At 39.5% G+C, this 121896-nt stretch overlaps 3 protein-coding genes across 5 annotated transcripts in view; 2 read left to right on the top strand and 1 right to left on the bottom strand.

Annotated features, from left to right (window-relative positions):
- Window positions 1-1594: 1594 nt before the first annotated feature.
- Window positions 1595-74288, top strand: Hira (histone cell cycle regulator-like protein). 2 transcript variants are annotated; one of them, XM_072296360.1, is made up of 17 exons: window positions 1596-2002; window positions 3142-3204; window positions 3769-3879; window positions 10043-10144; window positions 20971-21150; window positions 23250-23410; window positions 24287-24454; window positions 25216-25503; window positions 35073-35560; window positions 40631-40895; window positions 41300-41417; window positions 45404-45667; window positions 48988-49093; window positions 56964-57101; window positions 63150-63298; window positions 64562-64656; window positions 73824-74288. In XM_072296360.1, exons 1-17 carry the CDS (start codon window positions 1960-1962, stop codon window positions 73941-73943), a joined length of 2859 nt encoding a protein of 952 aa, XP_072152461.1. In that variant the 5' UTR covers window positions 1596-1959; the 3' UTR covers window positions 73944-74288. The 2 variants fall into 2 exon arrangements, with proteins under 2 accessions (XP_072152462.1, XP_072152461.1); XM_072296361.1 differs by lacking the exon at window positions 25216-25503 and having other exon boundaries at window positions 1595-2002.
- Window positions 74289-80408: 6120 nt separating this feature from the next.
- mRpL33 (mitochondrial ribosomal protein L33) lies at window positions 80409-81035 on the top strand. The gene has a single exon (XM_019048781.2). The coding sequence runs from the start codon at window positions 80694-80696 to the stop codon at window positions 80937-80939; it is 246 nt and encodes an 81-aa protein (XP_018904326.1). The 5' UTR covers window positions 80409-80693; the 3' UTR covers window positions 80940-81035.
- A 40631-nt stretch (window positions 81036-121666) lies between these two features.
- Window positions 121667-121896, bottom strand: part of NP15.6 (NADH dehydrogenase [ubiquinone] 1 beta subcomplex subunit NP15.6) — a 17855-nt gene continuing 17625 nt past the window's right edge. For both annotated transcript variants that reach the window (XR_011899194.1, XM_019048780.2), the window contains one exon: window positions 121667-121896. This exon is cut by the window's right edge and continues 58 nt beyond it. The gene's annotated coding sequence lies outside the window, so the exon portion shown is untranslated.

The following is a 121896-nucleotide window of genomic DNA, read 5'->3' as shown; positions in this document are numbered from 1 at the left end:
ATTGTGGAATTTGTAATTCTACCAAAAATATTTCCATGTGAAGATGAACCATCAAGCTAAAAATTTAACTCAGCATTCGCACAAATTTATATTTTTTTTTTGCGGCACAATGGTACAACTTCTGGGAAACATCCTGTTAAAGGTAACGAGGCACTTAGCATATTTCTTGAAAAATTTGCTAAAAAAATATCTTTGCACATTTCTGCTTTTGATAACTCATACCTACAAAAGTACATAACGATCCAAAAAGTGGTGAATTTTACCAGTCAGGCATCAAGGGGTGAAATGGGCCTGTTGCAAACTTTTGCTAGAGCAGAATGAAGAGTTGTTTCCTATAGATAATGCCTCAAAAATCACGATGAGCGCATCGGCAAAGTCTGAAATGCACTCATAACTTCACAATCTGCGTAAGAAATTTGCGTTATTTTGAGCTTCCCGCTTCAAAAACGATACTACTGCACAGGTGAACATTTTGTTAGAGGAGTCGCTCCATCGTCGGCAATATTCATCATGGCCGACGCTTGCGCAGTTCCTCGCGTAATTCGAGGAGAGTTCAAGGTCAATTAAGGCGGGCGAGGAAAATATGAACGTAAACACGCCGATTGTTTTAATGGTTTAATCCTGTTCAAGTGTTATCTCGTCCCATCACACGTGTTTTGGCGGACTGGCGTCGGCCATGATGAGTATTGTCGCCAATGGAACGACTCCTCTAACAAAATGTTCACCTGTACCGTAGTACCGTTTTCGAAGCGGGAAGCTCAAAAAACCGCAAATTTCTTACGCAGATTGTGAAGTTATGAGTGCATTTCAGACTTTGCCGATGCGCTCATCGTGATTTTTGAGGCATTATCTGTAGGAAACAACTCTTAGTTTTGCTCTAGCAAAAGTTTGCAACAGGCCCTGAGAGCATAAATATAGCATTAGGTACCTAAGATGACATTTGAATCAGTGAGTTCGAAAATACACCAACTCGGAAAAAAAATTTTCAGGAAACACCTAAAACTTCGCAGCGGGCGAAGAAGTTAGTTTAAGAAAAACTTTTTTGGTGCCAAAGGACGCAAGAAGTACTCTAGAGACTTTAACGCACCAAGTTTCAGATACTGATTTTTCATAGTCTGCCCTGAAAAATTTATATTTTTTGACCTGAATAACGCTTGAATATTTATATAACTTGTTGGCACAAGGTATACTGAACCGAAAAAGAAAACCGCATCGGATAGTCACCCGTTTCCCTTGATCGGCCAAAAATTGGTATTTCCAATGAAATTCTTCGATTCTTCCCTTTTCCCGTCGCCGTTTCGAGCACTTCCGATTGCAATTTCGAAATATCCTTTTGCGTGCAGATGCTTCTACTTCTACAGAAGTGTAACAAAACCGTAAAAAAGTGAAAATCGAAAAAAACCCGTGTTGGAGTGTTTCCGAACTCACTGATTCATTTTACATTATCATTATTGGAAACATGATTATTTGGATAGATAAGGTGGGGAGACGGCAGACGATAGGATGGGTTAGAGTAGGTATTGGTTAGAGAGTGCTCGAACTGCTCTGAGTTCCCGTCGCACCACGCAGCCATCTTGCCTGCTCAGTGCTCATTCCACTCTACTCATTCCGAGGGGGTCTTTGCCTGCAAAAAGTAAACATCTCAAGGAACCAATCAACCGTGACTATTTATTGATAAACTTTTTGTTTGAATTGATTGCCGGAATGCTAATGCCGACTTAGCAATGTTGTTGCTTCCCAAAGTAATTTAATTTCACTTCGTCAGGTAATTAAACGTGTGAGGTTTGAGGTCGCCACCGCATCACTCCTGACCAGCCACTGGAAGCCGAAGGAATGTTTGAAAGTTTCTGGAATTACTTTCCCTGATACCATCTATCACTGTTACCAACCAAGGAGCTACGATTCTTCTCTCTTGCATGTTCTCTGAGGAAATTCTCCCAGCGATCTTGATTTTCTGCCATGAAAATCTTTAAGCCCGCCTGGGTTAACCATGGTAACGAAGGTAAGGCTCCTCTTATATCCATACCATCCATCTCCATTAATATAGCGGTGGTTGAAGTCGAAGAATGCCTAAGCCCATCTTATGATTCACTTTTCATCTGCCATAGTGGAAGAAAAGTTGAATCCAACCAAATTTGAATCAATTACCGATGCCATGTGGTATCGCTTTAACAGCATTCATGTATCTTCTTCAGCTTTTGGCTTGCAAAGATACTGCTTCGTTGAGCATCAATAGGAATGCCTTGGTTATTTGCCACGAGTTTCAGTTTTCCATCCAATCGGGTAGAAAGTTGTAGGCGATGCGATGTCACATTCACGCTTCCTTCAACTTTTCATGTGATTTTTGTGTTCCTGTGGTAATGCAGTTGTCAGCCATGGTGCGATAAATTGGGAGTTAGACCAATATTTCATCACATGAGGGAAAAGTTCATCGGAACGCTACTTCCTTCAAAGAATTGTTGTGGGGCAAACCAGGAAAGAACATTTTTCCAATTAAGTATGGTGTTTTAAGTAAATCTTGTTTGATTATATTTTCTCAATGAAGAATCAGTCAAATCTCTTGATTCTTTGTTCAAAGCAGAAATTGCAGCATTGATGTGTTTCAGAAACGTTATAGATCAGTTTTCCTACCAAAACTTATTGCAATGTGTCAAGTCAATAATGTTAAAAACGTAGACACCTAGCCTACTTATTAGATCAGCAATCAATGTGCTGTTTGTTGCAACTATATTTACAACCAAACTGGAAAGTGAGCTTAATGGCAGTTTGTGCTTATTTAGACCTATTTTCAACACATTTTATCCTTCAGAATTTTTACCTCAAACTGTGATGATATAGAAATCTCACTGAGATTTGAAACATTTCTGCGGCAGCAAGCAAACTTGCACTCCAGCTAGTTAGTGAGTTATTCTAAGAACACCTCAGGAACCCTGGCAAGGCAGCTGCATTACGAAAAATCACAGTCACAACGGATGTTTAGATGGCGATGGATCATCTAGCAATTGTAAATTATAGCCAGACCAAATATTCTCACAGTACAGTAACTAAGTTCACTTAAAAGTTAATTTTCACTTGAAGAGGAATGCTGTGTAGTGTGAGGCCTAATTACTTCAATTTTATAATTTCTTTGTGTTCTTCCAGGAATGGGAATTTTTTCAATCGATATTCATCCAGATGGTTCCAGGTTTGCAACGGGAGGTCAAGGTAAGAGAAAATGAGTACTTGACGCAATCAAATAAATGTGTGCAATATCATCTAATCCCTATGAAGTTTCATGTTATACATTGAAAGTAATTAAAAGAGTTAAGACAGAGGATTTTCTGTTGCAATCTAAAAGTGAGAAAACTTATTTGGCATCGACTCTAATGATAAAATAATTTTGTCTCAAAAGAATTTACGGCTGTGGCTTCAGTCCCGTTGTTACAACAAGTATTTGTGCAACCAAAATTTCCTTTACCTCAGTGAATGGATGTACCAGATGCACTTGTGCAATAATTATATTTTTGTTGTCTCTAAAATTGTGAACAGCAATTACGTCAAATGAATAGGCAGACTATTTCAGTCATTCTAGAATTGACCAACGCCAGTTTTTTCTTATGCTTTAAAAGTTTACTTAACAGCAACTAAAAACCCAAATAAGCCAAGTACGTGTAGCAATGGTGTCGTTGCCTCGACCGGGCTGTGCTGTGTTACCAATTGTTGGAGAATAGGTTACTTGCCTGGATGTGGCTACCGCCACTCATGATACCTGTTCTGTTTCTTTTCCAGGTGAGGATTCTGGCAGAGTTACAATTTGGAATATGGCACCAATTACAGCGGAAAAAGTAGAAAAAGATGAGAAAGTTCCAAAAATGTTGTGTCAGTTAGATAATCATTTAGGTAAGTGGTGTGGAAAAAAGATACACTTTGTTCACTTTGCACACTATTGTTAATTTTGGTGCAACTATGGTAAAAAGAAAGGAGTGGAAAGAAATTAATAAAATTCAAAGGAAATATGCAGTGTCTAAACCCTATGCATGTAGGTTAGGGCTGATCGAAATTCCCGACTTGAGCGCTACACAATCCGAATAGGGAAAAAATTTGCATGTAGATTACGGGAAACATTTCCGCAGCCGTAATTCCAACGGGAACATGGCGCTCAAGCCCTTCGAATATTTGCATCGTTAAAATGCCTAAAAAATCAGGTTTTTTCTCATTCGGGTCGGTGGAGGTGCCCTCATACACGCAATTGCTTCATCAAGCACATGTTTTCCCACGTATTTTTTCACGAGGAATCGATTTTACTGGTTTTTAAAACGATATATCGTTTTATTTAATCGATATATCGATTCTTCATCCTATTTCTGAGAAAAATTTGGTAATTTTTAACATTAACTGTATCAAATTCTATTAATTAGTGGTGTATAGGCAAAAGTTTTAATGCATAAGTAAACTAGTGCTCACATAAACTTTTATACACTTACCCTCAAAGCAGCGTATACTGTCCATTCTTCAGTTTGGGTACTAAATGATGGCCGAAATGCCAGGATTCTTGGCGTCGCAGCGATCGCGTTTCATGGCTCATCAGTTGCAAAAAACATTTTTTTCGAAATCTGACGACAGGTATCTAGTGAAGGTGAGTTGCCTTTTGGCATCAAATGACGAGGAAAAAATCCTAGCTCCATAGGACAACACTTTCATCGAAAACATGAGGTTCGAACTTCCAAAATCTCAAATTTTCGTTTTTACCGTGTTTATTTTCTAAGATAATTTCTGGATTATAGGAAAGACACAACTGACATGTACCATACGTGGTTTCATAGATAATTTGAGTCAAGGAATCGATTTTTGTGGTTGAAAAATTAAGATATCGATTTGAAATATAGTTTCTTGCGATACTTCGTCCGAAAAATCGATTTTTTTTTTGTGTATATCCCAAGAAATTTTGATTCATAAATGCAAGTCTTTGATAAATCGACATTTTGACTTCAAAAATACATTCCTCGTGAAAAAATATAGAGAGTACCGGGGTTACACCTGCTTAAAGTACGTCGAAATGTTGACAACTCAGGTACAATTCATACAAGTTCTCAAACTGAATTAGCTGATGGGTCATTCCACGTGAAATCATCCAGCAACTCTAGCTTGACCAACCCTGACTTTTTTTTTATAATTACGACTTCTTAAGCTATCCAATGGAAGCACACATTGAATCTAGAGTCCAGACTCTTGAAAACATCGACAAGAAAAAAGACTCTTGATTCAATCAGATTTAAGCTTAAATCAAAAGGAAATCCGCTCAAATTACGAGGCTTGGTTCTCGATTTAAGCTTAAATCTGCTTGAATCAAGAGTCCTTTTTCTTGTCAATGTTTTCAAGAGTCTGGACTCTAGATCCAATGTGTTTTTTTTCCAGTGCAAGAACCATTTTTAAAATTTTTTTGACCATCCTGGTATCCATGGCGGCCTTGTAGAGTTGAGGTTCTCAGGTGAATTTCGATAAAATCGGCCCTCATGGAAACGGGCGTATCTCCAGTTCTGTTTGACTTACAGAATTGAAACAAAACTTGACGAAAAACTTCTTTTAATGATCTTTCTTTTTGCAAGGCGCTCAAATTTCTGTGTCATCAGGGGAAATGAAGTTATTTTAGGACGGAGATGTATGTGGACTAAAAAACAGCAAAACTCCTATTTTGAGGATTTTCTTTTAATCTTTTATGAATCGTACCTTAGTTGTCAACATTTCTACGTACTTAAAGCAGGTGTAACCCCGGTACTCTCTGTATTTTTTCACGAGGAATCTATTTTTGAAGTCAAAATGTCGATTTATCAAAGACTTGCATTTATGAATCAAAATTTCTTGGGATATACACAAAAAAAAAAAAAAAAAATCGATTTTTTGGACGAAGTATCGCAAGAAACTATATTTTAAATCGATATCTTAATTTTTCAACCACAAAAATCGATTCCATGACTCAAATTAACTATGAAAACACATGTGGTACATGTCAGTTGTGTCTTTCCTATAATCCAGAAATTATCTTAGAAAATAAACACGGTAAAAACGAAAAGAGGTTGTTCCAAAAACGCCGATTTTGGCCCCCCCTGGATTTGGCCCAAACTTTGCTCAGATGTTGTACTAAGTGTCCCCAATGCTTGGGCAAAATTTCAGCCCCCTCGGATAATTAGGGGGGAGGGGGCAGGGGGGAAAGTTGCAATTTTTTTAAAACTTTAAAAATCGATATCTCGCGAACGGTTTGAGTGTAAGTGTTGCGGTTTGCGCTAAAAAACGTCAAAAAATATTCTATACAAGAATATTAATGCTGTTTGCAAGGTTGCGTAATTTATCGCGGTCATAAATCGATTTTTTCGATTTTGAAGGTTCGACTTTTTTTCGTTTTTCGTCTCTCCTCTCTTTGGAATCGTTGCTACGTTAATAAAAACCTGTTGAGGTGATTCTCCATAAAATTCTGCATCTACCACGCTTTGTTTGATCTTGGGGAAACGATTCGTTCGTGAGTTATAGCGATTTTTCTGCGCGTTATCGGTTACGCGCGGGCGGCTTATCGGCGGCGCTCCATCCCGCGCGGGCAAGGCAGAGGTTGTTTCACCCCTAGGGCCTTATATTCATGCTTTAGGCTGTAATTATCGATATTTTCTCCTCCCCCCACCCTTCCCCTGCAATAAATATTTGTTTAATACTTCGTTATACAGGGTATCCCAGACCACCCGTAACAGGTCTTTTTCTCGGTTGGTTTAGGTAGTACGAAGTGGGAGGCCGCGGAATTGAATAGGGAATTGACCCCAAGGAATCCGAATTTCATGGTCCCGATGCCCCCCTAGCCACCCTCGGGGGTAAAAGGGGGAGGCACAATGTCTTTCGACTTTGGGGATCGAGACCCCTTCTCCACCTCACAAGGGGGGCATGGGGGGTTTCGGGACCGTGAAATTCGGATTCCTTGGGGTCAATTCCCTATTCAATTCCGCGGCCTCCCACTTCGTACTACCTAAACCAACCGAGAAAAAGACCTGTTACGGGTGGTCTGGGATACCCTGTATAACGAAGTATTAAACAAATATTTATTGCAGGGGAAGGGTGGGGGGAGGAGAAAATATCGATAATTACAGCCTACAGCATGAATATAAGGCCCTAGCGGTGAAACAACCTCTGCCTTGCCCGCGCGGGATGGAGCGCCGCCGATAATCCACCCGCGCGTAACCGATAACGCGCAGAAAAATCGCTATAACTCACGAACGAATCGTTTCCCCAAGATCAAACTAAGCGTGGTAGGTGCAGAATTTCATGGAGAATCACCTCAACAGGTTTTTATTCACGTAGCAACGATTCCAAAGAGAGGAGAGACAAAAAACGAAAAAAAGTCGAACCTTCAAAATCGAAAAAATCGATTTATGACCGCGATAAATTACGCAACCTTGCAAACAGCATTAATATTCTTGTAGAGAGTATTTTTTGACGTTTTTTAGCGCAAACCGCAACACTTACACTCAAACCGTTCGCGAGATATCGATTTTTAAAGTTTTAAAAAAATTGCAACTTTGCCCCCCTGCCCCCTCCCCCCTAATTATCCGAGGGGGCTGAAATTTTGCCCAAGCATCGGGGACACTTAGTACAACATCTGAGCAAAGTTTGGGCCAAATCCAGGGGGGGGCCAAAATCGGCGTTTTTGGAACAACCTCTTTGAGATTTTGGAAGTTCGAACCTCATGTTTTCGATGAAAGTGTTGTCCTATGGAGCTAGGATTTTTTCCTCGTCATTTGATGCCAAAAGGCAACTCACCTTCACTAGATACCTGTCGTCAGATTTCGAAAAAAATGTTTTTTGCAACTGATGAGCCATGAAACGCGATCGCTGCGACGCCAAGAATCCTGGCATTTCGGCCATCATTTAGTACCCAAACTGAAGAATGGACAGTATACGCTGCTTTGAGGGTAAGTGTATAAAAGTTTATGTGAGCACTAGTTTACTTATGCATTAAAACTTTTGCCTATACACCACTAATTAATAGAATTTGATACAGTTAATGTTAAAAATTACCAAATTTTTCTCAGAAATAGGATGAAGAATCGATATATCGATTAAATAAAACGATATATCGTTTTAAAAACCAGTAAAATCGATTCCTCGTGAAAAAATACGTGGGAAAACATGTGCTTGATGAAGCAATTGCGTGTATGAGGGCACCTCCACCGACCCGAATGAGAAAAAACCTGATTTTTTAGGCATTTTAACGATGCAAATATTCGAAGGGCTTGAGCGCCATGTTCCCGTTGGAATTACGGCTGCGGAAATGTTTCCCGTAATCTACATGCAAATTTTTTCCCTATTCGGATTGTGTAGCGCTCAAGTCGGGAATTTCGATCACCCCTAATGTAGGTCCATGTGTTTTAATTTATTCCCACATAGTTCCCTCCAGTATAAAAATGCCTGCTCGATCTTTTCAGAAATTATTTATAATCCATCACCATTCTAACTACCGTGTACGCCTGCAGATAACCTGCACATGCAGATAATCTGCACCCCAGGTTTGGAGAGGGTCAAAAAAAAATTCCATTGTAACCCACCCATGTCCACGGCGGTCCGTTTTGCTTGCATTGTCTAGCCTGATAAGTATGCAGTTTTCGAGAGTTTCACAGATATCCTGCACACTGATTTTAGGGTGTAGGAATTGGGAAAAAGGTGCGGTTTATCTGCGGGTGTATACGGTAACACAGAATTTCTCCAACCTTAATCTGCCGTTTTAATTAGAGTGAAAATAGTCCTTACAGTTTGTGCTTGTTAGCGTATGTCCCTCTGTGTTTCATTCGGACTACTTTTGGACGTATTTATGGAATATGGAACTACTATTTCTGACTTACGGCAAACGGCATATTTGCAATTAGTTACTGTATGCAAATAAAAGTTTTTGCGGTGGAGCCAGAACTTCTGGCTCTCCATTGCAAAATTAGGTTAATTTAAATTCATTTTGCTGTGTTAAATAAGGATGTTGTCAGGGTCAGATTATGACTAAAGAATTCAATTGCGTATCACAGTGACTGTTTTTCCACTCGTATTAAGCAACACCAGGTGGATGTAAACTACGCACAGATAAAAACGTTAAACTTCAGTCATTTTAGTAGTTAAAAGGTTAACAGGTGAGGGTAGAAGGTCCGGTGTTGGCACAATGAATGTTAAATTGGAACTGTTTAACTTGGCTTTCAATCATAGATACTGGAGACTGAAATATCATTGCTCCCTAAAATCTAAGCTTCTATTCTACATCTATCTTGTGCTTAAGTGTTGTTTGATATGCTGTCAAAGCATCACTTCCATCTGGCAGCAGTGGAGGAGTGTGTAGCGCTGCCACTACATCCAGCAGCTGCAGTAAGTGGCAAGGAGGGTTGCTCAAAAAATCTGAACATTTGAAAAGTCAGAGGCATTTTTCCTTATATATGAATTCGAGAAGACTGCCATCAAATTTTAGCTTCTTGGGTTAAATCCATATCTTCCCGCTAGCACCATCTTTTATCAAGAAAAAATTACAATAGGGTTAAAGAGGGATAGACATTGCACAAGAAATGCATTTCTTACAAATAAAATTTAGTCAGAGGGGAAGATAAAGTCTTATTTCTTTTACTTTTAAAAAGGTATCTAAGAGACCTGTCAGGAATAAAACTTGGCACTTAGGGTCCAGAGGGGGAGTACGGTCATGCCATTGCTGTCTTTACAGCACCCTGCAGCAACATAATTGCATTTTGTGGATGCCAATATGGAATTCAAAGGAGTTATTCAATTCTCAAAAAGAAGCTCTCTTCTTGTCATATCGAGCGGAAAAAAAGTAAAATAGTCACACATCTTTCATTGTAACATCATGCTGGGAATGCCCTTCAAAAAATTGTGTCGAGTTATTGTAATGGATTATCAAGTGAATCATTATGAGAAAACTTAAAGCAAAACCCAGATAAGCCGATCACATCCCACCAAAATTTTTACAAGTTCTGCTTTGTTAACCCCCTTTTTCCTTCCCCCAGACGAGGCACCCTAAAATTTTCGTTCTTTTTTCTAGCTTGCGTTAATAGTGTCAGATGGAGTTTTTCCGGAAGATACCTCGCCTCTGGCGGTGATGATAAGTTAGTAATGGTTTGGAGTTTTTCCAAATATGCTGGAGGTAATTATGCATCTAACTCTCCCTGATCGTTTTCTTCGAAATATGCCATATTAGTTTGTGTTCGTGCACAACTTGCACCTGACATTTGGAGAGGTATATACATGGAAAGAACTGTAGAAAGCTGTTTTATTGTAAATAGACCACTCAAGTACATACCGAAACTGCCTTGCTAAGGAAGAATGCTGTATGAGTCTTCAGGCGTTGCCAAATTTCCTTTGATAAAATACGAATCTCCTGGTAAACTTATGAATATATTCCCTCCAATTTTTTAGATGATTTTGCTCACTAATTCACTTTTTCAAGGAAAATATTCACGTCTTTCCTCAAAAACGAACATTTTAACAGAGAAAATTTGGCAACTTTTGAATGTTCATACTGCGTCTTTCCTTAGCACGGCAGGATAGACCTATACAGTTGATGCATTTTCCGTAAATGAAGACTTTTGTATGAAATGGGAATGCTGATATATTGTGGTTCTGCATGAACAGTTCTGCTGAATTTCAAAATGAGGTCTTATTACTTTTACGGTCCTGAAAACAATGCACCTTTAAACCATGATTTTCTTATTTTCCTAAGGTTCACGTTCAATTTAAACCATGATTTTCTTATTTTCCTAAGGTTCACGTTCAATTACTCAGCACTACCTGAATCAAAAAAATTTGATAGATTATTGCCCTGTATTTAAGCTCTTCAGTTTCTGAGAAACCTAAAATTGGAGCATCATGGGTGTGACAAAGAACCCCGCACAGAGCATGGGGTCAGCGGCTCTCGATGAAAGTCGATGAAACTTTAATAGATTGATATAAAGTTCATAATTAAGGGAAAGCCAAAAAATTAGCTCATTTTTGCGAGTAGAAACCGAGATATTCTCAATTGAATCCGGACTATTTTCTATCATGCGGCAGCATGGTGGAAGAATTCCGAGTCCCCTCTCCTCTCGTTGTTCGGTGTTCTCGATCAGACCTCACGTTACTTATGCGGAGATAGGTGCTTATGCGGAGATAGGTGCTTATGCGGAGATAGGTGCTTATGCGGAGATAGGTGCTTATGCGGAGATAGGTGCTTATGCGCACGGCTGGTGCAAATGCCGTACTCCCTCCCTCTCCCCGCATCTGTCAATTCTGTTTCAGCAACTACATTTCAGATTAGACCGGCCGGCACGGGAGAGGTGCGAGAAGCAGGGAACTCCATATTGGACAGCCCGAACGGAGCGTCCTAATGAAAGGAGTGAGAGTAAACAACGCGACATCGTAGTTACTTGGTGGGGAGAGGGGGTTTCCTGGCCTAAGTGCTCAAGCAAGGTAAGGCGACACGGAGAATTTACCTCAGCCGCACAGAAAATAGTCCAGGTTCAATCGCGAATATCTCGGCTTCTACTCGCAAAAGTGAGCTAATTTTTTGGCTTTTCCTTAATTATGAACTTTATATCAATCTATTAAAGTTTCATTGACTTTCATCGAGAGCCGCTGACCCCATGCTCTGTGCGGGGTTCTCTTGGAGGTGACTTTTGCCTCTGGGCGGTGCCTCTCGGATGATGCGGTGTCTTATCAACAAAGTCAAAGATTCATCATAAATATCCCTAAAAAGTTTTGAGTCTGAATTACACATTTTTTTCTTTTTGAACAACACACTATGGTCTGGGAGCGCCAAATCGTGGCCAAAAATCCGATTTTTGAAAGTGTGAAAATCTGGCAACCTATCATGCAGCCCTTATCTACATCCCTTGGCAAATGTGAAAGGTCCTATTGAATTTTTTTTAAGCGTTTTGAAGATAAGATATATGGTGGCCAACATCACATACTCTTAGGTAAATGAAGAAATGCGAGAATTCGAGGTGAATGTCATCACATATTACCTTGTTCTGTTATGTTACAAGTCGGCATAGATCCTCGATCAAATATGGAATAGAAAGCTCAAAGGGAGCACATTTTGATACTAATATTGTTTTAGTGTATTTTCTGAAGGAAATACACTATTGCATTCTCCCATGATGTCGGACCCAGACCCGAGACCATGTGAAGAGCATCGATCACGGGTCGTAGATCACGAAAATATATGCCATTCAAATTCATGTGTATATATATATGTATGTATGTATGTATGTATATATGTATGTATGTATTTCCGCCTTTTGAAGATTTTTCGATTTTTGAGTGGTTATATCTTTCTTACGTTGAAAGATATTTTGACCAATTTTTTTGCATTTTGTAGAAACTCATTAGGACTACTATTCTGCGAAAAAAAATTGAAATTTGAGGCAATAGATTTGGAGGGGTGGGGCTCGAAAGTGGGGGGAGGTCAAATCTTGTCCACTCGATAACTCGAGCGAAAATGAATATTTTGAGCTGAAATTTTTACGGGTGGTAGTTCTCTCCTAGGACTGGTTTGGTATTGAATTTGAGCTAAATCGGCCGAGCCGTTTAAAAATGGCGAGCTTTGAAAGTTTTAGGCGAGGGGTGCGCGGCATGAGGGGAGCCGGCCGGAGCAGGGCCGCACAGTGGGTCGGGGGAGAAAGTTTTTGGACAAGCTGATCGTCGCACAGTGGGTCAGGAGAGAGAAGTTTTTGGACAAACTTTTCGTCGCACAGTGGGTCAGGGGAAGGAAGATTCTGGACAAATTGTTCGTCGCACAGTGGGTCAGGTTAAATGATCTGTTCTTGAACAAAATCTCACCATTTAACCGTCACAACCTTTCGCAGCGCGTTCGCTGGCAACGTACGCAACTACTATCTTGTGCTCAAGAAAATAATTCATTCCCTTACAGATTGATCCCCCCCCCCCCTTCGGAAAATACACTCTTCCCGCGGTGGACGCGCGGGTCGCTTAAGAAGACAGAACAACTGGAATGGACACTCAAACTAAAAAGCGCGTCTACAATACGCGCGCTGAAGCGCGCGTCCTGGGGGGGCTTGGGGGGGCGAAGCCCCCCCAAAAAACCGGCGCGGAGCGAAGCGGAGCGCCGGTTTTTAGTATTAAGATTAATTTTATGACCACCACAAGACTTCAAAGTTTTGTCCCAAGATACGCAAAAAATGGCCTTCACCTTAACTTTTAGCTATCACTAATTTGAAGCTGACGCGTTCTTATCGGTGTAAGAATGTAGCTCATATATTCCTCTAACAGGATATCATAGGTTTTTTCGCACCTCTTTGAATCTGGGGCCTTTTTCAGTCATTTTAGTGAAGGATTTATACAATTTTCGGAGGAATATGATTTCAATGTGTAAGGAGATTAGAGCGATCAAACGCGGTCAACGTTCAATATTGGCTGACTCATATGTATTTTTGGCTGCTAAATCCGAAAATGTTACCAATTTTTTCCGGCGGTTGTCAGATTTCTGGAAAAATTGAGTTTTTTGCGGGAAAACATATTTTCACACGATATATTATTTTCTCCAAAGATAAGATGATTTCTGGATAAAACGGAGGTCATTTTTTCATTCTTGAGCTTGGGTATGTATAAATACACATTTACTTACTCTGCTTCGGGTGGTGAAATGATTGTGGTCAGGAGGTCCCGAGTTTGACTCCCGTCCAGGCAACTTGAGCTTGATGATCTCAAAACAAGGGTTACCGGGGGCTTATTTTTGAGTGAGGACCGATGGGGGAAGAAATTCAAGCATGGATTAGACCTTGATAGCAATTGTAGTTTCTTTTCTTTGTATTTATTCTATGGAATAATTCAAGTTTATCGTTCCACTTAAAATCTTCATAAAAATAATAATTGTAATGGTAAAAATCAGCGCAAAATGGTTCTCTGCGTCTAAGATATATAAAAATGTCAAGGTTACCAAATTTTAATTTAATGCCTCAAAACATTTTGTAGCAGGGACTAAATGGAAATTTTCGCGGAAGCATTTTTTTTTCGAGGAGGTGGCACTATACTGCTGTGCTAAGAAGAACGCCGTATGAACCAAAACAATTTGTTTTGAGTTAGACATGAAATTAAACTAAGTGAAGCACGCTCTGTTCAGTGGTGAAGTCAGAGAAGGCGTATCTTCATTAGTTCCAGAGATGTAGAGGGGGGTGCTTGCCGTATGTCCCGCATAGTGGCGAGATTGCAACGATCGACTGCCGTGTGTGCAGGAAACTCGGGACGCGGTTGGCACTCACGGCGTTTTTCCCCATGCTTTGCGGACATGCGCATGCGGCACTCGCCCCTCGCAGCCCTCGCCAATTCCTGGACTCACAGCGATATTGGGCCGTTGATCATCCCTACCACCAACCCATTTATCCGATTTCAGAGTTCCAGTTATGCATGCTCTGAGTAATTGTGATCACTTATGCTGTTTGTCATCTGCTGGTAGCATGTGATTCGTTTCCGGATAGATACGCATTCTCCTTCCGTTATCATTTTCGTTCAAAATGTTTCCAGGTGCAAGTTCTACCTTATTCTTCTAAGAATTAGAAACTAATATTTTGCCGTGAAATTTTTACCGTATATTTTTTTATGTTTGAAGACGATTAAGGAGACCTTGAACAATTATTTTTTTCTTTTATGGTCAATTCTTCAATTTTGTTTTCCTTTTTTATTAATGTTCAAACAAAATGAGAAAAGGAGAATTCAAACGCCGATACAAACGAGCTACGTTGTTTTAGTTAAGTTCTTAATTTTTTTATTGGATTGGATCCTCTCCTTATCTTACTCGATCCTTAAAAGGCCATTATATTGTTCGCTAAATTTGCGTAAATTCTCGTCATTTTGAAACCGTAAATTTTATTCGACGATCTTTTTCTCCACATTGTCAGTGGAAAATGGTATAAATTCTTTTTAAACAAGTTCTTATGTTAAATTTTCCTTTTATATTTTTGAAGTTTAGATTTCATAAGTAAGTAAATCAAGTGATTTGAAAAGCTAGCCTTGTAATGAAACAAATAATTTAATTTAGTTTAGATTAGTCTGTTTCACGAAAACTGAGACTTTTTATTCGGCATTAAAATCTGTACATGGCAACGCATCAGTCTTGGACTCGGGTAACCGTACCGCTCGCCGGACACCCTCTTTTGTTCAGCGACCATAGGCCGGCAACCCATCCATTGTAAAGGTGGGAACAATAGGCACCCTTCACCCCTCCTTAATCGGCCCTAGTACTCAGACCAAAATTTTTACTTTTTTTCTCGCTGAAAAATTCATCTCTTGGCGTGAAAATTTAGCTCCAGCGTGAAATTATGATAAAAAACGCACTAAAATTCAGTCCAATTATAGTAATTTTGAGCTGATACACGGCATTTCGCGGCGAATCGCGGTCACACGCCAAAACCAATGGTACCAATGTAATAGCACATGAAAGTGAAATAAATGTCAATGAATAAATTTTTGAAGGTATTTAAGTGTACTTAGAAGCCAATTTTTGAGACAGTAACAATTTACAAATTATTCAATAACAAGGCTTTGTCTCAGGTTTTTGAGGTTTTTCATGGCTGCAAACAATTTTATTCATCAAACCATGGTAATCAGCGAAAAGCTGATAAAATTTTATGTAAGAAACGTACCTTTATTTGTATTTTTGGCGTCTCTCGTGAAAATGCAGAGGCAATGTTGAAAAAAAGTGCAATTTGCCCGAAAAAAATTTTCCCGCTGTTTTTCTTATTCTTCACATGTTAAAAGGAGTTTGAAAAAGAAAACAAGGTGCATAATGAAAAGTTCATAAAATTTCCTATAACACAGGGCAATTAAACAGTTGCCGTAAGTTGCCATAGTTGCCGTAAAACCTTTTTGAGGGGTCTTAGCACTGAATTTTGGTTTAAAAAAAGTTTTAAAAAAATGATGAAATGTAATTTTTTAGTTAATTTTGAGATTTTACCGCTTTAAAATGAGCTTTAAAGTTAAAATAAATGATGTAACTAAAAAGTACGTTAAATTTTGGTCTAGAATGGTGTGTTCAACATCCTTTTAAGTAATTATATTTGCCGGTAGGATAATTTTTCTGGGATCAAAAATGACATTTTTCTAAACAAAGACCGTTTTTGGCTCCATTTTCCTAATTTTTAAGCATTTTAAAAGTGTTTGATCAAAAAACCACTGTGACCACGTAAAAGCACATAAAATTTACAATAAGAGAGGGTACCATTTTCCTAATTTTTAAGCATTTTAAAAGTGTTTGATCAAAAAACCACTGTGACCACGTAAAAATACATAAAATTTTCAATAAGAGAGGGTACCTTGTTCCAAAAATTTCCATAATTTTTGGGTTTGACACGGCATTATTTAAAATTGTAAAAAATGGCAATATTTACAGAAAGTTGAGTTTCTATGCAAAACACCATCCCTGAAAAGGTCATATCAATACGGCAAATATTCCATCAATGGTGAGAAGTTATTTAAATCATTTCTGGAGAGCAAAAATGAATTAACGTAATATAAAATAAATAATAGGAGGGGAAACTGACCCACCCCTTCCTCCCTGCTTTCTACAAAGAGCGCAAATGGATATATGACCGCCAGTATGGAACTAACGGATACTTCACGCATACAAAGTGAAGACAATTTTCATCGTATTCATGCATACACTCACATGAAAGTATACGAATAGGACAGAGCTTGGCGAAATCTGCACATTCAAGGGTTTTTAAAAACATTGCGGAATGGGACATCGCACATATGAGGGAAGTTACGATGCGAGCACAGCCGCCGCGCCGCGAAGCGCTTTACGTGAGGGATTGGGCTGTGTAATGGCGGCAGCTCGGGGAGCGGGTCTTTTTGCATCGGAGGAATCAATAGTAAACTAATAACAATTATTATGATAAATTCAATACACCATTGAAGGTTTGGAACTTTTGGGCGGCCAACTGTAGCGTAAGCTTGAACAAGGATTATAACGAAAATACAGATGTCAGTGGGGGGCGGGGTTGTCAACAGGAAAGAGGGGTTTGCACCTATGCTTTACGTGACGTACCGCAGGCTCGTGTGAAATGGTGAAATCTAAGTAAATAAGAAGGAAAATAATAAAAACATTAAAATTTTACTGCCCTCGGCATTTTGTCAGCCGAATATGCGACATCATTTCGCACATTATTTAATATTATTTAGCTTTCAATAGACCGAGTAAGAAATTAGTACATATTTTATTTCATTACTCGGCTTTATATTTCTTAATCTGTGTCAGTTAAATATTTGACGATACTAAAACAATTGCATTTTAACACTTATACTCTCCATTAAACAGCTTGGAGGACGAGGCGCATAAGTGCTATTTCGAGAATAACATGTTTAAAGTTGCTAACAATTATACACAGCCTTATGGCAGGAAGAGAGTTCAAACTCACATTTTGATGCTTAAGCATTGGATGCTTCCGGTGAATTTTTCACAGACTTCATTTTAAACCTAGAATTAGTTGGAACCACTAATGTGTCATTTTTTTTGAAATCTGCACTTATGTGCCTTGTCCTCCGAGCCCCTCAATTACTTTTTTACCCAGTCTTATTACCTTATATTATAGATTTTTAAACCGAAACTGACAAACTTTGGTCAAAATACTAGGTAGTATTCCATGTCATGAATATTTGCCGATAAACAGATATTTTAAAAATTAAGGCCGCCATCTTTTTTCCACCATCTTGAATTTTGATTCAGACTGTAAGTAACGTCAAATTCGAATTTACCAGATCAAAATACTAGGATACACCGAGTTTCATGAAAATCTGCCGATAAATTGGTAGTTTTTAAATAGTACCCGCCATCTTTAATTTTAAAAAATTATAGCCACCAGCACACCTAACCTAACCTTACCCACCATCTTTGATTTTAATTCTGGTTAAATTCGACATCAAATTCAAATTTTATAGGGCTAAATACAAGGTTATACTAAGTTTCATGCAAATCAGTCGATAAACAGGTATCTAACAAATTATTGCCGCCATCTTTTTTCCGCCATCTTGAATTTTGATTTAGACTGAAAGTAACGTCAAATTCGAATTTCCTAGGTCGACATACCGGGATACACCAAATTTCATGAAAATCTGCAGACAAATAGGTGTTTTGCCGTTTTTTTCTTAGAATCTTTAGCTGCGATAGTCCAAACAGTGAACGGATCAGATATGCCGCCCCCCCCCCCCCCCCGGTCGACGAATTTGACACCATTCCATAAAGGCCCTATAAAGGTCTTATACCTTCAGTTAAATTTTGATGTAATATGTGTTTTGAAAAGAAAATTTCACGCTCTTTCCATTGGTGCCAACAGTTTTGAGAGAAGAATTTCTGCCAAAGCTGTATCTTAAAAGTTACAAACGAAACTTGAAATTTCAAGAAAATTCTAGCCTTTTTTTTCGGTGTCTGACTTCGTAGCTCGGCACCAACAAGTCAAAATTAAAAAAAACTTATATATGTTTGTAAGCAGAATTTTATACTCTAAAAAAATGACAAGAATGATTTTTTTCATTGGATGCACTAGAATCACGCAAAATCGGGGAAACACTGACGAAGTCAACTATCAATTTATACGTAATTTTAGACGGCCGCCATTTTGTTATAAGCAATTTTGACTGTGTTCTCGAGGGGGGCTAATGGTAAACTTTTTTTGGGGGGCTCCAGACATGTTTTGGAGCGCTTCATAAGAGAAGTTTGTGCTAATTTGTCCGAGGTTAGGCCCTTTTTTTGGCTAGAATGACTGGACAATTCCAATTTTTGCTGGGTTATATTTCCCTCATTTTAAAAAATTTCCGGGTGAAACTTTTTGCGATGTACAGTAGAGGAACAGGACTACCATTCTGCGAAAAAAAAACGGAGATCGAAGTATTACATTATGAATGGTGGGGGCGAAAAGTGCGGGGGAGGTTCAATTTTGTGGGCGCAATAACTCGCGCAAATTAAAAGCTCCCCCCCCCCCCCGAAATTTTTACAGAAGGAAGATCTTACTTAGTTCTAGGCTGGTAATGAATTTGAGCGAAATCGGTCGAGCCGTTTAAAAATGGCGAGCTTTGAAAGTTTTAGGCGGGGGGTGTGCGGCAAAAGAGGAGGGAAGCCGCAGAGTGGGTCACGACCTTTAAATTGGTGGACAAGACGGCAATGTTGTCGCACAGTGGGTCACGAACTAAGTTGGTGGACAAGGCGGCAATGTTGTCGCACAGTGGATCACTAACTGAAAGTTGGTGGACAAGACGGCAATGTTGTCGCACAGTGGGTCACGAACTGAAAATTGGTGAATAAGACGGCAATGTTGTCGTACAGTAGGTCGCGAACTGATAATTGGTGGACACGATGGCTATATAGTCGCACAGTGGGTTACAGACTGATAATTGGTGGACAAGACGGCAATGTTGTCGCACAGTGGGTTATGGAGATTCATCCATCGTCATTCAAGCTTGCCACAGCGTTTGTTGACATTTTTTCATATCAGACATTACATGAGGATGACATCTGACATCTGACATCATGAGGACATTACATCTAGCGACATGAAGTCCTTATTCGAATAATCAATGCCTCCAACAGTGTAAACGTAAATCCAACCTCCAAATATTGATAACTCTCCGCCCCCGCCCCTCCCTTCGGAAAATACCAAAGACATAAAGACGAAGTGCTCGTATCTAAAGCACGGGGAAGAAGTGAAGCCTGGTTTGGCGCTGGGTGCTTGTGTGAGTGTGTAAATGAGCGCGGGAATCCATGGCGGCAAACGGAAATTTGATTTGAACTTGTCCTCTTGATTTTTCCACATTTCTTCTTCGAAACGTATTTTAAATGCCTAAAACGAATATGTTAAGAAAGTTGGGACTGCGTCCTACTATACTACACCTACTTTTGCTCTGTAACAGGCAGTAATCTCAGATAAAGTTAGTTTTTCTTCTGCTCATGGTGGTTCTGCAGGTTCGAACAGGCCGTTAAAGTTCTAGATGAACGTTACTCCCAAATGAAATTAATCGGTCGACGACGGACCAAAGCTAACCTAAAGTTAAAGAATTATGAGTGGGTAAGTGAATTTGGGCAAAAATCAACCTACAATACTTTGTTTCCGCAATTTTATTTAGTTCCCGCCCTACTTTTGAATATCAAACTTGTCCCGATTTCGCCGCCAATCCTCTAGCCAATAGTAGAGGTGGTTGAAAAGAAGCTTCATTTTTTGCTTTTAGCCCTCCGTCTTTATGTCTTTGGAAAATACACTCTTCCCGCGGTGGAAGCGCGGGTCACTTAAAAGACGGAACAACTGAGGCCAGACACTCAAAATAAAAAACGCGCGCGTCCTGGGGGGCTTGGGGGCGGGCCCCCCCAAAAACAGGCGCGGAACGAAGCGGAGCGCCGGTTTTTTCCTCAGTTTTTTTTTTTGGTTCCATGGGTCTGTCGTCATCAGAGACAAGAGACCCTCCACTAGCCTCTTAGCGACAGGTGGAAGCTTTTAATTTCGGGGATTCAACAGTTCCTTATGGACAATTATAAGGGAGCAACAGTCATCATCCTAATTTCGGCTGTTGACCTACCTACATGGTGGATGATGAGCTTCGGGTGACGTCATGAGTCAAATAAGTTTCCAAAACCTCGGCCATTTTCGGCTTGTTTGCGAAACGGAACTGCCAACACGTTGTTAAACATCAACCATGTTGGTAAGTCAACAGTAGAATGCTGAAGTCCCGAAAGTAAAAGCTTCCACCATGGCCAAGATACTAGTGGAGGGTCTCTCGTCTCTGGTCGCCATCTTGGATTTCAGAATTGCGTATAACTAAGGGCATATTTGAACTCAGCTACCCAAAAACCATGGGTGTACCAAATTTCACGATATTCTGATGATTTCCTGATTTATGGCCACAATTTGGCACTCCCAGACCATAGTGCAGCATATGGGTGTTATATTTCTTTTCTAATTCCCCTAGCTCTCATCTTCTTTATACCGGTTTCAGGGAGTAATCCTGCTTTTGGGAGTGGTGGGAAGATGAATGCAGAATCTTGGCGCTGCATATCTACTTTACGAGGCCATAATGGAGATGTCTTAGATTTAGCCTGGTCACCTCATGATGTGTGGTTAGCCACATGCTCTGTTGATAACACAATCATAATTTGGGATGCTGATAAATTACCACGTAATGATTTGATCTATTTTCTTTATTTTATTAACTTTATATTAAAGTTTTTACTGTTCCCTTTCTGCAAAAAGTATCTTAGATGCCGTTTACATCCAATTACATTATTATTAGTTTGGAATTCCTTAAAAACTTTTAAACACAAAATTGATTTTGTGCTCAATAAAAGTCCTGGAATATTTTTAAGGGGAGAAAAAAAATTGTCAGAGTCAAGGAAAGTACATCCTTAAGTGTTAAGTTTGATAAAGGTGGAAATTGTGGAAACCGTCTTCCTTTTTTTATGAGGGGCAAAAGCAGGTTTTTCAAACTTCATAGAATATGTGTGAGGTCTATTTCAGAGTCAACAGAGTGGTCCAAGTAGTCAATTTTCATCTAATTTTCAGCGATTATTGCTGTTTTCTTTCCCATCCGGATTTACCATGCTAGCAGGAAATTTCCAATCGGTTGCAAATTACAAATTTCATTGTAGATTAAACGTATAGACGTTTTCTCAGGAAATGGTAGCTTTTTAATCCCTCCAAACATCTTAACGCTAAAAAATCTTGAAATATACTGCAGTGAATCGGAAGCATTACGGGGCACTCAAAAGTACAAAACGCTTTAAAAGTGGCAGGAGAGCGGGGCGAGGAAGAGGAGTTCTGAGCCTATGCTATGTGTGCTTTACAAGGGGATGAGGAACTCCAGAGCTAAGCTGTATAATGCTGAAATCTACGCGCAGATGTTTTGAAAATTCTATATCGATGCAAGGTGACAATTTTTCATCGGAAGTCATCACAGTAAAACAGAAACTCCATTTGGTAAAACTAGTAGACATTCAGGCTGGTGCGATGAGTAAATCCTCGTTGCTCACTGCTTTCTACAAAAAGGTGAGGCTTTTCTAAGGCTTCATTACTCTTCTGCAACATACTACTACAACTTGAGAGTACTTTTTCTTTATTATTACCTTCCTTCCTCTTCCCTCCCTCTCCCACTACTGTTCATTGTCTCTATCTATGACCTTCCTTCAGTCCTGATATTAACTGTATCAATGACCTTCCTTCAGTTTCTTCTCTTGCACTCTAATTGCACTCCTGCTCTCAATTCTTGCTTTTAGAGTGGTTTGCATTTTATGAACGTTCCCTAATGCCTCAGACTTTCAACTGTGTGTATTTCGTGTTTTTCAATGTTTTAAGATGTTTGCAAGGGTTAATTATCTACCCTCTCCCCAGAAAAAAGGTACTGTAGTGTTCTACCGCGAAATTTATTTTTTCCAACTGATGCAAAATACTTGGACCAATATTTCTACTTTTCCAGGTATACTATGTTGTTTTTGGCAAAGCACTGCTTTGTCAAAAAAACATGGCCAATGATAAGATTTGTTCGGCGACTTATGGTAGAGAGCGTGAGGCATGATAGGAACTAGTCTCTCACTGAAGTAAAGCTTTTTGCAATTCATGGCACCGTAGGGTGAACGAGCTTCAAATCGGGATTGTTCAGCTACGTTCACCTCATGCAAAGCAAATAACCATAAGAGCCCATAAGATGCCCATAAGAGTAAAACTGGTGGCAATCTGATGACAGGACTGATTTTTTCCACTCCATACTCTCCTCAACCAAGATGCTAGCCACCCAACCGGTGCTTTGCCAAAAAACATGCAGTGATTGGAGCATGTAAAAATATTGGTCAAACAACGTACAGCCATAAAGTGAACTTACTTTTGGCTTGTAAAATATTCTGCTTGCATAATTAGCTTATTGAATAAATATGGCAAAAAATCACCGCAACTTGTACAAAATCGTGCTCTTTGACCATTCTGTGAGGTCTGCTTAAGTCTGGAAACAACCTTCATTAAAATAATTTATGCACCCCCTTTAAGTTCTCATAAAAGTGTCTCTAGAAATTAATGATTTAATTTCTTCTATGGTCCTGTTCTTCAGTCTTAGTAACTCCTGACAACTAATCTCAGCTGTTAAAAGATTATCATATTATTTGAAACAAGATTTTTATCTACAACCAAGCACAGAGCAGTTTCAATGTTACGGAGAGGAAAACAATAAACAGCATGCCAGTCTGCTCCTGATTAAGCTGTGTCCGTTTGTTTTTTCTGTCTGTTCCTCAGAAATGGTCACAATTTTAAAAGGTCACACTGGACTAGTGAAAGGAGTTACTTGGGATCCAGTGGGCAAGTATTTGTCTTCTCAATCTGATGATAAAAGTTTAAGAATTTGGAGGACGATTGATTGGCAGCAAGAAGCTGTCATTGAGGAGCCTTTCAAAGAGGTTTGAAAACCAACCATCCTTTTTAATTTTAAAATGCTGCTTTTGTATGGCGAAGTTTTCTATCAAGCGTGTCATGGCCCACATGATGTGGATGATTGTGATGGCCCGTGCAACCACTCTTTTTTGTTGTCGTTTTTTTTTTGACAGATAAAGCTACACATATTCGTTGAATACATCGACCAATGACTGATTTTAAAAACCTTCGAAAAATTTTGCAGGTTACTTGAAGTTTTTGGAGTAATCTTCGAGTCAGTCGGTGGAGCAACTTAGCAGTTAACAGAGCAACAGTTTGGCAAACAAGACAGAATGTGCCCATCATGCTTGTCTCTTTGTTTCGAGCTAACTTTTACATAATATTTTGTTTTGGTCATTAAAGAAAAAGTTTTGACTTGGGTCCATTCCTCAACACAGACTTTTTTTTATCGTACTTAAATATATATGAATCTCAAGGTAAAGCATGGCACGTTTTAGGACTGCATCTGTGGGGTATGAGAGCCCCCCTTCCCCCCCCCCCCCAATTTTTCAGCTTTAAATCTGCTTTAATTTTATGGTGTTTTTCGCTTGTAGATTGACCAAGTTTGAGTTCATAGGGATAATTGAACCTCAAAGAGGTACCTTCGTGTACACCTGCAGAGTGCACTGAGAGACTAACGAGCCTGTTTATCATTTAGTATTGTCCAAAAAAATTTGGGAAAATTCCTTTCAAATCAGTGCACACTCTACTTTCCAAAAATGAATGAAATAAAAAAAAAAATTCTAAACAAGCTCATTTTGCAGCCAATTCTTGACGAGCCATTCCAGCCTGAATCAGTACGATTTTGTTTGGCATAAATGGTCCCTCCCAATTTTAATGACAAAGTTCGTTGTTGTGTATAGTGTTCCGGCACAACTCTTTGCCTGAGACCCAGTTGGTCACCTGATGGCCAGTATTTAGTCTCCGCACATGCTATGAATAATGGCGGTCCAACAGCACAGATCATTGAAAGAGATGGATGGAAAAGTGATATGGACTACGTTGGTCATCGCAAGGCTGTCACTTGTGTGGTAAGAGTTCAAAATTAACATTTATTGTAAGTGAAACCAAAAACCCTGTAAATTGATTATGGTGTTTTAACATTTTCCCTCTTCCTGTAGTTTTTTAAAAGATGAAACTTTGTTCCCCGGGCCTCTGTCTTATAACCTTCAAACATAGCACATTTTGGTGGCACTAAAAATAAGAACTTCAGACAGCTGCAGCCATAACTTCCTTAATTAGTTCGCATTCGTTAGGAAATGTCAAAAACAAGAATAGGTTGAAATAGAAAAGATTCATCATGCGTCCAATTGCCATTTTGACATTTGAGAATGACTTCCTTTTCTTATTATTTTCGTGATATGTTCCTTCCATGAAAAAACGTTAGATATACTAAAAATGTCAAAAGATCAACTGAAAGAGTTCAAAATTAATCCACTTACTCCACCCGAACTGAAGTTTTGGATCCTGTAGTAGTTACCAGTAAAAACAGAAATTTTCTGTACTTCTGATTTTAAATCATTCTGAAGTTTTGATGGGAACTCCCATTTTCAAAGTCTGGATCCACTTTTTTGGTCTCAAAGGGAGCCAGGAGAGCCCTCGGATGATGAAGTTTGAATTCTTAGACATCAATGTCCCATTCATTTTCGCAGTTTCCAACTTTGTCAGATTAAAAATTACCTGACTGTGAGGAGGAAGGTGGGCAGTGGGCACAGGTGGTCTGTAATACCATGTCAAAGCTAATGTTTTGTTCAGTCCCTTACATTTTTTAATTTTTCTTTATCACACTTAGAGATTTAGCAGCGTCATGGTCAAAAAACTAGTGGAAAGTAGCAAGAAATCACAACAGGCATATGCATGTGCATGTGCAGTAGGATCTCGAGATAAGTCAGTGTCTGTTTGGCTTACTTCCCTGAAAAGACCACTAGTCGTGATTCAAGATCTCTTTGCTGCTCCAGTTCTCGACATTACCTGGTCTTCATCAGGTCTGAGTCTGATGGCTTGCTCTCTTGATGGCACTGTTGCTTACTTTGAATTCACCGAAAAGGAGCTTGGGAAAGCAATGTCACTTGAAGATAAGGTTTGCACAAAAATGTTGCTCTTGTCATACTTCATGTTATTCTTACTATTTCAGTTATTGTCACACAGCTTGAAGAGTGCATACATGTTGTAAGTTTTCTTTGGAGATATGGACAGTAATATAACTTTGCAATACAATGAGTCAGTTAAGCTGGGGAGGGATTTGCCTGCAAATAGTCAGATCTTTCAGTTTTTGGTATGAGAAGAACGATGCGCATGTTAAAATTTCACAAAGAATTGTCTCCGCGGAGATATAACGCTTCCTTTTTAGGGGTCCTCGAAAACGTGTTTGAACTGACCGCCATAAATCTTCGAATGTATACGCGTCATAGACGGGAAGATGGCGGCGCCGAAGCCGACCTGCTTTCTACCGCCACGCTGCCGATATTGACATCACGATTTCTCGTTTGAGGTTAAGTAAGTTCTGTGTGAATGTTTCATATCCTACATACATCTGTATCGCATTCTGATTGAAAAGCTTAGAGAATTAAGAACAATGGATATGAATCTCAAACAAAGTAACCTACATAACCTCCAATTGACCAACGAATACATATCGCCAACGCGACGCCGCCGTGTATTCTTCTACTACGCATTCCGCCGCCATATTGATCGTGACGTGTACATTCGAGACCTACGAGCGCGCAGTTCAAACGCCGTTTTAGGCCACCCTAATTTTTGGCTCTTTCGAATAAACTTTTCTCCCGTTTGCAGTCATCAAAAAAATTTAGGAAAAAAACTGTAAGCTCCCGTCACTTACTACTTTTGAATGACACAATAATAAAAATGACTTAACTGACCCATTGTGCTTCTGGGAGAACGCTAAATGAGTCTCCTGATGTTGCCTAATTTCTTTTGACAAAGTATGAGTTTTCAGGGAAATTTGGGAATATATTGAATCTTCCAGTATATCTAAGGATTTTGTTGGCAATTGAATCCAAAATTTTAAAAAATTGCAAAGAAAGCTATCCTTAACTTTTCTTATAAACAAGTACCTTATCACAAGAAATCTGTTTACTTTTGAATGTTCGTACAGCATTTTTCCCTAGCTTGGCACAAGGAACCACTAGATGCAGAAGATTTTAAGCAACTCAAGGTATTATCTGTCAATGGGGCAATGAGAAACTACTATTTTTGACTCATTTTAGAAACAATGTATGAGCTTTTAGTTTCTCTGGGCAGATAGGATAGGTGTCTGTGTGGTAGGGAGCCCAAAATGATAATTCTTTATTGTTGAACATCATCCGAATATTCATGGAGAAAAATTTCACCATCAACTCATGTGAGTATCAGAGTAGCATCAAAAGTCACTTCAAACCAGACAGATAAACTCCCGGGTTGAAAACAAAAGTCAGAATCATTGTGGACCAGATTGACCATTGTTGAAAACAAACGCACCCTTTGAACTTGTTCAGTAATTTTCAATTCTTGCATTTTTGAAAAGTAGAGAGTGCATTTGAATCGGCTCATGCGAAAACCGCTAATGTCCATTTTCTTTTATTTTGAGTAAACTGCATAAAACTGTAGAAGCCTTTCAAATGCAGGATTAAAAAATGTCCAGAAGTTGATTATTGCAAGAGTGGATTGTAGAAAAGGATCCCTAACAGTTTCCAGCTCCTCCTCTGTCTGGGATGGAGTAATTAAAAAGAAAGGACTCTAGACATTAGCGGTTTTCGCATGATACGTAAAAATCGCCGAGTTTTGGAGCCGTTTGATATTTTCAAAATTCATTCTAAAGATGTTAAAGTGGTAGATTATCATTCACATAAAGTTAAAAAAATAAAATTCCGGACAATTGCGGTACTTAAAATAAGTTTCATCACAAAACTCACAGCAATAAACTGGACATTAGCGGTTTTCGCATGATTTGTGCGTGGACGGTTCTAAAACATCGAAAACGCATATTTTTCAGTATGCCTTTCGGGCAATTCAAAGGTTTTCCTTACGTATTTTAAGGCGCTGAATCCGAATATGACCTCCGTTTTTTTCCATCACCCTCCAATTTTCCGGAAAAGCCGATTTTACTCGGAAAAATGACCATTTTTGGGCATTTTCGGTGCTTTTCCGATTGTTATCCCCTGCAGTATGTAGGTAAAATTTTTCGTAGGTACGAGATTCAATTACGCCGATGTCTTTTTAACTGATGAGTCCGGAAATGACCTTAATTTTTCCCGTTCACATCTCAGTTTTCCGGGAAAGCAACTTTTTCCCGGGAAAATGAGCAAATCCGACGTGTATTTGTCGTGCATGCAATTTATTTTTACAAATTGTCCTGGACCTGTGGCAGTATGTTATTTTTGTATTTTGAGCTGCTAAATCCGAATATGACCTCGGTTTCTTTCTATCACACTTCAGATTTCCGGTAAAGCCGAGTTTTCCGAGCCTAAAATTTGAGTATTGTAAAAGCTTTGTCGGATCGAAGTGTACCTATTCAAAATTCATTGTATAAATGTCTCCGATATGTGATACAGCGATTCCTTTGTATTTTGATCTGTTGAATTCAAATATGATCTCAGATTTTTCCGATCACCCATCATTTTTCCGGACAAGTCGGTTTTCCTAAGAAAACGCTCTTTTCAGATATTTTTGCGATGATTTTTCTGCTCTAAGGAGTTATTTTCTGGTGGTGATAACAAATATCTAAGGTGATATTCGGGTTTTTCAGCTCAAATTACATGAGAATCGATGTATCACACATGCGGAAAATGTTTTGAATTTCCCTGGAAGTGGGAACAGTCCGGAAAAGCTTTTGACCCGGAAAAATCGGACCTTCTAGTAAACGGGGGGGTTGTCAAAGATGAGTGAAGGTCAAATTCGAGTTCAGTGCCTCTTAATACAGCAAGAGTGACCTAAAGAGGATCTCGGAAAATTTCTAAAACTCCTTAAAGCAGAAAAATCATCGCAAAAATATCTGAAAAGAGCGTTTTCTTAGGAAAACCGACTTTTCCGGAAAAATGGTGGGTGATCGGAAAAATCTGAGATCATATTTGAATTCAACAGATCAATATACAAAGGAATCGCTGTATCACATATCGAAGACATTTATACAATGAATTTTGAATAGGTACACTTCGATCCGACAAAGCTTTTACAATACTCAATTTTAGGCTCGGAAAACTCGGCTTTACCGGAAATCTGAAGTGTGATAGAAGGAAACCGAGGTCATATTCGGATTTAGCAGCTCAAAATACATAAGTAACATACTACCACAGGTTCAGGACAATTTGTAAAAATAAATTGCATGCACGACAAATACACGTCGGATTTGCTCATTTTCCCGGGAAAAAGTTGCTTTCCCGGAAAACTGAGTTGTGAACGGGAAAAATTAAGGTCATTTCCGGACTCATCAGTTAAAAAGACATCGGCGTAATTGAATCTCGTACCTACGAAAAATTTTACCTACATACTGCAGGGGATAACAATCGGAAAAGCACCGAAAATGCCCAAAAATGGTCATTTTTCCGAGTAAAATCGGCTTTTCCGGAAAATTGGAGGGTGATGGAAAAAACGGAGGTCATATTCGGATTCGGCGCCTTAAAATGCATTTAGATCACCTAGTGTCGTCCAGGAGACATTTTTTTATTTTGGTTTGTTGCACAGTATAATGAGGCACATAACGAAAGATGGACATTAGCGGTTTTCGCATGATTCGGACCACGCCCCCCCCCCCCTGAAAAGGGCTTCAAACCTAAGGAACAAACATTTTCACTACATTAAAGAGTGTGTCTGACCTCCGAGAGTATCTTAACCCAAAAATCTCAAAATTGAAAAAAATGGACATTAGCGGTTTTCGCAGGAGCTGATTCATTTAGCTCACATGAATTTTTCCTTAGTTTTTATCAAGGCACGAAAAACGAGTGGAAAGTTGCATGATTTGAACTTTCATTCAAACGTACATTGCCAAGGAAGACAATGCAGGATCCATAAAGATCGGACGTCATCTTGCCTTTCTCGGTGATGTGTCTTTTTTTCTTTTTGCTGTAATATCCTTAAAAAATCCGGGAAAATTCCTGTAAATTAAATGCACTCTCTACTTTCTTAAAATGCAAGAATGAAAAATTATTGAACAAGCACATGGACACATAACCAAAATCTGGTTTCACAAAAATGTGCCTTGTTTATCAATCATACTTTTCGCTTATTTTTTGCCTGTCAGTAGCTCCAAATGAACGGATCAATATTTATTCTCGGCTCTGACCTTTTATTCTGACCGGTTTAGACCCAATATCTTCACTCTTCTCAAAAATAAACAACGAAATTACATTGTTGCCAATTCTGACTTGCCAGGAAATTCTTCTTTTCCGATTTTTCTACTTTCTATCTTAATGTCGAGGATGTTGCACGGAAAGAGGAGAGGCCTTTATAGGGGCACCTGCCCTAAAACTGTCATTTACAGGGTTATCCAAAAGACCACCCCTGTAACTTTTTTCCTAATCCAGATAGAAGTTTGAAACTTTGGAAATGTTCCTCGGTCTAAAGTAGCAACTTTTTGGTCCCCCCAAAATTTTGCGGGGCGGCCCCCCTTAAGGGGGGCGGGGGCTAACTTTTTTTTTCAAATGGCAACCCCCCTTTTGTGATACCTCATTTGAAAGATAATAAAAAAATAAAATATTTGGCGCAAACTGCAGGTCAAAATGTTGATTTTTGAAAAAATGGCGGAAATTTGGCATCTCCGTTTTTTATCGGCGGATTGGTCTGAAACTAACAAGGGGAGCTTTCCAAGTGTAACCGGAATTTCGAGTTGAAATTTCGCATGAAGATACTAGAGATGATTTTAGGGATGCCGTATTTTTTTGTTTTTTCGAATGGGGTCGGGAAAGCCCTCAAAAAAAGGGCTTAAGATGCGGAAAAAACGCGTGCGCTAGCGGCACAAGGTAAACGTAGGTGATAGAGGCTCTTCATCCTTATCAGTACCTCATGGCCAAACGGTAGCGTGCTCGCCTCGCAGGCGGGAGGTCGAAGGATCGGATCCTGACTACAGCCCGTAATTTTATTTTACTTTATGCTTGTTTATTTTTCACTTACTTCATTTTGCACCATTCTCTCCGCAAACCGACTTACGAGGTAGAACACGTAGTGACTGAAGATTTTTTACAAATGCTGATAAAAACTAGAAGTTTCCTCGGATTGAAACGTTATATATAATTGAATAAACAAAACACTCTAAAACTCACCAAATTTCGTTGCCAAACTGAATTTCCGGAGTATCAGTCAGATACAGATACAGATTCGACTGATACTTCGAAAATTCAGCTTGGCGACGAAATTTGGTGAATTTTAGAGTTTTTGTTTATTCAACCATATACGAGGTCTGTTAGATTAGAATCCGGATTTTGGTCATAACTAGCCCACAATGCGTCCAAATTACGTTTTCTTGAGCTTTTCTGATAGCTGGAAATATACTTAGGAACGCTACGTTCACAGATTTTGTTTACTTTGATCAGTGTTTATTCAGTGTCATCTTGAATACGAGTAAGTCAGGTGCGTTTTGCGATTTTCATCATGCGATCACTGATAGAACAAAGATTCAACATTAAATTTTGTTTTAAACTCGGTATACCTTGTACCAAAACCTTTGGTATGCGCTAATTAAAGTTTACCATGATCATTGTATGAGATGTTCCCACTGTTTTGAATGAGTTAAACGATTCAAAACTGGTCAGGAGTTCATCAAAGATGAGGAACATGGGAATCGACCCTCAACGGCAACTGACATTTGTCACGTGGAAGAAATGCGGGCAAAAGTGCTCGAAAACGGTCGTTTCGAGCTTGTTGAACAGAGTAATATTTCTGAAGGCTCTGTACATACAATTTTGATAGAATATGTAGACACGCATCGAGTTTCAGGTACACTTGCCCCTCGATTGTTGTCCGTTGAACGAAAATCCAACCAAATGTCAATTTCCCTTTAGCTGCTTGAACGTTCTAACAGTGATCCTACATTTTTGGATAGGATAATTTTCGGTGACAATATTTTAGTGTACGGCTACGATATGGAGGCTAAACTCCAATCGTCCTTGTGGATTGAAAAATGTAGTGCAAGACCGAAAAAAGAAAGACAAGTTCGGTGAAACATAAAAATCGCAAAACACCCTTGAGGTTGCCTTACTTCAAGCCACATACCAACAAAGCTCATTAGGATTTTTCAAACTTGTGAACGTAGCGTTCTTAAGTATATTTCCAGCTATCAGAAAAGCTCAAGAAAACGTAATTTGGACGCATTGTGGGCTAGTTATGACCAAAATCCGGTTTCTAATCTAACAGACCTCGTATAACGTTTCAATCCAAGAGAAACTTCAAGTTTTTATCAGCATAGGTATGTAAAAATCTTCAGTCACTACGTGTTCTACCTCGTAAGTCGGTTTGCGGAGAGAATGGTGCAAAATAAAGTAAAAGAAAAATAAAGAAGCATAAAATAAAATAAAATTGCGGGCTGTAGTCAGGATCCGAACCTACGACCTCCCGCCTGCGAGGCGAGCACGCTACCGTTTGGCCATGCGGTACTGATAAGGATGGAGAGCCTCTATCACCTACGTTTACCTTGTGCCGCTAGTGCACGCGTTTTTTCCGCATCTTTAGCCCTTTTTTTGAGGGCTTTCCCGACCCCATTCGAAAAAACGAAAAAATACGGCATCCCTAAAATCATCTCCAGTATCTTCATGCGAAATTTCAACTCGAAATTCCGGTTACACTTGGGAAGCTCCTTGGGGAAGAATCCTTGGGTTTTTCGGGACGAGAAATACGATTCTGGGATTAGTTTTCCAGAAATGTCAGTTCTTTTCAAAATGGCGGCGGTTAAAATGACGGCTTAGAGCGGGAAGTGGATATTTAGGCTGCTCATCGTCGGATTTGTATGAGACTTGGTATCCGGGGGTATTTGGGCACGAAAAGAGCGAATCTTTCATTGGGTTTTTGAAATTTTTAAAAACTTTAAAATGGCGGCAAAAATGCGAATGGCGATGGTGGATGCGGATTTTCCGTTATTTTTCCGCCACCATTTTGACGACATGCAGTGTTTCAAAAATCTAATAAAGTATTAATTCTTTTCGAGCCAAAAACCCCCAGAATATGGAGATGTTGCATGTGTGAGGAATTTGCGATTTGACTGTTGATTCTTTTATAAAAGTTCGCGAGAAACACGATGGTGTCACTGGTTTCCTCTGAAATCAACTCCCAAGCTCTAAAAAAGCTCTCAAGTTGAGGCCAAAATGGAGGGGATATCCCACCCTACCCCGAGAGTCCACGTCTACATCAAGACAATAACTCTCCATGCAAAGATAGGGAGCAAATACATTAGCAGGGTTGCCGTGTTTTCAGTTTTGGAGTACCCAAGTAAATTGGCAGTCCTGTCAATGTATTTGCTCCCTATCTTTGCATGGATAATTTGTCTTGATGTAGAGGTGGACTCTCAGGGTAGGGTGGGATATTCCCTCCATTTTGGCCTCAACTTAAGAGCTTTTTTTGAGCTTGGGAGTTTATTTCAGAGAAAACCAGTGGCACCATCCTGTTTCTCGCGAACTTTTACATAAGAATCAACAGTCAAATCGCAAAGTCCTCACGCATGCAACATCGCCATTGACTTTTGTGCAAATCCATCGGTAAACAGCCGTGATGTGGATTTTCTGTCATATTTTCGCCGCGATTTTAAAGCTTTTAAAAATTTCAAAAACCCAATGAAAGATTCGTTCTTTTCGTGCCCAAATACCCCCGGATACCAAGTCCATACAAATCCGACGAGAAGCAGCCTAAATATCCACTTCCCGCTCTAAGCCGCCATTTTAACCGCCGCCATTTTGAATAGAACTGACATTTCTGGAAAACTGATGTCAGAGTCGTTTGTCTCGTCACGAAAAACCCTGCGTTTCAGACCAATCCGCCGATGTAAGACGGAGATGCCAATTATCCAGCATTTTGAACTTTGACCAGCCGCCATTTTGTCAAAAATCAACATTTTGACCTGCGGTTTGCGCAAAAAATGTTCTTTTTTTATTATCTTTCGAATGAAGTATCACAAAAGGATGGTAGCCTTTTGAAAACAAAAAGTTTGCCCCCGACCCCTTTAGTGGGAGCCGCCCCCCAGAATTTTGGGGGGACTGAAAAGTTGCTACCTTAGACCGAAGAACATTCCCATAGTTTCAAACTTCTATCTCGATTAGGAAAAAAGTTAGAGGGGTGGTAGGTGACTTTTGGATAACCATGTAGATTTAGGTGCAGCTTACCCCCCCCCTTCCCTGTCCACTCATCTCTTGTAAAGATACAAGAACAATTGGAATACAATGGTCCTTTTGTTTACTCATTTTGAAAGATTTGATTTACAGAGAAACTGTGATATCACATTTCTGTCCCATCCAAGATTCACTCAATGTCCTCTCGTTTTCCCAGCTTTTATAATAAGAATAGAATAGAACAGAATAGTATTTTATTTTACCCAAAATAACGGGTTTATAAAAAGAGGTTCTTGACAATTATATAAGGTTCATTAAAAAACAAAAACAAAAGCATCATAAGCCAGGTATAAAAGTATAAAAGTGTAAAAGTGTAAGAATATAGGGTCTACTCGTCTACTCTTTCTACTCGTTTAGGATAAAAGATCTAATTTTCACCGCTGATGACAAAAACATATATAGTGCGGAAATGGGCTCAATTTTTGCTGATTTTTTTAGGATTGACATTGAACTTGGTACATTTTTAAAATAGAAGTTCCCAACGCTAGTGTACATTGGACATTTAAAGAGGATATGTGTACATTGGACATTTAAAGAGGATATGTTCTAGTTTTTCCAGACGGCATAGATTGCAGATAGAGCACTGTTCTTTAATGTTTACTTTGTACCAACACTGATTTATTCCAATTTTGAGATACTTTTCATTGTGTGTTCTCAGCTGGCTAAAAACTCTTTTCTGTTTGAAATTTATACGATAATTCAAGTAGTTAGCCTGTTGTTCGGCATGACTATTTGAAGTACTTATTTGTTTGTAGAGTGGGGTAAAGGATGAGTTTTCAATCTTACTTAAGTCGTCATTTATTAATTTAATCCTAAGGTTGGCAAGAATAGTAGCTGCTTTTATTTTAGTTTCTGCGAGACTCAGATCTTCATTTAGCAGTGCTTGATTGTTTGCTGTACCAAGTATCAGTTTCAATTGAGTTACCCAATTGTGTTTGATGTTGTTCATCCTACTTTTATCTAGTTCAATTAGTTTATCTAGGCATAATTTTGGATACCTGGTTTTGGGCATGTTTCCGATTTTAAGTAGCCAAATTAATGCACGAGCAATCACCCTGGTTTCTAGTTTCTCAACATTCGCTTCTGCTCTGATGATGTAGTGCGGGGTGCATTTCTGTAATTGAAGGGTTCCTTTGAGGAATTTACGTTGCGCTGTTTCCAACTGATTAATATACCTTAGTGCCCATATTTCGCTGGCGTATAGTAGCGAGGTTGCTTTTATAATAAAGTAAGCATTTGTTTTGTTTTTCAAGAACCTAGTGACGTTTCTCTCTCAGTTTTCTGTCAGCTCAATATTAATGCATGGTTGAATTTGACTGAAAGCAATTTCTGACTTTTGTTTCAGAATGCAGCCTTCGAGAAAATCTATGGGACTTCGCTTCTCAATAAACAGCGCAACTCCTCCCTAATCATTGAGAACCCAGAGATCCTTGCAGCCATCGAAAACAGGACATCTAAAAAGGGCGACACTGCCCAAGTGAACAATAGTGCCTCAGAACATACTTCAGAGAAACCACAAGTATCTATATCTAACTGCAATGCTTCAGCCTCTGTAAAATTGATACCAACAAACAAACAGATCGAAACAAGAACGTCTGATGGAAGGCGGAGAATAACACCTATCTTCATTCCAGCCGCACCAGACACTGGAGAGGCTCCTGCACCTTTCTGCAGCGACAATGTTCAGTTCTCCAGTTCTTCAGAGGCCAAGAGTAAAATTATAGTCGAAAAGCGGGAAGATATAGTTGTGAAACCCAATGTAACTCCAAGCAATAGCAACAGTGAACCATTGGTGGAAAATACAAATGTGCCTCCAAACAAACTAACAACTTAGTACGTCAAAGTCTGAAACCATATCTTTTGTATGTCTCCTCACGGTTTATTTTAAAAAATTTTAATTTTTCTGAAGACCACCCGCGATTTTTTTTGATAAAAGTGTCAAGAAAGGTCTCTAGATTGAGGAATTCAAAACCGCAAAATCGTAAGTGGGGCTGTTTCTTTTTTTTATTTTCGACTTTTTCTATTTTTAAGGGTAAAATGGCGGCAAAAGCCAATGTGTGACCACCGAAACCCACCGCCATCTGGTCAAATGAAGTTAAAATTCTATGTATGTTAGTCGTTGACATGTAAATGGGTGTCCTCAAAAGTTTCAAACCCTCCCTCAAAGAATTGCATCCCCTCATGCAGTGTTGCCAAGTTACGTATCCGATAATGACGCGGCTGACGGGGCAATGTAGATTTGAATTGGGATCATAACCAAAAATCATGAAAACACTGACCGTTATACACTGTGTGGATAATTTTAGATCCAATTCGATAAAAGCGTCCGCAGTTGCCATATTTCCGTTTTTTAAAATTGCAAAATTCGGCCAGAAAATGTCAATTTTTTTATTTGATTAAAACTAGTAAATCCTTATTTTTCAGCGATATTATCAATTGATAGACTATTAACTGAAGAATTTTTACATACAATGAGACATTGTCAAAGTCACTGAACTTCTATTAGGGAACGCAGCTGATCTATGAAAGTAAGTACACATAAAGCGACGAGCAGATTTTGTTCGAAAATAATTTCCGATGTTATTGTTCCTGACTGAAAGCATAACATTTGGACCCCCCCCCCCCTTATTATCCAAAGAAAAATTAGGAAAAATAGTTTTTAAATTGCGAGTAAGTAGTAAACACGAACCGTTCAGAGATTTTACTGATGTTCGCAAAGAATTGAAGCCCCAATCTCTTAAAGTCCAACTTTAAAGAGAAAAAACTTCAAGGTTCACAAATGATAAAAGCGTGTTTTATCTAATTGTTCCAGATTTTGAAAAATTGAAAGTAACAGCAAAAATATCGTAGTTTGGGAAATGAAGTTTAGAGGTTCATGACCGAGATAGGTTAGGGTGTTCATTCCTGTGTATTAAGTGTGCGAGCGATTTTTTGAGGTTCTCAGAATTTGCTTCGGAATCAAAAAGTAAAATTTGAACAATTTTTCACTTACATTTTGCGAAGAGAAGAAAAGATAACTCCTATCCTATATATTAAAACGCAAAGTTCCAAATCTTTGGACGTTAACTTTGAGAGAACCACCAGACCGATTTGCGTGATCTTTTTTTTAAATGAAAGCCCCTGAGCTGTAGATTTGCAGGCTGTAATTTGTTTTTCGATTTTCTCAAATTTTCTCCTATAATTTTCTTGAATATTTTCCTATGTATAAAAACTGAGGTCCGAATCTTTGGACGTTAACTTCGAGAGAACCACCAGACTGATTTGTATGGGTTTTTTTTAAATGAAAGCTTCTGATCTGCAGATTTGCAGGCTGTAATTGTTTTTTAGATTGTCTCAAATTTTCTTACTTTTATCGACGAGTAAAATTCAGCTGTTTTAAGCGGTCCTCCGGCCGCTACCTGCTTGCCTGTCGCTACGTAACCCCCCCCCCCCCCCCCTCTACGCTTTCAGCCATCCCTCTGCCACGTTCCCTTGGCTAACGCCGTTTTCTTTCGTCTAGCTCTCCTCCCCCTAACCGTAAAGGAGGAAGTTTGGGTCGCATTGTTGTTTGTCACTTGCCACCCACATTCCCTTGCATTCTCTCGGCTGCTCCCCTTCACCACCTCTTGATAAGCATCCTGGCGGCTTGACTGACCCTGACTTGTTAGCTGCAGCAGTGTAGGTGTGCACACGTATTGCTAACAACACGTATTGTTGTGGACATTTCATTTTTATATGTTCTTTTCTCTTTCTAATTTTGTTTCAAATTTGCAAAATTGCCAGACGAGGTGGAGTTTGCAAAATTTTTACTCGGAATAGGTGATGGTGTTTACCCCTCTGCTGACTAGGACATGCCGTAATTCATTGATTTACCGACAAGCATTATTACCGAAACTGATATTATTACTGAAATTTATGGAAAAGATATAGCTTCCTCATGTTCGCGAACGTAGATTTCACAAACTGCGCAATTCTTGCCCCTAAAAATGAGCATTGCAATTAAATTAACGACAAGGTTGTTGAACTTCTTCCAGGTGACTCTAAAACGCACTGTAGTGTTAACAGGCTCATTGCAGAGATATAGAGGGAGGCTCTCAATTTTTCCCTCTAATTCTTGGACAGTCTTGGTCTTAGTGGCTTACCACCGCATAAACTCACACTTAAGGAGGGGGTTATTGTCATGCTTTTAAGAAATCTCAACGTTTCTGAAGGTTTATCGAATGGTACCCGATTGATAGTCCGGAAACTTTATGAAAATTGTCTTGATGTGCAGGTCATTTCCGGCGAGGAGACTGGTGAAAGAATTTTACTGCGAAGAATTGATTTGTCACCTGCAGACTCCTCTCTCCCTTTCTCTTTTAAGAGGCGACAATTTCCAATTCGCATTGCGTCCTGCATGACCATCAACAAAGCTCAGGGTCAAACACTGAAACGAGTCGGCATTTATTAACCCCAACCATTTTATAGCCATGGTCAACTATATCGACGGTGTAAGTCGGCAATCACATAACTCGTTTGCGGTGTCTCAAAATCTCCACCTCTATGTTATTTCTTTTAAAGGAGAATAAATTGACGTTATTCCATGAAGTTTTTGCAGACTTTTCTTCGCACTGAGAAGAAAAATCATGGCAGTTTTAAAGAATTGCTGTTGAGTAGTTTTCCGTTTAGAAAATAAAGTATGACAGGAAGTCTGCGACGTCGCAAACCGGGTTATGTGATTGCCGACTTACACTGTCGGTATGTTGCACTCCCACGAGCTACTTCATACAAAAATGTTAAAGCACAAACTCTTCCCAAAGGCAACCGTAAAAAAAATATCGTGTTCAAAGAGGTGCTTTGATCTTTTATAAATCCCAAAGGCCTAAAAGAATTCATGTTTTTACTTTATTGTTCGCAAGTATTCAATTCCTCTTCCTCTTTTCACACACTTCATTTCATTTAAATTACATTTCAATAGTCATAAAAAATTATTAAAAAATAAAACTAAAAAATTACAAAAATAACATAAAAAAAACCTGATAATCTGCTTCACTAACGTGACAAATACACTTCATTTCATTTAAAGTAAACTGTCATAGTCAGTAGAAAAGTATTAAAAAATTAAAAAAAAAAAATGATAATGAGGGCTTTTTATCACATTTTTTGGTAGAATGTCAGTCTCCACCCTGTATTGCAGCGAGGCAGTTAATTTCATTCATCTTCTGCCACAGAATCATCATCATTATTAAATAGATTCAACTAATTGCTCCGATTCCAAATAAGCTTCTGCACCACCATTGCTAGCTGTGGAGGGCGCCCGGAGCAGCTAGTCTAATTTAGTATGTAAAAAGAGTACACCCATGTCAATTTTAGACCGCCCAAGATTCATCTATCTCCATGCAGAGGGCATTTTTGTTGCTGCTTAAAAGTTTTTGGCAAACCTGCATACAGGACGAAAAGTACCTTTTTCATTGATGAATCTTGAATTTGCTTTAAAAGGAATTAAATCTCCGTAATTTGAGAATGTCGCTGAAAAATAGTGATTTACTGGTTTTAATCAAATAAAAAAATTGACATTTTCTGGCCGAATTTTGCAATTTTAAAAAACGGAAATATGGCAACTGCGGACGCTTTTATCGAATTGGATCTAAAATTATCCACACAGTGTATAACGGTCAGTGTTTTCATGATTTTTGGTTATGATCCCAATTCAAATCTACATTGCCCCGTCAGCCGCGTCATTATCGGATACGTAACTTGGCAACACTGCATGAGGGGATGCAATTCTTTGAGGGAGGGTTTGAAACTTTTGAGGACACCCATTTACATGTCAACGACTAACATACATAGAATTTTAACTTCATTTGACCAGATGGCGGTGGGTTTCGGTGGTCACACATTGGCTTTTGCCACCATTTTACCCTTAAAAATAGAAAAAGTCGAAAATAAAAAAAAGAAACAGCCCCACTTACGATTTTGCGGTTTTGAATTCCTCAATCTAGAGACCTTTCTTGACACTTTTGTCAAAAATAATCGCGGGTGGTCTTCAGAAAAATTAAAATTTTTTAAAATGAACCGTGTCCTCTTAGCTGTAACTTCTAGATGACAAGGATTAAAAGAGACAGCAATTAGGGAAAACTATTGTCTGTCTCAAGAAGGTTGTCAGCAGGTGACAGGGGTTGTGTGATCCCAATGACAGGGCCCAAATTGCTGATTGGTCGGAGCTTTAGCTTTCCCGAAAAAAGGAAGACAATGGAAGAGCTTTGTTATTTCCTAGAATCTCTCCTGTCCTTTTAGTGTTGTCAGCTTTTGTCGTTGCTCTCCGATACATTGCAGCCGTTAGAACCATGTCTCTTGTTTTAAAGAGAAAACTGATCTTCATGTTGGTTCCTTGCGGTTACTAATGTTCTTAGATCATTAGAAAAATGCTCCATAAAGAAACCTTATTTTGATGGTGAAACCATTAAACAACCTATTCTGGTTTTGCTTTGTTGCAGATTTTCTGTGATAGTTGCCTTTTTTGAAGTATGACACAACATTGTTATATTAAACAATTTTGTTTAGATTTTTTTTTTTACTCCTTAATTCAAGAAAATTTTCTGGCAGATTTTTCAGAGACATATCTAGAAAAATTAATTAAGAAAGTGTATTCAGTTGGGGTGGAAATGTGGGATGAATGGAAACATATGTAATCTTGTAGTATTATCATCAATATTTTACTCACTCACATAGAAATGTTTGCAAAATAAGTACTATCCTTATCAAAACAGATGCTCTTGGAATTGTGCATTTTCCAATAGAAAAGAGGAAAGAGAGGTTATGGGAAGTTCTTGAAAAGCTTCGAAACTCGGCCTCAGCATTTTCTGGCAGGAAGGGTGTTCTTATCCTTATTTTGTGTTTTAATCTCTGAAGTTTGCTCGATTTTTTGCTTCCTTTTGCCCTCAGTTCCTCAATCGGAGTGACTCTCTCCGTGAATGTGGGGAAACAAGCTTCCAAAAGACCAGCTGAGAAAATCGTAAGAGGCTCTCTGACAAATATTCTCACACCGATGAAGAAACCTAAATTTATGCATGGAAAAACCACAATGCCAGATAGTCTAACTGCAACAGTTCCTCATCAACAATCTAGTAAATTTTCATCTGCAATCTCAGAGAACTCAAAGTCATTGAATCTACCATCTTTAGAGCTACAACCATTTGAGAGGATAGAAGTACGTTTTTTCCCTCATTTGACTTTCATTTTAAGCATAAGCAAGTGCCTCAAAAATTACCTTAACTATAAGTTACATCTTTCAGAGAGGGATGGAAAACATTTCAATGTTACAGACATTTTCCAACTTTCATTTGTCATCAAAAAATTTAGAAAGCTCAATTAGTTGTATTCTAACATCAGATGCCCGATTTACAAAAAAAAAAAAAAAAAAGAAGGAGAAGAAACCCTTCCAAAAATCACATATTTGAGTATGATCCAAGTATATTTTTTATTTTGTACAAAGGAAATTCTGGGCGTAAGATCCAAAATTTCTAATTGATACAATTCAATTAACAGAAAAGTTATTGGGGGTGATTTGGGACTATTTGTTTACAACTTACAGTTAAATGTCTTTTGTTTCAGATTTCTAATGGCCAGGAGCTTAGAATAAAGAATGATTTCAGTCCAAGCCTCTATGGCGCCATCACGGTAGTTCAAATGCAAAAAGACAATGATAATGTCATTTGGGAGCAAGCTTTTGGTAAGGAAATTTTTTTCTGTATTCGTAGTTTCATAGTCAGGCGAGCAATGGTAGTCACTCAGATGGCATTAGTCACAGGGGGAAAAAATGCATCATTTGGTGAATTAAAATTGGCATTTCAACAGAAGCAATTTAAAGACAAACGATGTGCTCGGATGTTGCTCATCCCACAATGATAGGATCCCTTCAACAAAGGGATAATTCAAGATATTCCAGCAGTGCCTTGATCCAAAGTGCACTACATGGGTGCACCCTCATCAAAAATCTTCTGTAAAACTGAAATGAAAGCAAGTGCACTGCCAAATGTAAGAGAGCTGAGGGAAGGAACAACTAGAAAATACAGATAATATGCGTATGGACTAAGTCATGAGAGGTGCTCATCAAGTGGTGGCCCTAAGAAAGGTTGTTGGAAAAGGGCGAGTTGGCCGGCTGCATGATGTCCGCGAGGTGCTGTGCGATGTGTCTTGTATGACTGACGTTTGTGGAGTGCGCAAAGGTTCTGAGCTCGCTCGCGGCTTATGTAGTCGCGACTGTTGCGAGCTGTGGGCAATGAGTGGTGCTAATTGGGGAAGCGCGTGGCTTGCCACCACAAGCATTGATAGGTGCTCAAGAGTATCAAGTAGGACCAGAAGTCTCAAGTAAGGCTGTAGCCTGTAAAGCTACTGTATCCGCTGCAACTCTGTTTACATCACTTGTATAGGGGAGACAGATATGATAAATAATGGAAGCAATGGGCCTGTGGCAAACTTTTGCTAGAGCAAAAAGAAGAGTTTTTTCTTACAGAGAATGTCTCGAAAATCACGGAGAACGCATCGGCAAAGTCCGAAATGCTCTCCTAACCAGGCATTTGAGGCGCCTCATGAGGTTATGCTGTACAGCATCAACTCGTAGCTTCAGCATCAATGCCGTATGCCCAGGTAGCGGCCGTTCGGGCATACGGCTCCGAGCCTGATGCGCTCAACCTGCCGGCCGCCGGCTTCGGGCATTGAAGCCCGATGCTGGAGAGCCGACCGAGCCAGCCTCAAGCGCTGATGCTGAGGTTTGATGCTGGCTCATGGGCCTCAGCCTCTGAGGCCGGACCGTCGGCTTGCGGCCCGATACGGCCTTAATTTTCGGACCCGCCACCCAGCTTAATTACCGACGGGGCTGTCCCAGAAGACCGCGACCCTCGGACTCGGCGATGAATTCGCGGAACACCCCTTTGTTTACGTTTCCCATTGGCGCGGTGGCCCACGCCGGGGCGCTGGCGTCCGACGCGTCTGCTAATTGAAGCCGCTAATTTTGATGCTGGACTCAGCATCAAAACTGATGCAGCATCAGAAAAGGAGCCGGGAGTCGGCTTCACCAGGTGAAGCCGCCTCAACGGCATATGCGCTCCCCCGGCGCACTGATCGAAGCGGCATGAAAGTCCGCGCCGGGCCTCCGCCTCGCGCGCCGATGCGGCTCCGTTTATGATGCTCCCTCAAACCTCAGCTCTAAATCCCTGCTCCTAACTTCATAATCTGCATAAGAATTTGCGTTTTTTTTTATCTTCCTTCTTCAAAAAGGATACTAAAGCGCAGGTGAACATTTCATTGGAAGAGTCGTTCCATTCAACCCTTGTCCACTAGGAGGTTTCGCAATATTCAACTCTTGTTCACTAGGAGGTTTTGCAATATTCAACATTGTGAACACTTCTGCAGGCAAGTGGAGAGGAGCACAAGGTCAATCAAGGTAAATATCTATCAACGAGAGAAAAACGTGAATGTAAACACGCCGATTGTTATCAGGTGGATAGAATGTCGTCCTGTCGCAAGTGTTTTGGCAGATTGGCATCGCCCATGTTGAATATTGCTTAGCATCCTACTGAGCAGGGGTTGGATAGAAAGATTCCTAACGAAATGTTCACCTGCGCAGTAGTATCGTTTTTGAAGCGGGAAGCTCAGAAAAATGCATATTTCCTACGCAGATCGCAAAGTTAGGAGTGCATTTCAGATTTTGCCGATGCGCTCATTGTGATTTTTGAGACATTTTTTGTAATAAACAACTTTTATTTTTGCTCTAGCAGAAGGTTGCAACAGGCCCCTTTGTCCCAGTCGTCAAATCATAAAGTTTGATTTGTTTTGTGTAATTATTTTATTTCAGTTGTTTCGAAGCTTCTTGCTTCATTTGCCTTAGCGTATTATCAACGACTACCTGATCTTTTGTTCACTCATCTCAGCAGTTCTTCCTCTTTTCATTAAGGTCATCTTCTTTTTATTGGTTGAAGTTGTACAATGCGCTGCCACCGTCGGTTTTCTCTCTTCATTAACCCTAATATTCATTAGAAGTGCCTTCATTCTTTTGCCGATTCCTCTTCCTGCCTGGTCTTCTTAAATATCACAATTTATGTATTCAATTTCATATTAGTACCCCAGAGCCAAGAGGCACCTAACTGATATTTTTGGAAAAATCAAGTTAGTGGCGTTTTTGAAATCTCTATTAACGGCTGTGGGTGTGTGGGGAAATTTTGTAGCCCAATCTCACAATGATCAGGTGAAGAGTTATGGAGTTTCAAAAATTGGAATCTATGGACGGATGCACGGTTTTCCCCTGATATCTCGAAAAGACTAAAATGAAGTCTGGTACCTTTTGGCTCTAGGATACAGATATGTGCCTTACTTCTCTCAATCTGAGTTTTCACCTTTCTAGCCTCTGTAGAAAGCATTTGTCAAAGGATATTTATTTATGGAAGCTACTCCAATTCCGAATTTCTTAAACAATTTTTAGAACTCATGGAAAAAGTTGGAGAGCGGTAATTTATCACATCAAATGCTTCCCCCCCCCCCCTTTAATTGTTGTGAGGTGGTCATCTGTGTCAATCTGGTTTTGTATTTTATTTTTTAATTAATTTCCAGAGGTCCTTTTTTTGGTCTCATTTCCAATATCCTAGCTCCTTCTTTCTCGATTTTGTCATTTGCCGAGGGCACTCTCTCCATTATCATTATCAGCAGCCTGATTCTTGAAAATCACGACCGGACATCGAAAATCAATGTATCACACAGCACAGATAGGGTTATGTCCTACTTCATCTTGTAGACAAAGCGAGATGAAGCTTGAACCATCAAGCAGCAGGTCACTGAAGGCTGCCATCTTGTGTGCTGGCGAGTTGAAAACTAACAAAACTAGCATCTGTACTTGTGGGTTTCTCATAGATGTCAGTCTTCTTTTTTGCTTTCCCTGAGGACCATTTAGACTAAAAATAAAAGAGCACAATTTTTTTCTTTCGCAGAGATAAGATATTTCATACAGCTCTCTTGGATATTCAGTAATTTCTCATGGCATCCTTTTGTTTCTCCTCTCTAGGATGCAAAAGATATCATTCAAAAATGGCCCCCAAAATTTAAGTCGCCAACTGAATCTTCTCCATTTGCTCCTCCTTGTTTTTAATGTAGAGCTTTGCTCTGAATGGCAGGAACGTAACGCTTGACCACAAACATACAGAAATGATCATTTTACAATATTTAAAAGAAGATGATGATCCCTACCATTTGACTGGTATGAGGATTTGCAAGAATACATTACCACCTCCATTTGCTCCACTAGTTCAAAAGAGTATTCAAGAACGGATCACAAAACCGACCTTATGGAAGAGTGGGTCTCATGCTATTTGACTACATTTTTAATCAGTCTTAGGGCTCACCCTCCTGATTAAAAGTTGTCATAGCATTAGAGGAAAATAAATGATTATCCACTGTTACATTGAAATCGTTGGTATGGATCTTTTCACCCTCATGTTCTCACTGTAGATGTCCATACTGTGCAAGAGGATACTTGCAGATCTAAAAATGTTTTGTTGCATTGGTTTCCAGATATTGTTACGTTGGTTTACTTCAACTTGTCAATGAACATGAGCTTGACATCTAACATGTTCTCCTTAAATTTTTTTTAGAGCTATCTCTTTCACTCAACTTCACGTCGTTTTTTGCCTGGCTTATTTCATTGCTCAGTTTTTCAAATATTTTCAGGCTCTCCGGTCTGTGGCTGTGTTATCAATTCTAAATATGTTGCTCTTGCATTCTCGGACACTCTCCATCTTCTCAGTATTAAGACAGGAATGCATATTATATCACCTATTGTACTTAAGGCATTACCCAGTTATATTCATCTGAACAGCAAGTCTTTCCTTTTATATCTGGTTTCAACCGGACATTTGAGTGTGATCTGCGTAGATACTCTGAAGACAACTCTGTCTGACATTAGCATTTTCCATTTGTTCCACCAGCAAAATGGTAAGTTTTCATTCCAAAATCTTAATCTTAGTAAATCTAATGCAGAATCTAGGACTTCATCATCAAAAGGTAAATATTGCTCGATTTCTTCCAGTAAAATATAAAATTTGTGGAATATTTGTAAAATGTTTGCTTTTCATTCTCTGTATGTATAGTTTAATTTCCAATATAACCCAGGGTGCCATCACATTTTAACATAGAATATTCATTCCTTTTCTCTAAACTAAATTTGGCAACTTGCAGCCCAGGCACCCAGGATCTTCTGCTCAGCGAAGTCTGCGGGATGCTTGTTGCACCACTGAGTTCGCCTTTTCATATGTTAGTTTCTTCACGTTCGTTTTTTCATTTATTTATTTAATTATTTTTTTCAATTTATTTATTTTTAAACTTGTAACTAAATGCCTTTATCTCTCTGTTGCAAGTTATTTTGTCTAGTTTTCTGAAAGTCCATTGATTCTCTCAATCTCAAACTGTCAGTTATTTTTAATCACAAGTTGCTGCAAGTTCAGTACAATCTTTCTATAGCGGACTCTCAAGGGGCCGACCACCTTTGCTGCTACAGAGAGAGGTCTGCTATAGTGAGAGTATGACTGGAACAGACAATAAAGCAACAGAAGATCAAATCGCGCGAACCTGGGGGGGAGTGGGGGCAACAATGAAGAATTATGATGTACCTCTCGCACTCGATGTAAAGAAAGAACCCTGCACAGAGCATGGGCTCAGCGGCTCTCTATGAAAGTCGATGAAACTTTAATAGATTGTTATAAAGTTCATAATTATGGGAAAGCCAAAGAATTAGCTCATTTTTGCGAGTAGAAGCCGAGATATTCGTAATTGAATCCGGACTATTTTCTATCATGCCGCAGCATGACTGAGGAATTCCGAGTCCCTTTCCTCTCGTTGTTCAGCGTTCTCGATCAGACCTCACGTCACTCACGGGAAGATAGGTGCTTATGCGCTCGGCCGGTGCGAATGCCGTACTCCCTCCCTCTCCCCGCATTTGTCAAACCTGCTTCAGCAACTACATTTCAGATTAAACCGGCCGGCGGCGCCGCACATTGGTTCCAGAGCCCGATCTAGGCGGCATTAATTAGAATATCACCCTTACCACCGTGCAACATATGCTTCTATGAGTTTTTTGGGTCGCTGATCACGAATTTAAAGTCGATTTGACCCTATCGTTAACCATAATATGGTAAATGTGCGTAAAATAGCAAATTCGCACTCAACACGGGATTAATAATTTGACAACGTGGCTCTGTGCTTGAACAACTATGATAATCTTGACAAATTTAATGATTATAGTCATCAAGAGCGATCTACTATTTTACTAATATTTAGACCCTGGTATGACCCTGGTGAATATTTTTGTTGAAGAGGGGGGGGGGGTGCTGTTACATTGAATAACTTCACGAAGCATCCAGTCAGCACGATCTGTTTTTGGAATCTACTTCTGGTTGCAGTTTCAGAAATGGCAGTATTAAAATTCAATAAAAGGGTGTCGCCCCTATCAAACCATTTCGACCAGTGAGCAGGAAAAAATTCACGAAACTGCAATGCCTGTTGATTTTTTAATTCCAGAGCAACCTTAAATTTAAAATGTTGTAATGTATTTTTTTCGCTTCAAATGGCAAAAGATATTTGTATCCGTACCATGCATAGGATTACTTAGTACTAACTAGAAATGGCCACTTGAGACCCGGCAAAGTACCTGGTTGTTTTGGGCCGTTTTAGTAGCAGTAGATCATTTTTAACACGAAAAATTTTGATCTCCTCAGAGTTTTGCACGCCCATGGAAATGATATCTTTGGGTAATTCTTTGGAAAACCGATTGAATAAACTTCCTTCTGAATGAATATCATAAGAGAAATAGTTTTTTGACATTGCCTGAGAGGTCGAACGATATCACCCACCCGTCACGCGAGCCACATCCAATACTCATGAGGGCTGAGCAGGCGACTTTAAAAGGCTGTATTTCACAAATAGGCAAAAACTGGCAAAAGATATTTATATCTACATCATGCCTAGGATTAGTACTAACTAGAAATGGCCGCTTGAGACCCGGCAAAGGCCGGCAAAGTAGTTGTTTTCAGCCATTTCTATGGAAAATTACGCGAAATTAACGTAAAATAGCGCTATGTCTAATGGTTTATCTAGAGCCATAGACTTAATGTAAAGTTATGATTTAAACATCTTAAACCTTCAAATTCACTTGAATATTAGGATTCTACCTTCAAAACCTTGTTTCTTTGCCCAAAATGGCGACAAACCTCTATTAGGAACATCACTCGAATGAGATAAATGAGGAAATGGATACAGCCGCAGAGAGAACGGCCTGCGCGCTCACCTTTAGGAGCTTATCATTTCCTTATCACTCATCCAATCATCATAATATTTGGCCGAAATACCCTCCAGAGTATGTAGTGTCGACCAGTTGTACTATTTTTCAATTTTTCCAAAAGTCATTTTTTCGAATTAATGCCGCCTAGATCGGGCTCTGGAACCAATGTGCGCCGGCACGGGAGAGGTGCGAGAAGGAGGGAACTCCATATCGCACAGCCCGAACGGAGCGTCCTAATGAAAGGAGTGAGTGTAAACCATGCGACATCGTAGTTACCTGGTGGGGAGAGGGGTTTCCTGGCCGAAACGTTCAAGCAAGGTAAGGCGACGCGGAGAATTTACCTCCACCGCACAGAAAATAGTCCGGGATCAATCGTGAATATCTCGGCTTCTACTCGCAGAAGTGAGCTAATTTTTTGGCTTTCCCTTAATTATGAACTTTATATCAATCTATTAAAGTTTCATCGACTTTCATAGAAAGCCGCTGAGCCCATGCTCTGTGCGGGGTTCTTTGTGATCTTCGTTTGCTTCTTACCAATACGGAAATGGCACGCACAACCTTACGTGTCGGCGACATGTCAAACTTTAAAAATCCGAAAACATGTGTCACTTCGACCCGCCCGAGACTGCAAGGCCTTCGGTCGGTATGATCTCCGCTGCCAGACCGCCGCTCTAGAGAAAGCCGCTGCCGCTATACAGAACGGAAAATACGGGTATTCAACTTAAGAAGTTCAAGGGGCCGGCCGATTTCGCCGCTACAGAGAAATTTCCGCCGTTAAGACGGCCGCTATAGAGAGATTGTACTGTATAACAAAAACGTACCTAGTCGTACCAAATTTGAGCTGAGAAAAAAGGGTTTGAAGTTCTATTCCTCCATAAAATTCAACGCCAAAGACAAAGTTTACTCACTATTCCTCTTCAAATTATTTTTTTTAACTTTAAATTTTTGGCAACTATAATTAATATGAATTTTTCCTCAGGTGGTGAAGTCAGTCTGAGAAACTGTACAGTCTCGGAAAAAGGAGTTCCAATGATAGTATTATCAACTTTACAATCCTATGTGTATTCATCGGACTTCCATTCATGGTAAATGTATTATTTTCATGCCTTAGGAAAATTTTTACTTCGCTTTTAATTTTTTTTTCTTTAAATATTATAATTTAAATGGTTTTTTTGTCATGTTTAATTTGTTGACATCAACTTTGTTTCTCTTATCTTCAAGCTGAAAAAAGGATGATCACTGCATTAAGTGTCCGATGGATGTATGAAAATTAGAAGTTTTTTCAATTTCTAGCCGTGAGTTTGACGAAATTATCCGAAAGTGAGCAAAATTTGATTTTAACCAGATTTTATCTTCAGCTAAACAAAATAAACGAGTCTATACGAAATGTTAGCTTATTACGAACACTGGTATGTCGTTTCTTGAAGATATTGCTGATTTTCTGGTCTTCAGAGGAATACTTTCAGTCTTTTGGAACGTTTGTCAGTGTGTGGTGAGAAAAAGGCAAATCATGGCTTGCATGGCATTGTACTAGTAGTCCAGTCATTCTAGCCAAAAAAAGGGCCTAACCTCGGACAAATTAGCACAAACTTCTCTTGTGTTTTAAAGCGCTCCAAAACATGTCTTGAGCCCCCCCCAAAAAAGTTTACCATTAGCCCCCCTCGGGAACACAGTCAAAATTGCTTATAAGAAAATGGCGGCCGTCTGAAATTACGTATAAATTGATTGTTGGCTTCATCAGCGTTTTCCCGCGTGATTCTAGTGCATCCAGTGAAAAAAATTATTCTTGTCATTTTTTCGAAGTATACAATTCTGCTTACAAATATGTATTAGTTTTTTTAATTTTGACGTGTTGGTGCCGAGCTACGAGATCAGATACCTAAAAAAAGGCTAGAATTTTCTTGAAATTTCAAGTTTCGTTTGTAACTTTTAAGATACAGCTTTGGCAGACTTTTATCTCTCAAAATGTTGGCACCAATGGAAAGAGCATGAAATTTTCTTTTCCGAGCACAGATTACATCTAAATTTAACTTAAGGTATAAGATCTTTATAGGGCCTTTATGGAATGGTGTCAAATTTTAGACCGTGGGCCAGCAAGGGGTAACCCTCCCCCCCCCCTCCCCCCCGGTGGGAATTTTGAAGGTGGTGATTTTCTTGAAGCTCTCGACTAGTAGAATAAGTTTTTTCTTGTTTATGTGAATTCTATCGTGGTGGGAGGGGAGTAAGCCCCCCCAAAATTGCTCAGAATTCCGACTTTTCCACGAATTTTCCCATTTTTTCTCGAAAAGGCTTGATTTTAGGGCAAAATCCCAATAACCAATCTGAAAGCTTGGAGAAGGTTGGTAATATCATGAAATTGTTTATCCCTAAAATGATAGAGCATAGCTTTGGAGGGGATAAGGGGGCATTTTAAAAGTGGCGCGGTAAATTTTGTTATTTCTCTCGTAAAGTACTCTAAAAACTGTGCTACTCCAGAAAATTTCAAAGCCGTAGCAATAATTTAAAGGTTGTAAAAAGGCACACCGTGCGGGGAGATTGTTGGTGAAAATTGGCGAAATCGCACGGCGTGGCCACTTCGAGGGGAAGAAAAGAGCATTTTAAAATAGACGAGGATAATTGGGTTATTTTTTCCGTAAAGTACCCTAAAAAATGTGTCACCTCTAAAAATTTCAACGCCGTAACAACACTTAAAAGGGGAGAAAAAAATTCGCGAAATGGCGGGAAAACGCGTCTTCGCACACCACGCTCGCAACTTTAGGCTCTTTGAGGCGCCATTTAAAAATTTTTTTTCTCCATTTTTATTTTGTTCCCGTTATTTCCTAATCAAATGGAACCATTTGCAGGGTTCCGCACTTTAAATTTCCGAAAAGTTAAAAATAAGGGCCACCCTACTCTACGTTCCCTGACTAGGTACGGCGTAATAACGTATCCCTTCAAATCTTAAAAGTCTCTCACTGCAGCTGCATGGGTCTCCCCGTTACTCTTATTATAAAATAAGTAATGTTTTTAAATTACCGCTCCCCCACCTTTTTTAATTTTGGCTTGGGAGCCTAAGAAACGTATGACAGTGCATGACAATGACTCGTCCTGAAAGTCGCCTTTTAGATTGGCATTTTCGCGGTTATTTAAATTTTTCGTGGGAGGGAGAGGGGAGGATAAACCCTTCTCCTCCCCCGCCCCCTCCCCCCTCGTTAAAATATGTTAGTGTGAGCATGTCAATGACAAGCTCTGAAAATCGTCTTATAAAGTGGAATTTTCGCGTTTAATGAACGTTTTTCGTGATTGTTTTTAGGGGGAGGGGGAGGGGGAGGGAGGAGTATGCACCTCTTTCCCCTTGTCACCTCCTCCAAGAATCCACATTGATGTTCTCTCAGAACAAACGCTACTTGCTTTCATTTTGCCGCCCATTTTCGCGCATAACGCTACTTCAAGGAAGCGGCCAATATTAACGGTTTTCGTAGGGTGGGTACTGCTGGGGGCCCCCTCCCCCCCCACGAGGGGTTAGACCGCACCTCGAATGAAAATCTTTTGCTCTATCATTTTAGGGATAAACAATTTCATGATATTACCAACCTTCTCCGCGTTATTGGCGAGAAATCGCGGCGAAACGGTCATTTTCGCGGGAATTTGAGATATTTTGACATTTTAAGCCGCCCTACCCCCCCCCCCCCCATTTTGGGGTCGCCGCGGGTCATGGCCAAAGTCAAACATAACTTTTCTAAATCGAAATTTTACGAGCTTTCAGATAGGTTATTTGGAGTTTTGCCTTAAAATCAAGCCTTTTCGAGAAAAAATGGGAAAATTCGCGGAAAAGTCGGAATTCTGAGCAATTTTGAGCCACGATAGAATTCGCATAAACAAGAAAAAACTTATTCTACTAGTCGAGAGCTTCAAGAAAATCACCACCTTCAAAATTCCCACCGGGGGGAGGGGGGGAAGGGGAGGGTTACCCCTTGCTGGCCTACGGTCTATTTGACATTTTTTACTTACTGTAAATTTTGGCTTGAATTTCGATTATTGTGACCCTTTTTCACGTATATTCGACTATTTTTGAATTAAATTTTGTTCTTAATTTGATAGTCATGGTACATATTAAAGGGAGAAGCACCTCAGAGGGATGGTCGACCGGGGGGGAAGGGGTGGTATATCTGATCTGTTTACTGTTTGGACTAGCTATTGCAGCTAAAGGTTCTAAGAAAAAAACTTTATAACACCTATTTGTCGGCAGATTTTCATGAAATTTGGTGTACCCCAGTATATCGACCTAGGAAATTCGAATTTGACGTTACTTTCAGTCTGAATCAAAATTCAGGATGACGGAAAAAAGATGGCGGCAATAATTTGTTAGATACCTGTTTATCGACTGATTTGCAAGAAACTTAGTATAACCCTGTATTTAGCCCTAGAGAATTTGAATTTGATGTCGAATTTACCCAGAATTGAAATCATGAGGATTGAATCATGGGAAGAAGGTGGTGGCTATAATTTTTTAAAATTAAAGATGGCAAGTACAATTACAAAACTACCTACTTTAAAAAAAAATGACACTTTAGTGGTTTCAACTAATTCTAGGTTTAAAATGAAGTCTGTGAAAAATTCACCGGAAGCATCCAGTGCTTAAGCATCGAAATGTGAGTTTGAACTCTCTTTCTGCCATAAGGCTGTGTATAATAGTTAGCAACTTCAAACATGTTTTTCTCGAAATAGCACTTATTCGCCTCGTCCTCCAAGCAAGTGTTAAAATGCAATTTTTTTAGTATCGTCGAATATTTAATTGAAACAGATTAAGAAATACAAACCAGGTAATGAAATAAAGTATCTAATAATTTTTTGCTCGGTCCATTGAAAGCTAAATAATATTAAATAATGTGCGGAATGTCGCATATTCGGCTGACGAGATGCCGAGGGCAGTAACATTTCAATGTTTTTATTATTTTCCTTCTTATTTACTTAGATCTCTTCATTTCTTACAAGTCTGCGGTACGTCACGTAAAGCATAGGTGCAAACCCCTCTCCCCTGTTGACAACCCCGCCCCCCGCTGACATCTGTACTTTCGTTATAATTCTTGTTCGCGCTTACGCTAGAGTTGGCTGCTCAAAAGTTCCAAACCTTCAATGGTGTATTGAATTTATCATAATAATTGTTATTAGTTTACTATTGATTCCTCCGATGCAAAAAGACCCGCTCCCCGAGCTGCCGCTATTACACAGCCCAATCCCTCACGTAAAGCGCTTCACGGCGGTGGCTATGCTCGCATCGTAACTTCCCTCATATGTGAGATGTCCCATTCCGCAACATTTGTAAAAACCCTTAAATGTACAGATTTCGTCAAGCTCTGTCCTATTTGTTTATTTTTACGTGAGTGTATGCATAAATACGATGAAAATTGCTTTCACTTTGTATGCATGGAGTATCTGTTAGTTCCGCACTGGCGGTCATATATCCATTTGCGTTCTTCGTAGAGAGCAGGGAGGAAGAGGTTGGTCAGTTTCCCCTCCTATTATTTATTTATGTTACGTTAAGTAATTTTTGCTCTCCAGAAATGATTGAAATAACTTCTCACGATTGATGGAATATTTGCCGTATTGATATGACCTTTTGAGGGATGGTGTTTTGCATAGAAACTCAACTTTCTGTAAATATTGCCATTTTTTACAATTTTAAATAAAGCCGTGTCAAACCCAATAATTATGGAAATTTTTGAAACGAGGTACCCTATCTTATTGTAAATTTTATGTACTTTCACGTGGTTACAGTGGTGTTTTGATCAAACACTTTTAAAATGCTTAAAAATTAGAAAAATGGAGCTAAAAACGGTCTTTGTTCAGAAAAATGTCATTTTTGATCCCAGAAAAAATTATCCTACCGGCAAATATAATTACTGAAAAGGATGTTGAACACATCTTTCTAGACCAAACTTTAATGTACTTTTTAGTTACATCATTTATTTTAACTTTAAAGCTCATATTAAAGCAATAAAATCTCAAAAATAACTAAAAAGTTTAATTTCATCATTTTTTTTAAAACTTTTTTTAAACCGAAATTCAGTGCTAAGACCCCTCAAAAATGTTTTACGGCAAACTTCAGTAGCCCTAAATTATAGGAAATTTTATGAACTTTTCATTTCGCTCCTTGTTTTTTTCGAAAACGCCTTTTAACACGTAAGAAATAAGAAAAACCGCGGGGAAATGTTTTAGGGCAAATTGCAATTTTTTTCAACATTGCCTCCGCATTTTCATGAGAGACGCCAAAAATACAAATAAAGGTTTATCTATCACACAAAATCTACCAGCTTTTCGATGATTACCATGGTTTGATGGAAAAAATTGTTTGCAGCCATGGAAATCCATAAAAACCTGAGATAAAGCCTTGTTATTAAACAATTTGTAAATTTCTAACGTCGCAAAAATTGGCCTCTAAGTACACTTAAATACCTTCAAAAATTTATTCATTAACTTTTTTTAACTTTCATGTGCTATTACATTGGTACCATGAAATTTACTTCAAACAAAAATGACTAAACTTGAAAACTTTGGGTATAATATTAAGAAAGTGGTTCTAAACCGAGCAGCCGGGTTTTCCAATAGACAACTTTAACGCCTTATCTAACTCTCTTTAAAAAATTCGAAACAGTAATTTCAGGTATGTAATTTTTTGGAAATTTCATGCTCTAAACGATTATTACCATCCCTGAATCGTATTCTCAGTTTCCAGCTGTCAAAAAGCCGAAAATCGTTGAAATTCTGCAATTTCTAGAGAAATCATTTTTTAGCGTACTTCCCTCAAATACGCTTTTCGGGTACATGTTGTAAAATTCAAAGAAAAACCAGTGTGTTTTTCGTCTTGCAAATTTTATCACCTTTCAAAGAAGTACATTTAAGTGATACTTTTTTCGAGAAATAATTGATCGAAAGCGCTGGAAACGGGAAAAAACAGCTGAATTTGTTGTTAAATATTGACTTCATGCTTTTGAATGATTCGTCTCACAATGAGGTCATAAAAGATGAAAAGGTAAAATGAATGGGTTTACTTATGTAATATTTAGCGTACTTTTCAGTGGTGTCGTTGTTTTTAACCTTAAATTAATTATTTTGACCTAAAATTGGTCAAGAACAAGAAAAATCGTGAATTATCAGCAGATATTGCCGGTTGTTTTTAAATAGTAAAATTCGGAAAGAAAAAAAATAATAAAAGCCTAGGTTTTGTATATGATTCTTAATGAAAAGAGCCTCGCCAAAAAGGTTTGTTTTTTAGCCCCTTTTTGGATACCCGAGTTGGTCAACCGGACAAGGCTCAAATGAAAGCTTATGATAGGGCAAACTTCCAGGAAAAGTTTCAACTTGAAGTGACCCCTCGTTTAGGCTGTACAGCGTTGCCAATTTTCCATTTTCATGTGCTATATCGAGGGATTCTGCATCATCATGGTTCAACAGACTAGTACACCCGAGTTGGTCAACGAGACAAGGCTTAAGTGAAAGCTCTTGGTAAGGCCAACTTCCATGCAAAGTTTCAACTTGAAGTGGCCCCTCATTTTGGCTGTACGGCGTTGCCAATTTTCCATTTTCATGTGCTAAAATCAAGGAATTCTGGACTATCAGCCCAGTGCATTATAGTGAAACAGACTTGTACATCGGTCTGCAGGCTAAATACTACCCTGAGATTGTATAGAAACGCAATTAAAGGCCATCGTGAACTTTTCGAAGCAGTGTTGCAAGTTGTTTTATTTATATTCTTAACTTTTGTAATTAATTAAAATTAACTTGGCAACATTGCTCTAGGAATTCAATTTTTTTCCATAAGTAGCGATCATTTACTATCATTTGGTAATGTTTCTAGCCCACACTCGTCAAAGTTATGGCCCATGAAGGTACGTTTTCCGCCAAAAATCTCGAAAATACCCTCATTTTATGTTCAAAAAACAAGTAAAAAATTGGTAACACTGCTTCGTAAAGATCACGATGGCCTTTAATTGCGTTTCCATACGATCTCAGGGTAGTATTCAGTTTGTAGACCGATGCACTTTCTGTTTAATTATGATGCACTTGACCAATAGTCCAGAATTCTTTGATTGTAGCACATAAAAAATTAAAAATTGGCAACGCTGTACTGCCTAAACAAGGTGTCACTTCAAGTTGAAACTTTGCCTGGAAGTATGCCTTACTATAAGCTTTCATTTGAGCCTTGTTCCGTTGACCAACTCGGGTATCCATTAAAAGGGGCTAAACTTGGTGAGGCTCTTTTATGATCTCTCAAACTGATCTTTTGCAATTTTTTTGTTTGACGCATTATTTTTTAGTTATAAAGGTAAATCCGAATGTAAGTCCCGTTTGAAAATCGCCGTAAGCCGCCATTTTGAAAAACTGCGGTTTGACCACTTTCCTGGTGGAAATTTTTGGTAAACTTTTTTTTCTGTCTTATTGGGTACCTAGAGACCCTATATACCAAAGGAAAAGTTTGTGCTAATTTGTCCGAGGTAAATAGCTAGAATGACTGGACAATAGGAAAAAAGGGAATACACTCTGCATGGCAGCGTCGCACATAAAACAGTTCTTTGCCAGGTTTTGTGGGCTTTGGGTAGCTACGTCATGTGATAGACCGCTCTAGAATATTCATGCGAGCTCATGTGAAAAACTTGTTTCATTCAGATGGATCCAGTACGTTCATTCCGGTCAAATTTGATGAATCATGTACTTAATGACAACTTGCTGCTATGTATTTCACTAATTTTGGACGTAATCTCAATAGCCCTCATATATTGTTTAACATCTTGGCTAAGCATACTTCGCAATTCCTCCCTCTGAAATTTGATGTTTTTCAAATCAGTCTAAATATGTTTGACCACATATTTGCTCGTACATTTTTGAACAACTGCACATATTGCCAAGCGTAAGAGTTTACCTAATTTGGGGCCATGTACATTTCTGAGAAATTAATTGTTGCCTTTTTGTTAACAGGCTTCTAGTCAGTAATAATAGAGATGCAATGGTTCGAAATTCTATTCATCAAACTAGGAATGATCCTTCGGCAGTTCTGAAAGCCACAGGAGAGCGAAATCTTCCCTTACATGCGCTACAACACCATAACTTCTCAAGGCAAGGGAAATGTAGCAATGAACTTTGCCTGCGCAGTTGATGTTTTCAATACAAAGACTGCCGGGAGTTATTTTCTAGATTGAATTTTTATTAGTTATTGTTTGGATTGCTGCGATGCAGTAATTATCTCATTTTCATTTTTCATCCTCTTTGAAGTAGTCTATTCATCTCCCCTCTCATGTTCTGTTTGTTCGACTCCAGATCAACCCTTTGAGTCTCATCACTATTTGCTTATTATTGCGCAGCCATCTATGTATTTTTTCCGATCATGTTTTCAAAGAAGTGTGTTGAAATATTAATTTTCTATTTAAGTTCTTAGAAGTTGTGAAAGGAGAGACATGGATCATGAAAGATTTCAGCACTGATTATGCTCCATCCTTTTTCTTATAATTTCGTTACGATCCCTCTGAAGATTATAAAATTCAAAAGTAGAAGCATCAAGATGCCAATTTTCTAACAGAGTTTGAGGAGAACAGTGAATTTTTCACCTCTTAAACTCATGTTTTCCATTGCCACAGTGTTAAATTTTTAGCAGTCTTCGTCCTACAGCATCTTTACATTGCAGAGTTTTTTATCTGCAAAAACTTCAATTTTTTTCAATTTTCATTATATTCAATTTTTCATTTTTATTAGCTGTTGCTATCGTCTTTCTAGCCCCAAAATAAACGCATGAATCTGAGATCATGCCAAGTCTTCTGTACCTTTGGAGCTTGGATCAGCAAGCGAACTCTGTGGTCACCACTCTAGCAGTGCTATGCGCGTTAAGTACCAAAAAATTAACTTTTCTCGAATGGATTCTCGCAAAAATGTGTTATAGAAGGTTCTTACATTGAAGCTTGTCTTGCAGGATAGGTAATGAAGAACATGCAATGATGAAAACGAATATTGGCTGTCTCTAAATTCTTTTATGATCAGTATTACATCTTTCTGTCTACGCTCCTTTAAAATCTAATGTTTTAGCTTTGCTTTAATGTAACTATGACCTTATATTTCCTCATACTTACGTTATCATTTCTCCCGTTCTATGTTTAACTGGACCTGCAAAGTGTTTCCAGTACTTGTCCAGGTCTTCTGGATTTGTTTCAATCAGTGCTGTTTCTAACATGAGAACTTTATTAAGAAAATTGTATTTCAATGAGCTTTTTCTCTCCATCATGAGAATATCTGGTTTTATACATAGGTACCCCTAGGGGTCCAAAGACACCCTCAGGGCTGTCTATTCAATTTCTGATAAGCTACTAAAGCAGTTTCGTCAAGAAGTAGTAACGATAAGGAGACTCTTACAGGTAGCGATCAATCATAGTCATTTGAGGTGGTGAAAACCAGCAGTTGCCTCGTTCATCAGTTTTAAAAGCCAATCAACCGAACAGACAGGTATGCTTTGTAACCACGCTTTTATTAGAGGCTTATGTCTTTTCAATGGAGCTGACCGTCAATGATTTGTTTGAACACCCTTTCTCATACCAAGTTGAACTCAAGACAACTAACAAACCGCCTTTGTGCATTGTTAATGCAAAAGAGCTTGATGCAAAAACGGCTTTTTTCGCCCCCCCCCCCAGCTCCCCCCAAAATTTTTTGAGGGTCTGAAAATTTGGGAAGAGAAGCGCTCAAGTATGAGTAACCAATAGACAAAGTCTGAAGAAATTCCAGAGGGGGGGGGGGGGGGGGAAAAAAAAACCGTTTTTGCATTAAGCTCTTTGAAACCAAGAATTTAGCTGCACAGTAGCTTACACCTCAGTCTAGAAGCAGTTGACACTTGAGAAAAATTGGGCTGAAGCCTTGTGGGTTTTGCCGACTGGCGACTTGGACGGTCAACCGTTGGAATTCGGCGGTTTACCTCTAATCTCCACCGCGGCGGTGCGTTTTCGGGGGTTCGGCACTCTCAACGTTGTGACCGACCGCCGCCATATTTGTTTACGAAATTATCATTACCACCTTCTCGTAGAGTACCTTTATAGACAGAGTATGGCCATTCGTATCTTTTTACTACAGGAAAACTGTTCCGCTTTTTGATTGGTCAACGAGTTTTTAGGCTTCATGATGCTCTTAGGGCCGTAAATAAACAAACAAGATGGCGGCTCACCGTAACATCGATGAGAAGCTAAATTTGACAAAAATTTCAATTATGCGGCAGTAACAATTTAAACGAGCCTATCTACGAATAGCACACGAAAAACACATGAAAACATTGTTAAATTGCCTTTTACCTTCATCACAGGAGGATGTAAGATGTGCATAACCTCAATCTTGCTTGCTGATAACGGTCATCTTGTTTGTTTATTTACGGCCCTAAGAGCATCGTGTCAGCCTATTCGCTCGCGACCAATGAAAAACCGGAACAGAAATGGCCATACTCTGTCTATAAAGGTACTCTACCTTCTCGCACGGTCGCATGCCTAAGCATCGTGTGCTGGTCAATTATAGTATAATAACTCCAAATTAATTTAATTTAAATCGTTTCAGTCGTTCCATTTTAGCCTCAATAAACGAAGCTCACCATTACGCGAACGTAAGTATTTGTTTAATTTTTGCAACTGTTTCACTCCACTTGTTCATTGTTCTAATGTCTTCATGAAGTGGGTTTTCCACCAGAATTTACGTATAAAAGTCACCAAACGTTTCTGATTAATTGGTATGAATATGTAGTATTCTCAAATTTAAATGTAGTAGCGCTGCTTGATTTTGTAACTTTTAACTTCGGAGTTGTTTGTGATACCTCTTCGTTGATGCATCAGAGGTAACACCGGCCTCTTGCCGTAATGTGTCAATATTTGCAAAAGACATCGAACATCCAACAAATTCCATTGCTCTCAGCAGTATAAACCATTATTTCAGTATTTTCCAGACCAAGTGCAAATAACAGAGAGGATAAATGCCTAAATATCTCATGACGCTTGCTGCCTGTTGAGCTGATTGTTTTACTCGTGTTGGGGTCAGAACAAAGCTGAATCAATGGCTTTTCTAGTTTAGAGGGAAGGAATTTATCTCAAGAGAATCATTTGATTCTGTTGCGCAGCCTCTCATAACACAGCCAGACCTAAAGTCCACATGCTTCTTTTAAGGTCAGCAGCCAGTTAGGCTGAATGTACAATGCGTTCTCTCGTGAAATCTTACAATAATATTCGATTTGTAAAGATCTTAAACCCGAATTAATGCAGGCAATTGACTCCTAACAGAAGTTAATATAAGTGAAAATTTTTTTCTTAGGCCCCCAGCTACTTTATCTGCAAAGTGAAATCTACATTTTAACCATTTATGCTAGATATTCCAGAGAAATTGGTCAGTGATGAGTCTAAGTGTGTAGACTCTGATGGAAAATCCACCGGACAATGGCGCTGGTGTTTTGAAGACAGTTACAAAAAAAAAAACAAATGTTTGCAAATGCGTAACAGACAAGTACCGAAGTCTGAAGTCTACCATAAACGTACAACTAAACGTAGATTTGAAAGATTAGATTAAATGATTAAATGTAGCTGTGCTATTTCAGCTGGACCCGGGGAATCTGACTGGAGAAGTCTTGTGCCTGCGAGGAGGGAGTTGGGCGCTGCTGACACTCACACTTCACAGTGAAATTGACCAAAATTGTCCCAGAAAAATTTTAGTACTCTCACTGAATAAGGGGGAGGGGACAATCCCTATTTGCCTAATGTGTGAGAATTTTCACCCTTGTGATAAATTTTAATTTGAAAAGGTATGTTCCTCCTAGAGGCCCAACCCCTTTCTTGCTTGCACCATTTACATTTTTAAAGCAGCCTCAGTCTTGATAGCCTGCTGAATGGGCTCCATGATGAACAGAGATGCATAATTGCATGCAATTTCATATAAGGTAAAATTTCATGAAAGTGGAACTTCTGCAATAGGCTCAGTAGGCCGTGGAATGCGTAGAATCAGTAAAATCTCAATATTTAACAAAATGAGAGTCAAACTCTTAATTTTATTTTAAGATAATTTTACGAGTGGTGTACACTCCTCCTTAGAAATCTGTGAACTTTCATATCATGTTAAATTTCATTTTGCATCTCTGATAAGTGATGACAAAAAATCTTTGAAAAGAAGGAATGGATGCTGAGGATGGTCGCTCATGACTCATACTTCTGGCTGCTACTTTTTCTCTCCTATAATGCAATGATAAACGGCGACATTGCAACTTTTGTCCTAACGGGAGAAAACTTCCTTCATTCGACTATCAGGAATTAATATTAACTTGAAAAAACATTTAAATGTAAATGTTAATTAAGTACGTGGTTGCTTCAAGTCCGCTCAAGGTGTGGATCTTGCCCACGATCCGTAAATTCAAAACACCCGCGCAATATGCGCCGCCATCTTAGTTGTTTACATGAAAACGTTGAGGTGCTCGATCCCCGAACATGCACCGCCGCGGTGGAGATTCGGGGTAAACCGCCGAATTCCAACGGTTGACCGTCCAAGTCGCCAGTCGGAAAGATTCGAAGCCTTTTTGCTATGGATTGAAAAGATGCGTTGTTAAAGTCCACAACTGCCCAACGAAAATTACCCGCTGAGCGTTGAGCTCAACGAAAGCGTTGGTAAATTCTGGTGGATTTACCCGTTTTCCAAGATGGCTGCTCAGCAAAATGCCCAACAGCTCAGCGAGGTTTTTGGCTGCTGTGGACTAGAGTACCTGTATAGCGAGAGTATGGACAGATGTGAAACTCCGAAAATCCATCAGGCCTTCACCGATGTTTTTGCGAATAAAGTTAGGGCCCAGAAATGCAGCCAACCTATGAATTTCAATTATCCAGAACGATTTACTAATACTATTGTTATGAACCGTCGTTTATTAAGCACGTGTTTGACTCAGTTTTTGCATAAATTTACTCAATTTCGCGGAAGAACGCTCATTTCTGTACATTCTTTGCCATCATGGTTAGAATTGGAATCTGCAGACTGGCAGTGAAATTTTGTGCGTTAGAAGTTGGTTAGAAGGGTGGCTGCACTTTTGGGCCCTAAGCCCTCCATGAAGCGATCTGTCCATACTCTCGCTATACAGGTACTCTACTGTGGACCGCTGCCGAGTTTGCTGGATTGTTGTAATGTTATTGTTTACATCCACAACCGCCATTTTTTCGCATTTCTTCGCCACAAGCTCGTCACCAGACTGACTTGCAATTGCTTATAATCGTTAATTGCGTCAATTTCGTAATAATGTGGGTGTTAATAAGACTTTTAAATGTTAAAAATCTTAAATTTCAATAAAACTTAACCTCCAAATCCGCAGAATCCGACGGGAATTTAACAACGACACCTCGATTTTCTCCCGTCTGTTGAGCTGAAGTCGTCGTTGATATGACGTCAATCCCGCTAAGATTCGGCCATTTTTGTTGGGCAGCAAAAGTAATTTAACAACGCACCTAAAGGTTAAGGTGTATCTACAGCTGCGTGAAGTAAGAAATTTCTCCGCGCAGGGGGCGCCACCGCTGTGTTTTAGAGTCCGTACAGCACCACGTGAGTCCTTGAGCTTTTATAAAAGTTGAAGGAATTTCTGTTTAAATCGAAGATAAATAAGTTCTAGCTATAACATTCTTCTTCCTATTGACCCTAAAAACAACGTGAAAAGTCATTTCTGAAGCTCTGCAATTTGATCCCAGAAAAAAGTAGGGTTAAGCATGATGACCTTGATGCAACCAATCGCGCTTGATCGCTCTCAGCAGTTGGCAGATATCTCTCTCCCACCGTGAGCTGTCTCTCTCGCACTTACAGATGTCCCGTAAGAGAAACTGGGATCAATTTACAGCTTTTATTATTAGACTTTCAAAGCTCGCGTTTGTTTCTAAGGATTCCAGACGTATGCTGCTAGAACTTATGAGTCTTAGAATTTAAGATACCTATTGTGATATTTTAATCACTGATTTCGGAGTCGGATTTTAGCAGCGCGACGTGGTGGATTTTTTCGGAACTACAGCTGAAGATTAACCTTAATAACAACAGCAGCTGAAGAAAAGACCTTGACCAAATGTCTTGCTGACCATGTGCAGAGCCAAACCCCACCTTTCTCCAACTTTTGTATCCTAAAGCATTTTTCTTTTGCAGTGGCTCCATGCTGGTTCGAAGCTCAGAGTTGACACCCATGTGTACATTTGCATTCTTAGAGCGCCAACTAATAGCATGTAAGACTCTAGAATCAAGTATTGAGTATAAGTTTTGGTTGTTGGCAACTGTGAGGTATCTTCTTCAGCAAGGTAAATATATTTCTGCTCCAGTATATCATTCAATTACTATGATTGAGGTTCTGGAAAATACCACTAAAGTTGGAACTTTTGAAGGATATTAAAATGGCCAACGGTCCATTGTAATAGAATAAATTATTCAAAAGCTCCTATTGAGACTTAAGGCCAGAAATACATGAAATTCGAGGGATTTTAAGCTGAGAAATTAGCGTTTGAATAAGCAGTTTTTCGATTTTTGAGGAACAATAATTCCCTTGCGTTGCATCTCATTACCTCCTTGCGTCACATATAGGCCAGCAAATGCCATCTTCGATCATCATCAAAAGACGTCCTTTCATTCCTTCCTCTAAAATGAGCAGTGATATGAAGAAATTCAGAAATTTTCTGTCCGTCACACCAAATATCTCAGCTCGCTTTCCTGTTATCTGTGATAACTCACCACTCCACATCCTGTTTCTGCATATGTTAAGCCAATGACTGAAATGCAGTCAACGTGCATTTATGAGGGAAAAAATGGGTTAGAATCAACATTGAAGGCTGAGAAACAATATCATGGGATAGACAATTTTGGCGAAAATGAGTTAGTGACTTTGCCGTATTCAACAGCTGATGTTTTTCTCCGACCCTGAATGGGAGCGCCATAATGATGCTGTACTGTTTAACGAAAATTGCAAATATAACTTCAAAATTACAAAAATGGCGAAGTTTTTTCCTTGGTCCAACTAAAACTTCAGTTTGCAGGTAGGCGGTATTGCTCCTCAGCCATCGACATTGATCAGCTTTTGTCAAAGGTTGTCTGTGCAGCTTTCCTAATACGTATTCAGCATAATTTTGCCAAGTTTACTTCTCAAAATTTGAGGTATTGTGTTTTTGGAAATATATAAGCCGAAGAGGTGGCACGGAAATTTATTTGTTTTTTCATAATTACTCGTATCAGTACCCCAGTTGTATTACAGTGCGATGGCAGGGCAAGTTTATAAATGAGGTCCTGAAAAATTTGAAAAAGAGTTTCTTTCATGAAGCTTTTACATAGCAGGTCATAACATTAAATGTGATGGCGACAATTCAGAATGGAATAAAACAAATGTTCTTCACTTACCGAAAAGAAAACTTATTCGAGCACTTTATTTTTATTGATGGTAATGAGTTGAATTTTTTGCGAGTGCATTTTAGTCTGCTGTAGCCTCTGGCTCATCAGTTTGTTACTGTTTTGATTTACATGTTTGAAACTTCTTGTTTGCTGTTCTAATTTCTGTTTGATTTTTTAATTTACAGGAGATGAAAGAAAATTGCGTATAATTTTCGAAGATTTATTAGGCCCTACTCATAGTGGAGTTAAAGTAAAATCATCTTGGGAACCTACTGTTCTGGTACGTATATTCTGGTTTGAAAAAGGTACCAAGGCTGTCGTAATAAGTGTCCATGGGCCTCAGTCTTGATAATCGTGATAGATACTTACATGCTGTTCGTGGGGGGCGCTAGAACAATTAATCAACGTCTTAATAAAACTGATTTGAGCCCATTTGACAGAGAATTGATGAATCTACTGCAATTTTATAATCAAGTTCATCGTTGATGTGAGGTTTATGCGATGTTGCTAGTTTTTTATTTTGGGAACAGAAATCCTGGAGGGGTCTGATCAACTTGACTTAGTTTAACTGCTGTAACTTAGTCAGTTACTGTCAACCAAATAAGCTTATCTTGGTCTTCCTTCAAAGTCAATGACTTGCTCTAGAGCCTGTCATAATGTGGGCTATAATGTCTTTCACAGTCCTTTAGAGTCGAGATGAACAATTTTTTTGAAACAGCCTGTGTATTTTTTACTGAATATTAAGTCTCCCATAACTGCTGTAACTTAGTCAGTTACTGTCAACCAAATAAGCTTATCTTGGTCTTCCTTCAAAGTCAATGACTTGCTCTAGAGCCTGTCATAATGTGGGCTATAATGTCTTTCACAGTCCTTTAGAGTCGAGATGAACAATTTTTTTGAAACAGCCTGTGTATTTTTTACTGAATATTAAGTCTCCCATATTTACATTTTCCTTGGTAAAAAAGGCGGTCCTCTTGATAGAAGTATATTTGTGGTATGGTTCAGGATTGAATTTTTCTAAGACTACAAGTAAATGTTTAGTTACTGTCTCTGTGTCACCATCAAATACATTTCCAGAAGCATGTTTCTAATTACAACAAGGTTATTTCAATTGGGAAGTACTAGCTTCAATGCGGAATTAATAGAACTTACAATTCGTGAGGAACCTGAATGCCTATTTCACGTTGCGCCTCAAGGACTATTAGCTAGTGTCCAATATCGTTTCAAGCCATTACAAGGAAAGCGAGTGGCACAGGAAATTGTCGGACAATGTATAACTAGCATACTCTTGTGTACCATCTGAATCCAAGGTGTTCTCTATCATGTTGGCCTTCAACTTTAGTCCATAAGTTGTCTCCAGGAAAAGATGGAACATCTCAAGTGGTAGATCTTCTCATGAGCCAAGGAAACATTGTCAGAGGGATAACTTAATAGCATTCACTTACCTCCTGATTTTAAGGACATCTTAAAGGCGGGGGAGTGTTGTGTTGCGTGTTTGCTTAAAAACGGAACCCTATTCAGTTCAATGACAAGTAGTTTTGATTTCTTCTGTCAATTTAACATGTCCAATTCAACCTCTCATTTTTGCAAAAATTTTCTAATACGAGGGCTGTCCCAAAAGAAACCGGACTTTTGTCATAGAAGGCGAACCGAGCGTCGTAATGAAGTTTTCTTGGGCTTGGTTAAAAGCTGATAAGCTACTGGAGATGCTTATTTTTACAAAATGCAAAAATTCGTCTTGGTAAGGAAACTACACGCCTTGGAATAAAGGGAAGTCAAACTCGAGTTGCGATTTTTGTCTTTATTTCAAGAAAAATTTAGATACAACTTTAAAAAAACCCTGGCTTTGAGTTAAAAACTTCATTTCTCTCTTATTCAAATGCTTTAAAATAAGGAAATTAACATTTGATTTTAAGCAGCTTACCAAGTCATTACCTGTCCCTTTCAAAATACTCACCAGCTTTGTCGATGCATTTTTGCCACCGTTTCTTCAATTGGGAGAAATACTGTTGGAAATCCTCCAATTTGAATGATGGGAATTCCTTCGAGGTGTTCTCTTGAATTTACCGAAAGGAGAAACTTTCAATCGCGAATATTACAATGGTGTTCTGAGACGATTACGCAAAAATGTCCGCAGAAAAAAGCCCGAGCTTTGGGGAGAGAGTTCCTGGTTTCTGCATCACGATAATGCACCTGCCCATGCATCCCTCCAAATTCGCGAATTTTTTGCAAAGAATGCCATGGGTGTCCTCCCTCATCCCCCTTATTCACCTGACCTGGCTCCGTGTGATTTTGTCTTATTTCCACGACTTAAATCTACCTTAAAAGGTCGACGTTTTCAAACCATTCCGGAAATTCAATAGAACACCTTGAAGGAATTGCGATCATTTCAACCTGAGGATTTCCAACAGTATTTCTCCCAATGGAAGAAACGGTGGCAAAAATGCATCGACAAAGCTGGTGAGTATTTTGAAAGGGACAGGTAATGACTTGGTAAGCTGCTTAAAATCAATTGTTAATTTCCTTATTTTTAAGCATTTGAATAAAAGAGCAATGAAGTTTTTAACTTAAAGCCAGGGGTTTTTTAAAGTTGTATCTAAATTTTTCTTGAAATCAAGACAAAAATCGCAACTCGAGTTTGACTTTCCTTTATTCCAAAGCGTGTAGTTTCCTTACCAAGATGAATTTTTGCATGCTGTAAAAACAAGCATCTCTAGTAGCTTATCAGCTTTCAAACAAGCCCAAGAAAACTTCATTACAACGCTCGGTTCACTTTCTATGACAAAAGTCCTGTTTCTTTTGGGACAGCCCTCGTACTCTCTAGAGACTTCCAATATTAAAAATAATTTAATTTGTTGGCATTTATATCGTCTAACAGATGCGTTCGGTGTGAGAAAACTCAACTGAAATTCCCAAATGATTTGACTTTTGATTCATCAGCTGTCAATAGGTGAAGTCCATGGGAATGATCTGCAGTTTTTTTTCTAGAAAGCACTAATTCTCAGGAACATGTATTTTATTTTCTCAGGGAAGCCTTATTTTTGGGAAGAAGCATGCTTTTTTCTGGGCAAATCTGAGCCGATCAAGATTATTGGAAATTCATGTTCGAAACTATTTTTTAGACCCTACCGAGAACTGCTTCAAAACATTGCGGCAACACGACCCTTTGGGACCAGTGTAATCAGCAAGCCGGAAACAATGATATACATTGAGACAAAACATGATGCTTTGTAATGGACTATTTTCCCGGAAAGCTCCTCCAAATCTCGAAATCTCAGTCCATTTATTAGTGCGGTGGCTAGTTGCAACTTAGGGCAAATTGTGATACAGTTTAGCTGTTTTCACGGGTTCATAGAAGATGACATTTTAAGAGTTTTGAGTTGAAGAGGCATTTCTAATTTTGTGGTAGAGCCATGATGGCGGCCATTTAAAATGGCCTCCGGGCGCGTACTTTGAGCCACTATAGATCAAGATCCACTGGACCTATTTAATTTTTCTTTTTTTTGTTTAAAAGATAATTTAAAGGTAAATATAGCAAAATTACAAAATTTTTGATTTTGACAATGTACAGGGTGTCTTGTTCACAAAAACTGGCTAACTCGAGGCTAATTACCAAAAAAGAGTAAATAGTGGCAAATCGTGATACAGTTTAGCGGCTTTCAGGGATCAAACTAGATGACATTTGAAGAGTTTTGCGTCGAAGGGCCATTTCAAATTTACTGGCAGATCCAAAATGGCGTCCAGGCACGTACTTTGAGCCGCTATAGATCGAGATCCACTGGACCGATCTAATTTTCCTTTTTTTTTGTTTAAAAGTAATATAAAGGTACGTACAACAAAATTACAAAATTTTTGATTTTGACAATGTACAGGGTGTCTTGTTCACAAAAACTGGTTTTTGTGTATTGAAAAAAAAGCTTCTAACTCATATAACTTTTAAAATCGCATAATTAATGTCACTTTAAATATGTGTCACGTTAAAGAGCGTGTTTTAAGCTTTTCAACGTTATACAGGGTGTTTCAGACCACCCGTACCAGGTCTTTTTCTCGCTTGTTTTAGTTCGTACGAAGTCGGGGACCGCGGGGTTGAATAGGGAATTGACCCCAAGGAATCCGAATTTCGTGGTCCCGAAACCCCCCCACCCCCCTCGGGGGCTAAAGGGGGGGTCACAATGCTACAAGTCACTGTTCCCGGCCGAATTGCGGATTAGTCGCATCAGAATTGAAAAGCACGGAAAAGAGCCGTATGCAAAAACGACATTTTTCGCCCCCCCCCCCCCCACTAGAACTTATTCAAACTTCGTCTGTCAGTTACTAATACTGGAGCACCTCTTTCCTAAAATTTTCAGACTCCCAAAAAATTTTGGGGGGCGCTAGGGGGGGGGGGGCGGTGGAAGTCAAAACCTGTGAACCTCGATATCTTTCGAACGAAACAAGATATTGAGGCCCGGTTTGGACGAAAAATCGTCTAAAATTGCATACTTTAAGATTCCAGGGGTCAAAATCCCGAAATTACATTTTTAACTTAGCTTATGTGCTTTTTTTTCAGTTTTTGAGGAAAAACAATTTCTTATAAACACACCAAACTGAAAGAGCACAATTTTGTATTTGAACCCAAACTAGTTTTTCAAATTGCTCGTCTTTTTCCGCATCCAACGAGTGGTCAATTAAGTTGGGGAACCAAACGGTTCCAGAGTTATATTCGATTTAAGTTTCCGCTCAACGCGCGCCGACCGATTTTCGCGCGCAAAAAAGTCGGATTTGACTGTTATCAAATCAGATTGAATGTTCAAACTGAGCAAAATGCACTATTAGGGTCTCTTGAGGGTCGCTGAGTTCAGAAATTACAGATACTTCCAAAAAATTCACTTTTTTAAAATTACAGCTCCGTAGCGCTATTTTAGAGGCCCACCGAGCGCCGACCGGCCGCTCAGTGGTCCTGCACGAAGCTGTAATTTTAAAAACGTGAATTTTTTGGAAGTATCTGTAATTTCTGAACTCAGCGACCCTCAAGAGTCCCTAATAATGCATTTTGGTCAGTTTGAACATTCAATCTGATTTAATAACAGTCAAATCCGACTCTGCCCGCGAAAATCGGTCGGCGCGCGTTGAGCGGAAACTTCAATCGATCATAACTCCGGAACCGTTTGGTTCCCCATCTTAATGGACCACTCGTTGGATGCGGAAAAAGACGAACAATTTAAAAAAAAAAAACCAGTTTAGTTTCAAATAAAAAATTGAGATCTTCGTACATTTTTCGTTCAAAAGAAATTTTCTAGACCTAAAAACTGGAAAAAAAACACATATGTTGCCTTTACAATGTGATATCGGGATTTTGACCCATAGAATCTCGAATTATGCAATTTTAGACGATTTGTCGTTCAAACCGGACCTCGATATCTTTCTTCGTTCGAGAGATATAGAGTTCACAGGTTTTGACTTCCATCCCCCCCCCTAGCGCCCCCCAAAATTTTTTGGGGGTCTGAAAATTTTGGGAAAGAAACGCTCCAGTATTAGTAACTAATAGACGAAGTTTGAATAAGTTTTAGTGGGAGGGGGGGGGGGCGAAAAATGTCGTTTTTGCATACGGCTCTTTCACGTGAAATTGACCTCTAAAAATCCCTAATCGGCCCATCCTAGGCCCCCTAAAGAAGGGGACAGTACCCCCCTCCATAATTTCTCTTTGATCCCAAAATTGACGTAGATTCTCCAGAAAAAGATGGTTTCCCGGGTAATCGACCCCGAGAAATCCAAATTTCATGGTCCCGAAGTTCCTCTATCTCCCTTTGGGGAGTAAACGGGGGGCCCAATTTTAAAAATCGGGGCTCCTTTCCGAATCGCAAATTGATTGTATCAATTTGCTCCTCAATTTGTTCTGCTCCTCAATTTAGATGCAATCAATTTGCGATTCGGAAAGGAGCCGCGATTTTTAAAATTGGGCCCCCCGTTTACTCCCCAAGGGGGGATAGAGGAGCTTCGGGACCATGACATTTGGATTTCTCGGGGTTGATTACCTGGGAAACCATCTTTTTCTGGAGAATCTACGTCAATTTTGAGACCAAAGAGAAATTATGGAGGGGGGGTACTGTCATCCTCTTTAGGGGGTCATTTTTGGGCCTTGGATGGGCCGATTATGGATTTTTAGGGGTCAATTTCACGTGAAATTTTCCGTGCTTTTCAATTCTGATGCGATTAATCCGCAATTCGGTCTGGAACAGTAACTTTTAGCGTCGTGACCCTCCCCCCCCCCATTTACTCCCTAAGGGTGAGTGGGGGGGGGGGGGGGGGACCACGAAATTCAGATTCCTTGGGTTCAATTCCCTATTTAACCCCGCGGTCCCTGACTTCGTACGACTTAAAACAACCGAGAAAAAGGCCTGGTACGGGTGGTCTGAAACACCCTGTATTACATGATGGGTCTCTGATTTAAGGTTTCCGCGCCACTGCGATCTGCGCGGCCCTGCATAAATTAGTCCATAGGCATATGTTGAAAAGAAGCCTCCTGTGGAATAGTAAATGGAGTAAGTGTGGAAAATGGCCTAATCTCTTCTTTTCGATGTGTAGATAAATAATTGAACTGCATTTTGCAATTTGGAACAATAAATTCTGACTCTCCTGGAAAAACACGTATATGCGTGGGGAAACTAATGGCAAATACGTTGTTTTTAAATCGGGCTAGAATTTATAGTTCCGAATTGCAAAATACAGTCCAATTTTGATGTTGTCAAGCTCAATTTTCCGTCCAGCTCCTCCATTCCAAGATGGCGGCCAAAATGAGGGCTCGGGGTTGAAGATGTTGGAATTTGTTTTTGATGTCGTGTATGGGGTCCATCTGTTTGTAAGTTTGGTCGTAGAATCCGAATTTGAGGTCCAAAATTGTCTCCGGCTCAAAGGGATGCCCAAAATCCAATATGGCCGCCAAAATTTCCACGGTAGGGTCAAATCTCCGAGAGTTGCGTAAAAGTGCCGAGTCGGATATCTTTCATAGGGTTTCTGGGTCGTAGATCTCACCGATGAGGTCAAAATTGCACTACAGGTTTATTGAAGCCCAAAAAACTCAATATGGCGGCCAAATGACTGCCGTAGCGGGTTGAAATATTTTGTTGAGGCTCTATCGTCGAGTGAGGTGTCCCTGCATGGGTTTTTTGGTTTGTAAATTCCACAAATGAGGTCCAAAAACCCAAACAGGCCCAGAGAAGTTCTCTAAGAACCAAAATGGTGGCCAACATGGCTGCCGCTCAGATAATGAGAACGGTAGAGAAGTTACCTTTCATACAATTACGTTTTTTCGTGCATGTTATGTACTTGGCTGATTCCGGATGTAGTCATCTAGTACATCGGAGTGGTAGCGGCAGCAATCTGCAGTACATCGAGGACATGCTCAAGAACGTATTCTCTGATTTTTCCCAAGAAGATGCTTTTCCCGATGAAAGGGCAAATTACTTCATTCTGAATACAACGGTCACCCTTGGGAGTTCAGCGGACAAAAAGGAATTCCAACTTGACGGAGCGGGATTCTCACCACAATTTTAAAAATTGTTTTTATTAAAATCAGAAAGTAAGCTGAGGCTTAAGATAAATCGATACCAAAAAGTCCACCATTAGCCAATCCCTCTATGACAGAAAGGTAACTTCTCTATCGTTCTCACCATCTGAGCGGCAGGCATGTCGGCCACCATTTTGGTTCTTAGAGAACTTTTATGGGCCCGTTTAGGTTTTTCGACCTCATTAGTGGAATTTACGACCTAAAAAACCCATGCAGGGACACCTCACTCGACGATACGAGCCTCAACAAAATATTTCAACCCTCTACGGCAGCCATTTGGCCACCATATTAAAATTTTTGGGCTTCAATAAACGCCGGAGACAATTTTGGACCTCAAATTTGGATTCTACGACCAAAATACATAGAGATAGGCCCGATATACGACATCAAAAACAAATTCCAACATCTTCAACCCCCCCCCCCCCCCCCAGATAAGACATAATATTTTTACAATATTGGGCAAATATTGTCAGTATTGTCGCAATATTTACAATACTGACAATATTTTGATAATGTTTTAATCAAAATTATCTTTTTAAAAAATATTTAAAGAATCTTTATTTAGTATTTTTAAAGGTAATATGTTTACCCAAAATATTAGAAAAATATTTTCACAGTATTAACAAAGTATTTTAAAGTATTGGCACGGTATTTATGCCAAAAGAAAATATGGTGTACACTTTTAACATTGGCTCAATATTTAACCAATATTGGCCCAATGTTTGAATAAATATTCAAACAATATTGGCTAAATATTTTTGTCTTTTCTGGGCCAAGCCCCCATTTTGGCCGCCATCTTGAAATGGAGGGGCCGGACAGAAAATTGAGCTTGACAACATTAAAATTATTTTTCTACACATCGAAAAGAAGAGATTAAGCCATTTTCCACACTTACTCCATCACTATTCCACGGGAGGCTTCTTTTCAACATATGCCCGTGAGCTAATTTATGCGAGGCCGCGCTGTGCCGTCGCGCGGAAACCTTATATCATAGACCCATCATGTAATATATCGTTGAAAAGCTTAAAACACGCTCTTTAACGTGATACATATTTAAGGCCTTGTCTCCACGAGCCGTTTCGCGAGATTTGTCCCACGGAAAAATCTCACTTACAAAGTTGGGAAAAATATTGAGTTAATCAATATTTTTCCCAGTACTAAGTATGGTACTTGTACCCCTAGGACCCACTGAGAGAAGAAGAAGAAGTGAAAACGAATTGTGCGATATTTTATTCATTACTACATTGTTCATGTTTGTTTAGTTAAAAAATTTGTCTAATTGTCAATTGAGTGCAATTATTATTTTAATCCCGGTCAAATACTCGACTTTAACTAATTTATCTTCCCGCGCAAATTAGTCGCAGGACTGCAAAGAGCCCCGTCCCGTGGAGACGGTAACTGGGAAAAATCCCAGAAGTTTCATTCCTGCGACTCGAACTTGGGAAAAATCCCATGAAAACGTCCCGTGGAGACAAGGCCTTAAGTGACAGTAGTTATGCGTTTTTAAAAGTTATATGGGTTAAAAGCTTTTTTCTAAATACACAAAAACCACTTTTTGTGAACAAGACACCCTGCATATTGTCAAAATCAAAAATTTTGTAATTTTGTTGTACGTACCTTTATATTACTTTTAAACAAAAAAAAAGGAAAATTAGATCGGTCCAGTGGATCTCGATCTATAGCGGCTCAAAGTACGTGCCTGGACGCCATTTTGGATCTGCCAGTAAATTTGAAATGGCCCTTCGACGCAAAACTCTTCAAATGTCATCTAGTTTGATCCCTGAAAGCCGCTAAACTGTATCACGATTTGCCACTATTTACTCTTTTTTGGTAATTAGCCACCGCACTATATCTTTCAACTGGTCCTCTAAGAATCTGAAAAATTCTTCTTTTATTTTTAGGGTTTGTCTAAGCATGAACTCCTGCGCTCAGCCTTGAATGAAGCAGCTTCCTCCTTGCAAGTGCAAAGGCTCTACACCGAATTCAGTGATCAGCTTAACTCAGCAACCATGGACCTTTGAAGAATTTTTGTATTACATGGTCTTTAATTGTACAAAGTTAATTATCTGAATTTTTTGCCAGTGAAAAACTTATATTCATGTGATAAAGATTTTATCCTTTGTAAGTTAGCTGTGCTCACCAATTTTTGTTTTAGGTATTCTCTTGCTGAGCTTGTTTCATTTACTTCTTGCAACAACCAAGATTCTGGAAGAAAAATAATTGTTTTGTATTGTGAACTCTTCCTATTTATTTTCAGTTTTTGCAATGAGCTGAAAGCTTCAGGTAGTGTCCTCCGGTAGGGAGTAACACAGGCTGACCTGTAACTTTTTTAGGTTGTAATAAACAAACTTTCTTTTCATATTTTATATTCGCTTTATTTCTTTGCAACTTCATAGTGATCAGGTTTTGCACAACTGTATGCAACTGATGGGCAAAATAGCCCTCCCTGAGAGATAGAGTAGAACAACAGAAAATTTAATCATATTTTTGGCTGAAGTAGAAATGTGCATCTACTTCGCAATATTAAATAATTGCCTATTATGTTTTGTTTCTTGCAAGGGAGGGGGGGAGACGGACCAAAATATTTCTCCAAAAGTTTCCTCAATTATTTCTTTAAAAATAAGGACAATAAAAAGCGAAATTTTTTACTGCTTTTCTTTTAATAGAGTAAAATATAAACAGAGATTTGCAACACTGCAACTGCAGATATGTATTCTTCGACTATTTTGTTGAACCTCGAAAGCTTCAAGTTTCCGTAGTAGACGCTGATTTTAGGTTTCTCCTAATCCTATGGAGCTCAGCAATGCACTTGAGTCCTCCCTATTGTTGAGTCTCAGGGTTGAACATGTACGTGGTGAAATATTGCACAAAAAACCGGAATGAAAAAATAAAGTATAACTAAAAATATGATCATTTCAATTCAAAGATCATCTGAGATATCCTCCCAGTACACCTACTTCGTTGTCGCAAAAGACTTGTTCAGTTTCAAAATTGTACGGGTTTTGGATAGCTCATAATGGACCTCTAGACAGGGGTAGAAATTAGGCACTACAACACATATTGTCTTGACAAAATAATAAGCGGAACAGGTTATAAATAGGGGAAACTTTTCAGTTTAGCATTGAAAAATATTCCTACTAATATGAAATTCTATATATTTTTTTTTTTTTTTTTTTGGGGGGGGGGGCTTTCCCTGACTATCTTATTTTCTTTGAATAGTAAGGACCCTGTACCAAGCTTACATTCTGTTTTAAATGGTTGATTTTGTGTTCTCCTCTCTTTGGCACCATTAATTGCTCTACATTTGAGAAGGTATAACACACTTAAAAAAATTCTAGGTGCGGGTAGCCACCCCGGCCCAATTCTAAAAAACTCCCCCTAAAAATTTGACGACAAAAAAAAAAAAAAAAAAAAAAAAAGACGGGTGGCTGCTGCCTAACTAGTTATACATGAAGAAACTCGATCGGGGTTTTTCTGCACGGTTTGCGGTCCATTTAGCTCTCCTGCTAATTAGGTCGTAGAGTAAAGCCCAAAAATCCTATAATATTTGGGTAGAATATGCTCAGCTCTACTCGTAATGCCCTCGTTTGTTGAATTCAGTTAAATATTAAAAAAGTTATTAAGCTTTAACGACAAATTTTGGACCCCACAACATGACGATGATGGAATTGTTGAGCAGATACGGGGCCCGCGAAACGGTCGGCCGCGGAAGGTGGGCGTGTTCATTTAGAACAACCCACAGCTATAACCGTAGAAAAAAACCCTCTAAAACTACAGATATTTTGAAACTACTAATTATAATGCAGGGCCCAACTCAAGGAATTTTTGAATAAATGAGGCATAAGGGAGAAAATCGCTAAAAACGTCATTTTTGAAGCGGACCTAAGGACACGGCTGTGGAAGTTATGGGAGGATAAAACCCATTGAACTAGAGATAGTTAGAACCTTTAGACTTCATAAATGGAACTTTTGAAACGTTTGCAGACTTATATGGACTTCGAAAGGAGAATTTATTGAAAGAAAGAGAGTATGTCAATTCTTCTTAAATCATTTGAATTTGAATACAAATCGTAGAACCGCGCGGTGGATGGCGAGCGCCGACTCCAGAAACAAAATTTTAGGTTATATTTCTGCTATTATGGCTTTAAAATTTAAATATTTTACCATTAAGAATAAGATAGATTAATCGATACGTGTTTCTATTTTATCAAAGCCGAAGATAACTGGATCCATTTCTATATGAGCCTTTTATGATTCCCGCACTCTTGATAAATTTAGTTGTCACAGTAAGTACTCAGATCGCAACCTGTTATTTCTTCCCAGCGGCCCTGATCTACCCTGATCTGGTGATCTTTTCAAGTAATGGTTCATGAATGATTGATGATATTCCACTATAGTGAGTCCTAGATACTATTTCTCGTTAATCAGATTCAGCAACTATCCACCAGAAAATCATCCTTCCTCTCAATATGATGATGTCTGTCGGGGTCTCAATCTGTGGGGATGAATTTGCGTTTCCACTTTCTCCTAAAATTTTGCTAGCAGCCGAACTTCTCTGGAGTTGCTGTGTCTCTTCTCAGTGTATCATGCTACTGGTGCATAAAGCCTCGATGTTTCTATAGACTTGTAATGCTTTATATTGGAAAATTGGCTTTCACATTCACCCGTCAGTTGTGCGTATGTGTCTACTTAAAGAAGCTATGCTTCACTCCATTGTTGCCCCTTGTTGAACGAGTATAATGAAAGCAACTCAGTGGCACAAAATCAAAGATACTTGACTTCAAACATTACTGTTAATTTGATTATTAGCAAGTCTCCTTGATTCTGTGTCAGAAGTTGATTGAATCGTCTAATTTGCCTGTAATTGGATAAAATTCTTCAAATCAAGGTCTTTCATATTGACCTCTGCAGAAGGTATGCATCTATATGCTACTATTTCATTGGATTGATAAAATTGAGATGCTAACGAATGCAGGATATCCTTGGTGATAACCTCTCTATACATCGGCTAACATTTGCAGTACCTGGAGACGACAACTTGCCGCCACTGCTTATCACATACAGGGTTATCCAAAAGTCACCTACCACCCCTGTAACTTTTTTCCTAATTGAGATAGAAGTTTGAAACTTTGGGAATGTTCCTCGGTTTAAGGTAGCGACTTTTTGGTCCCCTCAAAATTTTGCGGGCGGCCCCCCTTAAGGGGGGCGGGGGCTAACTTTTTTTTTTTTCAAATGGCAACCCCCCTTTTGTGATACCTCATTCGAAAGATAATAAAAAAAGAAAATTTTTGGCGCAAACCGCAGGTCAAAATGTTAATTTTTGACAAAATGGCGGCCGGTCAAAGTTCAAAATGGCGGAAATCTGGCATCTCCGTCTTTTATCCGCGGATTGGTCTCATGCCGCAATCAGAAGCTGAATTAGCAGCTGAATGTGGAAGTCGGCAGTCATCGCCCAACGAACATAGCAAATTCGAGTTATTTTCATCCAGATGTGTATCAAATCTACTCGAATAGTTCAGACAAATTCAAAATTGGTCCGGAGTTCTAATTGGTTCAAAATGGTTGCGGAGAATCGTTGCAGAATTTTGCGCGTCACGCGCAAAATTCAGGCATCGCAACCACAATTAGGTAATATTTTCATTATTCTTGTTCACATTCGAGGTACCGCCATCTTGGTGCACTCGTTTCGGCCTCCATGAGCGAGAACCAATCAGAATTGGATTTTTTTTTAGGCCACTTTCAGCCCAACCAAAAGTGAGTTGTCTTAACTCTGGGTATAAAGGGACTCTAGCATTGGGAAAAGTGCTAAAAAAAGCAACTTATCTGACAACACCGATGGATTTGCACGAAAGTCGATACCTACTCTGGTGGATTTCTGGCTCGAAAAAATGATTCTTTCATCAGAATATTTAAATATTAAATACTTTAAAAATGGCGGTGGAAAAATCGGTGTTATGGCCAAGATTCATTATCCTTGAGCAAAAACCCTTCTTGGTACCGAGTTTGATGCAAGTCCAAAGATTAACGGCCATAACATCGATTTTCTGCCGCCATTTTAAAGTTTTTCGAAATTTTAAAAATCCAATGAAAGATTCGTTCTTCTCGTCCCGAAATAGGTACTCCCGGATACCAAGTCTCATACGAATCAGACGATAAGCAGCCTAAATATCCACTTCCCGCTCTAAGCCGCCATTTTAACCGACGTCATTTTGGAAAGGACTGACTTTCCTGGAAAAGTAATGCCAGAGTCGTTTGTCTCGTCACGAAAAACCTAGGACTCTGAGTTTCAGACCAATCCGCCGATGTAAGACGGAGATGCCAATTATCTAGCATTTTGAACTTTGACCGGCCGCTATTTCGTCAAAAATCAACATTTTGACCTGCGGTTTGCGCAAAAAATGTTCTTCTTTATTATCTTTCGAATGAGGTATCAGAAAAGGGGGGTTGCTATTTGATAAAAACGTTAGCCTCCCCAAATTCTTGGGGGAATGAATAGTTGCTACTTTAGACCGAGGAAAGGTAACAGCACCAGCGGGCCGATTATTGAAAAGTTCATAGTGGTCCGATAAGACATCGAATGGAGAATTTGCAAGGGTCTGAAATTTGATGAATTTCCTGTTTAAGTGGAATCCTCTGAGTGAACTGAACACGAAGATACCCTTGATTCATAAATTGAGCAATTATTAGAGGAGATATGACAAAATAACCGATTCTGCTAAAATACATGTGTTTAAATGGGAAATGCCGCCAGATGACGTCACAAGGCGGCACATTTTCTCACTTTTAAATCAATTTTTCTCCAATTTCCCATGTCAGAAAAAAATTATGAAAAATATTGCGAACTCAGCTCATTAGGCACTTTCAGATGAAGCAATAAAAAAATTGCGTGCAAATTCTCCATTATGGTTAAGATAGGGCTATGTCTTGTCGTGTTGGGCTGACATAGTATCAATAATCGGGCCGCTGTACCCGGAATGGTACCAGTATCCGGAAATTCGCTCAGTTTTTCGTAAAAAATAAGCGGTAGGTACATCAGTGCAAAAAGGGCATCAGGTTTTCACAAATTACACTCAGAGGGCGCCACCTTGCAATTAGTGTGATGGTCGTGCGCTCCTTCTATTATCCGTACCATGCTTCTATAATGACGTATTCACAGAGCGGTTCGCTTTATTTATTTTAGTTTATTTATTCTAGATATTCTATGGTCCGGTTCCGGTCACGGTTAGAGTACCTGTATAGCGAGAGTATGGACAGATCGCTTTAGAGTACCTATATTGAGAGAGTATGGCCACTGGGCCCCATGGAGAGGCTTAGGACCCAAAAATGGCGGTGCTTTGTTTTGGTTTTTGTGGATGGGAGGGGGGTCATTGCCAACTTTTGACGGTTATCACCAACCGCACTTGCTGCCAACCTTACTACATCTAAGATAATTTTTCTCAAAAATTGCACACGATTAGTCTTAAAAATATGTAAAGATGTCGCAATAGTGCATTTGAGTAAATTTCTCGTTACGATCAGCAAAGAAAACTACATTTTGAGTCATTTTGCATTACATTAATTTATGGCGTCCGCCATTTTTGGGTCCTAAGGGCTCCATTTAGCCTAAGATGGCTTGGCCAATCAGAGGTGGTAACCCCAGTGGCCGTACTCTCTCAATATAGGTACTCTAGATCGCTTCATGCCGCAATCAGACGCTGAATTTAGCAGCTGAATGTGGAAGTCAACAGTCATCGCCCAACGGCTGAAATTTAGCAAATTCGAGTTATTTTCAACCAGATGTGTATCAAATCTACTCGAATAGTTCAGAAAAATTCAAAATAGGTCCGATGGTTGCTGAGAATCGTTGCTGAATTTTGCGCGTGACGCGCAAAATTCAGGCATCGGGCCGATGACTTCCACATTCAAGCCACATTCAGCTCCCACATTCAGCGTGTGATTGCGGTGTCATGGAGGGCTTAGGGCCCAAAAGTGCAGCCACCCTTCTAACCAACTTCTAACGCACAAAATTTCACTGCCAGTCTGTAGATTCCAATTCTAACGAAGATGGCTAAGAACGTACATAAATGAGCGTTCTTCCACAAAAATGAGTAAATTTATGCAAAAACTAAGTCAAATACGTGCTTGATAAACGATGGTTCGTAACAGTTGTATTAATAAATCGCTCTGGATAATTGAAATTCATAGGTTGGCTGCATTTCTGGGCCCTAACTTCATTCGCGGAGGCATCGGTGAAGGCCTGATGGATTTTCGGAGTTTCACATTGGTCTATACTCTCGCTATACAGGCACTTTATAGTCTAGTCACGGTCTACGTGATTCAATGTCTTTGGTCAAGTCTTTGGCATAGAGAAAAAAAAGGAGGTGTTTGCATTTCGGGCATCTTGGAGTATTTTGATGACTTGATGACGTAGGTGGGTACAGCTGGGTACAGGGACGTCCCCTTCACACTGTACCCACCTACGTCATCAAGTCATCAAAAAATTCCAAGATGCCCGAAATGCAAACACCTCAGTCTTTGGTGCATCACCATCACTTTGTCGTATGTCGTATCGATGTGATCAATTCTTTCCTTAATTTTTTCCCTATTATTACAAGATCCTTTTTTCTCCCCTTGTAAAGGGGACTTCAGCAATTTCAGGAATTTAAGCAGCGCATCCAGGTGACGGAGTATCATTTGGTTTTTGTTGGACACAGCGTGTTGGAGCCAAACATCTCTCCGTTTAAGGTCCAATCTAAACTCTCCATCAAGTGAAATATTTTACACTCAGGACAATGCGATTGGCATCATGCTTATTTGCCAAGAAGGCGAAATCCAAACATCTTCTTGTTGCAGCAGACAGCTTGGTTTCTGGCCATAGAAGGAACATATTCCGTGAGAGAACAGCTGACAAAGCCGAGTTCTTTGATTATGACCCGTTCATTGGTCAGCCTGCTTTATATCGCGAAGTGAAGAAAATCAGAAGTGCTTCATGGAAAGAATTGAAACCGTGGGTTGGATTGGATCCATTCAAATTGTAAAGTTATACTAATTTTGTTGGCTTTACTGTTACCTTTCTATGACAAGTGTCCTACTTGATTTTTTCTTCCTGTAAATACATAAATGATTTTGTCAAATTTGCCTTTCGTTTGCTCAGCTCCAAGTGGATCACTTGACAACTTAAGAAACATGAACTCGCCTTCCGGCGCGGTATATTCATTGAAATTTTGTGCAGGGAACACGAAGGGGACTCATCAACCCCCACCAATAGTAACTGGAGAAAGCGGATCCAGCGCCTTTGGTGCTTTTGCTGAATTCTAACTCCTCTATCAAAAATCGAAGTCTATTTTAAGCAGATTGGGCACTCAATACAAATTAATGTATTTTATGATGTATCCAATCATTCCTCTCTGTGCTGTGTCCTTTTTGAAAAGGCAATGAGCGATATGGTTCCAAGGAGGAGGGAAATTTGTGTGGAACTAATGTCCAGTTATTCTTCAAATGATAAGTATTTGTCTGGTGACGGATTGGCGTAAAGTGAATTAGCTGTTTTTCACCAGCAGGAAGTTTGAAACTACTGATCCCTTGGGTTTGATTAGTGTTAAAGTGACTTCTCAAGGTTCCTGATATGATGGAACTGGCATGTGATAGAATGCACCATTTATGTCATAAATCTTGACAGATTTTCAATATTAAGTAAGCTAAAAAAAGGATGAACACCCCCGTGCACAAACCCATTAAATTAATTCATTTTTTTGATTTTTAGAATCATCAAAACTACAAAAATGAAGCAGAATCCTGTTTGGTAAAAGACCCCGCACTTGAAGCAGTTATCATTTCTCGTATCTAATTCAAAGTTTTTCTCCGAACAGAATTCTGCTCTCAATTCTCTAAATTTTGTCAATTTTTTGGTTTAGAATAATTCCTTAGGATTATGGGTAAGGGCACATGTTCTTGTTCCGGCTTAAAATTGAAGATATGCCAAGATTTTTGACTTAGGTAATTGATGTGATATATCGACAACGCTAGTAACCATTACGAATCACTTTCAAGTCTCCCTCATGAGTTGAATGTGGAAATTTTCAACTAATCGGTCTACATTTTGCCATTAGAGACTACTATTATTAGCTCAGTTTCCAAACAACCCATGTACCATTAGTTTCCCTACAGATGTATATTTTTTATGGATGAGCCAGAAATTGTGGTTCGTACCTAATTGCCAAATGTATTCCAATTGACTGATAGGCAGGGTAGGAAAGTAAGCACAATAGCACATGTTTTTTCATCTAAATTTTTTGCAGAACATGTTGAACATTTCGACTATTTCCAAAATCAACTCATGAGGGAGAACCAAACAAGTTTAGTTTGCATCTTAACTAATAGGTACCCGAATTCGAACTTCCTGTCCGCAGAAAAATCTTTATCAACATAGACATTTAGTTCAACCTATACTTTTGGTAAATAATTAGAGCTTGGTTTCCCATATATAACCTTCCTCTCCTGATACAAGGTGCCTTTGATTATGTCATCCAAACGTTAGTATGTAGGAAAATTCTCGCATCGTAAAATCAACTGAAATTATTGTGGTGTTCGATTAGGCTCGTATAGACTTCAATTTTTCTGTGAGCAAGAAGTGTGAATTAGCATGTCTGCATGAAAAGTTGTCAAGGCGAGACGTTCCGTATTTTTCCATTTAAAGCATAGGTTATCACAGGAATTCCAAATTCTGCTGCATTGCAAACCGAGACACCGCAGTTGTGCAGTTTCATTGTCTATATTCTATTGCACTTCAAAAGTCAACTTATAAATACTTCCTGCTTTACTGTATGTATTCTTAGGTTTTTGCAACCTTAGTATCACAAGTAAGAAATTAATGCATTACAATTTCAATGCAAAAATAAGCAAAGTAAGTAGATCCATCTTACTTTCTGAAGGGGACAAAAATATTCAGCGCACGCTCAGGAAGTATAAAATCTGATTGCTCCTCAAGTACCCCTGACAAGACCATGATGGAAGATTTTTAAAAAATAAATGTTTCTTAAACTATTTTGCAAATTTTACTGAAGCTGTTTCATACCTCTCCAGCCCATTGGTACCCTAATGCAAAGTATCAGCCGTCTTGGGGTCTAGAAGGTTCTGAAATACCAGGCATTTTATGATAAACAGGAGTAAAACTAAATGACTGCTCATATTTAAGCTGAGAATATTCCAAATAGTGAAAGAGAATATTACAAGACAACCAGATCCTTCCAAAAAAACAAAAGTATGATTTTTGTACACAATTCCGGCCCAATCCAAAAAATGCCCCCCCCCCCCCCCCCCCAAAAAAAAAAACCAGGCACCCAAAAATATGATGGCAGTACCGTTCGGATTCATCATTTAAAAGGAAGTGATATCAAAACGGCCCAATTTTCTCTTTCATGCCCATGCAATCATCATGCAGGGTTATCCAAAAGTCACTGACCACCCCTGTAACTTTTTTCCTAATTGAGATAGAAGTTTGAAATTTTGGCAATATTCCTCGGTCTGAAGTAGCAACTTTTCGGTCTCCCCAAAATTTTAGGGGGCGCCCCTCCTAAGGGGGGCGGGGGCTATTTTTTTTTTCAAATGGCAACCCCCCCCCCCCTTTGTGATACCTCATTCGAAAGTCAGTAAAAAAAGAAAATTTTTGAAGCAAACCGCAGGTCAAAATGTTGAGTTTTGACAAAATGGCGGCCGGTCAAAGTTCAAAATGGCGGAAGTTTGACATTTCCGTTGTGTATTGACGGATTGGTGTTAAACTCGGTAACCTAGGGTTTTTCGAGACGAGAAAAACGATTCTGGCATTGGTTTTCCAGAAAAGTCAGTCTTTTTCAAAATGGCGGCCTAGAGCAGGAAGTGGATATTTAGACTGCTTATCGTTGGATTTGTATGGAACTTGGTATGCGGGGGTGTTTCGGCACGAGAAGAACGAATCTATCATTGGATATCTGAAATTTCGACAAAGGAGGAGTAACGTTTTGGGCCTTTTCCGGCCCCACCTGGATTTTGCTAAATGTTTCATATTTTCAAAGTACTAGTCTTAGGTAGACTCTGTGCCAAATATTAGACCGAACGGAGCCCATGGAAGGGCGCAGCAGCGCCTCAAACCCAAAATCCTGGAATCGAAAAACAATTATTTTCGTCGAATTTTTCGACTGTTATCACTCTTCCAGCACATGATTCTTATGTATTTTTTTGCGTACTTTTCGTTTCTGGCCTTTTTAAAGGCCTCCGATAAATTTTAAGGGGCCTTATGGCCCATTGTTGCCATTTTTGGCCCATTTTTAGGGATTTTTTCCATGTAACACATTCAAAACTCAATTAAATCCAAAAACAGTGTACATTTTTGAAAAGTACGTAAATAAATGAATAAAAAATGTTCAGTAAAATTTTTTCCTATGTTGCCAAATTTCCGAGAAAATTGGTCCCAAAGTGTCAAAAACGGCAAAAAATCGATAAATCGCCGCGTCTAAGGTTCAAGAAAGTGGAGTACATTTTTCATACTGTACCAGATAACAGCTCTTATCCATCTATAGTGAGATGGGGAAAATATATATATAGCACATAAGAAAATAAATCAACAAGTCGAAATACGAGACGAACAAATAGATATAATGAGCACAAAAAAAAACAGAAGACACACAAAGGGAAATAATCTTGATACTCCACGAATGAAACACAATAATATCAATCTGCAAAATCAGATAACACACTAAGGAAAATTGTACGCGGTAATCTATGAGCGCGTCACAAAAAAAAGAAATATCGCAATCTCTTGGTCGCACCCCGCGACCATCGCCCGAGTCTTCTCTATCTTGACTAACTTGGGGGTTTTTGGGCTCCTTGGACCCCAACCTCTTACAATTTTGGAAAACCTCCTCCAGCTCCAGACCTCCTCCTCCCGATTGGCTTGAGCTTTAGCCCGTCCCTCGGGAACTGCCAATCGGGTCCTTAGCCCTGCATCTGACGTCAGTGGCGTCGGTTTACACCCACATTTTCCCCGAAATTTTGGCACGGCGGGGTGCCTAAACCCTGGGAATCTGACTCTGGCCAGGTGGCCAAGACACCTGATTGTTAAGTTTGGAATTCCATTGCAACGGCGCTCGTAAACACTTGCTACAATGGAACTCAAAAGTCTAACAATCCGGAGGCTTGCACAGGAAGCGAAGACAAAGCTCGATTGGACTGCATTCGTTAAAATAAATCCTCTGTCCTCGCGAGGCGCGATGGTAAGCGCTCTCGCGGACCTTTGTCTTCCGTGAGTAACTGATTGTGCGTGCCTTGTTCAGAGTCAGATGTTTTACGACTTGAGATCCTGTCGAATCCCAAACCTTTGGCCGTGTCACTCAGCTGCTGATTTTGAATAGTCCGTTGGGTGGCTTTACTCGAATTCCTAACGCAGCTCGCAGGTGAAAAAGGTGCATGATTTGCATAAGAAATCAGAGGTGCCCGCCCAACGTGCTCTTCCTCGAAAAAGGTTCCTCGAAGCTGAGTGAGCACTGGGAGCCAGCTCTATGCTATGGCAAATTACAAGGATTTGTCCAGCACTTAGAGCAGAAAAGCGAAAAAAAACTAGATATTATTATTGGCTGTCATTGCAACTGTGTATTGGTACCCAATGCACTACACCCCTCCCCCCTAACGATTTGTTGGCTCCCGACAACTTACGGAGAGAGAGACCCAATGATACAACTGTGGGAAGGTCTGTTGCTGAAGGTTACACTGTGGACTGTAAAATTACTTGAAGAGAGGCGTCATTACTAATTTTTGGAATATTACTTACATAATCATCAAGGAGATCAATTAAATAGGTGACAATTGTTAATTAATGAACACAGGAGTTTAAACAAAGTAAAGAAGCGCAACCGGTGAGTCCACTGACCTACAAATCTAAATTTTGGAGGCGATGACCTTTGAATCCCTGCGTGGTAGCAAATAGACCGTTTGAAGATACAATGGTGAGGTTTATACAAAAGAAAGCTATACGACACAGGTAGTGGCGCTACGTTCGGGTTGCCACTCGTTCTTTGTCTTTTGTTTCTCTAACAAAGCAAAGGTCTGCCATAAAATTACACAATAGACTTGCACCTACGGGATCCTTCTTTGTGGTCAATAAGTGGTCTGCTTACTGGTTTTCGATGTAACCTTTGAGTCTCCATTAATCCTTTCACACTTTTTACTTAATTCCGGGAAAATTATATTTAAGTCATTAATTTTGCTTGATTTGCTTGTCTCGTTTTTTTTTTCTTATTCACCATATAAGCTTATTACTAAGTAGGTTACTACGCCAAATACCGCTATATGTTACTTAACCTTGTGGGAAACAATAATAATGAATCTACTAATATTCCTCATACTAATATTACTCTATAAATTAAATTTATCAATTAAATGAAAGTCATGGCGTAAGATTTTCATTTAAATCCCATATTTACGTACATTTATTAAGTAAACATCAGTAATCGTGTATTCAACTTGATTACAAATTCTACCAATGTGCAATGCAAATAAGGGAGTTGCCATGCCAAAACTATGCATCCTACTTTGTCTTATTAATCCTTTTTGATTTCATCCCAATTTCATCCTCACAAAGACCATTATAGGCCAGGGAATTTCACCATTTCCGGCGTGGGCCCCTATCAACCCAATCAGAGAATTTCACCTTACTGCATGGGTCTCTGTCACCCCATTAGGGAATTTCGCATTACCGCATGGGTCCCTCTACACCCAATTAAAATTTAGCACACGCCATCTCGCGCTTAGTTAGGGAATTTCGCCTTACCGCATGGGTCCCTCTACACCCAATCTAAATTTACCAAATACCATTTCACAATAATTTCACCTTAAATCCCTTCATTAATACCTCATTTGGCATGCAACCCTTTTATCTTAATTGATAACGCACCTATAATTACTCTTGAAAATTCTTTCCCTTTTTTTCTTTTTTTTTTCTTCAAATAAGTCTTACTGCTACGTTCTCCGAAATCATATTAAAATAAAATTTATCAAGCTATTAATCGGCTATAGCTTTTACTTGAACACGGAAAATAGATAAAATAAGTCTTACCACTACGTTTTTTCCTAAACCACCTTAAAATAAAATTCATCAAGCTATTTATCAACCATAGCTTTTACTCTAACGAGGATAATAATATTCTATGGACATAATATAAAACTATTAAATATAAAACTATTTACACTTTTTTTTCTCGGTCATTTTCATATTTTTGTTCTTTTGTATTTTACGATTTTTTTTTTTTTTTTTTTTTTTTTTTTTTTTTTTTTTTTTTTTTACGATTAAGTGATTAAATTAACCTATTAAACCAGAGTTAGTAATCATTATGTACACGTGCTTAAACAAAGTAATACCTTTCTAAATATATATAAGTTAATTACATTTTTGGGAGGTCATCTATGCTGTTTTGAGTCATGAGGAATAGGATGAGGCGATCTAGGTGCTGTGCTTAAATTTTGGCGGAAGCTTTAGCACAAATGCTTACCACTGGTATGAGGGGGTCGAATTCTCATGGACCTCCTAATCGCTTCCCCCTCCAAGAATGGGAGCGGTTCGAGTCCTCTTGGCGCTTCTGGGGCGCCTGCCCCTTCCCTCTGCTCTCCTGGCTCGCGACTTTCGGCTTGGGGGCCTAAGTCGTTCAGTGGCACTGTTAGGTGACCAACCTCACGTGGTGTTACGTACTCATGTTGTCTGCGCGCCAGAAACGACAGTGTAATCAGGCTACCGATTGCTCCCCGGAATCTATATACCAAAAATGCTATTAGGAGGATGCTCACTCCCGAAACCATGGCTACTTCCCTGTTGTCCGTCATTACGTGCAAACGATTCATCTCGACCTCGTCCATCATATTTTTGATTTCATTCGCTTGATGTGACATTCTTACCAAATCATAAATATGAGTGGTCGTGGGTCGCAAATGAAAACTTTGATTGAATTCCGGGATTCGGTGAGTGTGTCGAAGCAAATTTTGGAGATTAAGGGGTAGAGTTACATTAATTTTTGGTATTTCAAGGGGAATTTGAACCTGAGCCTTGTAGTCACCCTGGGCCGCTACGAAGACGCTATCGGACACATATTGGCAACCGGCCCTTAAGGTTAAAAATCCTCGTCCACTAACGGTCGCCTTTTCTGATACGCTACGGACTCCGGGTCCGTTACGGCACGTAACAATGCCTCTATCTACCTCAGGGACTAAAAACAACCACGTATTTCTACGATGAACTTTGGCCCAAATTGGCCTTTTCGCATAAATAAGCCTCATGTCACATCTTTCCTTTAAATTTAATCTAGCTTTAAACAAACTCAGAACACAACTTTCCGCATGGCCGTAAAAATCTTTAATTAAGGATTCTACGTAACAAATTTTAAAGTCTCGGCTTATCGGTCTACATTTATTCATTTCTGATTCCGAAAACATTAAATAATGTAGGTCGTTACTAGACACTGCAAGGTACGGTTCCTCCGGTGTATGGCCAGGTACGTATTGTTATTATACGGGGAGGAGAAAGGAAGCGGTGTTACTTCGCTCATCGTATACAATTCTTGCGTAATTAGTGGAATCCGCGCCACTAAGGATAAATTTCCTTTATGGATAAATGAAGAAACATCGATTAATTCATACAATTGGTGAGCATGTTCAATGCTCAAATCTAACGGAAAACTTAATCCGGCCGGCAGAGTTATATTATTCAAAGTTTCGATCAAAAAGAAAGGCGTAAACACTAAAGGGTTTAATCGATGGAGCTTAGCATCAGCATACGTTTCCATAATTAAATGTACATTATGCCTAATTGACAAAAGTAATACTGATAATAAATCATAAGTCTCCGATGTTACTCTCGTAACGGTGAGTTGACCAGTGAGGGAAGACACATTTGATTCAAGTTTCTTGCTTAACTCATTGCCGTCATTAATTGCCTTCTCAATTTTTTTTCTGTTAATTTCCCAGTCTGAAAGTGAGCCATTGAGTGTGTGGATGGTTGTTTGTAAGATCGATGTCTGCTCTCTGGCCAACGAGTAAACACCATGTGCTCCTTCACTGATCTGCTCAATTTTGTTAGAGAAATACTCTGCATCAGATGCATCCAACGTCCCCGCAATTACCTTCAATGCTGACCCTATTGAGTTAAAAAGTCCTCTCTTTTCTCTGTTCTGAGGCTCTGTCTCATTGCCTGAGAATAGAGTTTTTATTATTTTAAGATCATTCTCAACCTCTCTCAGGTCCTTTTCCATGTGTTGCAGCTGAATATGCATGACTTTGTCGGGATCGTTATTATTTACCAAGGCCCGATATGAGTTAAATAATTTACGCCCACACGCAATTTGCGCCACGAGAGGCGCTGAAGAGATTGAAGACACTACAGTCCAATAATCTTGGACTATTTTTCTTATCACCGAATATTTCAAACAGGGTCTTCCTGGTCACTTCCCAAGAAGAATCAGATCCCCTGATTGCCATACTAGCCTCACCGGTAATGTGGCAACGCAAAACCTTAAAGAGAAGTGGTTGATCCACTTCTCTGACGCTCTGAAATAAATCATCGCACGTATATATGAATTCTTCGACGAAAGCTTTACCATCGAATTTTGGTAGCGCTTTTATGGCGACAGAAAGGGGAAGTGCGCCGCAACCACTCCCAGTCTCGGAGCCTCCACCGTCGGAACCCGGTGGAGCGGTCCCCTTTAACTCATCCTCGTTCGTCATGACTCAAATTTTGTGACCTTTCAGAGGGAAAACATTTTGAAGCAGTTACCTATGAGGGACAATGAGAAAACCTACCATTTTTCGACGCATCAAGCGAGAAATAAATATTCTGGCTTAAAACTAATAAAGGGGGAAAAATTATTTACTAAAGTCATCCTGAAGACCTGAAAGAAAGTTAAAACAAGAACAAGGAGAAGGATTACAATATTAATTTCAATCTTACAAACAAAATCATCCATCCGATGTCCATTTTTTTTGATAGTTCCGCAATCCAAGGGGAGGATCCAAATAAAGTAAGTCCAGTATATTAGTTCGTGCACCGTATCCAATCAACGTCCTTTTCGAAACTTTCCAACTGCAAAATTTTTTTTTTCTCACGCGCGCAGTTTTCTTTCACCAAAAAAAATTAAGTTCCGAAAATTTTTTTTTTTTTTTTTTAAATAATTCACTCTTCATTTGTCGGACATTAATTACTTTCCTTTAGCGGTTTATACCGCAGAGTAAAGTGAGAAGGTCCAAAACGAGAAAAAAAACACCGATTCGCGAAAGTTCAAATTTCAGGAGCGATTGTTATAGGTTTTTTTTTTTCGTCACACACACAATTCAAAGAGGGGAAAAAAAAATTGTTTATTATTTTTTTTTCAACAAATTGAAATATCCCTTTAGAGTTTGTAAACACAAGAATTGGTCGGCCCGAGCGGTTTGGCCTAGTTTCACAATTTTACGATTTCCACGCGAAAAAGTTTCTTTCATTCATTTATTTTTTTTTCACCGTTCGTTTATAAAATAAATTATGCACTTTCGAAAAATTAGTCCTTCACGACCGCGAGCAATGAGTTCAGTTTGATTTTTAAACCCCGCGTCTGACACCAGTATAGTGAGATGGGGAAAATATATATATAGCACATAAGAAAATAAATCAACAAGTCGAAATACGAGACGAACAAATAGATATAATGAGCACAAAAAAAACAGAAGACACACAAAGGGAAATAATCTTGATACTCCACGAATGAAACACAATAATATCAATCTGCAAAATCAGATAACACACTAAGGAAAATTGTACGCGGTAATCTATGAGCGCGTCACAAAAAAAAGAAATATCGCAATCTCTTGGTCGCACCCCGCGACCATCGCCCGAGTCTTCTCTATCTTGACTAACTTGGGGGTTTTTGGGCTCCTTGGACCCCAACCTCTTACAATTTTGGAAAACCTCCTCCAGCTCCAGACCTCCTCCTCCCGATTGGCTTGAGCTTTAGCCCGTCCCTCGGGAACTGCCAATCGGGTCCTTAGCCCTGCATCTGACGTCAGTGGCGTCGGTTTACACCCACATTTTCCCCGAAATTTTGGCACGGCGGGGTGCCTAAACCCTGGGAATCTGACTCTGGCCAGGTGGCCAAGACACCTGATTGTTAAGTTTGGAATTCCATTGCAACGGCGCTCGTAAACACTTGCTACAATGGAACTCAAAAGTCTAACAATCCGGAGGCTTGCACAGGAAGCGAAGACAAAGCTCGATTGGACTGCATTCGTTAAAATAAATCCTCTGTCCTCGCGAGGCGCGATGGTAAGCGCTCTCGCGGACCTTTGTCTTCCGTGAGTAACTGATTGTGCGTGCCTTGTTCAGAGTCAGATGTTTTACGACTTGAGATCCTGTCGAATCCCAAACCTTTGGCCGTGTCACTCAGCTGCTGATTTTGAATAGTCCGTTGGGTGGCTTTACTCGAATTCCTAACGCAGCTCGCAGGTGAAAAAGGTGCATGATTTGCATAAGAAATCAGAGGTGCCCGCCCAACGTGCTCTTCCTCGAAAAAGGTTCCTCGAAGCTGAGTGAGCACTGGGAGCCAGCTCTATGCTATGGCAAATTACAAGGATTTGTCCAGCACTTAGAGCAGAAAAGCGAAAAAAAACTAGATATTATTATTGGCTGTCATTGCAACTGTGTATTGGTACCCAATGCACTACACATCCATACAACATATTAAAATATCATAGTTGTACCTGGATTCCCACGATGTGAAAATTGACCGAGATGTCGATTTTAGCGGCCTTTTTATACTTGAAGGTAGCTCTTTTGAATGTTTTTCGACCTTAGTCACCCTCTATGGGTGTGTACTATATGTATTTTTCTACGTACTTTTCATATCTGGCCATAAAAATGGCTTCCTGTGAATTTTAAAAGGCCTAACGGTCCATTGTTGCCAATTTTCACCAATTTTTAGGGGTTTTTTTTCAAGTTTACGTGTGTGAAACTTAATTTAATCTAGAAACCGTGTACAATTTCGGAAAGAACGTAAAAAAATACATAAAAATGTGATTTGTACCTTTTCCCTACGTTGCCAAATTTTCGAGAAAAATCGTCCTGAAGCGCCAAAAATGCCAAAAATTGGATTAATCATCACGTCGAAGGTTCCAAGAAGTGAATTTCAAGTTTTCTTTCACTACAAATAACGTATCGAAAATGGAAAATTGCAATGCATCTCAAGGAACATGTAATGGCGCAGATGAACGTGACAAAACGGGCCCTCAAGGTGCTTTTACTTTAACCTTCACTCCAGTTCACCTCTCTATTCCTGTAACCTCGAGATAATCCTTGGTTCTCAAGATGCTTGCTACAGGCCAAATATACCGAACAACAGAAAATGCGTGGAGAAAGTGTCCGACGATCCACATGAATGTCATAATTCACTTCCTAGAACCTCCGACGTGATGATTAATCCAATTTTTGACATTTTTGGCGCTTCAGGACGATTTTTCTCGAAAATTTGGCAACGTAGGGAAAAGGTACAAATCACATTTTTATGTATTTTTTTACGTTCTTTCCGAAATTGTACACGGTTTCTAGATTAAATTAAGTTTCACACACGTAAACTTGAAAAAACCCCTAAAAATTGGTGAAAATTGGCAACAATGGACCGTTAGGCCTTTTAAAATTCACAGGAAGCCATTTTTATGGCCAGATATGAAAAGTACGTAGAAAAATACATATAGTACACACCCATAGAGGGTGACTAAGGTCGAAAAACATTCAAAAGAGCTACCTTCAAGTATAAAAAGGCCGCTAAAATCGACATCTCGGTCAATTTTCACATCGTGGGAATCCAGGTACAACTATGATATTTTAATATGTTGTATGGATGGATAAGAGCTGTTATCTGGTACAGTATGAAAAATGTACTCCACTTTCTTGAACCTTAGACGCGGCGATTTATCGATTTTTTGCCGTTTTTGACACTTTGGGACCAATTTTCTCGGAAATTTGGCAACATAGGAAAAAATTTTACTGAACATTTTTTATTCATTTATTTACGTACTTTTCAAAAATGTACACTGTTTTTGGATTTAATTGAGTTTTGAATGTGTTACATGGAAAAAATCCCTAAAAATGGGCCAAAAATGGCAACAATGGGCCATAAGGCCCCTTAAAATTTATCGGAGGCCTTTAAAAAGGCCAGAAACGAAAAGTACGCAAAAAAATACATAAGAATCATGTGCTGGAAGAGTGATAACAGTCGAAAAATTCGACGAAAATAATTGTTTTTCGATTCCAGGATTTTGGGTTTGAGGCGCTGCTGCGCCCTTCCATGGGCTCCGTTCGGTCTAATATTTGGCACAGAGTCTACCTAAGACTAGTACTTTGAAAATATGAAACATTTAGCAAAATCCAGGTGGGGCCGGAAAAGGCCCAAAACGTTACTCCTCCTTTCATAATGGCGGCGGGAAATCAGTTTTACGGCTGTTTACCGATGGATTTGCTTGAAATTCGATATCGATTATTCAGTATTTCAAGAATCTAATGAAAGATTCCTTTTTCACGAGCCAAAAACCACCAGGATATCGAATTTTATGCAAATCCATTGGTAAACAGCCGTAAAACTGATTTCCCGCCATTTTTCCGCCGTCATTTTGAAAATTGTCGGAATTTCAGATATCCAATGATAGATTCGTTCTTCTCGTGCCGAAACACCCCCGCATACAAAGTTCCATACAAATCCAACGATAAGCAGCCTAAATATCCACTTCCCGCTCTATTCTGCCATTTTGACCGCCGCCATTCCGAAAAAGACTGACTTTTCTGGAAAACCAATGCCAGAATCGTTTTTCTCGTCTCGAAAAACCCTAGGATTCCGAGTTTAACACCAATCCGTCAATACACAACGGAGATGTCAAATTTCCGCCATTTTGAACTTTGACCGGCCGCCATTTTGACCTGCAGTTTGCGCCAAAAATGTTCTTTTTTTATTATCTTTCGAATGAGGTATCACAAGGGGGGGGGGGTTGCCATTTGAAAAAAAAAGGTTAGCCCCTGCCCCCCAAAATTTTGGGGGGACTGAAAAGTTGCTACTTCAGACCGAGGAACATTGCCAAAGTTTCAAACTTCTATCTCAATTAGGAAAAAAGTTACAGGGGTGGTCAGTGACTTTTGGATAACCCTGTATATATATATATGCCCCAAGACCTTTTAATTTTGCGTAACTGGTAACGCTTAGTTCCAGCGTTTTACCGGGCCGATTTTAATGATTTTTGCGGTTATCGACGGGCAATTGTCTCTAGATAAGCCAACTCTTTTCAGATTTTCAAAATATGGCCTAGGTTTTTTAAACAGGGTGGCCCAGACTTACCGTACCAGGTCTTTTTTTCGGTCAATTTGGGTCGCACGAAGTCCAGGATCGCGGGAATGAATAGGGAATCGACTCCAAGGAATCCGAATTTCATGGTCCCAAGAGCCCCCCTGGCGCCCCTTGGGGCGTAAAAGGGGGTTCCCGGTTCCGTACTTCAAAAGTCAGGGTTTATGTCAAAATTTTGAAATTACTTCTTCGGAATCAGAACGTACGGAAATTTTTAACTTAGATCGACACCAAGAAATCCAAAATCGGCCCATCCGTGTCCGAAATACCGACCCCTAAAGTCGGGGGACAGATCCCCCTTTCAAAAAAATTCAAGTTCGTCAAATTGACGCGGAGACTCGGAAAAAATGTGTATTCATGGGTAATCGACCCCAAGAAAGCCGAATTTAAGGGTCCCGTTGTCCTCGGAGACTTTTCTGACGGGGCACAGGGGGACTCTGAACTTTTAAATTTAACCGGTGTGGAGGTTATCCCTGTGCCCCATCAGAAAAGTCTCTGAGGACAACGGGACCCTCAAATTCGGATTCCTTGGGGTCGATTATCCCTGAATACACATTTTTCCGAGTCTCCACGTCAATTTGACGAACTTGAATTTTTTTGAAAGGGGGCTCTGTCCCCCAACTTTAGGGGTCGTTATTTTGGACACGGATGGGTCGATTTTGGATTCCTTGGTGTCGATTTAAGTTAAAAATTTCCGTACGTTCTGATTCCGATGAAATAATTTCAAAATTTTGACATGAACCCTGATTTTTGACGTGCGGACCCCCCTTTTACCTCCCTAGGGGCGCCAGGGGGGGCTCTGGGCTCGGATTCCTTGGGGTTGATTCCCTATTCATCCCCGCGATCCTGGACTTCATGCGACTCAAATTAAGCGAAAAAAAGACCTGGTACGGTAGGTCTAGGCCACCCTGTATTAAGTGGAAAGTTGCGAATTTTCCCATTTAAACAATTTAAATTTATACTTATTGTCATAGCTCGTTTGAGCGTTCTACCGGGCCGATTTCTATGATTTTTGCGTAAATCGACAGGTAATAGGCCCTAGATAATAGTCTAAGAGCCAGCTGCATTTTTGGCGCCACTACTCCGGCACGCTTGACATTTGGCAGAGACATAGTTCTGACCTCCCTAGTAAGGGATTGGGCAATGTCAGACCTCAAAAGTGGTGCGTCTGGCCGCTGCGCCCCCCCCCCCCCCCTAAACGGAAAAAAGCCTGCGATGAAATCGCACGGTAGACGGTAGAGCCACTTTTCGCCTCCTGAAAAGTGCTTTGACGTTGTTCCCTAACCTTCATATTAAACACACGCATAGTTTGGGTACATATAAACTTCGTTTTAGCCCGGCAGACGAATTCAAGTTCATATGGCTGATCGGCAGACTCCAAAACCGGCTCCCCCGTGCAATAAAATCGAAAGAAAGAGCCCTCTTTAAGGCTCCTGAAAAGTGCTTTGACGTTGTTTTTTAACCTTTTTATTGTACGCACGTATAGTTTGGGCACATATAAACTTTATATTAGCCCGGCAGACGATTTCAAGCTCATGCAACCGATCGGTAGACCCCTAAAATGGCTCTTAGAAGCTATAAAATCGAAAGAAAGAGCCACTTTATGGCTCCTGAAAAGTACTCTAACGTTCTTCCCTAACCTTTATTTTGTGTATACGTATAGTATGGGTACATGTGAGCTTAGTTTTAGCCCGGCAGACGATTTCCAGTTCGTGCGACCGATCGGCAGACCCCAAAAATGCGATAAAATCGAACGGAAGAGCCACTTTTCGGCTCCTGAAAAGTACTCTAACGTTCTTCTCTAAGGCCTTGTCTCGACGGCGCAACTGTTGAGGGAAGCTGGCGCAACTGTTGAAGGAAGGAAGTGTCTCAAAAATGTTTCACTTATAAGTGAAACTTTCAAGGTCAGAAACCTGGAACCTCAACAGTTGTTTACCTTCGTGTTTTGAATTGATAAACGCTGGTTACACGTGAAGCGGGAGTTAATTACGGGTGTTTTATTTCATTCGGAACGGTTATTATTTAGAAATATTTGTATACATTTCAGTATTAATTTTATATTTTCGTTTGTAGCATATCACTACAGCAGGAAAATAAAATTTTATCAAATATATTTTCTTTTTATCCATACCTGTGTTATGTTATTGTTTTTTGTTGTATACCTGGTCGAAATAACGAAAAATATTCACCTCCCGTTCATAATTATCAGTTCAGTTACCTCAATTGACATCATTTAACCTAAAAAAATTAGTGTTGTTCAAATATTCCCGCCTAAAAGTTCCAGGAACACTTGCTTGTGCGTCGAGACAGGGAACTTCGGTTGGGGCAACAAACTCGTAACAGTTGCACCTGATTCCATCAACAGTTGCGCCGTCGAGACAAGGCCTAACCTTTATGTTGTGTATACGTATAGTGTGGGTACATGTGAACTTAGTTTTAGCCCGGCAGACGATTTCCAGTTCATGCGACCGATCGGCAGACCCCAAAAATGGCTCTGAAGACAATGAAAATTTAACGTGAAAATACTGGCCTGAACGATCCTTTTAGGGAACCGTAAAAGTTCTATTACCTTGTTCTGGTACTTTTATCATGTAAAACTGAAAAATACGGATAAAATTAAAGGTGAGTAGATTATGAGATACCCCTTTTGCGGCAGATAAGGGTAAGGCCGTGTAGCCGATCGGTGAGACTCTGAATTTGCTTTTGAGAGCTTAAGCGCCAAAAACTTGTCGTTGGAGCACACTTACTTTGCAGCCTTTTGAAGGTATTTCTAAGTCTTATAACCATTATTATTGAAGACTGTTTAATAACATGGATAGTAATTTTTTTTTCTTTTTTTTTTTCTTTTAAAGGTTATATTAAGATAATTTTACAAAACTATCCGTACATAAAATACACAAATTCAAGAAAATATCTTAATTACAGTGTTCTATCTTATAGAGATTATTATACTGAAAGAAACAACAGCGTTAGAGTCGAGATGTGAATGGACATTAAAATTAATGGAACAGCTTATCAGAATAGATAAAGAAGGAGGAATTGATATTTCAATGGGGCTTCAACTTTGGTAAAAACCCTAAAAATAGATTTAACATGGAAAACATGCATAAGTACATTTCATTGAAAAAAATAAGGAAACATTAGTCTTAACAGAGATTAAATATTAGGAGAACACTGTTTTTGCCAGCATAAATCAAATTATAGGTGAATATTAGCCGTATGTTCATTTTTATTGCCCACAATCGATTGCATGGAATGACATAATAAGTATGTAACTTGTCATTTTCGCCGCCAGAGTTAGTTGCACGAGATCACAAATATGGTATTCGGTTTTAAATTAATTTATTAAACACCCATTTTGCATCTAATATTTCCTATTGTCACCTAAAAAAAGTATGACGTGTGCTTCACATGCACATATTTTTTTCAATGTCATTGATCGAGCACTCGTACCAACCCAAATCCTGCGCCGAAAATGCGTTGCCAGACTCGCCGATCTATGCAGCCCAGGGTCGCCCGAAAAACACGTTTTTTAACCTAATTTTGTAACATTGGAGTGGGCTCCGTCATTTTTATCCAATAGAAAATAACCTTGGGCTTGCATATATGCATTCAGAAACATTTTTGCGCTCGCACAGAATTTTTAAAAAAAGAAAATACGTTAAATTACATATATGTGTATGCATGCAATAGAGGGTTAAATATGGAAATATCAGGTGTGACAAAAATGAGGAGAGCCAAATTCTTTGCGCTCCTTTGTTTTTCCTTGGAACTCATCATTTGGTTCGAGGAGTGATTTTAGTCGATGAGAGACTTGATGAGTAGCGCAGTAGTCTAACGGTTAAAGTTACTGGGTTCTGAACTCCTCTCCGGAGTTCGACCATCAGTTGAGATTGATAATTTTATTATAGCTTGCAATTTTTTATGGTGTAAAGCGGTTATAGTGCCCGCTAGGAGCAAACGGGGAAAGGAAGGAACAATTTTTTCTATTTTTTTTCCTCTGGTATCCCATCGAGAAAATCTTATTAAAATATCTGAAATATTCAATTTCTGCCGTTCGGCCACATGAAGTTGAAATCGTCTACCGGGCTAGAACTAAGTTCACATGTACCCACACTATACGTATACACAATATAAAGGTTAGGGAAGAACGTTAGAGTACTTTTCTACTTCTTAATAAAACCTTTAAAAGAAAAAAGAAAGAAAAAAAAATAACTATCCATGTTATTAAACAGTCTTCGATAATAATGGTTATAAGACTTAGAAATACCTTCAAAAGGCTGCAAAGTAAGTGTGCTCCAACGACAAGTTTTTGGCGCATAAGCTCTCAAAAGCAAATTCAGAGTCTCACCGATCGGCTACACGGCCTTACCCTTATCTGCCGCAAAAGGGGTATCTCATAATCTACTCACCTTTAATTTTATCCGTATTTTTCAGTTTTACATGATAAAAGTACCAGAACAAGGTAATAGAACTTTTACGGTTCCCTAAAAGGATCGTTCAGGCCAGTATTTTCACGTTAAATTTTCATTGTCTTCAGAGCCATTTTTGGGGTCTGCCGATCGGTCGCATGAACTGGAAATCGTCTGCCGGGCTAAAACTAAGTTCACATGTACCCACACTACACGTATACACAACATAAAGGTTAGGGAAGAACGTTAGAGTACTTTTCAAGAACCGAAAAGTGGCTCTTCCGTTCGATTTTATCGTATTTTTGGGGTCTGCCGATCGGTCGCACGAACTGGAATCGTCTGCCGGGCTAAAACTAAGTTTATATGTACCTATACTATACGTATACATGATATAAAAGTTAAAAAAGCACATTAAAGCATTTTTCAGGAGCCATAAAGTGGCTCTTTCTTTTGATTTTATAGCATCTAAGTGCCACTTTTGGGGTCTGCCGATCAGCCATATGAACTTGAATTCGTCTGCCGGGCTAATATAAAGTTTATATGTGCCCAAACTTTACGTGCGTACAATAAAAAGGTTAAAAAACAACGTCAAAGCACTTTTCAGGAGCCTTAAAGAGGGCTCTTTCTTTCGATTTTATTGCACGGGGGAGCCGGTTTTGGAGTCTGCCGATCAGCCATATGAACTTGAATTCGTCTGCCGGGCTAAAACGAATTTTATATGTACCCAAACTATGCGTGTGTTTAATATGAAGGTTAGGGAACAACGTCAAAGCACTTTTCAGGAGGCGAAAAGTGGCTCTACCGTCTACCGTGCGATTTCATCGCAGGCTTTTTTCCGTTTTGGGGGGGGGGGGGGGGGGGCGCAGCGGCCAGACGCACCACTTTTGAGGTCTGATTATTGCCCAATCCTTTACTAGGGAGGTCAGAACTATGTCTCTGCCAAATTTCAAGCGTGCCGGAGTAGTGGCGCCAAAAATGCAGCTGGCTCTTAGACTATAAGCCCCATGAGCCCGCTCTAATCAGATTTTGGAAATAGGACCCAGGTTTTTTTTTAGAATCGTGTTATAAAATTGAGTGAATTTACGGAATGCTCCGGGACTGCTACCGCTATGCGCGGGAGTATGCGTAATGCGCAGTGGTTGAGGAGGTTGCGCAGTAGCTTTGTAGCTTGCGCATCAGCTCTATGCTTACCTACACAAGATTCACGCCAGTTGTTTCTAATAATAAATGAGCGGTGGCCGAGTCGTCTAAGATATGAAGTACCGTTTGGGCAAAAACTGCTAACGAGAATAAGCAGGTCCGATGATGCGTTCAGATGTGTTGCACCGGGACATAGAGTACATAGAGTCGTAATGTAAATGGGAGAGCTGGCGCCATGTTCTGCCCGACAAATTCCGAGCCCGGTGTGCGCCGAGTTCGGGTCGCTTTTTCGATACATTTTCGATCCAAAATGGCGGTGTGGAATACGTGGTAATTCCTATCTCCATTGTTGTTGTTGTTGTTGTCATCGGATGGCCGGGTACCCGTGTATCACAAACAATCGATTATGTATCGAAAAAGTGACCCGGCGTCACACAGGAGTCTCGGAATTCGGGACATGGAAAATGCTTAAAAGTGGCACCAGCTCTCCCAATTACATTACGACTCTATGTACTCTATGCACCGGGATCACCGGTGCACATCGGTGCCACCAGCTTTTCCCGGCTTTTTATTGGCTCGCAATTTTCCTCAATTTTCTTTAATTTGAAAGAAAATTTCTCGTGGAAACCTCTCCAAAGTGCTTCTCAAAGCCATTACAAAGCTATTGATATATTACACTTACTATGTTTCTGTTTTTTTACTTTCAATTTGAATCAAGTCTCAAAAAAAAAGCTGTACCTAACCTAACCTCAACCATGTGTGTTCATTTTCATTGCAAAGAGAAAACCATAGAGTACAATAGAGTCGCAAAGTACTGGAGCGGCGATGAAGCCAATCCATGAACAGGCGTTTCCGAGCCGCGTGTGCTCCGAAAAGTGTGAACCATTTGTGAACCTAACGGCATTTTGTAACACGGCGGCTTATGGAGAAATCAAGAACTGCTTGTGTTTTTTAGGTATTTTCTAATTCAATCAGCATTAATTTTTGCAAATTTTGCTATTTAAAGGTAGTCAAAGCCATAATGAATCCATTGATGTATATTACTCCTGGATAATATTCATACAGGGATTTAATTTCTGATTTATACCAAGTGTGAACCAACCGGCATTTTTTTACACGGTGGCTTATGGAGAAATCAACGACTGCTTGTGTTTTTTCGACTTTTTTTAATTCCATCGGTATTAATTTGTGCAAATTTTGCTTGAAATAGATATTCAAAGCCATAATGAATCCATTAATATATGTTACTCCGAGATAATATTCATACATGGACTCAATTTCAGACTTATTACCGGCCTACTTATTTTAGCTGGTTCAGTGTGTGTCTAGCCGACGAACGCACAGTGTGTCAAAACCCCAATCTAGCTGCTCAAAACCTCTTCACGTCTCTAAATTTGGTCGGATAACCACCAAATTTTGCACAGGCATTAGTGTAAGCTTGAAGAAGGTTCACCTAAAATTTCAAAACTTAGTCATCAAAATTTTCAAAATGGCGGCCATCTAAAAATCCTGTTCAACTCATGTAAAAATCGTAAAATTCCGCCAAGTTTTAGGCGCCTTATGTGACCTGATGAACCCCAAAAATTAGTCAAATTGTGTTTTCAGATCCAAAATAAGTCCTGGAGGATGTCTTGGGCTTATGCATTCCACTTCAAAATGACGAATTTCTCATTTGGCCATCCAAAGAAATATGAATTCCATATTATTAAAATGATACGTTTCGGCAACTCTAAGTGATAAGTCAAAGATAATATTTTCAAAATATTTGCCAGTAAAGGAAAATTTCGGCGAGCCCGCCCCCCCCCCCCTTTCATTTTCCTACGTTTCATAAACCATGTCCGAAACCTTTCCTCATTAGAAATAAATAAGAAAGTCTGTTTCAAATCATACAAGAAACTTGTTAAAAATACGATGCAACTTTGTATTTATGAGGACCCCCCTCCCCCTTCCATGACAGTATAGATAATGGGAAAATCGTAATGAAATAGAAAATAAAATTTCAAAAAATTGAATTGCTCGGGATTTGAACCCCGATCATGCAAGTAATAATGAAAGAAGCAATCAACTGAGCCACCACACTGTCTTATCTGGTACGGTGAAAAGCCTCATGATAAGGCTCACTCAAATCAGGGGACCGAGCGCGCGTGGTGAGATGCTGTCTCCGTCTCACTTCACCTGTGACAGCCTGTAGGGGGAGATCGCAAAACGCCGCCCGCACGCTTTTACACTAGGAATCGCCGAACAAAATGTGCTCTTATTCTCAAGGTTGCGGAAGGTAGCAGTAAAACTAAAGACATTTCAAATCTAGATAGTTTTCTGAACACTCTCATATAAGTTTCATGGTGTTCCGTGTAGTTCCGCGCTTTTGCGGCTCTATTAAAGCCAGGAAAAGTAAACGGTCTTGGGCACTGTTTTCAATGAGCAATTATAATACTTAAATAATGATTTTTGAGAAATCAACGGTCATATTTCCTTTCTCTGGCCTTTGGCATCTCGTTTCATCCAGAAATGACCCTTTTTCGCCACGAAGTACTCTAAAAAAAAGCAATACAGTGGCACCACTCCTGATGGCGAGATTGAGGCTGGAGGTTTACCGGCTGCAATCCCTATCATTTTAGCGACCAAAAAATTTATTTTTGTGATAACCATGATAGATACGTAACCAGTGGGTGCCTGTGGACCCACTCTGACCATAAATAACACCATTTGTTGACTTGATATAAGGGGGGTTTTGAGCAGCTAGATTGGGGTTTTGACACACTAGCTACGTTTATGCGAGGCTCGAAACCGGGGTTTCACGAAACCCGAGTTTGTAATGCAAGTTTCCTCCGTCGGGTTTATGCGGGCGCTGTAACCCGACTTTCGCGGGAAATCAAACTTTCCGATTTTGGCGCTGTTTATGCGCATATTTTCGATTGAACTTGAATTTCATGTTGGCGCCATTTTCACAAGCTATACTTCATTTTTCCACTATGAATTGATTCAATAAATTATTAGGTATTACTCTTTTATCCTGCGTATGTTCAATTTTTCCACAATATATAAGCGGAGGCTTCATCTTCACTAGAAAAGCCTTTACTGACTTTCTGAGCAACAGTTGGAAAAATGACAGTAGATGTTTAATCATTTCACGTTTATCTTTAAAATTGAATGAATACCTAATCTCAACAACCCTCCAAATCATGCTCAAGCGTATATTCTGAGTTCAGAAAAGTTGCCATAGGTAATTTTAGTGATGTTAAAAATAATTGTGGCAGGCGCAGAAATTCATCATATTGTTTATTGAGCTTCTAATGATCTTACAATAGGTAGATATAGGCATTGAAAGTGTAGGAGTGCTAATCTAGTAAAGCACCACACCTTCACACCATGCTGTTGTAAAGATTGTATGTCTGCCATTATTGTAGTGAAACAAATAACTAATCGGGAATACTTATGGGAATTCCTCCTTCAAGATATGATCAAAATAAGCAGATATTGATAGGTCAACAATGTATCGCTGAAGCAGAAGCGTCTAAATCCTCTTGAGGCAACGGACGGAGACAATCTCAACAAACTGGTGACGCTTCACAAATTTTGAGTTTCCACATTCCCAGAGACACGCGCTGAAATCCTGTTTCTCACCCCTCTTTCCGACTGCTCTCCGAGTCCATGAGCAAGACAGGAAGAAAATAGGCAAGCTACCTACCACTGTTTGCCTACCTATGTGTGTTTTTCTTAAACTTGATTTTCAAAGGTGACTCATGTAAAGAGCAACTGAAAAACAAGATTTCAGAACCTGCCATTGCATTTCACTAACCTAAGACACCAACGCAACCTTACCATTGATATTCGTTCGCTTACACTGTATATTATTCTCCCACTGAGATTCGATATGAACTCAATTCAAAAATCCTTCTGAATTTAATTATTCAGGTAGATTGGAATCTGGAGCTCTCAGTCTATCTGTAAAGCGCATTTACTAACATTCACTGCTGTCACAAGATATTTTTGCACAGGCAGAGCCACTTTCCACAGTTGATGCATCTCTAACGCAAAAGCTCAATTATGACAAGTGGTTCAACGACTAAAAATTGTTACACGCCTCAATAATAACCTTATTCTTATCTCAAATTGAAAATCTTGGATCACAGAGCACTCACCGAAGAATCTCCTTCCTTCTGCATCAGTATGAGAAGAGTGACGATACTTTGGAGCAATAGCTTTGAACTAGTTTCAATAAATGATGGCTTCAGAATTTGAGTCATCATTTACTAGAGATTGGATCAAAGAAATAAGTCAGCAGGTCACGGTTGTGGCTAGAGTCACACTTCCAGTAGGACAATCAGGATATACGTACACGGATAACACACAAATTCAAGAGCTATGCAGCTCTGATTGGATCAGATTTTAGATTTAATCGGTAGATTGAAATGAAAAAATTCGGTGCACTACTTAAAGGGAAGCAGGGTGCCTTATCTTGAAATCCTAGGCAAATCGTGCGGATGCAGTAAAAAAGTTCTCCGCAGATGATGAACTGGTGGGCAAGGCTACTACTCAATTGTAGCCTGTAAAGCTCTTTGCTTGCTTTGCTTCTGTAGTCATAAAATGTTGATTAGAGTTGCAAGAATAATCTGAAAAAGCAGTAATAAGCCTGGATTCCATCTGACACTAAACACCTTCACTAGAAAATAACGTCCTACGTTTAGCTAAATAATGCTAAATAAGCCACATATAACTGAAGGAATCACGCAAAAGTGCTTCAGAAACAATTATAGTAAAATTATGGTTGTAAAAAATGTTGAATAATGGCAAAATTAAAGCTAAATCGTGGGATAAGCACCAGTTGTTTACGAACGGTATGATAATAAATCCGCCATATTTCCGATCGCGCACCTGAAAATCGCATTTGAAGTCGAATTTCAACTAATTTCAACCTCCGGTTCGTTTATGCGGAGTGCGAAAACCTAGTCTTTAGTGTAAAATAAGGTTTCAAACACAAATTTCGGTAACCTACATTTCCTTAGTTCCGTATCGTTTATGCCGTGATTTGAACCTTGGTTTCAAACTCAGGTTTCGATTGAAGTTAGGTTAAGAGGCTCGCATAAACATAGCTACTGTGGAACGGAGCCGAGTCGGGACTGTCGGGAGTGGGGAGCGCTGAGCGCGAGTCTCTGCGTATGCGACATCGCTAGTCGCCGCACACTAGTCTCCGGAGAACTGGACAAAACAGCCTCGAAAAGTGACTTCATCGGCGATCCAGTACTTTGCGACTCTATTGTACTCTATGGAGAAAACATTGCAAATAGCCACCAGCAGTTCTCGATCTGAAATTTGACAAATTTTCAATTTAAAATCATCTTTTGTGACCTAAAATGGTTTTTTGTCTTTCAATCAGTGTCGTCTTAATACCTTTTCACTTCAGTTTCTAAAGTTTATGGCGTTTCTTCATTGTTCCTTTTGCTCCTAATGGTTGAAGCTGAAGCCAAGTAGCTCGTCGGTTTGATCTGCTTTTTTTCCTCGAAGAGGATTTAATTGTGCCTCTCCTTCAAGTCTCAGCTTTAGCAGTGTTACTTTTTCATCATAAACAATTACTTCGGTAATAATCAAAAGTTTACATTTCAGTTCTGTATCTACAAGTGTCTGCATCAGGAATCGTTCTCCGAGAGCAGCATCTCATGACTGCAGCATACAGATGGAAATTAAGCTTGTTTCATGGTTGTATTTAAACAACTTGTGCTCTAAATTTATCTTTGAAGTGACAAATGGTGTGTATTACTGTACCCGAAAGCCTAGCGTAGAAACTTTGAGCACCTGTCTCAGTGTGAGCGGTCCTTTGTTGCGGTCAAAGCTGCTCATTGATGACAGTTTCTCAAAGGAAAAGTCTTCGATGGATCAAGAAAAATCGTCTCCCTGAAATAGTAGTTAACACCCTTTCTTCATGACAATCTCAAAATTTAGTCCTCGCCCTAAGTTTGGGACCATTTCTCAGTTTTATCCTTGGTGTTGCAGTGTCATCAGAAGTGCACAATTTCTGCAGAATCAGTTCATGGTATGATTATATTTTAATTACCACTTATCTCGGTATGTGACACTACAGACTTCCTGTCATACTTTATTTTCTAAATGGGAAACCACTTGACGGAAGGTTTTAAAAACTGCCGTGATTTTTCTTCTCTTTACGAAGAAAATCCTGCAGGAACTTCAAGAAATGATGTCGATTTGTACTCTTTTATTAAAAGAATATAGGAGCTGAGACCTAACCTAACACTGTAAGAAGTTTCAACCATCTGCTCTGCAAAGATAATTCGAATTCAAATCATCCTATGAATAGAATACCATGCATTCGGAAGGGGTGAGCACTTGAGGTTTCATTTGCCTGGGGAGGCGCCTTTCAAATTCACTGCCAAAGGGACTCTAGCAATATCTGGCAAATGGAAGGTACTGTCCTAGTCCAAAAAATGTAAAGAAAGCCTAACCACCCCCTGGGCTCGATGTAGTTGCTGGATTTTTCCCCCTATTTCTGGATTATTATTTGAGGATGCCTACTGGATCTTAACTTTCACAGAAGACGGAGTTAATGCTGAAACAGGAAAATTTAAGTTGGAAAGTCTGAGCGTTGCCTAGGAGAATGGAGAGGCCGTAACTACGATTCTGTGACGTCACACTAGTAGATGAAACTCGGCCGCGGTTTAACACGCGTTCTTATGGGAGAACGCTTGCCGCGCGATGATTTCTCGCCGATATCTCTTTCAGGGTTGATCTGATGCAAAATTTCATAAGAACCGTTTAGAAAGAGGATGAAATTTCACTTTAGAAAACTAACTAGTTAATTTATGACATTGTCCAAATATCGAGGAAATGAATGCGTAATACCGAAAATCGTTACTCCACTCAGATTCAAACGGGCCGCTCGCGCAACTTCGGCCGATCGAGAGCGACTCTGATGATTGGTCCACGCAGCGACTGCCTCACTCATCGATGCACTGATGACCCGGAGATGCTTGTTGTTTTCGGTAAATATCTACTAGCTTGACGTCATAGAACTGACTAGTTACGGCCTGTCTGAGAAGTGGATCCGTACCTCTAAAGTCTGAAGCTCCACCTTTATTCTGGCCCAAAGAGATGGTTATAGAAACATTCAAATTGTCAAAAGATGTTGACCTAGGGCAGCAGAGAAGGAACAAGCAAGGTCAAAGGTTCAACCCGATACAGGGAGAAATGGCACTAGCTACGTTTATGCGAGGCTCGAAACCGGGGTTTCACGAAACCCGAGTTTGTAATGCAAGTTTCCTCCGTCGGGTTTATGCGGGCGCTGTAACCCGACTTCCGCGGGAAATCAAACTTTCCGATTTTGGCGCTGTTTATGCGCATATTTTCGATTGAACTTGAATTTCATGTTGGCGCCATTTTCACAAGCTATACTTCATTTTTCCACTATAAATTGATTCAATAAATTATTAGGTATTACTCTTTTATCCTGTGTATGTTCAATTTTTCCACAATATATAAGCGGAGGCTTCATCTTCACTAGAAAAGCCTTTACTGACTTTCTGAGCAACAGTTGGAAAAATGACAGTAGATGTTCAATCATTTTACGTTCATCTTTAAAATTGGATGAATACCTAATCTCAACAACCCTCCAAATCATGCTCGAGCTTATATTCTGAGTTCAGAAAAGTTGCCATAGGTAATTTTAGTGATGTTAAAAATAATTGTGGCAGGCGCAGAAATTCATCATGTTGTTGATTGAGCTTCTAATGATCTTACAATAGGTAGATATAGGCATTGAAAGTGTAGGAGTGCTAATCCAGTAAAGCACCGCACCTTCACTCCATGCTGTCGCAAAGATTGTATGTCTGCCATTATTGTAGTGAAACAAATAAAGAATCGGGATATACTTATGGGAATTCCTCCTTCAAGATATGATCAAAATAAGCAGATATTGATAGGTCAACAATGTATCGCTGAAGCAGAAGCGTCTAAATCCTCTTGAGGCAACGGACAGTGACAATCTCAACAAACTGGTGACGCTTCACAAATTTTGAATTTCCACATTCCCAGAGACACGCACTGAAATCTTGTTTCTCACCCCTCTTTCCGACTGCTCTCCGAGTCCACGAGCAAGACAGGAGAAAATAGGCAAGCTACCTACCACTGTTTGCCTACCTAAGTGTGTTTTTCTTAAACTTGATTTTCAAAGGTGACTCATGTAAAGAGCAACTGACAAACAAGATTTCAGAACCTGCCATTGCATTTCACTAACCTAAGACACAAACCCAACCTTACCATTGATATTCTTTCGCTTAGACTGCTGTCATTCTCCCACCGAGATTCGATATGAACTCGATTCAAAAATCCTTCTGAATTTAATTATTCAGGTAGATTGGAATCTGGAGCTCTCAGTCTATCCGTAGCGCATTTACTAACATTCACTGCTGTCACAAGATATTTTGCACAGGCAGAGCCACTTTCCACAGTTGATGCATCTCTAACGCCAAAGCTCAATTATGAAGAGTGGTTCAACGACCAAAAATTGTTACACGCCTCAAGAAAAACCTTATTCTTATCTCAAATTGAAAATCTTGGATCACAGAGCACTCACCGAAGAATCTCCTTCCTTCTGCATCAGTATGAGAAGAGTGACGATACATTGGAGCAATAACTTTGAACTAGTTTCAATAAATGATGGCCTCAGAATTTGAGTCATCATTTACAAGAGATTGGATCAAAGAAATAAGTCAGCAGGTCACGGTTGTGGCTGGAGTCACACTTCCAGTAGGACAACCAGGAAATAGATACACGGATAACACACAAATTCAAGAGCTACACAGCTCTGATTGGATCAGATTTTAGATTTAATCGGTAGATTGAAATGAAAAAATTCGGTGCACTACTTAAAGGGAAGCAGGGTGCCTTATCTTGAAATCCTAGGCAAATCGTGCGGATACAGTAAAAAAGTTCTCCGCAGATGATGAACTGGTAGGTAAGGCTATTACTCAATTGTAGCCTGTAAAGCTCTTTGCTTGCTTTGCTTCTGTAGTCATAAAATGTTGATTAGAGTTGCAAGAATAATCTGAAAAGCAGTAATAAGCCTGGATTCCATCTGACACTAAACACCTTCACTAGAAAATAACGTCCTACGTTTAGCAGCTAAATAAGGATAAATAAGCCACATATAACTGAAGGAATCACGTAAAAGTGCTTAAGAAACAATTATAGTAAAATTATGGTTGTAAAAAATGTTGAATAATGGCAAAATTAAAGCTAAATCGTGGGATAAGCACCAGTTGTTTACGAACGTTATGATAATAAATCCGCCATATTGCCGATCGCGCACCTGAAAATCGCATTTGAAGTCGAATTTCAACTAATTTCAACCTCCGGTTCGTTTATGCGGAGTGCGAAAACCTAGTCTTTAGTGTAAAATAAGGTTTCAAACACAAATTTCGGTAACCTACATTTCGTTAGTTCCGTATCGTTTATGCCGTGATTTGAACCTTGGTTTCAAACTCAGGTTTCGATTGAAGTTAGGTTAAGAGGCTCGCATAAACATAGCTATTGATTATTGCTCTGTTTAGAAAAAAAAAGTTTAAAAACTTGCTTTGGATGTTTTTCACCCCTCTCAGGGAAAAAGAACAGATATAAATTAAGGTATCAAAGAAAAACAGTGACAATAATGGGCGGCGCTTCGTTCGAGGAAATTTTGAGTGACATTTAGTGCTCACAGCATTCATAAAAGCGCTCATAATGACATTTTTGAAGGTTTATCCAAACGTGAAAGACCATTAAAATCTTCTTGACATGACTTGGAAATAATTTTGATGAAATTTCAATGCACATTTCAAAGATTTAGGAAACCTGTGATGATGATTGATTTTAAATGATTATGAGCTTTGAGTTAGACCAAGAACAACAAAAGACACACCTGAGCAGCCTGATTGTTGAAATTTTTTGTTTGTTGGGACGGCATAGATGACATAGGTTAAAAAACCGAGCGAGATTAGTCGGCTATGTCTTATCCCTGCTTTGTCAGGTGGAATGGACAACACACTGTCGGAAACTTAAGAGGTGCCGTTAGCTTGTCAAGAGTTCAACTTGACATAGGCACGACAAAGCAGCGATAAGACATAGCCAACCAATCACGCTCCGCCTTTTAACCGATGTCATCTATGTCGTCCCGACAAACAAAATATATTTCAACAATCAGGCTGAAATCACATGATTCATTTTGTTCCCTATAATATCCTTAGAGGAATGGTAAAGAAAATCATTCGGAGTCCGGTTAACACTCACTAGGAAAGATTTATTCGCATCAAGGAAATACATATTAAATCTTGACTAATACCTATACAGGGTTATCCAGAAGTCCGGGACCCCCCTTATAACTTTTGAACAAAAAATGCTAGAGATTTGAAATTTGGGGAATGTTCCTAGGTCAAAGGGAACTACTTTTTGGCGTACCCAAAATTTTGGGGGGCGCCCCCCCTGAGGGGGGGTGGACCCTAACTTTTTTTTTTCAAATGGGAACCCCTATCTTGTGATACATCATTCGAAAGAGCTTAAAAAAAGAAAACATTTGGCGCAAACCGATTGTCGATACCTCAATTTTTAACAAAATGGCGACCAAAAAATGGCGGCTCATTCAAAAGTCTGGGCCTCCGCTCATAACTCATGAACAAAAAATGCTAGGGATTCGAAATTTGGGGAATATTCGTAGGTGAAAGGAAACTACTTTTTGGCGTACCCAAAATCTCGGGGGGCGGCCCCCCTGAGGGGGGGGGGCGGACCCTAACCCTTTTTTTCAAATAGGAACCCCTATCTTGTGATACATCATTCGAAAGGGCTTGAAAAAAGAAAACTTTTGGCGCAAACCGATTGTCGATACCTCAATTTTCAACAAAATGGCGGCCAAGAAATGGCGGAAATGCGTTTTTTGGTTATTTGCCGTCGGATTCAATTGAAACTTGGTTTCCACAGGTTTCCTAGCACGAAAAAAACAAATCCAATATCGCATTTGTTTTTTTCGTGCTCGAAAACCTGTGGAAACCAAGTTTCATTTGAATTCGACGGCAAATAACCAAAAAACGCATTTCCGCCATTTCTTGGCCGCCATTTTGTTGAAAATTGAGGTATCGACAATCGGTTTGCGCCAAAAGTTTTCTTTTTTCAAGCCCTTTCGAATGATGTATCACAAGATAGGGGTTCCTATTTGAAAAAAAAGGGTTAGGGTCCGCCCCCCCCTCAGGGGGGCCGCCCCCCGAGATTTTGGGTACGCCAAAAAGTAGTTCCCTTTCACCTAGGAATATTCCCCAAATTTCGAATCCCTAGCATTTTTTGTTCATGAGTTATGAGCGGAGGCCCAGACTTTTGAATGAGCCGCCATTTTTTGGTCGCCATTTTGTTAAAAATTGAGGTATCGACAATCGGTTTGCGCCAAATGTTTTCTTTTTTTAAGCTCTTTCGAATGATGTATCACAAGATAGGGGTTCCCATTTGAAAAAAAAAAGTTAGGGTCCACCCCCCCTCAGGGGGGGCGCCCCCCAAAATTTTGGGTACGCCAAAAAGTAGTTCCCTTTGACCTAGGAACATTCCCCAAATTTCAAATCTCTAGCATTTTTTGTTCAAAAGTTATAAGGGGGGTCCCGGACTTCTGGATAACCCTGTATAGATAAACCATGGAAGATTTATTAAAGAATGACATCGAATGCGTCATCAGTATAAGTCATTAGATAATTTTTCTTGATCCATCGAAGACTTTTCCTTTGAGAAACTGTCATCAATGAGCAGCTTTGACCGCAACAAAGGACCGCTCACACTGAGACAGGTGCTCAAAGTTTCTACGCTAGGCTTTCGGGTACAGTAATACACACCATTTGTCACTTCAAAGATAAATTTAGAGCACAAGTTGTTTAAATACAACCATGAAACAAGCTTAATTTCCATCTGTATGCTGCAGTCATGAGATGCTGCTCTCGGAGAACGATTCCTGATGCAGACACTTGTAGATACAGAACTGAAATGTAAACTTTTGATTATTACCAAAGTAATTGTTTATGATGAAAAAGTAACACTGCTAAAGCTGAGACTTGAAGGAGAGGCACAATTAAATCCTCTTCGAGGAAAAAAGCAGATCAAACCGACGAGCTACTTGGCATCAGCTTCAACCATTAGGAGCAAAAGGAACAATGAAGAAACGCCATAAACTTTAGAAACTGAAGTGAAAAGGTATTAAGACGACACTGATTGAAAGACAAAAAACCATTTTAGGTCACAAAAGATGATTTTAAATTGAAAATTTGTCAAATTTCAGATCGAGAACTGCTGGTGGCTATTTGCAATGTTTTCTCTTTGCAATGAAAATCAAGACCAATCCACACAGGTCAGTCATTGCGCAGCTTTTTTGAAATCCACTCCCCCGCCCGGCCCTAACTCGCAGCACTCATTGTGACGTACTATTGAGTGCTCCCATAAGAAATACATTGTATGCACTCAATACTACGTCACTGCGCAGTAGAGTACCAAAATTCGTCCTCGGGAATGACTGACCTGTGTGGATTGGTCTTGATGAAAATGAACACACATGGTTGAGGTTAGGTTAGGTACAGCTTTTTTTTTGAGACTTGATTCAAATTGAAAGTAAAAAAACAGAAACATGGTAGGTGTAATATATCAATAGCTTTGTAGTCGCTTTGAGAAGCACTTCAGAGAGGTTTCCACGAGAAATTTTCTTTCAAACTAAAGAAAATTGAGGAAAATTGCGAGCCAATCAAAAGCCGGGGAAGCGGAGGAAGCCGGGGGGAGGGGGGAAAGCGGGGGGGGAAGGGGGGGGGCGAACGATGCGATGCACTGATGCTCCGCGGTCAGAGTTGTGCGCAGGTTTTTTTTTTTACAAACGGACCTTCATATCTAAGACGTCGGATGCGTCCACATAGATCACGATGTGGGTTCGATCCCCGACTCCTAACTACAGCAAATATTACCTGATTATCATTGTCCGTTGTTTTACTGCACAGCAGTCACTGCAGTCAACTGCTATCAAGCAGTCATTCCAAAACGCGTCCTTTTGACTTAAAAAAAAAAAAAAAAAAAAAAAAAAAAAAAAAAAAAAAAATTCTTTATTCATCAAAACCAAAAATTATTTCATTCTGAAAGTGAAGTATACCTCATATCGTAATTTTTTAGGAGAAAAATAAAACTAACACTGATAGAAGGGTAAAAATAGGACCGCGTAGCGGCCAGGGGGCGTACCCCCTAGTACACCATACACCCCATCGTTTTTCACAAAAAAAAAAAAAAAAAAAAAAAAAAAATTAAATACCTATGAGGTATGATGACCTAAACACGTTTATTTGATCCGTTGCTTTAAAGGAGTATGATATTAGAGTACCTGTATAGGGAGAGTAGCGACAGATCGGTTCATGGAGGGCTTAGGGCCCAAAAGTGCAGCCACCCTTCTGAGCAACTTCTAACACAAAAAATTTCACTGCCAGCCTACAGATTTCAATTCTAACCAAGATGGCTAAGAATGTACATAAATGAGCGTTCTTTCGCAAAAATAAGTAAATTTATGCAAAAAGTAAACCAAATACATGCTTTCTAAACGACGGTTCGTAACAATTGTATTTGTAAATCGCTCTGGACATTCGAAATTCATAGGTTGGCTGCCTTTTTGGGCCCTAACTTTATTCGCGGAGGCATCGGTGAAGGCCTGATGGACTTTCGGAGTTTCAGATCTGTCGCTACTCTCCCTATACAGGTACTCTATATGATATCAAATCGGCCCAACTTCTCTGAAATGTACCCATCTCTGATCATTAACTTTGTCGAGACCTTCCGACTCATCGCTGAGGATACACTGATCATTACTTGACCCTTAGTATATGTCCTTGTTTAGATGCCGAAGAGGTCCTTTTGAGAACTGTAATGAATTTTTTTTATTTCAAGAGATAAAAAACAAAAAACCGTCATATAATTGAAAAAAAATTCGAAGAAAAAAAAGGAAAGGGCCGGCCGTACATACAAGTGGCAGATAGTAGGGTGATTATCGTCTCTCTTGCATATACATGAACAAGTATCATCGTCAAAAGGAGGATCAGTCCTTCTTGAAATCGTCATTGAAAGATAGACTGAAAGATATTCACACATGAGTGAACGACTTAACAACTTTCAAGCCATGCCATACTCTATGGACTAAGCCATGAGAGGTGCTCATGTGTGGCCGTTGGAAAGGGCAGGCCGGCCGGCTGCATGATGTCCGCTGAGTGCTGCGCGACGTACTTACAAGGGGAACTTCCCAAGCTGCCGCCTCCGATCGGGCTGAAAAAATTCGTACGAACTCTTTGGATGAATTTATTTGACCCGTATTTTTTTGTTTTTTCCAATGCCCCCCAGAAACACCCCAAAAAAATTCCGGACAGTTTTGCTTTGAGCGCTTGAGTCTATATACGCAGTATAGCAGTGCTCGGCTACCGGCAAGTGGTGGCTCTGCGGTAGCGCGCTCGCCCAGTGATCCGGCGGGCCCGGGTTCGATTCCCGGGCGCCGCGCCAAATTTTTACGACCGAATTTTATATTCTCACACATTTTCACATCGATTCCCATTTGATACATTAGAACTTAAAACATCAATTAATTTACAACCATCAACGATCAATAACTTCTTCAATTTGAAGTGTAGATTTTTTTGTGGGAGGGGGGAGGGGTCACGCGCGCGATATTCTCGCCAATCACTGTACTTTCACATTAGCAGACGACCCGCTCCGCCCCCTCACATCAACATATTTCTCCCGATCACCCGTATGAGTCATGATTTTTCCCATCATTATCCAGAAAATGATAATGAAAAATTGTAGCATTTTTAATTTGAATGTTCGAAGTAATTTTTCATTATCATTTTCTGGATAATGATGGGAAAAATCATGACGCATACGGGTGATCGGGAGAAATATGTTGATGTGAGGGGGCGGAGCGGGTCGTCTGCTAATGTGAAAGTACAGTGATTGGCGAGAATATCGTGCGCGTGACCCCTCCCCCCCTCCCAAAAAAAAATCTACACTTCAAATTGAAGAAGTTATTGATCGTTGATGGTTGTAAATTAATTGATGTTTTAAGTTCTAATGTATCAAATGGGAATCGATGTGAAAATGTGTGAGAATATAAAATTCGGTCGTAAAAATTTGGCGCAGCGCCCGGGAATCGAACCCGGGCCCGCCGGATCACTGGGCGAGCGCGCTACCGCAGAGCCACCATTTGACGGTAGATGAGCACTGCTATACTGCGTATATAGACTCAAGCGCTCAAAGCTAAACTTTCCGGAATTTTTTTGGGGTGTTTCTGGGGGGCATTGGAAAAAACAAAAAAATACGGGTCAAATAAATTCATCCAAAGAGTTCGTACGAATTTTTTCAGCCCGATCGGAGGCGGCAGCTTGGGAAGTTCCCCTTGTTAGTCCCGTGTAGAGTACCTATATTGGGAGAGTATGGCCACTGGAGTTACCACCTCTGATTGGCTCAGCCATCTTAGGCTGAATGGAGCCCTTAGGACCCAAAAATGGCGGACGCCATAAAGTTATTGTAATGCAAAATGATTCAAAATGTAGTTGTCTTTGCTTATCGTAACGAGAACTTTACCCAAATGCACTATTGCGACTTTTTTACATATTTTTAAGGCTAATCGTGTGCTATTTTTGAGAAAAATGATCTTAGATGTAGTAAGGTTGGCAGCAAGTGCGGTTGGTGATAACCGTCAAAAGTTGGCAATGACCCCCCTCCCATCCTCAAAAACCAAAACAAAGCACCGCCATTTTTGGGTCCTAAGCCTCTCATGGGACCCAGTGGCCATACTCTCTCAATATAGGTACTCTAGATGAGAGTATCCGCATCGTCCTCTGCTTGAGATACTTTAACTTGATTCCCTGTAGTAAAGTGTTTCGATAGCAAGCAAATCAAACGCGCCTCATTCTTTTCATTATAGATAGAAGCAAGTCCTGGGCCACGGATAAAGGAGTGTCCTCAAAAAAAATTAAGGCAGGACATTTCTTAAAGTTATGATGTCGTCACCTGTCAACGCTTTTTGTAGAATCTGTTGCGCTTTTTGTTCGTATCCATCAAAAACAATTGAACCTTCAAGACCATCATGCTTTTCAACATATAGGTTTTAATAAACGATTCCACCGCTTAAGGTAATAAACGAAAAAGTGCTTGTCTTATTCCTATTTCTATATTTTGTATTAATTCATTTCCTTTTAGTTACTTTGAAAAAAGAAGATTTGTTGTTTGACACATTGTATTTGAATACGAAAGCATAAAATAATAACATTATCTTCAAGCGCGACCGTTGACATTTATTAACTATACAACATGCATGACCTGAAGGGGGAGGGGTTCATGATGAAAGGAAATTAGCACATATTTAAATGGATAATATGACTTACCCTCGCGGTGAATCAACCAAAAAAGTGAAGCCGTTTCATCTTGGACCGCAACAATTCATGGCGCGGCCAAGCCGAGCCTCACCGCGTAGTAGCCGCCGTTGGTTCGGACCGCATAGCGCTCCGGGGGCGGACCCCCTAGTGAATTCATAAGCATTTTAAGCATGGAAATTTAATGCTCTTTCATTCCGGTGAGAACACTTTTTTGCCTCAGACTCGCCGTTTTTAAGATAATTACAGATTTTGTTGAAAAAACGCGATTTCTCGCAAGATTTGACTTTCCTAGCCGCAGGAAACTACCGCCATATCTCACGAATCAGAAGTCGCAATTTGATAAATGTATAGTGTTTCAAATAGGAAATTTTATGACCTTTTTAAAAGGTTCGTGACATTTTTCCGTAGGATCGATATTTTTCAAGATATAAGCTAGAAACCGGTCGCCGGCGGCGTATTTTGGCCCCCCGCCCCCTTTTTTCCAAGATGGCGGCCTTATCGGACGGCCAATTTCGGTAAACTTTTGTTATGTTGTTCTGGTAGCCTAATGCAACATGTTTCCGAAAAAAAACCTTCTATACATAGATTTTCCCAGAAAAATGCTAGATTGACTGGACTAATAATGCGATTGGAGATGAACGGGTTGACAGAAAGTTCCGAAACTCTACTTTATTTTAATAAAAAATTAAAATCTTGGAACTCCCCCCCCCTTTTGCCTCATATTATGAATTATAATCGATTCACCTGTCTATATTATACAGGGTGTCCCACGAAAAAGGAGCCACCAGGAATATCTGGCGAACGGGTTGGAATTTCGAAAAACGGTAAAAGACGTGTTCGTTAACATCGTGGGGACACCTGTTGACGTATTTTAAATTTTCCCAAACCACGGGAGGAGCGCGGGGTGCCCCTCCCATAAATCGAAATTTCCAAGTGGCACCCCTATTTTTTTAGTTCAGAAATCGATTCTACGCAAAAAAACAAACCACACTGTCCAAACCGCATGTCAATCGGACAATTTTTCAGCGATTGGCAGAGGTTGAAATATTTTTCTAATGCTCCTTTCAAAAAATCCCCACGCCGAATGGGATTGCCGTATCAAACCAAACTCTCCGCCAAAAATAATCTTTAACAGTGCCCTCTCGATAAAAAAGTAAAAAAATCTGCTGCACTCGAAAACTGGAGCACGCGGAGCTCTTTTCTTCGACATTAAGATGCGTTATACTGAACATTTCCAAGGGCCCCTAACCGAGAGGAAGTAGTAAGTTTAGGACACGAATCAGTATTCTTTTTTCTGAAGCATAGGAAACCATGTCCATGGAGGAACAGCTAAATACAAAAATAAATGGATTACCTCTTTTCAGGTGGGTTTTAATGGTTTGAACTGGACTTCGATGTTTTTATTTAAGGACGCTATTTTTCCGCGGTTCGTGGCAATTTTCTGGAGTTAGTTTTGAATGATAAATGAAGAATAAATGGAAAGTTTAAACTTCCCCTTTCTTGAAAATAAATGTTCTGATGAGTTACAACTGAATTTAAACGTTCATAAAAACAGCATGTGCGGCTCAAATCATTGACACCCACCTGAAAAAAAGGTAATCTATTTATTTTTCTATTTAGCCGTTTCTCCATGGACATGGTTTCAGGTTTTTTATGCTTCAGAAAAAAGAATGCTGATTCGTGTCCAAAACTTACTACTTCCTCCCGATGAGCGCCCCTCGGAAATGTTCGGTAAAACGCATCTTAATATCGAAGAAAAGAGCTCCGCGTGCTCCAGTTTTCGAGTGCAGCAGATTTTTTTATATTTTTATCGAGAGGGCACTGTTAAAGATTTTTTTTTTGGCGAAGAGTTAGGTTTGATACGGCAATCCCATTCGGCGTGGGGATTTTTTGAAAGGAGCATTAGAAAAATGTTTCAACCTCTGCCAATCGCTGAAAAATTGACCGATTTACATGCGGTTTGAAGAGTGTGGCTTGTTTTTTTGCGTAGAATCGATTTCTGAAATAAAAAAATAGGGGTGCCATTTGAAAATTTCGATTTACGGGAAAATGGAAAAACCCCGGAAATGGGGAAAAATTGGTTTGGGAAAATTTAAAATACGTCAAAAGGGGCCCCCCACGATATTAACGAACACGTCTTTTACCGTTTTTCGAAATTCCAACCCGTTCGCCAGATATTCCAGGTGGCTCCTTTTTCGTGAGACACCCTGTATACTCAGAAGTACAGAGAGCTCGCCGCGTCGAAAATGCTGGTGCTAGACCCTTGGCTGCACATGTGAGCGAACTTTGTCTCTTCATAATTGCTCTTCAAATTTTTGGATTCTTGTCAATGGCGTGCGGTCCAGATAAACAAGGCAAGCACTACTTGCCCAAACATTTCAGAAGAAAGACCACCCAGACGAATCACACCCATTACATGTTTTAAATTTTAGCAAATATTATTGATAAAAGGTGTGTAGTAAGTAAATCGCATTAAAAACAGAAAGAGAGACGGACATATGTACGTATAGAGCCACAAAAGTGGGGAAGCGGTAGAGCGGATGGAGGTGGCGCAGCGCGGCCTGAACACGGGCCAACTCATGCTCTGGAGAATCGCTTGCGATGGGCTTATAGGAGAGCCACTGCTCGGATGCGGCAATCACACGCTGAATTTGGCAGTTGAATGTGGCAGTCAACTGTTAGCGCTCAACGGCTGAAATTTCACTAATTCGAGTTATTTTCATCCAAATGTGTATTAAATCTATTCAAACAGTTCAGACAAATCCGACATTAGCCGATGGTTGCTGAGAATCGTTGCTAAATTTCGCGCGTGACGCGCAAAATTCAGGCATCGGGCCGATGACATTCGAGCCACATTCAGCTCCCACATTTACCGTGTGATTGCGGCAGGAGGCAGAATCATGGCGGGCGGGGAGAGCGGTACGTTCCGAGTCCGAGCGTTTCGCTGCGCGATCACAGCTCGCTTCTCTTGGCCCCTCATTGCAGCGCGCTGCTTTTGCTGGTTTTTCCTCAGATGCGCTATCTTGTTCCCTCTCTGTCTCGGTTGCGATTGCTCCCTCTGGAGCAAGTGCCCTCCATCTCTATGATATGTCGCTCACTTGGATCTAATTGGTGATGTATGAGACAATTCTTAATCATGTTTTAAACGCACAAAGGATGTTTTGTAACTTGACTAACTCAAAAATTTCTAAACGCAGTAGAGTAAAGACTAGAAATACTTCAAATAAGTGGCAAAATCGGGAGTTAAGAGCGTATAGCGATCCTCCAATGCTCGATAACATTCGGAATAAGTTGAGTGAACGTAATTATAAGTAAGAGAGAAAGAAAAAAAACCACACTTTTTCAAGACGTTCCATCAGATTTCATCAAAAAACAGAGTAAATAGAGGGTCGCGAGGATCTAAATTTGAACAATTTTCTAGGGTGGCTCCCTAAGGAGGAAAAAGAGGCTACGTTAACCCCCTCCCCTCCCCATGGCGAACGCTAGAGCTTGCCTTGTCACTAAACCCACCGCACGCCACTGCTATGAGCCCACTTCTGTTTCCTTCTTATACTTTCATTACATATGAATTTCTCTGATGTTATTGTTTTATTCTCTCTGAGTGCATACGCAACTGGCCTTTTTTTTAGCCGAGGCGTTAATGGAATTCATATTTTCATGATCAAATTTGTTTAACAAGTCTCGGCGAAACTTTCATGACCGAAGTAGTAGGAGCCTGATAGACTGTCAATGCCTTCTAATTTATCTTTCTTTTCATTTTTATCTATTTATTCATTTATATTTTTTTACATTTTCTTACGTTTCCGATTTTTATTGTTGCATCTTCCTCTTTTAGCTTATTATCAATGTTGGTTTTATTTTTCCCCTAAAAAATACGATATGAGGTATGTTTTACGTTTTCGTACGAACGAAATCTAAGACTCGGGATGGCCGGCGTGGAGTACATTAATACATTAAAATCTATATATTTCGGCCTCTTAAACATGTTACGCTGTTTTACTGCACTGATTCTTTAATCAATCAATGCGAAACGCATCCTTTTGACTTCAAATTTTCTCTTCTATTTTATCGGAAAGAAAAATTATTTCGTTCTAAAAAGTAAAATATACCTCATACCGTATTTTTTTTAGGGGAAAAATAAAACAAATATTGATTAGAAGCTGAAAGAGAAAGACGCAACGATAAAAATCGGAAACAGAAGAAAATGTAAAATAAAATGAAAATGAATAAATTAAAAAAATGAAAGTAAAGAAAAAATTAGACAGCATTGGTAGTCTATTAGGCTCTTACTTCGGTGATGAAAGTTTCACGGAGATTTGTTCAACAAATTCTAACATGAAAATATGAGGAGGTTGGCGGAGAGTTTTACCCAATATAAAATTGATCGCCTTTTCAGCAAATTTACTTATGAGCAGACAGATTTAAACGAGTAAAAATGTTCAAATGAGATTATAGTGATCACTCGGCTATCGCAGCTGAGCGAGACACATTTTATGCAAAAAAATAGAATGTAAGGATCCAATATCCAGCAAATTAGATGCTGAGAGCTACATTATGCTACGACGGATAATTTCTGGTAATAAAGAAACTAAAACTGCATCTGCGGGCCGATTATTGACATTTTGTGTTTGTCAGGCGGACATAGATGACATAGGTTAAAAGGTTGAGCGTAATTGGTCGGCTATGTCTTATCGCTGCTTTGTCGTGCCTATGTCGGGTTGAACTCAGGACAAGCTATCGGCACCTCTTAAGTTTCTGACAGTGTGTCGTCCATTCCACCTGACAAAGGCATGACAAAGCAGCGATAAGACGTAGCTGACCAATCACGCCTCGCCATTTAACCCATGTCATCTATGTCCTCCTGACAAACACTAAATTTCAATAATCGGCCTGCAGACGAGAGTTTTACTATGGAAATAGGACTTATATGTATACCAGATAAGATTGTAAACATAACCTCACTATCGTGACATGCTTTGATCTGGCTTTGATACATCGGAGATAATTATATGTCCTGATGCGATTTGTAAGTTTCTAGTGATGTTCTTATCAACTAGAGAGTATAAAGAGCTTATTATCTCAAGGACGTTTGATGAATACGGCCTCCAACTGTCTGAGAAATCCATTTGTAAATTTGCCTCTATTCGTCACGGGGGAATTCATGAACTTGTAAAATAAACGAACGTCGAGTACAAGTAGTGACGTCACACAACGGCTATACTTTCCCGCCATTCTTGGTTTTAAATTTTCCCGCCAAAAGTTTTTGAACTTTAAGGGGCTCTTTGGAGGGTGTTTAAGGGGTCAAAAAATTCCGTGAGAAGTTCATTATGCTCAGAATGATGCACACTACTAGAAAATGAATTTTTAAAAAATAGGTGCAACATACCCATTGTTGCAAACAAATTCAGTTGTTATAACCGAAACCAATCAAACTCAAAAGTCTCAACCATCCCAACTCTCCTGTTTAATTAATTACTGCTTCTTTTACAATGAGAAGTTTTCTATTTTTTATTAGCCTTCTACTTAATAACAAGAAAAAATAACAAAATTTAAAATACACTAAGGTTCTGATATCTATTCCATCAAGCGCAAACATCAATTCAGCTCATCGTACAATTGTAGAGAGTAGTGGAGAAAACGAGAAGAATGCTTCCTTCAGGTTGAGTGGAC

This window comes from Bemisia tabaci, chromosome 2 (genome assembly GCF_918797505.1).
Source record: "Bemisia tabaci chromosome 2, PGI_BMITA_v3".
NCBI lineage: Eukaryota > Metazoa > Arthropoda > Insecta > Hemiptera > Aleyrodidae > Bemisia > Bemisia tabaci.
The sequence above is the reverse complement of the archived record's forward strand: the minus strand, read 5'-3'. Positions and strand labels throughout refer to the sequence as shown.

Bases quoted from the DNA above. Each gene is read 5' to 3' on its own strand.
- Hira (XM_072296360.1), top strand. From the start codon at position 1,960: ATGAAAATCTTTAAGCCCGCCTGGGTTAACCATGGTAACGAAG. The intron at 3,880-10,042 runs GTAAGTGGTGTG...TCTTTTTTCTAG, and splicing joins TCAGTTAGATAATCATTTAG to CTTGCGTTAATAGTGTCAGA. The intron at 40,896-41,299 runs GTACGTTTTTTC...CTTTTGTTTCAG, and splicing joins AACCATTTGAGAGGATAGAA to ATTTCTAATGGCCAGGAGCT.
- mRpL33 (XM_019048781.2), top strand. From the start codon at position 80,694: ATGCGATTGGCATCATGCTTATTTGCCAAGAAGGCGAAATCCAAACAT.